The sequence below is a fragment of the Lactuca saligna genome, chromosome 6, assembly GCF_052625555.1.
Source record: "Lactuca saligna cultivar CGN05327 chromosome 6, ASM5262555v1, whole genome shotgun sequence".
Lineage (NCBI taxonomy): Eukaryota > Viridiplantae > Streptophyta > Magnoliopsida > Asterales > Asteraceae > Lactuca > Lactuca saligna.
In genome coordinates this window covers 131,878,224-132,022,402 of record NC_136422.1, presented here as the reverse complement: position 1 = coordinate 132,022,402, position 144,179 = coordinate 131,878,224, and the positions used below count along the sequence as shown (strand labels likewise).

General features: G+C 37.2%; 10 protein-coding genes, 3 long non-coding RNA genes and 1 other non-coding gene across 14 annotated transcripts in view; 6 read left to right on the top strand and 8 right to left on the bottom strand.

Annotated features, from left to right (window-relative positions):
* Positions 1-64: 64 nt before the first annotated feature.
* LOC145001545 (uncharacterized) lies at positions 65-1,797 on the top strand. Its single transcript, XM_078960916.1, has 5 exons — positions 65-305; positions 728-837; positions 918-1,312; positions 1,393-1,468; positions 1,578-1,797. The coding sequence occupies exons 1-5, from the start codon at positions 231-233 to the stop codon at positions 1,609-1,611; spliced, it is 690 nt and encodes a 229-aa protein (XP_078817042.1). The 5' UTR covers positions 65-230; the 3' UTR covers positions 1,612-1,797.
* Positions 1,798-1,956: 159 nt separating this feature from the next.
* On the bottom strand, positions 1,957-5,058 carry LOC145003178 (NAD(P)-binding Rossmann-fold superfamily protein). The gene is made up of 7 exons (XM_078962310.1): positions 4,852-5,058; positions 4,189-4,288; positions 4,009-4,097; positions 3,777-3,832; positions 2,755-2,901; positions 2,562-2,687; positions 1,957-2,491 (listed from the first exon to the last, which is right to left on the bottom strand). The coding sequence occupies exons 1-7, from the start codon at positions 4,977-4,979 to the stop codon at positions 2,211-2,213; spliced, it is 927 nt and encodes a 308-aa protein (XP_078818436.1). The 5' UTR covers positions 4,980-5,058; the 3' UTR covers positions 1,957-2,210.
* Positions 5,059-44,790: 39,732 nt separating this feature from the next.
* Positions 44,791-45,964, bottom strand: LOC145002907 (uncharacterized). Its single transcript, XM_078962091.1, has 6 exons — positions 45,807-45,964; positions 45,612-45,725; positions 45,455-45,527; positions 45,250-45,342; positions 45,048-45,149; positions 44,791-44,871 (listed from the first exon to the last, which is right to left on the bottom strand). Exons 1-6 carry the CDS (start codon positions 45,962-45,964, stop codon positions 44,797-44,799), a joined length of 615 nt encoding a protein of 204 aa, XP_078818217.1. The 3' UTR covers positions 44,791-44,796.
* A 253-nt stretch (positions 45,965-46,217) lies between these two features.
* LOC145002906 (uncharacterized) lies at positions 46,218-48,932 on the bottom strand. Its single transcript, XM_078962090.1, has 10 exons — positions 48,841-48,932; positions 48,417-48,657; positions 48,082-48,273; positions 47,778-48,017; positions 47,291-47,704; positions 46,946-47,206; positions 46,814-46,882; positions 46,628-46,705; positions 46,387-46,468; positions 46,218-46,279 (listed from the first exon to the last, which is right to left on the bottom strand). The coding sequence occupies exons 1-10, from the start codon at positions 48,903-48,905 to the stop codon at positions 46,218-46,220; spliced, it is 1,704 nt and encodes a 567-aa protein (XP_078818216.1). The 5' UTR covers positions 48,906-48,932.
* A 1,702-nt stretch (positions 48,933-50,634) lies between these two features.
* Positions 50,635-52,382, top strand: LOC145001670 (uncharacterized). The gene is made up of 3 exons (XR_013661677.1): positions 50,635-50,973; positions 51,051-51,399; positions 51,955-52,382. It is a non-coding gene; the product is annotated as an uncharacterized LOC145001670 (long non-coding RNA).
* Positions 52,383-53,058: 676 nt separating this feature from the next.
* Positions 53,059-55,559, bottom strand: LOC145002905 (uncharacterized). The gene is made up of 3 exons (XM_078962089.1): positions 55,122-55,559; positions 53,201-55,017; positions 53,059-53,092 (listed from the first exon to the last, which is right to left on the bottom strand). Exons 1-3 carry the CDS (start codon positions 55,557-55,559, stop codon positions 53,059-53,061), a joined length of 2,289 nt encoding a protein of 762 aa, XP_078818215.1.
* A 9,418-nt stretch (positions 55,560-64,977) lies between these two features.
* On the bottom strand, positions 64,978-65,051 carry TRNAI-AAU (transfer RNA isoleucine (anticodon AAU)). Its single transcript has one exon. It is a non-coding gene; the product is annotated as a tRNA-Ile (tRNA).
* A 63-nt stretch (positions 65,052-65,114) lies between these two features.
* Positions 65,115-67,046, top strand: ATDAD1 (Defender against death (DAD family) protein). Its single transcript, XM_078962562.1, has 5 exons — positions 65,115-65,282; positions 65,387-65,434; positions 66,234-66,321; positions 66,602-66,645; positions 66,759-67,046. The coding sequence occupies exons 1-5, from the start codon at positions 65,193-65,195 to the stop codon at positions 66,840-66,842; spliced, it is 354 nt and encodes a 117-aa protein (XP_078818688.1). The 5' UTR covers positions 65,115-65,192; the 3' UTR covers positions 66,843-67,046.
* Positions 67,047-73,084: 6,038 nt separating this feature from the next.
* ATS1 (phospholipid/glycerol acyltransferase family protein) lies at positions 73,085-77,058 on the top strand. Its single transcript, XM_078959845.1, has 12 exons — positions 73,085-73,578; positions 74,790-74,887; positions 75,007-75,093; positions 75,165-75,262; positions 75,358-75,415; positions 75,488-75,589; positions 75,685-75,857; positions 75,925-76,003; positions 76,079-76,198; positions 76,301-76,414; positions 76,499-76,650; positions 76,793-77,058. The coding sequence occupies exons 1-11, from the start codon at positions 73,308-73,310 to the stop codon at positions 76,634-76,636; spliced, it is 1,338 nt and encodes a 445-aa protein (XP_078815971.1). The 5' UTR covers positions 73,085-73,307; the 3' UTR covers positions 76,637-76,650; positions 76,793-77,058.
* Positions 77,059-77,143: 85 nt separating this feature from the next.
* Positions 77,144-82,646, bottom strand: LOC145002904 (uncharacterized). The gene is made up of 8 exons (XM_078962088.1): positions 82,632-82,646; positions 82,487-82,559; positions 82,167-82,415; positions 81,986-82,057; positions 81,205-81,875; positions 80,846-81,086; positions 77,690-80,762; positions 77,144-77,183 (listed from the first exon to the last, which is right to left on the bottom strand). The coding sequence occupies exons 1-8, from the start codon at positions 82,644-82,646 to the stop codon at positions 77,144-77,146; spliced, it is 4,434 nt and encodes a 1,477-aa protein (XP_078818214.1).
* Positions 82,647-82,916: 270 nt separating this feature from the next.
* LOC145001865 (uncharacterized) lies at positions 82,917-85,587 on the top strand. Its single transcript, XR_013661738.1, has 3 exons — positions 82,917-83,126; positions 83,211-83,275; positions 85,127-85,587. It is a non-coding gene; the product is annotated as an uncharacterized LOC145001865 (long non-coding RNA).
* Positions 84,812-85,652, bottom strand: LOC145001864 (uncharacterized). Its single transcript, XM_078961199.1, has 4 exons — positions 85,484-85,652; positions 85,335-85,410; positions 85,108-85,232; positions 84,812-85,000 (listed from the first exon to the last, which is right to left on the bottom strand). Exons 1-4 carry the CDS (start codon positions 85,650-85,652, stop codon positions 84,915-84,917), a joined length of 456 nt encoding a protein of 151 aa, XP_078817325.1. The 3' UTR covers positions 84,812-84,914.
* A 3,110-nt stretch (positions 85,653-88,762) lies between these two features.
* On the bottom strand, positions 88,763-90,099 carry LOC145001758 (uncharacterized). The gene is made up of 2 exons (XR_013661707.1): positions 89,809-90,099; positions 88,763-88,981 (listed from the first exon to the last, which is right to left on the bottom strand). It is a non-coding gene; the product is annotated as an uncharacterized LOC145001758 (long non-coding RNA).
* Positions 90,100-142,125: 52,026 nt separating this feature from the next.
* Positions 142,126-144,179, top strand: part of LOC145001506 (alpha/beta-Hydrolases superfamily protein) — a 4,542-nt gene continuing 2,488 nt past the window's right edge. Inside the window, exons 1-2 of the mRNA XM_078960882.1 lie at positions 142,126-142,901; positions 144,142-144,178. Of these exons, the coding sequence (XP_078817008.1) occupies positions 142,558-142,901; positions 144,142-144,178 (381 nt within the window). The 5' untranslated portion in view covers positions 142,126-142,557. The remainder of the gene's footprint in view (positions 142,902-144,141; position 144,179) is intronic.

Here is a 144,179-nt window from a genome sequence, read left to right as displayed (position 1 = left end):
AACCAAAACAAATAAAAAATCTAATTTTAGACCGTTGCACCATCAAAAAAAATTTTGGATTAAAACCCTAAAATTTTGCGTACACAACAAACCATTTTTTTCAATTTTTGTCACAAATAATTAAAATCAAAACCTGAAAGAGAAAGAACTCTTTGCATCCCTGAATTCTCCCTGTATAAGACTTTCAAGCGACCACAAACGCCTACAATACACCACACTTGCAGAAATCAATGGCGAAATATGGCGAACTCTGGGACGATTCTGCTCTTGTCAAAGCCCTAGATGACGCTATCTCCAAGTATAAGGTCTTTCTTTCTCTATTTCCTTTCAAAAACCTTGAATCACATCTATGGCAAATGACTTCTCTCTGAAACTAGCATCACTCTAGACAGTAAAAACTAGAAGCTTATGAGGTTAAATTCTTACTAATATGGCAGGAAAACGACCTAGTTTTTTTGTTAAATTACTCGGATCTGCTTAAATTCCTTTAAACTCGTTTTAATTTGTTGATTTTGCTATAAAGAAAAACTAGGTTTTGCGTCATACCTGCAGTATATTGTTCATTTATGTATCATATCAATGGTATTTGTTTGCTACGAGTGTTGATTTAGTGAAAGTATGGCTCTGTTCGTTTATTGAGACATTTCATTTGTCCTTTCCATGACCCCATGTTACTTTCAAATGGCTGAAACTCATAAATTAAACATGTCAACTGCCATATGCTCAGATAATGCATGGAAAAGGAGGCACCATTAGTTCGCCTAATGAAGAAAAAATCACAACATGTACAGAAGAAAATGAATCAATCGTCTTCAATGGAAGCAACGAAGCTAAAAGGTATGTCTATGTTCTTGTGTATCAAATGCTTGTATCTCCCCTGAAGCTCATCTGAAGCGACCATTGTTTACTATGCATAGTGCATGTGTGGAAACAGAAGATAACACCACAAACATGCCAAACAGTGATCAAGTTCAAGATACAGAGTCTACTTATGTTGATGCACAAAATGCACAAACTGCAGAAGATTATAACGTGTTACTCAACCAATATAATGCTGTTGAGGAACAAAGGCAAAAACTTTTAGGGCAACTTTATCAATATGGCAATTGGGATTATCAAAGCTATGGTTATGGTGGTGGTTATGATTCTCAAGATCAACCACCCCAACCATCTGGTCCTCCTGCATGCTCTTGTCAACCCTATGTATGTCCATGTTCAACTAAAGTTTCATGTAATGAAGATGATGGTGTTATTAAAGCAGCAATGGGAGCTATTGACAAAGTTATTCAGACATTTGACACAGGAGATAAAGGTTAGTAGTATGTATGGTTTTTACTTTTCAGTGAATGTTAATGATGTAAAGAGATATAATGATTTGTGTATGAATTGTAGAGGGAAAGAAAAGTGAAGAAACGGATCTTTCAGCTGTCTTGAATGCTTGGTTTTCTGCAGGCTTCTATACTGGAAAGTAAGAACTTGTTGTCTAGATAACTTATGTTTGAAAAATATAAAAGTTGTTCTTTTTGTACTAAGTTCATTCCATGAATTTGTTTATTAAGTTGTTCTTTCTGTATTAGGTATCTCTCAGAGCAGGGTACTTTAAAGAAATGATGATGCAAGATCTTGTTTGTTGATGCAATTTTGTGAAAGATAGTGGCATCAAATATTCAATATGATGATGATTGATAGTTATGTAGTTATTTTTTAGAAAGGTGATGTATTTGGATTGTTAAAAATCACCCTTTTAAATTTTAATATATGGTTGGAATGAAAACACATTTAGTGTGTTAAAATCAATTTAGTGTTTTGTGTTTTGTGATTTCAATTGGTCTAACAAAACCAATACAAGTCATTTATTAAAAAACTAGTGAAAGTGAACTCGATATTTTATTTAAAACTATAGCAATATACAAAACAATTATTTTATTCCAGAACTAACTATGTGAAAGCGAAACATAAAAAATAAACTTAATATAAAATATGAAATCATAAAGTTACAATATTTGATCCAATCTTACGCCATTCATCTTTACCCTCTTACATTTTCATATAAAATCCACTTTCCAACACAAATTTATATTGCATATTAAAAACTTCATACAACATTACGCAACATGATAAATAAACACATTTCTATATATCTATATATTATTATATATATACTATACGTACTATATATAATCTATAAATAGTAAATACAACTAACTCCCTCACACTTTAGCACCAGAAGCAGCTTCTTTAATTTGATTGATTGTAAAGACACCAAAACAATCATCATCTTTGGCTGCATTCACAGCAGCAAGTGCCACGTCATCAACACTAACAGGAGGCGCCAAAATCAAATCAGAAGCAGGCAAAGAATTCAGAGGTTTAGTGAAGCTCGCAGTGGCATTCAGAAGTCTTTCAATTGGCTCCCCTATCAAATCCAATGGGATTTCATAATTCCCAACTTTCCTTTTCCCATATATAAATCCAGGTCTTAATATCACACCTACATAACACAATTTTAATATTAAATCAAATCAAAATCTTCAGGGGCAAAACAGTCATTTTGTATTTACCGGAACTCGGGTACTTCGAGAGGACTTCAGATTCGGCTTTTCGCTTTCCCGTGAAGTATCCAGACGTGAGTAAAAAAGACGGTATGTTGTAGTCATGCACTGAGATCAAGATGAACTTTGGAATCCCTGTAATTTTATTTCAAATTTAAAATAGTAGTAAAAAGTAAAAAGTAAAAAGTAAAAAATAAGTTACCATATTCTTTGGCTGCAGTTACTGAAATGATATTTGCTTCACCGTTAATTCTTTGCATTTGTTCTTCACTACCGAATCCTCCAAGGGTTGAAATCACTGCAGTAGCACCAGGGAGTACTTCATCCCAATTTACATAGAAAACATCTCCTACAAAGAAAATTTTAAAATCAATAAAAGGATGGAATTCAAGGAGTACACTTGACTCTTGAGGGGTATTTTGGGTATTTGATTAATAGTCAAAAGTGTTTTATTGAACTAAGACGGAGGGGGTGGTACTATTGAAGGATATTTTAGGGATCAGAGATTCTTATTAAACTATGTGACAAGTCAAAACAGACCATTGAGGGTATTTTCGGTATTTAAGATTTTTTTTAACAAACTAAGCGTCAAGTCAAGATAACGGAGGGAAGGTATTTTAGGTATTTGATTTAGTCAAAGATTTTTATCAAACTACGTGTCAAGTTAAGCACATGTTGGTACTATTGAGGGGTGTTTTAGGTATTTTATCTATAGTGATTATGATTAAATTAAGATGGAAGGGGTACTGTTGAAGGGTATTTTAGGGAACTGTAGTCAAAGATTCTTATTCAACTATGTGACAAGTCAAACAAACAAACAGAGACTATTGAGGGTATTTTAGGTATATAAGACATTTTTTTTATTAAACTATGTGTCGAGTCAAACTAACGGAGGGAGGGTATTTTAGGTATTTGAATATTTGATTGTCAAAGATTTTCATCTAACTATGTGTCAAGTTAAGCACGCGTTAGTACCATTGAGGGGTATTTTAGGTATTAGTAAAAAATAATTATTTTAAACTACGTGTCAAATTAAACAAATGGAAGGAGCACTATTGAGGGTTATTTTAGGTATTTGCTTTAAAGTCAAATATTTTTTATCAAGTCAAACAGAGAGTGAGAGTGAGCACTATTGAAGGGTATTTTATTTTTAGTTTTTTACTATATGAGGTATTTGAGTTTATAGTCAAAGATTGAAGGGTATTTTAGGTATTTGATTTATACCCGTAATCCAAGTCACTTGATCCTCCCATGAGTTCAGGGAAGTTGGCCTTCCTGACCTGAAAAAAAAAATTAAACAAAAAAACTTAAAATCATAAAAGATCAAAATTTTTATCACGATTTTATGTTATTACACTATTTTAACTACACTAAAACTAATGAAATAAATTAATTGGTTTAAAATTTAATAAACAAATAAATAAAAGTACATTGCTATTTTGTGTAATCAACAAACCTGCTTAAGCTTATGACTTCTATACCCCTGGATACTGCAGCCTTGCATATAGCTGAACCAACAAAACCACTGCCTCCCAACACCACAATCTGATAAATAAATAAAAATAAAAATAAAAATAAAAAGCATTAATGAGATTTACATTTTAAGATTACTTAATTTGCATGTTTTAATTTTTACCCTCTCAGCTTTAATATCTGCTTCAATGTCTATTGTCCTGGAATTGGTGTCCTTTATACCTGCATCAGCATAACTGCATTTGACACCAAACCTCAAAAAGCTGCAAGAAAAGTCAACTTATTAGTCAATGTAATCAAATCACACCAACATTCACATCTAAACAACAAATTATGATTAGTCATACAATTAAAGTTTACTCAAAACAAGAAATTCTATCATCTTATCACTAAAGTCAAGAAAAAATTTACAAAATTCGATAACTTTTTCAATGTAAGGTTTGTGATTTAGGTAAATTACACCATATTTCAGCTGGATTACAATAAATTCAACACACACACACACACACACTTATGATAAAATCAGCCAATGGAAACACCTATAACGCTATAAGAAGCAAATTGAGATAAAATTTGGCATTATCTAAAGTGGAATTAACTAACCTAAATACATCAAACGTTACAATTACTGTTTTCGGGTACATGTCCCCCATACAATCTAGAGTGTTAGCTGATTAATTAGAACCCTAGAAAACCCATTGTTGTTTTTCACAGAAAGCATCAAAATTCGGTTCAATTACGCTAAATTTGAGGTGAATTCGAATGAAATCAACGTTAAATGAAAACACAATCAGAGGGGTGTAGACTGTAGTGGTAGAGAACTAACCGATTGGTGTGAGAAATGGAGTTTGAGGCGCGCGAACGGATACCAGAAGGGAAGAGAGTTCGTAAATTTGGCGAAGGTGAAGAAGGTGGTCTGGAAATGGAAGCAGCGTACGATAGGGATGAAGCCATTTTTGGGTTGTCTTCGCTACCACGTGAACTAGACTTCTCTCCTGCGTGGTTGTGAGCAGAAGGTATGGAGACAAAATTGTTTCTTGTTTTTTTAAATATGATAATTCAAAGAGACTTTTACATAAAAAGCCCTAGGTTTTGAATTTTTTTACAAATTTCTCCTTAGTGGGTTTTTCCAATTTCCACTATAAAACTCTCGATGTTAAAATTGTTGTAAAACTTTTGGGTAGAAACAATACATCATTCGTTAGAACCTTGAGAAGGTAAACCCATACACAATGTAACAATTATGTTAAATTGTTGTAAAACTTTTGGGTAGAAACAATACACCATTACGAAAGAAGAGTAGTTCATGTAATTACATGTTTGTTCACAGTTTGAAGGTTTGTAGTGTGTGAGAAATTGAACCAAGCACCATAAATAATAAATGTTTAAATGATTAAAGGATTGTGTTGGTAGTGATGGCTTATGTTTTGAATCATTTGAAGTTTTCAAGAGTCATGTACACCTAAAATTTGGCTTAAAAAGTACTTTGTGGAAAATGGTTATAGTTGTACTCTGATAAGTGTCATAACATAAGGTTGGTAGCTAGATGTGACAAAAGAAATCAACCTAACTCATGCCCATATATGCTATATGATATTTGGATGTAAGAGGATAGGTATATCCATGTAATGTCTTTAAATTATAATCATCAATGTGCAAGAAACATTAAATTTGGCTCTAGTGATAACCCAACATGGATAACCAAACAATACATCACATAAATAATGAATAGGCCAAATGTTAAGCATGTTAGAAGGTTGTGTCTTCATGTAAAGCAGAAGTACAATTGTGTTGTTATGTGAATAGACCAAACATCAACTCACATAAAGGCCCATAAGGAATGTCAGTTGCTAAACATTAACGATATTTTAGGCGTGTCATGATTTCAACTTTGGACCTCTTATATAAAGTTTTGTACATCAAACACTAGGCTCCAGAGCTGTATAAAATAATTGTATGCATCACTTATGTGCTATATTGAGCTCCTAATAAACTCAACACATAACAACCCTTTTTTTTAATTTAAATAAGTTATTTAAGACGGTTGGGTATCAATGGAATTGGTTTGAAGGTCAAACGAATCAGCCAAGGAAATGTTACAACATTTTCATTATTTTGGTCAGCTAGTATAAGGGTCGTGTACATTTTTCTTTTGAAAGAAAATTGGTCGTGTGGTGCTTAGACTTATCCATTTTGACATTTTTCATTCATTTGGGTACTGAGTTATGGTGTATATGCTTCCAAAACCTTCCACATGCATCTTGAAATTAGAAGCCATCAAACTTCCCAATTATCCTTCAAGCTTCATTTACGCTCAAAGGTTTAGTTAGATTGATTTTTCTTGTCTAAAAAGTCAATAATAGTTTCATAATATCTCACTGATCCTTTGGAAAGCCAATTAAACATGAATATATGACTTAAAAGTGGTGATCAACCAATTTGAACATTCAAAAGCATGGTTTATTTTCATAGAAATCATTTAAATGTCAAATTCTCATCGATCCTTACATTAATTAAGGTTGTCATCAATTAATTTTCAATTTGGCTTAATTCATCTAACTTATGACATTTCCAAAAGATTTAATATATCAAAATTTAGTTGTTTCAAAGTAGAGTTTGAATAACCATTGAAGTTTGGTCAAAGTTGAAGGCCAAACACATATCCATAAATGCAATTTACAACAAATGATGTGTTCCATAACTTGAATATAGTTTTAGAACATTAAAATAAGTTTATAAAAATATCAATTTCATGAAAATAATTACATGTAGATTCCACCATTGTTGAAGCTTACAAGCTTAAATTTCCACCATTATAATTGAAATCGTGATGAAACAAGTAATGTAATGAGATATGTGTGCTCTAATGGCTAAAACTAACTCATTAAGAAACACTATCAAAGAATTTGATCATACTACAAACTTGGATTTTGGGTAAATTTTAAACCTAAACTAAAAAGTAATGATGAGTACATGAGAGGCTACATTTTAATGGTCCAAAGATGATGATTCTAGCTCTCCTTTTTCTCAAACACTTCAATATTTCTATAAATCTCATTCAATGGATGAAAACACCTTTCATGTGTTCTTCTCTTTCTAAGAACAATTTTAAAAATAGGAGAGTTGAGGTAGAGAATGGCTAGCTTCTAATCTTTTACAATTTATCAAATACGACCCCTTACTTTCTACTTTTCGCACTTTGGCCCACAAAATGTACAAAACAAACTAGTCTCCCTTGTATGTACAAGACTAACCCATCCCTATCAAGATTTCTGACACTGCTAGTGTAACATTCATTTTCGGCCATGTCTCTTTTAAACCCTAAGTGCAAATTCCTTTCTTTTTGGCCTTCAAACTGAAACGACCAAAAATACGACCCAAAAATTTTTGTTTTTAATATAATCAAAACTATAATCAGAGTATCATATAAATAAACCATGCGTGATATGTCCCAAAATATAATAAAGTACTGTGCGGAAACTGTATCATACTACATCAAATCAACAACTAAATCAATCCCAGACTAAAGCTGAGGCGGTGGTGTGTGCGATGCCGTCACCCCGAGCTCTTCCCTTTGCTTGCGGAAGTACCTGAAACCAAAACTGAAACTGTAAGCACGAAGCTTAGTGAGCTCCCCCCCCTAATTACCACATACCATACAAAACATATAAACACATATTGGGCCTTGCCCACTGCATCGGGCCGGGGCCCGGAAACTGCATCGGACCGAAGTCCGGAACTGACTGGGACCTTGTCCCCTGCATCGGACCAAAGTCCGGAACTAACTGCATCGGATCAGAGTCCGGAACTAACTGCATCGGACCGGAGTTCGGAACTGACTGCATCGGACCGGAGTCCGGAACTGACTGCATCGGACCGGAGTCCGGAACTGACTGCATCGGACCGAAGTTCGGAACTGACTGTGCATAGCATAGCATATCATAACAATTATACTGCATACTGCATCGGGCCGTAGCCCGGAACATAAACACATACACATAGCGCATAAATCATGTCTGAACCACGAAGGCATCAAACATACTAACTACTACATTGGACCGAAGTCCGGAACTACTACTAACTGAACGGGCCGACATTGTGGCCTTAGACCCGTCCCTACTGGAAGGAAACTCACCTCGTAAGCTAGAGGATGAGTGTGTGGCTCGGAAAGCTAACGGCTGCTCCTCCTGAATCTCCTCGACGACAAATCCATAAACACACTCAATCAATCACTAACACTACACTCGGGGTAAAATGACTCTTTTACCCTTGGTCAAAGTCAACTTACTCAGGGCTGACTCGCCGAGTCGGGATACCCAACTCGCCGAGTCCTAGACTTTCCTCTCAACTCTTACACGCTGGTACTCGTCGAGTGTGGCATCGACTCGACGAGTACCCTCTGGATCCAAGAACTCAGATGATCTTCATCCGACTCGCCGAGTCGGACGAACAGACTCGACGAGTTGTTCTTGATCCCCAAGAAGATTGCCTTGGACTCGCCGAGTTGTATGAACAAACTCGCCGAGTCCCTCCATTACTGAGTCTACTCTCAACTCGCTGAGTCCACTCCCTAACTCACCTCGTCCACTCGATACTGATAAAACTGAAGAACTCAGGACTCGCGACCCGACTCGCCGAGTCGCCGCCATGCAACATATTTTTACTCGATTTCTCTTGAATCCAACACATGCAAATGATAGATCTAGGTCCAATAAGCTGTGTTACCACGTAAAGTTTCCAACTTTACGTGCACAACCTCATGAATAAGGGAAATAAGGCTAAAAGATGCACAACAAGAGTAGATCCATGGCTAATATGCAATGTAACTCCAAAAAGACAGTAGATCTGGGCTCTACAACACCCCAACACTCAGATCCAAAGGTATTTCGACTTATTAACACATTCATGCAAACATAAAGCTTGGAACAACATCAAATAGCCCTTAAAATAGCTCTAATGGAAGTTTATGTTGGATTAGTGTCTAAGTCCATAACTGTTTTGGTATGTACTTGACCCGATTATGAGCATGGTCCTTTTGGGTTGCCTTCACCATAGCAATATGTAGGATGATTTAAGGAGAGAAAGGTTTAAATATGATTTATTAATATATTATGAGAATAATATATTAAAGGAGAAATCATATTGTTTAATTAATATTGGTCAAGAATTAATTAATTTTGTGGCTAAAAGAGATTAATTAAACTTAGGGGACTGAAGTTGTAATTATAAGATAATTATAATTGGGCTATGGATCACCTAATAATATATAGGTTGAACGAATTCTATGGGAAGCCCATTAGAAATCATCCAAGGGATATGTTTAAGGAGTCCATGGGCTGTTTAGGGCCTAAGCAGTCAGATTAGGGTTTCCTAGTTGTAAACCCTAATAGCCTACATGTATAAAAGGGACCCTTAAGCCCCAAAAACGTGAACAACACTTCCATTAGAGTTTCCACCCATTTTTGGTGCCTCCTTTTCTTCTCCTCTTCATCCAAGTTGCATATGGTGTTTGTGACTCCATTAGAGGTACTACACTTGTGGTACTTGCTTTCAAGAGCTAAGGAAATTCAAGGAACTAGTTGTTATTGCTATATAACAACAAAAGGTATGTATTCTAGCTTTATATATGAATTTCAAAAATTATAGTAGCATGCCAGGTTTCTTTTTGTGTTCATAAAGTTGTATAACTAATAGTGAAAACATAGATCCAATACTAGGGTTGCATGCACACATAGGATTGTATGTATAAAACCCATCAGTGGTATCAGAGCCATTGGTTTTTGTTTTCAATTAGCTTTTATTCAAATTTGTGAACTTGACATATTAGGGTTTATGGCTAATAAACCCTAAAGGCTAGTAATTTTCGCAATTAGGGTTGCAAAACCCTAGATGGCGATTTTTGCTAGGGTTTCCCAAATCCTTTCCTTAGCCTCCAAGATTTTGAAATCTAGGGTTATCCAACCCTTGGATTTCGAAATTACCTCCTTCCCCAAGGTTAGATCCTAAATTTTAGGGATTTGGATAATCTCATATCTTGTAATTATCTTTTAATTGTTAAATATGGTAATTAAAGATCTTGAATTATCCCATCCCTTATTTTCGAGATTTAGAGAGGGATTCAAAGGATTAGGATATCTTAGATGTATAATTGGTAATTATCCTCATGATCTAGATAATCCCTTGTGATTTAATAATTTAAATTAATTGTTTAATTTATGGTAATTATTAAATCAAGAGTTTTAATATTTAAAATTTTAATTTAAATGTCTTAAATTCGAAAATTTTAAGTGAGATTAAAACCTAATTGTTTTGAAGAGTTTCAAAACTTGCCCTCAAGTTTTGGAATTTAAATTGTTGATTAAAAGTTAATTTTGAAAGTCTAAATTCCAAAACCCTGATTTTGAAAAAGTTCAAATTAAACCCTTATGGTTTTATTAAATTAATTAAGTGTATAATTAAAAGAGATTTAATAAATCCATAATGATTTTGGTTAGTTAAAAGTATAATTTAAACCACCTAGTATTTTAAAAGTGTAAAATACACCCTTATACTATACATAACATTAAAAGTTTAATATTATATATGTATAACTAAAAAGTCAGTCTTACCGTTAGTAGGCCTCATTCACGAAACTAGTCTATAAGGGGTGTTTAAGGAAATTGCCTATAAAATGGTGATTGAATGGGTATCCACTCTTACCCACCGCACTCTTGACTAGTGGAGGGTCGTTAGCCGAACGGGTAGGATAGGACAGAAACCTTCCATTATAAGTATAATGAAGTACAAAGTAACTAAATGCTTTTTCAAATTCCCAAATCATAGTTACTTTAGGCAAAATGTGAAATTGTATGCTAACCCATGGAATTACACTTCGTACCCTTGTCAAACGTTAGTGGAGCGTGTGTGGTTAACCGACACACTAATTTGGGGATGACATTGGTAGCGAAGGGTGACTCGATGTTTGTCATAGATCAATGGAGCGTGTGTGGCTAACCGGCACATTGATTAGGTGATAGTAACATTGGGTGCACCATGTGATTCGTATGGTTATTTACACCTTGTTTGTGATCCTCGGCATCCCAATCACAAATAGTAGGGAATAATCGAGATTAAACATGCCATTGAAAAGTTCAATGAATCTCAAAAGATCTAGGAGTTTCAATTCATTTAAAACTTAAACTTCTTTTTCGTTTTTCATGGTGGAAATTGGTAAATCGTCATTTACCTACCTTCAGATATTCTGCAACTAGATTACGGCATCCCTCTTCTAGGTTGTAGAGTATTGTGTTGGATCCTAGCTTGATGTTTCATTTGGGTGTTGCATCAAGAATTCTAATCAACTCAACTTGAATTTTCTCCCGTTTTGTAGATGTCTGAATCTTACAATGGTCTTCCCAAATCCTTTGGAACAAGCTTTCCAAATGAAGATGACGTTCCGAGATACGATCAAGGAAATGAGAGTCATGCTTCACTTCCTCCACCTCCTCCAATTATTCTCCCTGACCCACAAGTTCAAAGGCTTGAAAAGTTCAAGCTCACTCAAGCCCTTTTGGCAAGTAAACACGAAGATGGGAAACCTGTGTGTGCGCACGTCTTAGAGATGAAGTCATACATTGATAGGTTAAACATGTTGGGTGTCGAGATTTCAAGTGAGTTGGCTGTTGACTGGGTTCTTCAGTCACTTCCTGAATCATATAGTGAGTTCGTTAGAGAGTACTATATGATGGACCACGACGTGACCCTAATTGATCTCACCTATTTGCTTATAGCTACTGAATCAGCAATGATTTGGCGTGCTGGTCAAGCAAATTTGTCCAGTGAATCAAACTCCCAAACTTCAATGGACACTGGCAACATTGGAAGTCCAGAAAGAACTAAGTCTGTGATTGTCCGATGTGTTGTGCCAAAGGAGTCTATTTGCTTTTATTGCCAAAAGAAGGGGCATTGGAGACGAAGCTGCCCTAATTACCTGAGAGATCTAAGAGATGGGAGAGTCAAGACGTATGGCTCTGCTTCAGGTAAAATCCATTAACTAACTCTTTTAAGTTCCTATTCTAGATTCTTAATACATGATGTGATAAGATTACATTTTGATGTTTTATAGGATCGAAAAAAAGAGAGGAAGCTTGAGAAAAGAAGTGAGCTGAATCTGATCATGAAGAAATGGATTTCGATCGCATTACTTGAAGAATGGATTCTTGAGCTACAACTTGGAGTTAGAATAGATTGTTAACATAGTTTTTCAATTGAATTGCATTGTAAGGACAAGTTTTTTTCCGCAATAAAATAAATTTTGATTTTGTCTTATTTATTTATCCTTACAATGAAATATATGAAAAATTGATGTTCATGTACTTCTATTATTAGCAAAATGGATTTGATTCTTAATTATGGAAATGTCAAAAGTGTACCAAATAGGGAGACTTTCTCATCGCCCAAGTTTCAATTGGACAGAAACTTGGAATCATGCAATGTGTATTGTATGATGAATGGAAAACTTTCACATTTGGGAAACTTAGACTAATTCTTTGGCAAAGTGTCAATTGAAAGACTAGGAGATCAAGTACACTAGGTTGTGCGTTGATCAAGTCCACCACAAGAGTGACAGAGATATTCGTCATGATTTACTAAAGCTTAGTAAATATGATTAGACTTATAAGATTAAGTATAATTCTAAGTTGATTGAAAAAGTTTCAATGAATAGTAGAACGAATAAAGAAGAATCAAGTAGGCAGAAAGATAAAAGTTTCTCTTTTCTAGGAAGAAGGGAGAGTACCTTTTATTGTGTTTTATGATAAGTCTTAAAGATTAAGAACCATGTCTCAATAGATCCTCTAAGTGAGTCTTAGTGCAATTGCATGTCTAAGAAGAGGAATCAAGTATTGTAGAAATGGTTAAATCAAGAAGTCAATCACACTTCGTTTCAATATCAAGTCTTAAAGTCAAGATTGTGACATTGAGTGAAAAGTTTTAAGTAGGTTTATAACACTCATCAAATATGGAACTTGGAAAAGTTTTCTTATTCTTGTACATTTGAGATTGGTAAGTTGTGATGTCTTGGATAAGACAAAGACCAACTAGGACCAACTTGTGAAGTGTTCTTGTCTTGATAATAACTGCACTGACTCTTGAATATTTGATTGTCAAGAAATGTTTCTTGACAAAGAGAATCATATATGTCAAGAGGTCAGTGGGAGTTTTAATGTTTTGAAAAAGTTTCAAGAACAAATCAAATAAACCTTATCGTTCATCACTAGCGCACGAGTTGAGGTTTACAACCTATCGTGTTGACATTATTTTGATTCTGTGCCAATCCAATCAAGTTACTAAACTACTTGGAAGACATGGTGGGCACTCGTGTTATCATAGGGCAAGAAATCAAGATTAAGAAAGTTCAGTCCATATGAGTTTGGATTTGTCGCAAACCTTGGTTTTGGCAAATTCACATGGATAGGAACTCATACACCATAAAATCTAAGTGTCATAAGATTCCCTCCTTCATGAAAATGACTGTGAGGAAATGCTTTCACTAAGAGAGATTTTAAGAAGATAGCAATTGTGAAAATTGCATTCTCAAATTCGATTATGGTTACGGCATCCCTTTCCATAGTTCGAATTGTGAGATTTGGCAATTAGTTTCAACATTTGGAACTTAGTAACATAAGTTATGAATTGTTTAAACACACATATGAGCTATCTAAGGCAAAGGTGTATAAGGTTAAGAAGCTTAGATAAAGGCTTATCGAAGCATCTGGTAGTAGAAATATGAATTTCAGAAGTTCAATAGGCATTGTTTTCTGGAAGTTCATTTATTTTCTGAATACATGTCAAAGCTAGTGGGAGCATAAATGTTATGCTTATATGATAATCATCATGATAATGGGAGCATAAGTGTTATGCTTGTATGATTGTTATGGCGAGTATTGCAAGTTAGCAATATTAATTATAGAAAAACAAAGATTCCATTTGCAAAGTTGCATGGGTTGAAAAGTTGTTTTGCTATAATTAAGGGAGAGAATATTATACTCCGTTTCAAAATCTAAAGCTTAGATTAAGAAATTTTAATATTTTCAGTCAAAGGATACATTGTGTGTTCTTAAAATTCAATTATGATTACGGCATCCCTCTTCATAGTTCGAATTGTGAGAACATGACACATAAAATATTATGGCAAAAGATTGGTAAAGTATCATATCTTTATGTAAGACATTATGCATCGTGTCCCATACGCTTCGGGTATAGGATCGATTGTAAATGCTATAGTATTTTACCATTCTAAAATTTTCCAAATGTCTAGCGCATTAAGAGGGAAAAAGGAATAGAATTGGTTTTGACTGAAAGAATTTAACAACTATCAAAGGACGATCCAAAGTTCGCTGAGGATTGATCGCTTGTAAGTAGTTGGAAGTATGGTATTGGATGGACCATATCGACATTATTATGAATAGATAAGATTCTATTAAGAATGAGTTGTCATATGGCAAATGTGGAAATGTTTTCATATTGGGAGTTGGATATTGAGAGTCTGTGCCTAGATTAGAAACTTTTATGCAAGAAGGATGTTCAAAGGAATGTACTTTGAATGTGAGACTTCACATCTATGGAATTGTCTTGTAACAATTTCTAAGAAAGTACTTTGTAATTTCATTAGCTACGTCTTGGTGACTTTTGTGCTATGATTTTGCAAAGGGATCGTTGCATAAAATGTTAGAATCTAGCATATTCTAGTAGTGGCAAGAACCTTGTGTTCTTACACTAATAATTAGGATTAAGGAATTGTGAAATGAGCATCATTGGAAAAGTTTTCAGGTGATCTATTTCACAAAGCATGGGCCATAGGAAACACGGTGTGCATGCTTAGAGCATGGGACAATTGTTGTTGTAATTCAAGCAATGAGTTGATTATCCGAAACATTAAATGATAAATAATGAGTAATCAATATGGTGGATAAATAGAAGGGTTTTATTTACTCTCACAAGTTTGGGGCCATATAGGATTAAGTATTGTTGTCATGTTTCAATTTGCATGTTTTGACTTCCAGAATAACTAGGTTATTCAAACATCCACAGTTGGTCATACGTTGGGAGTAGGTATGAATAAAGACTGTCATGAATCTGTCTGTAGATTGTCTGAAGTGTTTAGACATGGCACAAGTTTGCTGCAGAGTTTGTGAGTGCTTTGATAAGATTAAAGTATTGGATTAAACCCACGCTCACTTGGATCACTTCACGGTTTTATCACGAGTGATTAGTGAGACGATAATATTGTATATTCTTGAAACCGAGACGTGTGAGTTGTTATTTGTTGGTCAGTTACACATTGATAATAAGTAAACGCACCAGTAACTTGGTGTTATAAAACTTATTGTTGTGTGTGATTTGATCAGTAAATGCAAGCGAGCATTTGAGTCGAAGTTTATCCATTCCTTTTACCCAAAGTGGGATAAAAGCGATATATGTGGGCCTCTCGATGATTTAGTGATGACACCTAAGCGCTTGGCCAAGCCGGGACTAAGTTGATGTGTTCAATTGTAGTCTGTTATCAGTCGTCATGAATCGGAAGTCGAGAAATAGTATAGAGAGAATGATTGAAATTCATGTCTTTTGTCTATACGATATCTTGAGAATGGAGGAATATATAATCCCTTATCTAGAGGACACGCTATCTGATAAGATCAGAGTTGACAGCGGCTTTTGAAAGCTATGATTACTGATCAGGTTCTGAAGTCATACGGAAAATAGTTATTAGACTTATCCAAGTGGGAGACTGTTGGATTAGTGTCTAAGTCCATAACTGTTTTGGTATGTACTTGACCCGATTATGAGCATGGTCCTTTTGGGTTGCCTTCACCATAGCAATATGTAGGATGATTTAAGGAGAGAAAGGTTTAAATATGATTTATTAATATATTATGAGAATAATATATTAAAGGAGAAATCATATTGTTTAATTAATATTGGTCAAGAATTAATTAATTTTGTGGCTAAAAGAGATTAATTAAACTTAGGGGACTGAAGTTGTAATTATAAGATAATTATAATTGGGCTATGGATCACCTAATAATATATAAGTTGAACGAATTCTATGGGAAGCCCATTAGAAATCGTCCAAGGGATATGTTTAAGGAGTCCATGGGCTGTTTAGGGCCTAAGCAGTCAGATTAGGGTTTCCTAGTTGTAAACCCTAATAGCCTACATGTATAAAAGGGACCCTTAAGCCCCAAAAACGTGAAAAACACTTCCATTAGGGTTTCCAGCCGTTTTTGGTGCCTCCTTTTCTTCTCCTCTTCATCCAAGTTGCATATGGTGTTTGTGACTCCATTAGAGGTACTACACTTGTGGTACTTGCTTTCAAGAGCTAAGGAAATTCAAGGAACTAGTTGTTATTGCTATATAACAACAAAAGGTATGTATTCTAGCTTTATATATGAATTTCGAAAATTATAGTAGCATGCCAGGTTTCTTTTTGTGTTCATAAAGTTGTATAACTAATAGTGAAAACATAGATCCAATACTAGGGTTGCATGCACACATAGGATTGTATGTATAAAACCCATCAGTTTAAGCATGTAACCAGAGGGGAACTCCGAAAATACCTTAATAAGCTCAGATTTGACCTTGGATCTTTGCACTACAACTCGTTTCCTTGCTTCCTTCTTCTTCTCCTTCTTCACACCTTCACAAAATGGAACTAAATCACTTATAAGCTCTCAAATGGAAGGGTTAGGGTTTCTCACAGAGCTCTCAGGGTGAAAGTGGCGAGAATGAGGCTATAATGGGGTTTAAATAGTGAGCAAACCCGGGGATTTAGGGTTTCACCCAGACGGACGGACTCGCCGAGTCCGGGATATGGACTCGCCGAGTCGCCGGCTCCCGCGTGCACAAAATGCGCGACCCAACTCGGCGAGTCAGGCTAGAACTCGCCGAGTCCCTCTTGAAGACTTAGACCATTAACAATTAATTAACATACCGGAAACGAGTCATTACAATTCTCCCCCACTTGACTCAGACTTCGTCCTCGAAGTATGCTACGGCTGGATCTGCGAATAACTCCGGGTAGTGCGTTCTCATTTCTTCTTCAGCCTCCCATGTCCATTCAGACCCCTTCCGGTGCTGCCACTGCACCTTTACCAGCTGAATTACCTTGTTCCTCAAGGTCTTGGTCTTCCGTTCCAAAATTGCTATCGGCTTCTCGATATAATTCAGGCCGCTATCAACCTGGATGTCCTCCAAGGGAACGACTGCTGTCTCGTCCACTAAACACTTCCTCAACTGCGACACGTGGAAGGTGTTGTGTATCAAACTGAGCTCCTCAGGAAGATCTAACCGGTAAGCAACCCGACCCACCCGGGCCAAAACCCTGAAAGGACCAATAAATCTGGGGCCCAATTTGCCCCTCTTCCGGAACCTGATGACACCTTTCCAAGGTGAGACTTTTAGAAGAACCATGTCTCCCACCTGGAACTCCAAGTCTGAACGCCTCCTATCGGCGTAGCTCTTCTGCCGACTCTGCGCAGTCTGCAGTCTACTACGGACCTGCTGGATCAATTCCGTCGTCTTGAGCACCACTTCGGTGCTCCCCATGACCCGCTGACCGACCTCGCCCCAACAAATCGGGGTCCTGCACCTCCTGCCATATAACATCTCAAAAGGAGGTCGATCAATGCTCACGTGATAGCTGTTGTTATACGAGAATTCCGCTAAGGGAAGATACGTATCCCAACTGCCCCCAAAATCTAGAACACATGCCCTAAGCATGTCCTCGAGAGTCTGAATCGTCCTCTCGCTCTGCCCATCAGTCTGAGGATGAAAAGCGGTGCTGAAATGGAGACGAGTACCCATCTCGTTGTGGAATCGCTTCCAGAATCTGGATGTGAAGCGAACATCCCGGTCCGACACCACCGATACCGGCACTCCATGACGTGCCACAATCTCTCGCACATAGATATCGGCTAACTTTTCCGCCGATATACTCTCCTGGATCGGAATAAAATGGGCACTCTTCGTCAACCGATCCACCACTACCCATATCGAATCCACTCCACGTGCGGTCCTGGGAAGTTTGGTGATAAAATCCATGGTGATATCCTCCCATTTCCACACGGGAATATCCAACGGCTGCATCTTGCCGTGAGGTCTCTGGTGCTCCGCCTTGACCTTCCGGCAGGTCAAGCATCTCTCAACGTACCAAGCGACGTCCCGCTTCATGCAGGGCCACCAATAATCAGGTCGAAGATCTCGATACATCTTCGTCGCCCCTGGGTGGATAGAAAATCGAGACTTATGAGCCTCGTCCATCTATACCTGCTGTACCCCACCCTAGTACGGTACCCACACCCTACCATGAAGCGTCATCAAACCCCGACTGTCGTAATCAAACGAAGCTACTCGGCCCACTATCCTCTCGCACTTCTGCCTCTCCTCCTTGAGACCCTCCATCTGAGCCTCCTTGATCCGCTCCAACAAAGGAGTGATCACCGTCATCCTCATACACAAATCCCTGATAGGGGCCGCCGACACCTTACGGCTCAGGGCATCGGCCACCACGTTGGCCATCCCTGGATGATACAGGATCTCACAGTCATAGTCCTTCAGCACGTCCAACCATCTCCTCTGTCTCATGTTCAAACTCGGCTGATCCATAAGGTATCGTAAATTCTTATGGTCCGTGTAGATAGTACAGCGGACCCTGTAAAGGTAATGTTTCCAAATCTTGAGGGCAAATACAACTGCCCCCAGCTCCAAGTTGTGGGTAGGATAATTAGCCTCGTGAGGCTTCAACTGTCTCGAGGCATAAGCCACCACATGGCCTCGCTGCATCAACACTGCTCCCATACCCGTGATCGAAGCATCACAATAGACCACGAAATCCTCAACACCCTCTGGCAAGGTAAGAATCGGATCCTCGCACAATCTCTGCCTGAGAGTCTCGAACGCCACCTGCTGCTCAGGCCCCCAACGAAAAACCACCGACTTCTTGGTTAGTCGGGTGAGCGGCACTGCTATCTTGGAGAAGTCCTGAATAAATCTCCGATAATACCCTGCCAATCCTAGGAAGCTCCGAATCTCAGATGGAGACCTCGGGACCTCCCACTGCATCACGGCCTCGATCTTGGCCGGGTCAACCAAAATACCCTTCTGGTTAACGAGATGCCCAAGAAACTGCACCTCGCGCAACCAGAACTCGCACTTGGAGAACTTAGCGAAAAGTCTCTCCCTCCTCAAAGTCTCCAACACCTCCCGCAGGTGCTCCTCGTGCTGCCCCTGTGTCTTGGAATATACCAAGATGTCATCTATGAACACGATCACTGACCGATCCAGCATCGGTCTGCACACGCGGTTCATGAGATCCATGAACGCGGCTGGGGCATTGGTGAGCCCAAATGGCATCACCACAAACTCATAATGACCATACCGGGTCCTGAAAGCAGTCTTCTGTACATCCTCATCCCTGACCCTCATCTGGTGGTAACCGGAGCGTAGGTCGATCTTGGAGAACCAAGACGCTCCCTGGAGCTGATCAAACAAGTCATCTATCCTCGGAAGTGGGTAACGGTTCTTCACCGTTACCTTGTTCAACTCCCGGTAATCAATACACATCCGATGCGACCCGTCTTTCTTCCTCACAAATAAAATCGGCGCTCCCCAAGGCGAACTGCTCGGCCGAATGAAACCCTTGTCTAACAGCTCCTGAAGCTGTGTAGACAACTCCTGCATCTCAGGGGGAGCAAGTCGATATGGTGCTTTGGCTATCGGAGCCGCACCAGGAACCAGGTCGATCCTGAACTCAACCTGCCTCTCAGGAGGTATCTCTGGCAAATCCTCGGGAAACACGTCCGGGTAATCTCGAACAATAGGAACATCATCGATCGTCGTCTTGCCCTTATCCCGGGCATCCAAGACGTAGGCTACATAGCCGGCGCAACCCTGCTGAACGTAGCGCCTCGCCCTAGCGGCAGAGCAGAAGGTCAATCCTCGCTGGGGCCTCTCGCCCTGGATTACTATCTCTCCCCCACTGGGAGTGCGAACCCTCACTAGCTGAAGCTCACAATCAATCACCGCCCCATTGGGGCTTAGCCAATCCATACCCACAATAACTTTATTCCCGCGCAGGGGAATCGGAACCAAATCCACTGAAAACTGCTCCTCAAATATCTGAAGGGAACACCCTCTATATACTCTGTCGACCCTCACGGTCCTATCATCTGCTATCTCAACCTCTAATGGACAATCCAGCTCCCCCGGAGCTCTGCTAAATCTCTTGCTAAGCGCAAGCGATACAAATGATCGGGTGGCCCCCGAATCGAACAATACCAAAGCAGGGATGCCGTTCACCGAGAACGACCCTAAATAAAGCGTACCATCAAATAATATTCAAACGATATATTAATAATTAAAAGATGAAAGAAATATACATACCCGTCACCACATCAGGAGTCGCTCGCGCCTCCTCCGCTGTCATCTGAAATGCCCTGCTCTTCGCCACTGGCGCATCAGCTCGGCCCTGCCGGCCATCCGTGATCCTCAAGGTGGCAGGGGCGGGTGCGAGCACCTTCCGTGCTGCAGCTAAATTGGGACACTGGGACCTTTTGTGTCCCCTCTGATTGCACTGAAAGCAAATCAGATCCGATGCTGTAACCATAGTGGCAGGGGCCGTACAATCCCTACTCATATGTCCGGTCTGACCGCACTTGAAGCAGCCGGAACTCCCTGTCTTGCATGCCCCCTCATGCAACCTCCCACACTTGCCACACCGACCGTGGCTCTGCTGACCCCTGGACCTGTGATCTGAAGCCTTGGGCTTTTTGCCCGCACTGCCTGTACCCGAAACCGCCTCCGGTTTCCTCTTTCTCTCCATCTCGAGATCAATCTCCCTCTCTCTGGCTCTAGCAATCATGTCGTCCAGTGTTTTGCAACTGGACCGGCTCACAAACATACGAATGTCACTCCTCAACATCTCGTGATAACGGGCCTTCTTCATCTCCTCATCGGCTGCATACTGTGGAACAAGAAGGGCCCTCTCCCTGAACTTGGCGGTGATCTCCGCCACTGTCTCGGTAGTCTGGGTAAGATCCTGGAACTCCCTGGCTAACTGTTGCACCTCGATGACTGGTGCAAACTCCGCTCTGAACCTGGTAGAGAAATCAGCCCAGGTCATGGCATCCAATGCCACATCATCCCCGATGGCATGTCCTACCTCCTCCCACCAGTCTCATGCCCTGTCCTTCAGGAGACAGGACGCCAATCTGACCTTGTCCCCCTCGGGACATCTGCTAGTGCGGAATGCGTTGGCCACATCTGCCAACCACCTGGTACTCGCTATGGGGTCCCGTGCCCCGTGATAGTCAGGAGCCCCGCATGCCCTGAACTCCCTGAAAGTGAGTGTGCGCGACCCCATCACGGCCGCCATCTCAGTACGGAAAGTACTCAGTCTCTCATCCATCATCTCCAAAATGCCCTCCTTGATCGAACCGAAGATCACAGGAGTCTGCTCAAGTATGATGCGAGTAACCTCAGAAGAAAGGAACTCTCTAGTCTGCTCATCCATCTGTCCGACCTCCGGGTCTGATCCCGATCCTGATCCCCCTCCGGCATCTGAACTGCCGGCTGCTGGCCTTGGACGCAAAACTACCATTTTGAAACATATCACAACGACATCAGAACACCGAAATATTTCAAGGGATCATGATACGACTACTAGCTCCTTGGTCTTATCTTGGCCTTCCTTGATTCGAGTACGGATCCTCTGCTTTCAGTAGTATGGGCCCCTACTACCTTCCACATCTATCCGTACTTTCCTCAAGAACTGCCTCGACTTCCCCAAGTCACCCCTACCGCTGCTATTCTCTGCTACTCTCATCCTAGGCTTGCCCTAGAGAAAACTCGAACTCAATACGACTGGTCCTCAGCTGCTGTCGGTCTCCTCGCACTGCCAGTTAGCCATCACCTGAACACCATCACATGTGATGAGGATCGGATAATCCTTCAAGTAAAAGATCCGTCCCTACAACGGTTGGACTCAAACAAGAGCTGCGCAGTAGGGCCAGTTCCAGCACTCTGGGATTATTCAAACCCGATTACATGTGGTGTAACGTGTCCACCTAATGGCTAACTCCCATTACTCGGAACCCCACTAAGCACAAAGCAAGCAACATTCGGACAAGGGAAACAGACTCACGCAAACTATTCTTATAACAAGAAACTGTACTAGCATAGGATGCTAAGCTCATACTATCAGGCATAACCTAGACAGGCTATCCTACTGCTGTCTACTCAATTCTAGCATGCAATATTCATAAAGCTGTAACACATAAGCAGGCACATAAGGCATTCTCCTACATCCTTAGTCCTATTCTAGCATGCTGTTCTACTAAAACTGAAATTGAACAAATAACTTGTATGGGTAATTTGGGAGTACTTACTTGAGCTCGGTTGACCGCATGCACACACCTCTATCTCGTTAAAAACAATTCTTTCCTTCTAAGTGTTTTCAAAATTCTTTTGTAAAAACATTTTATTAAAAATATTTTATTTCCCTTAGTTTGAGTTCAGATACACCCGAGAGTGTATCCGAATCCCTCAAACCAGAGCTCTGATACCAACTTGAAACGACCAAAAATACGACCCAAAAATTTTTGTTTTTAATATAATCAAAACTATAATCAGAGTATCATATAAATAAACCATGCGTGATATGTCCCAAAATATAATAAAGTACTGTGCGGAAACTGTATCATACTACATCAAATCAACAACTAAATCAATCCCAGACTAAAGCTGAGGCGGTGGTGTGTGCGATGCCGTCACCCCGAGCTCTTCCCTTTGCTTGCGGAAGTACCTGAAACCAAAACTGAAACTGTAAGCACGAAGCTTAGTGAGCTCCCCCCCCCTAATTACCACATACCATACAAAACATATAAACACATATTGGGCCTTGCCCACTGCATCGGGCCGGGGCCCGGAAACTGCATCGGACCGAAGTCCGGAACTGACTGGGACCTTGTCCCCTGCATCGGACCAAAGTCCGGAACTAACTGCATCGGATCAGAGTCCGGAACTAACTGCATCGGACCGAAGTCCGGAACTGACTGCATCGGACCGGAGTCTGGAACTGACTGCATCGGACCGAAGTCCGGAACTGACTGTGCATAGCATAGCATATCATAACAATTATACTGCATACTGCATCGGGCCGTAGCCCGGAACATAAACACATACACATAGCGCATAAATCATGTCTGAACCACGAAGGCATCAAACATACTAACTACTACATTGGACCGAAGTCCGGAACTACTACTAACTGAACGGGCCGGCATTGTGGCCTTAGACCCGTCCCTACTGGAAGGAAACTCACCTCGTAAGCTAGCGGATGAGTGTGTGGCTCGGAAAGCTAACGGCTGCTGCTCCTGAATCTCGTCGGCTACAAATCCATAAACACACTCAATCAATCACTAACACTACACTCGGGGTAAAATGACTCTTTTACCCTTGGTCAAAGTCAACTTACTCAGGGCTGACTCGCCGAGTCGGGATACCCAACTTGCCGAGTCCTAGACTTTCCTCTCAACTCTTACACGCTGGTACTCGTCGAGTGTGGCATCGACTCGACGAGTACCCTCTGGATCCAAGAACTCAGATGATCTTCATCCGACTCGCCGAGTCGGACGAACAGACTCGACGAGTTGTTCTTGATCCCCAAGAAGATTGCCTTGGACTCGCCGAGTTGTATGAACAAACTCGCCGAGTCCCTCCATTACTGAGTCTACTCTCAACTCGCTGAGTCCACTCCCTAACTCACCTCGTCCACTCGACACTGATAAAACTGAAGAACTCAGGACTCGCGACCCGACTCGTCGAGTCGTTCTTCCGACTCGCCGAGTCGCCGCCATGCAACATATTTTTACTCGATTTCTCTTGAATCCAACACATGCAAATGATAGATCTAGGTCCAATAAGCTGTGTTACCACGTAAAGTTTCCAACTTTACGTGCACAACCTCATGAATAAGGGAAATAAGGCTAAAAGATGCACAACAAGAGTAGATCCATGGCTAATATGCAATGTAACTCCAAAAAGACAGTAGATCTGGGCTCTACAACACCCCAACACTCAGATCCAAAGGTATTTCGACTTATTAACACATTCATGCAAACATAAAGCTTGGAACAACATCAAATAGCCCTTAAAATAGCTTTAATGGAAGTTTAAGCATGTAACCAGAGGGGAACTCCAAAAATACCTCAATAAGCTCATATTTGACCTTGGATCTTTGCACTACAACTCGTTTCCTTGCTTCCTTCTTCTTCTCCTTCTTCACACCTTCACAAAATGGAACTAAATCACTTATAAGCTCTCAAATGGAAGGGTTAGGGTTTCTCACAGAGCTCTCAGGGTGAAACTGGCGAGAATGAGGCTATAATGGGGTTTAAATAGTGAGCAAACCCGGGGATTTAGGGTTTCACCCAGACGGACGGACTCGCCGAGTCCGGGATATGGACTCGCCGAGTCGCCGGCTCCCGCGTGCACAAAATGCGCGACCCAACTCGGCGAGTCAGGCTAGAACTCGCCGAGTCCCTCTTGAAGACTTAGACCATTAACAATTAATTAACATACCGGAAACGAGTCATTACAATTCTCCCCCACTTGACTCAGACTTCGTCCTCGAAGTCTGCTACGGCTGGATCTGTGAATAACTCCGGGTAGTGCGTTCTCATTTCTTCTTCAGCCTCCCATGTCCATTCAGACCCCTTCCGGTGCTGCCACTGCACCTTTACCAGCTGAATTACCTTGTTCCTCAAGGTCTTGGTCTTCCGTTCCAAAATTGCTATCGGCTTCTCGATATAATTCAGGCCGCTATCAACCTGGATGTCCTCCAAGGGAACGACTGCTGTCTCGTCCACTAAACACTTCCTCAACTGCGACACGTGGAAGGTGTTGTGTATCAAACTGAGCTCCTCAGGAAGATCTAACCGGTAAGCAACCCGACCCACCCGGGCCAAAACCCTGAAAGGACCAATAAATCTGGGGCCCAATTTGCCCCTCTTCCGGAACCTGATGACACCTTTCCAAGGTGAGACTTTTAGAAGAACCATGTCTCCCACCTGGAACTCCAAGTCTGAATGCCTCCTATCGGCGTAGCTCTTCTGCCGACTCTGCGCAGTCTGCAGTCTACTACGGACCTGCTGGATCAATTCCGTCGTCTTGAGCACCACTTCGGTGCTCCCCATGACCCGCTGACCGACCTCGCCCCAACAAATCGGGGTCCTGCACCTCCTGCCATATAACATCTCAAAAGGAGGTCGATCAATGCTCGCGTGATAGCTGTTGTTATACGAGAATTCCGCTAAGGGAAGATACGTATCCCAACTGCCCCCAAAATCTAGAACACATGCCCTAAGCATGTCCTCGAGAGTCTGAATCGTCCTCTCGCTCTGCCCGTCAGTCTGAGGATGAAAAGCGGTGCTGAAATGGAGACGAGTACCCATCTCGTCGTGGAATCGCTTCCAGAATCTGGATGTGAAGCGAACATCCCGGTCCGACACCACCGATACCGGCACTCCATGACGTGCCACAATCTCTCGCACATAGATATCGGCTAACTTTTCCGCCGATATACTCTCCTGGATCGGAATAAAATGGGCACTCTTCGTCAACCGATCCACCACTACCCATATCGAATCCACTCCACGTGCGGTCCTGGGAAGTTTGGTGATAAAATCCATGGTGATATCCTCCCATTTCCACACGGGAATATCCAACGGCTGCATCTTGCCGTGAGGTCTCTGGTACTCCGCCTTGACCTTCCGGCAGGTCAAACATCTCTCAACGTACCAAGCGACGTCCCGCTTCATGCAGGGCCACCAATAATCAGGTCGAAGATCTCGATACATCTTCGTCGCCCCTGGGTGGATAGAAAATCGAGACTTATGAGCCTCGTCCATCAATACCTGTTGTACCCCACCCCAGTACGGTACCCACACCCTACCATGAAGCGTCATCAAACCCCGACTGTCGTAATCAAACGAAGCTACTCGGCCCACTATCCTCTCGCACTTCTGCCTCTCCTCCTTGAGACCCTCCATCTGAGCCTCCTTGATCCGCTCCAACAAAGGAGTGATCACCGTCATCCTCATACACAAATCCCTGATAGGGGCCGCCGACACCTTACGGCTCAGGGCATCGGCCACCACGTTGGCCATCCCTGGATGATACAGGATCTCACAGTCATAGTCCTTCAGCACGTCCAACCATCTCCTCTGTCTCATGTTCAAACTCGGCTGATCCATAAGGTATCGTAAACTCTTATGGTCCGTGTAGATAGTACAGTGGACCCTGTAAAGGTAATGTTTCCAAATCTTGAGGGCAAATACAACTGCCCCCAGCTCCAAGTTGTGGGTAGGATAATTAGCCTCGTGAGGCTTCAACTGTCTCGAGGCATAAGCCACCACATGGCCTCGCTGCATCAACACTGCTCCCATACCCGTGATCAAAGCATCACAATAGACCACGAAATCCTCAACACCCTCTGGCAAGGTAAGAATCGGATCCTCGCACAATCTCTGCCTGAGAGTCTCGAACGCCACCTGCTGCTCAGGCCCCCAACGAAAAACCACCGACTTCTTGGTTAGTCGGGTGAGCGGCACTGCTATCTTGGAGAAGTCCTGAATAAATCTCCGATAATACCCTGCCAATCCTAGGAAGCTCCGAATCTCAGATGGAGACCTCGGGACCTCCCACTGCATCACGGCCTCGATCTTGGCCGGGTCAACCAAAATACCCTTCTGGTTAACGAGATGCCCAAGAAACTGCACCTCGCGCAACCAGAACTCGCACTTGGAGAACTTAGCGAAAAGTCTCTCCCTCCTCAAAGTCTCCAACACCTCCCGCAGGTGCTCCTCGTGCTGCCCCTGTGTCTTGGAATATACCAAGATGTCATCTATGAACACGATCACTGACCGATCCAGCATCGGTCTGCACACGCGGTTCATGAGATCCATGAACGCGGCTGGGGCATTGGTGAGCCCAAATGGCATCACCACAAACTCATAATGACCATACCGGGTCCTGAAAGCAGTCTTCTGTACATCCTCATCCCTGACCCTCATCTGGTGGTAACCGGAGCGTAGGTCGATCTTGGAGAACCAAGACGCTCCCTGGAGCTGATCAAACAAGTCATCTATCCTCGGAAGTGGGTAACGGTTCTTCACCGTTACCTTGTTCAACTCCCGGTAATCAATACACATCCGATGCGACCCGTCTTTCTTCCTCACAAATAAAATCGGCGCTCCCCAAGGCGAACTGCTCGGCCGAATGAAACCCTTGTCTAACAGCTCCTGAAGCTGTGTAGACAACTCCTGCATCTCAGGGGGAGCAAGTCGATATGGTGCTTTGGCTATCGGAGCCGCACCAGGAACCAGGTCGATCCTGAACTCAACCTGCCTCTCAGGAGGTATCCCTGGCAAATCCTCGGGAAACACGTCCGGGTAATCTCGAACAATAGGAACATCATCGATCGTCGTCTTGCCCTTATCCCGGGCATCCAAGACGTAGGCTACATAGCCGGCGCAACCCTGCTGAACGTAGCGCCTCGCCCTAGCGGCAGAGCAGAAGGTCAATCCTCGCTGGGGCCTCTCGCCCTGGATTACTATCTCTCCCCCACTGGGAGTGCGAACCCTCACTAGCTGAAGCTCACAATCAATCACCGCCCCATTGGGGCTTAGCCAATCCATACCCACAATAACTTTATTCCCGCGCAGGGGAATCGGAACCAAATCCACTGAAAACTGCTCCTCAAATATCTGAAGGGAACACCCTCTATATACTCTGTCGACCCTCACGGTCCTATCATCTGCTATCTCAACCTCTAATGGACAATCCAGCTCCCCCGGAGCTCTGCTAAATCTCTTGCTAAGCGCAAGCGATACAAATGATCGGGTGGCCCCCGAATCGAACAATACCAAAGCAGGGATGCCGTTCACCGAGAACGACCCTAAATAAAGCGTACCATCAAATAATATTCAAACGATATATTAATAATTAAAAGATGAAAGAAATATACATACCCGTCACCACATCAGGAGTCGCTCGCGCCTCCTCCGCTGTCATCTGAAATGCCCTGCTCTTCGCCACTGGCGCATCAGCTCGGCCCTGCCGGCCATCCGTGATCCTCAAGGTGGCAGGGGCGGGTGCGAGCACCTTCCCTGCTGCAGCTAAACTGGGACACTGGGACCTTTTGTGTCCCCTCTGATTGCACTGAAAGCAAATCAGATCCGATGCTGTAACCATAGTGGCAGGGGCCGTACAATCCCTACTCATATGTCCGGTCCGACCGCACTTGAAGCAGCCGGAACTCCCTGCCTTGCACGCCCCCTCGTGCAACCTCCCACACTTGCCACACCGACCGTGGCTCTGCTGACCCCTGGACCTGTGATCTGAAACCTTGGGCTTTTTGCCCGCACTGCCTGTACCCGAAACTGCCTCCGGTTTCCTCTTCCTCTCCATCTCGAGATCAATCTCCCTCTCTCTGGCTCTAGCAATCATGTCGTCCAGTGTTTTGCAACTGGACCGGCTCACAAACATACGAATGTCACCAACGTGGAAAACGGAGTTCGTATGAGGAAGATATGAATTTTTGAAGTTTATTAAATATTTTTGATATTTTATTTAAATATATAAATTTTCAATATTATCCAAGGGGGGGAGTCACCGGGCTTATCCAGGTTACGCCCCGCGTAACCTAAGATTACGCCCCGCATAAATCGGCCTTCCAGCCCCTATAAAAGGGTGTCGAGGGCAGCCGAGTAGTTTGCTCATTTCTTCCCGTTTTCTCGCGTTTTTGCATCGTTTTTCGTGCAAGAAATATCCCGAAGCCCCGGTATCATTCCCGAGCCCCGAAGAAAGTCCCGAGGCCCCGAAGATCCCGAGAAGTGCAATTCCCGAGCCGAATCTCTGCCCGCGAGGAGTCCGGTTTTTGTGAAGATCTTCCAGATCTACCGAAGAATACTACTTTTAGAAGCCGTAGTGCTGTCCGATCATCTTCTGATCAAGTGAGTGTGTAGTTACTTTCTTCTAACGCATAATTATGAAGTATTTTATACGAAATACGTGTTATGTGTATATATATATTGTTTTTTATATGTATAAGTGTGTGGTTACTCTCTTCTAAACACATAAATATAAAGTATTAGCTATGAAATACGTGTTATGCGTTATATATTAATTGTCTATATGAGATGGGCTTGAAATTGATGTTTTTATATGGGTGTTAAATGATTTAAACTATATATGTAATTTATATCTACAAATATGTTGGGTAGAACATGGGTAGATGAAATAGTTGATGTGTGTTGAAAGAATGTGATAAGAGAAAGGTGTGGATATAATGGTGATGATAATTAGGTGATGATAGATAGGTGATGAATTATGAGTCCAGGCGATGTTGTGGCTACGTATTCATGCGATGATAGTCTATCCCTTATTATGAATTACGAGTCCAGGCGATGTTGTGGCTACATATTCATGCGATGATAGTCTAACCCTTATTATGATTTACGAGTCCAGGCGATGTTGTGGCTGTGTAATCATGCGATGATACCTTAACCCTTACTAGACATACATTGAGGGAGTGATCCACGAATTAGTATTGTCTATATGATACAGGCGATGATCCTTAGGAAAAAAAAGTTCTTAGGAACAAGCATACAAGGATATAAGATGTAAGGAGATGAGCGGTAAATATGATATAGGAGATGACCCTTAGGATAATATCTTTAGGGAAGATTAAAAGAAGATAATGGGGATGGGTAATTGGGTTGATTGTTTGACGATTGAATATAATAGTTATATTATTGTGGGTTGAAAACCCTATATGCTCACCAGGCTCCCAAGCCTGACCCACCCAGTTTAATTGTATCACAGGTATCGATACGAAGCTGCTTTGCACTAAGAGATTAAAGGAGATGTAGATGATTAGTGTAATTAAATGTAAGTTCTGTTTATGCTTACATGTTTGTATCGGAACATGACATCCCGATGTTTTATTATTAAATGAAAATACATTCTCTTTGAGAAATGTTTTGATAAGTTATTATCATATCTTGTTTTGGGAACAAATTCCGCAATCGTTTTCTTTAAAAGATTACTCTGATTTTATAAAACAAAGCATAAACAAATCGGTCTTTTCTGGCCGTGAAAATGGGGATGTCACAGTTGGTATCAGAGCATTAGTTTAAGCGAACTAGGAAATTGTAGGAAATTTCTATACTTAAACTTAGAATGCTAAGTAATGATTGTGAGGAGTGTGTCTAAAATATGTTAGGTAGTACACCTAAATTGACACAAGCACTAGTTTATTTTAGGAGTGATGCCTAAAATGCTTTTATGTGCTAAATGTTATATGTTGCCATATATGATATTATTTGTTCGGATCTATGGTCTGTTGCCGACCGGATCTGGAAACCTTATGTGTGTAGGATTCTAAGCGTACATCTACGATATTAGAACTAGCATGTAAATGTTTCGAAGTGATAAGGATGATTTGAATATCTATCGTGAATAAGGATCTAATTTCACCTTATTCGGTGTATAGATCAAAAATGTCAAGAACCAGGAGTGGAGCTGGAAACGTGAACGAAAATAGGAATCAACCACCTGTGGTTGAGCGAGTGGCTGTTGTAACAGCAACACCTAAACAAAATACAATGGCTGGAGTACGAACCATGATTCAAGCCATGATGGCTGAACAAAAGGAGGAAATGAGACAATTGTTGTTGAACAACAGGAGTGAACCCTCAATACCAGTTGAACAACCTGAGCTGAATGAGGGGCAGTCGGAAGAAGGGAACTATAGTGGGACCATTGGTCAAGCCAACCCACCAATAGTTCGCCGAAACAATCAGGATGGAGACAATGATGGACGTGGATGCAAGTACAAAGATTTCATGGCATCCAAACCACCATGTCTTTCTGGGAACCCGACACCGGTGCAAGTCATGGACTGGATCTCCGAGATGGAGACAATGTTTGAAAGTTGCGAGTGTAGCAACATACAGAAGACCACTCTTGCAATCCCTCTGTTAAAATCTGGAGTACTGAGCTGGTGGAAGTTACTGGCCGGTTCAATGCCCAAGGGGGAAGCTAGCAAGATGTCTTGGGAAGAGTTCGTGGGGCAAATGAAAATGCAATACTGCTCTGAGCAGGATCTTCTGGAAATCAACAATGAGTTCCAGAATTTAAAGAAGGGAAAATTGAGCGTCACTGAATACGCTACAAGCTTTACGGAGAATATGAAGCTTATTCCATACCTAATTCCAACTGAACTTTCCAAGGTCAACAAGTTTGCCAATGGATTACCAGCGGACTTTGGTCTGATAGTCAAGCAAGCAACCACTCTGAAAGCCGCCATCTAGGCAGCTAAGAATGTTGAGACCCAAATAAGGGAAAAGGGTTTAGAGAGAGTTGAAGTTGGAGGGCAAAGGAAACACGAGGGATCTTCAATGATCGACAAAGAAACCAAACTCTCGAAATCCGGAGGTAAAGATGAAACCAAGTGGTGTGAAAAGTGCAAGAAGAAGCACTTCGGAAGATGCGATGGAGAAGTGACATGCTATAAGTGTGGTAGGATCGGTCACTATTCCAAAGATTGTACGTTCGACAATAGGAAGTGTTACGAATGTGGAGATGGTGGTCATATTTCGAAGAACTGCCCAAAGAAGGACAAAGCTGCAAAGAAAAACGTACCGCCACAGCCAAGGGCATTCCACATGATCCTCGACGAAGTGAATCAAGGATGAGGATTTTATATCCAACGATCAAGTTATGAAGTAACAATGTGAATAGTAACTTATGATGTAGTCTATTAGAGGTATAGTATAGGGTGAACTTGAACTTTTGTGTAATAGTTTCAAGAATTAATATAAACCCTAGTTTTGTTATCTGGTGTGTTGAATGATTATATGATTTATGTATGGTGACTTGGTTAACTGCGAGACAATACTTGGGACGAGTATGAGTAGGTGTGAATGGTAGTAGAGATCTATACTACCAGAAGCACAGGACTCGCACTTGGATCAGGGAAAATCGCAAGGTTACCAAGAAGCTAGTGATTGATTCCATTTTATTATGGTATGTCATTACCATTGTTTTGGTAATGACTAGTAAGACAACTCTTGTTCCGACCCTAGTGGTCATGTTTAAATTTGAGTTCGACTACGAGGAGTATGTTACGTGGTCTAGAGGACCAAGTTAGATGTAACATCTGACTTAAGTCAGAAGGTTGAAGTTAATGCGATTGATAGTGTCGCGCTCGTTGTTAAAAAGTTTGTAGGTAAAAATGCTACATGCTGAAATGTGATTATATCACATTAGAATATGAAGGAAGGTATATTCCATTTTGGAATTTAACTCTAAGAGACCTGAGTCTAAGCATTGCATCATTCGATGAGAGGTCAGTAGAGCACGACCCATCGGTTTGTTACAATAGATAAAGGAAAGTATTTATCCTGAGAAGAAGAAGGAGTCCATAATAATGACTTATTTGGTAACTCGAAGGTTACGATTGAAAGTACAACATAGTACGATAAGCAGATGCAAGATTGGGCATCGTTGTGATCAAGAAATCCATATAGTTAAATACTCTTTCGAGGAAACATAGAACTTACGGTTATTACCTAGGATGAAGAGATAGCGTATGAAATCATTATATAAGTTCTATTTTCGTTGATGATTCCGGGACGTAATCATCCTAAGGGGGAGATAATTGTAACGTCTGTAGATAAGGGCTAGTCAATTTAGAGACGATAGGTGTCAAAAATGAATTTTTGATGAAAGATTATTTATAATGAATAATCTTAACTAAGTTGTAGTATATGTTACAAGGATTTCGTACATATAAAGAACGCCGAAATCCGAGTTATAACGAAGAAGTTATGACCTGTTGAAGTTTCGTGACAGAACCGACACGACACAGCGCGACGTAAAAAGTGAATTTATGTTAGAACGATATTTAGCCTTAGCAATCTAAATGAAAGTCGTAGAATACGTTAAACCATGAGCGTGCATAAAAAGAACGCCCAAATCTGACTTCGTATGAGGAAGTTATGATTTTTCGAAGTTTAAACTTAGCAGTACGCAGCCCGAATGCTCGATTTGAGACCGAGTGGTCTTTAGCCGAAACAATCTAAATGAGAATTGAAGATCTCATTAATTTTAGTAAAACGATAAAAAGATAGGCGAAAACGGACGTCGGATGAAGAATTTATGATTTTCTAACGGAGTTTTCCTATCCCGGCCTACTAAAAATAAATAATAAAAATAAATTCAAAATTTGCCGACGGAGTCTAAACGAAAGTTGTAGATCGCAGTCTCACCTACGCGTGGATATAAAGAACGTGGAAAACGGAGTTCATATGAGGAAGATATGAAATTTTGAAGTTTATTAAATATTTTCGATATTTTATTTAAATATAAATTTTCGATATTATCCAAGGGGGGAATCACCGGGCTTATCTAGGTAGGGGCCCCGCGTAACCTAAGATTACGCCCCGCGTAAATCGGCCTTCCAGTCCCTATAAAAGGGTGTCGAGGGCAGCCAAGTAGTTTGCTCATTTCTTCCCGTTTTCTCGCATTTTTGCATCGTTTTTCGTGCAAGAAATATCCCGACGCCCCGGTATCATTCCCGAGCCCCGAAGCAAGTCCCGAGGCCCCGAAGATCCCGAGAAGTGCAATTCCCGAGCCGAAGCTCTGCCCGCGAGGAGTCCGGTTTTTGTGAAGATCTTCCAGATCTACCGAAGAATACTACTTCTACAAGCCGTAGTGCTGTCCGATCATCTTCTGATCAAGTGAGTGTGTAGTTACTTTCTTCTAACGCATAATTATGAAGTATTTTATACGAAATACGTGTTATGTGTATATATATTGTTGTTTAACAAAATCCATCAGTTTATATGTATGAGTGTGTGGTTACTCTCTTATAAACACATAAATATAAAGTATTAGCTATGAAATACGTGTTATGCGTTATATATTAACTGTCTATATGAGATGGGCTTGAAATTGATGTTTTTATATGGGTGTTAAATGATTTAAACTATATATGTAATTTATATCTACAAATATGTTGGGTAGAACATGGGTGGATGAAATAGTTGATGTGTGTTGAAAGAATGTGATAAGAGAAAGGTGTGGATATAATGGTGATGATAGATAGGTGATGAATTACGAGTCCAGGCGATGTTGTGGCTACGTATTCATGCGATGATAGTCTATCCCTTATTATGAATTACGAGTCCAGGCGATGTTGTGGCTACATATTCATGCGATGATAGTCTAACCCTTATTATGATTTACGAGTCCAGGCGATGTTGTGTCTGTGTAATCATGCGATGATACCCTAACCCTTACTAGAGATACATTGAGGGAGTGATCCACGAATTAGTATTGTCTATATGATACATGCGATGATCCTTAGGAAAAAAAAGTTCTTAGGAACAAGCATACAAGGATATAAGATGTAAGGAGATGAGCGGTAAATATGATATAGGAGATGACCCTTAGGATAATATCTTTAGGGAAGATTAAAAGAAGATAATGGGGATGGGTAATTGGGTTGAGTGTTTGATGATTGAATATAATAGTTATATTATTGTGGGTTGAAAACCCTATATGCTCACCATGCTCCCAAGCCTGACCCACCCAGTTTAATTGTATCACAGGTATCGATACGAAGCTGCTTTGCACTAAGAGATTAAAGGAGATGTAGATGATTAGTGTAATTAAATGTAAGTTCTGTTTATGCTTATATGTCTGTATCGGAACATGACATCCCGAGGTTTTATTATTAAATGAAAATACATTCCCTTTGAGAAATGTTTTGATAAGTTATTATCATATCTTGTTTTGGGAACAAATTCTGCAACCGTTTTCTTTAAAAGATTACTCTGATTTTATAAAACAAAGCATAAACAAATCGGTCTTTTCTGGCCGTGAAAATGGGGATGTCATATTTATGTCATTTGCATGCTAGTTAAAGGCTTAATGCTTTGGAAACACCATTACATGTATAATTAGAGAAAACATATATCCAAGGCATTTTGGGTTGTATGTGCACCATAAGATGTTGTAGTATACAAAACCCAACATTATGTATGTATGCCTAATGAAACCCTACTTTTTAGGGTATTGCAGCCTATTTAAGCCTTATGATAGCCTCATTTGGTCATGTTTAGACAACCTCCATCCCTTATTGTCCATAAATTGAAACGCTAGTGAGTTCTTGAGAGTTTTAGGACATAAAATGTGTGCTTGTTGGTGCTTTGTGAAGGAGAAGAATAAGTGAACCATTTGGATTTGTGTTTGAAGCTTGAATATTTGGGATTAGTTCATCCTTTGCTATCCTTGTGAGGTAAAAATCTTCCATCTTGCTAATCTATGATGCTATAAAAAGTTTTGTGCCATTTTGTGCTTTTTGAGTCCTTTGAATGATTGTTGAGCCTCTTGATTCACTCCATAAGTGATTGATGGTAGATCTAGGGTTCTTTTGGTTCTTTGTCCATAAAAATGCAATATTTGAGGTGTTTATGGACTCATGCATAAGTTAAGACTCTTTATTAAGTTCTTTTGAGCTATAGAATCCCTTTAAGCCATGTATACATGTAAAGTTGCCAACTTTACGTGATAAACCACCTTAAGGAAGTCAGATCTAAGTGTTGGGTTGAAGTCTTACCCGATTAAGAGCTGAATGATGGAAGTTGGTCAAGCCGGGGAGTACACTTTGTGTACAAGATGGTATGTTGCGTGTACAAGCCCCAAAGTGAGTACGCTAAGCGTACGAGTTGAGTATAACCTATGTACTCACCAGTGGGCTTTAGAATTTTGGGTTTCTCATTATTGGGCCCATGTTGGACCTTATAGTCTTGGGCCTTGTTGGGCCATCAAAATTCCATTTTTGGGCTGATGCTATTTTATTGGACTCTTTTGGTTGAAGGCCCATGAAGGGATTTGGGTCCAATTTGGAAAAGTGGGCCATATTTGGACTTTTGGTCATTATTTTGCAATTTGGGCTTTTTGGACAGTTGGTTTGGGCCTTAGCCTTGGGCAAAGTTAGGGAAAGGGTAAAAAGGTCTTTTACCCTATTTTGGACTCTTAGTGTGAGTTGTAACGCCCGTAGATCCGGGCTAGTCAAATTAGAGGCAATAGGGGTCGAAAACGACTTTTCGACAAAAGATTATTTAGAATAAATAATCTTAAACAAGTTGTGGAATATGTCTCAAGGTTTCCGTACATATAAAGAATGCCGAAATCCGAGCTATAACGAAGAAGTTATGGCCCGCCGAAGTTTTACGGCAAAACCGGCACGGCACCGGGAGATGTAAATAGTGAATTTACGATAGAAGACTTTTTAGCCTTAACAGTCTAAACAAAAGTCGTAGAATATGTTAAACTAAGAACATCGATAAAAAGAACGCCCAAATCTGACTTCGTATGAAGAAGTTATGATTTTTCTAAGATTCGGCTTAGCAGTGCACAGCCCGAAACTCGAATTTTAGTTCGAGCGGTTTTTGGCTTACGTGACCTAAATGAGAGTTGAAGGTATCATTAATAGGAACTCAACGGTAAAAAGACAGACGAAAACGGAGTCCGGATGAAGGAGTTATGAACTCTTCACGGTCATTTAACAGTCTAAACACCTCCTACTGTTAAATTTGAGATCAGTCGAGAATTAGCTGACGGAGTCTAAACGAAAGTTGTAGATCTTGATTTTACCTACGCGTGGATATAAAGAACGTCGAAAACGGAGCTCGTATGCAAAAGTTATGATTTTTCTAAGTTTGAAGGCTGATACGCGATAGGGGTGACGTGGCACCACCAGAATTGGACACGTGACACCACCAGAAGGCCACCACATGGACCAACTCGACGAGTCATGACTCAGACTTGACAAGTCTATCAGATTCCTCCCCTATAAATAGAGGTGTCGGGTTCCCTCATTCTTCACACCTTCCTAAACTATTCTTTCTCTCTCTAGACTCTCTCTCTAGCCCCTAACCCCCTAAAAGCCTAGGTAAACCCCCTAGCACCCGAAGGAAGCCCAGAGGCTCCCGGAGTCCCGAGAAAAAGGGTCTTTCAGCTCGGAAACGTTGCTCCAGCGAAGCCCGGTTTTCGAGAAAACCCGCTGTAAGTGAGTTATGCCTACGCTATCTTTAGTATAGCTTATGTTTTAATATAGTAACATTATTAGGAACTTATAATGAGTATTTGGGCTATTATTATGTGTTATATTGAGTGTTATTTAACGCTTGTATAATAATAATAATAGTTAGACTATTAGTTTGTCGCGGTTATCGTTAGACTAAACCCTAGTGGTATTGATACTAGGTTTTATCGAAGGAAATTGTTTTGGGAGTATCGAAGCGTTGTCCGAGTGCCGAGTCACCACCTTTCAGGTGAGTGCATGGTCTCTTTCATCTTACACATAGATATGAAGTATTTTATATAAACTACGTGCTATGTGTGCATATTATCTGAATACTTGTTGTCTATGCTGGATGAACGTTTTATACATGTTTTAAAGGATTTAAACTGTATATGTATTTTATATATACGAATATGTTGGGTATGATGATGGGTAGATAAATGATGAGAGATAAAAGATGACGTGAGTATACATTGGCAGCTATAGACTTAGTGCCTATGGGACAAACACCGGTAGCTGTGGACTTAGTACCTGTTAGACGTTGGTAGCTATGGATTTAGTACCTGTTGGGAATTGGTAGCTATGGACTTAGTACCTATTAGTTAGACGCTGGTAGCTAAGCATTTAGTACCTGTTGAACATTGGTAGCTATGGACTTAGTACCTATTAGATAAAGACTGGTAGCTATGGATTTAGTACCCGATGAATAGACTATAGCAACTATGGAATTAGTGCTTTATGAACGAACATTGGCAGCTATGGATTTAGTGCCAGTCCTAGAACCCTGGAAGTAAGGGACTTCGGAATAAACGAATGAAGGATAGATGACTCTTAGGTTAAATCCTTAAAGAGTAAAGAAGATAATGGGGATGGGTAATTGGGTTGATTGTTTGATTAAACATAATAATTATATTATTGTGGGTTGAAAACCCTATGTACTCACCAGGTTTCCCAACCTGACCCACTCAGTTTATGTATATCACAGGTGACGAAAAGAAGTGACATTACACTGAGAGATTTAAAGAGATGTAGATCACTAGTGTAAATAATTGTAAGTTCTGTTTATGCTTATGTTTCTGTATTAACGATGACATCCCAAACGTTTTAAGATGAATAAAAATACGTTTCTTCGAAAATGTTTTAATAACGTATTTATCGTGTTTTTCTGGGAACAAATTCCACAACCTTTTTATAAAATGAAGTACTCTGATTTTCATAAAGCATAAACAAAATCGGTCTTTTCTGGCCGTGATTTTGGGGATGTCACAGTTGGTATCAGAGCATTAGTTTAAGCGAACTAGGAATATGGATTTATTTCTAGACTTAAACTTAGAATGCTAAGCGATGATTGTGAGGTGTGAGCACTAGCTTAATTTAGGAATGATGCCTAAATTGCTTTTATGTGCTAAATGATTTGTTATGCCATAATTTGATCGGATCTATGGTCTGTTGCCGACCGGATCTGGAAACCTTATGTGTTTAGGATTCTAAACGTACGAATACGATATTAGAACTAGCATATAAACGTTTCGAAGTGATAAGGATGATTTAAACGTCAATCCTAAGTAAAGGTCTAGATTCACCTTATTCGGTGTAGAGATCAAGATGGCAAGAACCCGTAGCGGAAACGTAAATGCGAATGGGAACCGGAACCAACCCCAAGTGGTTCAACAAATACCTGTTGTTGAAGAAGTTGCGCCTAAGCCAGTTACCATGGCTGGAGTTCAAGCCATGATTCGGGCTATGTTAGCTGAAAAAAAGGGAAGAAATGAGACAGATGTTGAATAGGGACGAACCTACTGTACATGTTGAACCGACGGAGCCAGTTCCCGAGCAATCTGAGGAAGGGAACTACAGCCGCCAAGTGAGTCAAGTAGGGATTCAAGGTGAGCAAAGGGATGGCCCAGAAGGGAGAAACAACAAGGATGGGCGGATGTACAAGAATTTCTTGGGTGCGAAACCACCAAGCCTCTCAGGAAGCCCGAAGCCAGTTGAGATTATGGATTGGATCTCTGAGATGGAGATGGTGTTTGAGAGCTGCAGCTGTAACAAGAAACAGAAGACTGTCTTCGAAGTAAAACAGCTGAAAACTGGAGTCTTGAACTGGTGGAAGCTATTGGCAGATACGATGCCACGAGGAGAAGCCTTAAGGATGTCGTGGGAAGAGTTTTTGGAATAATTGAAAATGCAATACTGCTCGGAGATAGATCTGATAGACCTAAACAATGAGTTTCAGAACCTGAAGAAAGGGAAGATGAGTGTTGATGAGTATGCCACCGCATTCACCGAAAGGATGAAGCTATTCCTCTACTTGGTGCCTACTGAACTCTCCAAGATTGATAGGTTTGCTAACGGACTGCCCACTAACTTTGGTCCAATGGTCAAAATGGCAACTACTTTGAAAGCAGCTGTTAGGGCAGCTAAGAACGTAGAGGCCCAGATAAGAGAAAAGGGTCTAGAAAAAGATAAGGTAGGAGAGAAGCGGAAGTTTGAAGGATCTTCGAGGCCGAACAAGGAAAGCAAATTCTCAAAGATTGGAGGAGCAGATGGAGGTGAAGCAAAATGGTGTGATAGATGCAAGAAGAAGCATGGTGGAAAGTGCAACGAAGAAGTGACTTGTTACAAGTGTGGGAGGACTAGTCACTATTCCAAAGACTGCACGCATAATGACAAAGTATGCTACGGATGTGGAGGCAAGGGGCACATGTCCAGAGACTGCCCAAGGAAAAATAAAGCAGCAAGACCAGAAACGCCACCAAGGCCGAGGGCATTTCACATGATCCTTGACGAGGCAGAGAACCATGCAAGGAATCAAGAATGAGGACTTCTTACCCGAAGATCGGATTATGCAGTAGCCATAGTTTCGTATGATGTAGCCTAGTAGAGGAGTAGTCTAGGGTAAACTTGAACACCTATGTAATAGTTTCGAGAAATAATAAAATCTTCGTTTTGTTATCTGATGTGTGAAATTGTTGTGTGATTTGCTGCATGGTGACTTGGGAAACTGCGAGACAATACTTGGAACGAGTATGAGTAGGTGTGAAAGGTAGTAGAGGCCTATACTACCGGAAACACAGGACTCACACTTGGATCAGGGAAAGTCACAAGGTTACCAAGAAGCCAGTAATTGATTTCGTTTTATTCAAGTATGTTGTTACCATTGTTTCGGTAATGACTAAGAAGATTGTTGTTATCCCGACCCTAGTGGTCATATCACATTGAGTCCGACTACGATGAGTAGGTTACGTGGTTCAGAAAACCAAGTTTGATGTAGCGTCCGACTTAAACCAAACGATTGAAATCAAAGCGATCAATAGAAATATCGCGCTCGTTGTTAAAGAAGTTGGTAGCTAGAAATGCCTAATGTTAAAGTGTGATTATATCACATTAGAACATGAAGGAAGGCATAGTCTGTTTTAGAATTTAACACAAAGAGACCTAAATCTAAGTGTTGCAACATACGATGATAGGTCATTAGAATATGACACATCGATCTATAGTAGTAATAAGAGAAATCATCTCAAGTTCGTATCCAGTAAGGATCGAGATTTTTTAGTCGAAGGTCATAATTTGGAGTCTAACCTTAGGTAGAGAGCAGGTGCACGATCGAGTACTGCTTGCAGTCAACGAGTCTAGGAGATAGACTTGAAGGAATGTAGAAGTTATAAATATTACCTAGGATGAAGAGATAACGTATGGAGTCATTATACGACCCTGTTTCGTTGATGATTCCGGGACGTAATCATCCTAAGGGGGAGATAATTATAACGCCCGTAGATCCGGGCTAGTCAAATTAGAGACAATAGGGGTTGAAAACGACTTTTCGACAAAAGATTATTTAGAATAAATAATCTTAAACAAGTTGTGTAATATGTCTCAAGGTTTCCGTACATATAAAGAATGCCGAAATCCGAGCTATAACGAAGAAGTTATGGCCCGCCGAAGTTTTACGGCAAAACCGGCACGGCACCGGGAGACGTAAATAGTGAATTTATGATAGAAGACTTTTTAGCCTTAGCAGTCTAAACAAAAGTCGTAGAATATGTTAAACTAAGAACATCGATAAAAAGAACGCCCAAATCTGACTTCGTATGAAGAAGTTATGATTTTTCTAAGATTCGGCTTAGCAATGCACGGCCCGAAACTCGAATTTTAGTTCGAGCGGTTTTTCGCTTACGTGACCTAAATGAGAGTTGAAGGTCTCATTAATAGGAACTCAACGGTAAAAAGACAGATGAAAACGGAGTCCGGATGAAGGAGTTATGAACTCTTCGCGGTCATTTAACAGTCTAAACACCTCCTACAGTTAAATTTGAGATTGGTCGAGAATTAGCTGACGGAGTCTAAACGAAAGTTGTAGATCTTGATTTTACCTACGCGTGGATATAAAGAACGTCGAAAACGGAGCTCGTATGCGAAAGTTATGATTTTTCTAAGTTTGAAGGCTGATACGCGATAGGGGGTGACGTGGCACCACCAGAATTGGACACGTGGCACCACCAGAAGGCCACCACATGGACCAACTCGACGATTCATGACTCAGACTCGATGAGTCTATCAGATTCCTCCCCTATAAATAGAGGTGTCGGGTTCCCTCATTCTTCACACCTTCCTAAACTATTCTTTCTCTCTATAGACTCTCTCTCTAGCCCCCTAACCCCCTAAAAGCCTAGGTAAACCCCCTAGCACCCGAAGGAAGCCCCGAGGCTCCCGGAGACCCAAGAAAAAGGGTCTTTCGGCTCGGAAATGTTGCTCCAGCGAAGCCCGGTTTTTGAGAAAACCCGATGTAAGTGAGCTATGCCTACGCTATCTTTAGTATAGCTTATGTTTTAATATAGTAACATTATTAGGAACTTATAATGAGTATTTGGGCTATTATTATGTGTTATATTGAGTGTTATTTAACGCTTGTATAATAATAATAATAGTCAGACTATTAGTTTGTCGCGGTTATCGTTAGACTAAACCCTAGTGGTATTGATACTAGGTTTTATCGAAGAAAATTGTTTTGGGAGTATCGAAGCGCTATCCGAGTGCCGAGTCACCACCTTTCAGGTGAGTGCATGGTCCCTTTCATCTTACACATAGATATGAAGTATTTTATATAAACTACGTGCTATGTGTGCATATTATCTGAATACTTGTTGTCTATGCTGGATGAACGTTTTATACATGTTTTAAAGGATTTAAACTGTATACGTATTTTATATATACGAATATGTTGGGTATGATGATGGGTAGATAAATGATGAGAGATAGAAGATGACGTGAGTATACATTGGCAGCTATAGACTTAGTGCCTATGGGACAAACACCGGTAGCTATGGACTTAGTACCTGTTAGACGTTGGTAGCTATGGATTTAGTACCTGTTGGGAATTGGTAGCTATGGACTTAGTACCTATTAGTTAGACGCTGGTAGCTAAGGATTTAGTACCTGTTGAACATTGGTAGCTATGGACTTAGTACCTATTAGATAAAGACTGGTAGCTATGGATTTAGTACCCGATGAATAGACTATAGCAACTATGGAATTAGTGCTTTATGAACGAACATTGACAGCTATGGATTTAGTGCCAGTCCTAGAACCCTGGAAGTAAGGGACTTCGGAATAAACGAATGAAGGATAGATGAATCTTAGGTTAAATCCTTAAAGAGTAAAGAAGATAATGGGGATGGGTAATTGGGTTGATTGTTTGATTAAACATAATAATTATATTATTGTGGGTTGAAAACCCTATGTACTCACCAGGTTTCCCAACCTGACCCACTCAGTTTATGTATATCACAGGTGACGAAATGAAGTGACATTACACTGAGAGATTTAAAGAGATGTAGATCACTAGTGTAAATAATTGTAAGTTCTGTTTATGCTTATGTTTCTGTATTAACGATGACATCCCAAACGTTTTAAGATGAATAAAAATACGTTTCTTCGAAAATGTTTTAATAACGTATTTATCGTGTTTTTCTGGGAACAAATTCCGCAACCTTTTTATAAAATGAAGTACTCTGATTTTCATAAAGCATAAACAAAATCGGTCTTTTCTGGCCGTGATTTTGGGGATGTCACATGAGTCGGGAACCAATTATTAATTGGATGTTATTTTGTGATTATATTGTAGGGATTTTAGCGGGCCAGCAGTAATAGATTTATCTATAAGATTCAACAGTCCGAGGTGAGTTTTCTCACTGTGTTTAGTGGGTCGAAGGCACCAATATCGACCCATGGTTTTTTATGTAGGATGCTAGATGTATGTGTGACTCTTCCATGTGTATGCATTGGTATGTATACTGAGTAGATTTGGATGTCGAGCGAGGCTCGATGACTGTATTGTATGTTGTTATCTTTGTGATCATCGCATATGTTAGTATGATTATATGGTTATATGCTTATATGTGTGTCAGGCGAGGTCTAATGAATGACATCTATGATCCAAGTGGGGCTCGATGTCGGTCGGGGCCCGAGGCTGAGTGGGACTCGATGTTGGGCGAGGTCCGATGTGGGGTGGGGGCCTAGTATATGTTTATTTATGTATGGTATGTGGTATTTTGGGGAAATCACTAAGCTTTAAGCTTACGATTTTCAGTTTATGCTTCTGGTACTTCAGGATCGGAAAGGAAGAGCCCGGAATGATTGCAGAGCACATACCACTTTTCCACATTTGACATTTACTCTGATATAATATGATGTAGTGACATACTTTGGTCTATTTAGGTTATATGACAATGTTTTGAAACAAAGTTTTATTTAAATTAAAAATGAAAATTTTTGATCTTATTTTTTGGACGTTACAGCTAGACACAAAAGGTTATTTGAGTTAACCATTGGTCAAATACTGGAGTTTGTCTAACTTACATTGTACCCATAGTTTTAAATTTTTGACCAAAATAACACAATAATCTAAATTAATTATATAATTGTTTATCAATTAATAAATAAATAAATAATTATATTTTATTTTTATTTTCATATTTTATTATTTTATTTAGTTATTTGGTATATTTAAAATTTTCAACTTTAATTATATCAAAAAGGAAAAAATTATGAGGATGTTAGAGTTATCTACTCGTAGGATGCACTACTAGAAAAAGGTTAATAGAGTACGGTTGAAATTGTGAATATAATACGTACATAGAGGGCGTATTAGTAGAGGGGTGTATTAGATTACATGCATAATAGAGTACGGCTATTTGACCGTATTATATTATCCTATCTAGTTTACAACCATCGCATGCATACAATCATCTAATACGCCATATATACACATCTAATACACCAATAAACAACCGTACTTGATGTCTCACATCTAATACACCAATTCCACTCCAAACAGTCAATTCCAGTCCATGGATGCTCTGGAACACATGGATCACCATTCCAACTGAAACAAACTTTTCAATTTCTGCAAAGCTACTATATGATTACCATGGATCAGTCTCTACAAAATACAAACCTACTATATGATTCCATTCCAACCATAAGAAGTGGGACATCACTGATCATGTTTTCATTTTCAGAAATAGAAAAAAAATTACAATGAACTTAGTTCATTAAACAGAAAAAAAATTGTTAATGTCACATCTCTAACCTCTCTTTCCCCTTTGTCACCTCTAGCCTCTCTTTCCCCTTTGTGGTTGATTCATTGTATGCCTACAAAAATTAACAAGAAAACTTACGATTCAAAATCTCAAATAACTTTTAATGAAGAAAACTCAAATTATAAGACCTTGGCCATTAACAACTTCATCTATAGCAATGCAAGGGTGAAAACTTCTCCAGAACATAAAAAATATGAGCAAATACAACATGAAATACAACTTGTGTACCTTACAAAAAGGCTTCACTTTATCACCAAAAGTTCTCATCCATGTTTTAACACGTTCCTCCAATTCCTCACTAGAAAATGGTTTTTTGTCCTTCCAAATGTTCTACAAACAAATTAAGATAAAAAATTTGTTATTGAACAAAGGTGAGCCTTTATTACAATAAACAAAAATGAAAAAAAAATATATCTAACAATATACTTACTTTCGGAAATCCATGTTGTCGAAAAAGTACAAACTCATGCATCCAGTTCATAACGTAGTAACCACACTCCCAATCGGACAATTGTTGATTACACTAAAACAATTATATACGTATGAGAGTTTTCTTTTCGGATATATATATATATATATATATATATATATATATGTATATATATATATATATATTAGTTAGTAAGATTAATTACCTTGGGGAAAATCCAAGTCATTGGACACAAACGTGATTTGTTGGTTTTTGTTTTTTTAAACCTTGTAACAGCCCTAAAACAAAAATAAACAACAATGATTTGTTAAAATTTATAAAAAGATATATCATTTCGAATACTAAAATAATAAATTTCTTACTTATTCACATGTTCAACTATTGTGTAGTCTTTCAATGTCTTTGTCTGTCTTGCAGAATCCAAAATGTAGCTTTTATACTGATGAGGACAAATCACTATCAACATCCAAGGTCTCCTAATAAAGATTAAACAAATTAAACATAAACAACTTTTGATTAAAAATATCATAACAGTAAAGACATTTAGAATGTCATACCTTTCCCAATATGGTGCAAGAAAAAATTGTTTTTCCTCATGAAAATTCATCATATCAACAAGATCATTGATGACATGATCTGTTTCACCCCTATCATCGTATTCACATCTCGTAGACGTGATACATTGTGGGTTTATAAAACCACATTTGTTATTCATTCTTGATACAAGCATGAGTGAATGTAGCATTCTGAAAACACAATATATATTATAATGGTAAAATAATATGAAACATTAATACCATAAATGTTAAAGTACTTACATTTGATACCAGAGAATACAACTAATATCAAGTTGTTCTTTGTTCAACATCTCCATAATGGCCACTGAGCTAATCACGGTTTCAACACTCGCAGAGTTGAAGATCCCAGGTTCAGACACAATAGGAAACGACTCCGGAATGTTGTGGCTCTTAAACAGTTTCTTTGGCATCATGGGTTCTTGCATAGTTTTGTATAACTTTTCCTTTTGTACCTACATTAAGAAACCAAACGATTATCATGAAAATTGTATTGCTATGAAAATAATAACAATGAGAGAGAGAGAGAGAGAGAGAGAGAGAGAGAGATGTAGGTTTGCGCCATATACCCTATTTTCTGCTTCATCCCCCATCATCTCTTTAGATGCTTCCAGTTTCCTTCTTTTCTTTCTAGGAAGATTTTTCTGCCACCAAAAAATAGTAAAAAATACAGTATATTTCTGTGGGCTAAATGCTAAAAATAGCATCCAACTTTCATATATTTTCATTGTAACTTTTTATCTTATTAAGGCATGTTAATATATAATATCTTTCAAAGAAATCAAAAGAAGAAAATTATGCACCTCATACTCTTGCTTTTTGTTTGCTTTCTTCTTATGCTCCTTAGCTTCTTCAACATTCACGTTTTCTTTCTCTTTTTCCTAAAGTCCGAATTAAAAGATTATATTTTAATATATGTAGTTTTTTTATGGCAAATTAACTATAAATGAAAACAATACCTTTCCAAAATTGTAAGCTAGAGTGACTACCTGGTCATGAAGAATAGGAGCAGCTTGGGTCGACATTGATAATGGTTCAATGAGAGGTCTTTTATCTTTCTACATAATTGAAATCGAGTTTAGTAAATAGTCAATGATGCATGTGATTAGATATTAATGTACCTTAATAAGAGTAATTGAATCTCTAGGCCATTGAATAAAACTATGAAGTGCCTGCCCTAGATTATATACACCTTCAATTGGCGAGATTGGAAGAAGGAAAGAATGATGATATCCATAGATAATATCGACTGATACCCTCAAATGCCCTGCTTCTAGAGGAACCGAATGAATTACACCATCTCCGAAAGGGAAGACGGTTCCTTTGGCTAATGATGGGCGTATTGTGCCATATGGTAGCATCAACTCGCAGTCGGTGGCTTCCTACAAACAAATATACATTTTGTTTAATGCAAAGTTATATTATCAAACATGCAAACAAATATATATGTTAGAAAAAATAGATACCGTTATCTTATGCAAATCATCCAACAATGTCGTGGATGTCTTCGATCCAACACTTGTCGTCTTCACCCGAGAAAAATTTGTGTCTTCCGCCATATCAATTGTCTTATCTTGCTTCAACGCAGCAACCACTATCGGTACTAATTGTTCCGACATCTCAGTCATTAACCTATCTTTGATCTTGTCATAAAAGTTGCTATTCAACATCCTCGTCTCTAGCTTTTCTTGCATCTGTTCAACATCGGGTAACTCATGTTCTTTCTTTTTTCTTTTATAAATCATTGATTGCTTTAATCCAATATTATGACCAACTGCCCTCGTGCGACCGGAATGTTCCCGTCCTAGTACCTCCGCCAGTAGATCAGATCGAGGTCCAAGCTCCAACACTCCTTGAGATAACAGAATATCTTTTTGGATCTATAAAAATGCAAACAATACAACTGTAAGAGCAGTTTATTTAATAAAGAACTTTCAAAGGCCACTATCTTACAATCTTATCTACTAGAGGTTCGGTCTCTGGCGTTATAACCAACTGCCCCGATGCATTGCGTTTTCTCCTGGCATAGAGAAAATTCCTTGCCCGCTTGCTTGATATATTGTGGCCTTTTATTGTTACACCAGATGTTGCCTCTTCATCCCATTTGCTTTCATTACCACGATACCCGCTTGGGCCCAACCAAGGATGGTTCTTGTTTTTATTTGCTGCCTCCCTTCCTTTTCTTCTTAATTCCTTTACAAATGAATTGTCCAATTAGAAATAGTAAAACACAACAATATTATAAACTCAAACAGACCTCAAATTCTTCTGTGGATTTTAGAACAATAAACTTTTTCCACATTGCTTTGTCAAGGTACGAGTATTCTTTTACTGGATTGACACCTTTTTCCCACAACTTAAGAAGCGCCGACTTGTAGGCCTTCCATTGCGTGTTGCAATCTCTAAGTACTTGTGCTTTATGATTATCATCTCGTATATGCCAATAATTCTGCTTTTTTAAATAAAAAATGAAGATAACAATTATTAGGTAAATGATATGATACAACTTGTATGATAGAAGAGAATAACATGGCAGGAAATTGTGATTGCTACTATTAAATGATATCAAAAGTGTGTTGAAATGAGTTTTACCTTTATGTTCAACCACAATTGATCCTTGTCACATTGATCCACTAAATCCCAACTATCTATAAGGATAGAAATCATCTTCCTCGTAGTCACTCCACGATAACTGGTGAACTTAAAGCGGTTAGGTCCAATAGCTCTACCGAATTGATCAAACTCAACTGTTAAATTTGATAGATATTCTTTGGAATGATCTCTGATCAATGTCACACTTCTCTTTTTCTTTTCTTTACGGTCCATTGTATGCCTACAAAAGCATAAACACTCGTATAATTAATTCTAAGAGTCTTAAACACCAAAAAAAAAACCAAAATTTTATATAAAATTAAAGATGCCCAAGGTAAGTTTATGCTATTTTCAAAACAAATTCAATGCTTTATGTACTCTTGATTCATATATTAACTCAAATAATGTTTGTTAATATGTATACCTTGCTTCAAGATGTTTCGTTTTGGGTTTATCAACACTTCTTTTTCTGGTTTTTCTTTCTACCATACGGATCCTCCTGCTCTTGGTTGTTTGCACTAGTACCTCATCCATATATAATGGTAAATTTCCAATGTATAACCTCAGACCTGTTGATAAAAAAATGAGCATAAAAATGATCATAGAAAATGATGAGGGTAAAGATATGTTAAAGATTATGACTTAATCCAACTAATGAGAAGATGATGAAATAATAATCGATACCCCACAGCTAAAGGCAATTGAAGTGAAATTGAAGGAGATTGGAATAGTCTCTGAATCTTTTGGTCCTGTACAGAAAATTTCAAAAGGATCAATGTGATTGAAGATTACACAAATAAAAAATCGGTTACTTTGTAGTTTTCATTCCATTCTAAATGCATATTTCTACTCAATAGTGCAAAGGTGGCAACTCAGGGGAGAAGAAACTCTCTCTTCATTTCTGATGATTGGTATGTAAATTGCCTCATATTCTTAAAATCGAATTTATTTATTAAAATTATGACATGGAATTTTATAAAACATTTTAGTAATTCAGCTGTGTTGACTTGTTTTCGAGCCAAATGTACTCATTTAACTGTTATATTAACCTAATATTTCTTTTATTCTTTAATTTCAACCTTTTGCAGATGTTAAATCAAGTTACAAAAGGATGAATGCACTCCCTAAAGTACCCTTATACACCTGCCCAAGTGAATTTTGACAAATATTACCTGAGGAAAACATCAACCAAATCCCCATTTTCTTTTAATCTACCCTTATACACCTGCCCAAGTGAGGCTGCTGCTATTGGAGAAGTGGTGAGCTCTGAATAGATGTTTGGTGAAAGTGTATGATGAGATTATTTTGATGAAGGCAAAGGGGTTTGTAGCAAATTCTTTCTATAGCGGTTTAACTGCTACTGAGTTTTTCTATAAGAAAGAATATTGACACATTTTTTTTGTTTCTTTAGAGGAGTTCACATAGGAAATCATCAGAGGGTAGCAAAATATGCGCCTTTGACTTGTTGGCATCCATAGCTGACAAGTTATCACAGGAGAGTGAAAGTTCTACTTCAATCACCAGTCCAAAACAAGTTATCATAGTTTAAATCTACCCTCCAAACGTAGGTTACTAGAAATTAATATGATTATGATATCATAGACCAGTTGAAATTGTCGATTACTAGAAATTTTACTGATTATGGTCTAATAAACCAATAATTGAGTAGCATTTATACTTTTACACAGTATAACCATTATCAACTCCTAGTCAACTAGCAGCATTGCATAAACACAACATTAATCAAAGAAGACATTGTCATAAACAGAACATTAATCAAAGAAGGTCGATCGTACCTGTAAACAACGTGAAAGAAGGAGGAGGCAGAAGCGGCTGTTGGCCGGAGTAGGAGACTTCGTGTGTGTTGTCGACTGAAGACCGGAGGCGGAGGCGGAGGCGTCGTCGGGTGAAGGCGAAGGCTTCGTTGTTCTCGTGATAAGCAAAAAAGTACACGCAAAAGGGAGCGTAATTGCAATTTTGACTTTTGGGTCAATTTTGTTTAGTTTGCAAATTTTGACCGAATTGAAAATGTGCTGGGCTACACTGATGGGCCCCTTCAATATGCACATCCATATAAAAGAAAAATGGGATTCCCGTCCATATATATATATATATATATATATATATATATATATATATATATATATATATATATATATATATATAAGGAATATACATTACAGCATTATATAAGCTTCGTACAAAACCCTATAAACGACATCGTTTGCTGCTTTACAATTAAAACCCCAATTTTGGGGAAAAAACAAAACAAACACCGTGTTTAGGTGTGTGCTGTCATAAAAATCAGAAGTGATGAGGGAGGAGCTGAGACGAGGAGATGGAAGTGGATCGAAGTAGGAAACACAATTTGAGGTTATTTGGTTGAAAGAAATTGAGATGCAGAGGGCATATCAAGCGTACATGGGTTGTCAATCCCACTGTGCTCTTGTGTAGTCAAGGGAACACAACTAAGAGGAGGGTAGTCGCCGATGGCGGCATCATTGAGAGGGAAACGACGACGCAAGCGATGCCGCCCAGCTGGAAATCGCCGGAAAAGGTGCGGGTTTCGGGCTCTCAAACTTCCTTCCTAACATAAAAGCTTCCTTTTTCTGATTTGTGGTTTCGATCCACCAGGTCAGTAACGACGACATGACCTGGATTGAAGAAATTGTAACAATTTTGGCGAAAGAAGACTACAGATGGTTGGGGAATGATTCAATAGTGAAGCTTTCTGATTTTTCCCCTTGATTCTTGTTCTATTTGCATCGATCTAGTATCAGTTGAAGTCTGTAATCGACAATTGAAATTTCAATGGCCACTTACCTTCATCGATTGAAGTCATTAATTATAAGCTGGGAAAATTGATACAAAATTTTCTATCTGTGTGTCAATTCTCCCTTTGGAAAACATGGGCGCTTTCTCTATTTCAGTTAAGGAAACCGAGAATTCTTTCAATTTATCATTATCAGCATTCTTGTTGCAGGTAATCTTTCAGCCTCTTCATTTCCTTTTACCCTTTTTTATGATGCTAATACATTTTGGCATTGTGTAAGATTGGGTAGGATAGAGAAAGACAATAATTATATCACAATTATGGTGGAATTAGGAAGTGGATGAAACATTGTATCAAGGATGGAAACAACTTATTAAGGATCTTAGTCTTAAACGTATTAAAGTCATGATATATTGCAATCCTTGTCTAGCTCCAGTAAGTAATCATTTTCTTTATCAAAAAACACTTGTAAGGGCATTCATGTCTTTTGAAGATTTTAATTGATATATATTAGATGGATAGAAATCCAGATGCAAGGAGAAAGGTATTTTAAGAGGCAAAGAAGTTGGACATTTTAGTAAAAGACAAGTTGGACATTTTACCATGATTATTGTATTTTAAGGAATTATCATACAAATATTTTTATTGCTAATGTTTAGCTATTTTGTTTGTCTTAATGAATGGGTTCCATGTGGATATAAGTTTCTCCAGTAATTTACATATGAAGGTTACAATTTTCTCAAAACCTCATTGATTTTTTTGCAGGTCATCGTTATGGTAGATAATCTATGGTTCGGTTCAAGAGGAAGGGTAAAAGGGGAAAACAGTCCTTACCAATGACCAATAGGGGCAACAGAGGTAATTTGGGGACTACTATGAAACTCAAGGCAGGAAGGGTAAAAAGGGAAAACAGTCATTGTTGGGTTTAATGTTCATCACTCTTGTTTGGTAGATTTATAAGTTTATTGTTATTAGTTGTAATTAGTTGCAAGGATTTGGTAACTTTCTATATGGTGGTGTCATATTTTTGGCATTTTTTGTTCCGGTTTGTAATATGTACATTCCCAACCATTAGTTGGGTTTTTTTTTTTTTTTTTTTTTTTTTTTATTTTTTTTTATAATAACATTCTTATTTCAAATCTCAAAAAGAATATGTTGATTAGTAGAAGTAGTTTACTGTTGCATTATACCTATTAACAACATTATACTTGAATCAATTTTCTTTTTAACAAAATAATACTTTCAACAATAGGATTATACTTTCATTTTGTACACATAATAGCATCGTACTTTCAGTTTTTACACATAATATCCACGTACTTTCATTTTTTACACATAATACCCCCGTACTTCCCTTTTTTACACGTAATAACATCGTACTTTCAGTTTTTATACATAATACCCCCTACTTTCATTTTTTACACATAATTGCATCGTAATTTCATTTTTTACACGTAATACCCCCATACTTTTGTTTTCTACACATAATAGCATCGTACTTTCATTTTTTACACACAATACCCCCGTACTTCTGTTTTTTACAAATAATACCCCCGTACTTTCTTTTTTTACACATAATAGTAGTAACCATTCAACATTTTCATTCCAGAATAAAATGAAGATAAACTTGTGTAAGTCATGACATAAGTTGGATCATCTGGTGGTGATAGCAGCTGTGTACATTGATGGATAACAGTTGCTTCTACCTGTAAAATTACAAAAATACCCTTACTACTATCTAAAGTTGTAAACACATCAATGATTCATATAGCCAAACAGAAAGTAACCTGTTTCCATATGATCCATATAGCCAAACACATCAATGTGTAGTTAAGAACATAGAATTGTTCTTAACTACAACTATCATTGTTATTGTCCTTCAGTGTCGTGTCCGTCTGTGTTGCTGCAAACAAAAATGTATTAAATACATACATAATACTATCCTCATATGTTTCAGATTTACATTCAAATTATATTTTTTATTTTTAGATTGAACAGAGGGGTTTATTACCTTTCTTCAACATATGCTCCTTCGTTATGGTCCAATCTTAAGTAAGCAGCGTCATTAATATCGACATTCATAGATGGAATACCAATAGAAAATGGAGGTAGGTCGTCAAACTGGTTATATTCTTCCTCGTCCACGACATTTTCAACTCCGAGTATACGTCGTTTACCATGAAGAACAATGTGCCATCTCGTGTCCATTGGGTCCTCAACAAAGAATACTTGGTTAGCTTGCTTAGCTAGAATAAATGGTTCAGATACATAACCGTTTGTAGAAAGATTGACAAGTGTGAAACCGTCTTCATCAACTTTAACACCTCTTCTATTGTCAACCCACTTACACTTGAACACGGGGACTACAACCGAGGAATCATAGTTCAATTCCCAAATTTCTTGAATGACACCATAATACGAGTCTTTGGCTATACGTGACCTTCCCTCATGATTTGCACTAGAGTATTCGGTCGACATGGCTATTAGCGTCACTCCACTATTTTGTAGTGTGCTCTTTCTATCCTGGTTTTGGGTATAAAATGTATACCCATTAATGTCATAGCTTTGATATGTTGACACAACATTTTGCGGACCATACCCCAACACCTGCACTAATCTATCAACATCTTTTGTCCTTAAGCTTACTTTCACCTTATCTTTCAACCATTGTGGAAATTTTTTAATATGCTCGTTAGCTAACCATTTTTCGGTCCTCCTACTATTTCTTGATCGTAACATTTCCATGTGTTCCTTTGCATAAGGAGCAACAGATGTCATGTGTTGCAGGACTGTAAAGTGTGCCATGTGGAATTCGTCTCGATCAGGAATTACCACTTTCGATCCAGTTATACCAACTCCTTGAAGTCTACCTTCAAGATGTGATTGCGGTATTCCAATAGTGTTGACTCCTTTGAGATAGTTTGTACAAAACTCAATCACTTCCTCTGCAGCATATCCTCTAACAATACTGCCTTCTGGTCGATGTCGGTTCCTTACATATCCTTTTAAGACACACATATATCTCTCGAAAGGGTACATGTATCGCAGAAACACCGGACCACAAGCCTTTATTTCTCTTACAATATGGGATACAAGGTGAACCATGACATCAAAAAATGAAGGTGGAAAGTACATTTCAAGTTCACAGAGAGTGAGGATAATATCATGTTGCCATGAGTCCAAAACTTCAGGATCAATCACTTTCGAATGAATCATGTTGAAGAACAAGAAAAGCTTTGTTATTGTATGTCGGACATGGTCCGGAAGTATTCCACGAATTGCAATAGGAATCACATGTGTGATTAGAACATGATAATCATGTGACTTCATACCAATCAATTTCAAGTCTTTCATTGACACCAACTTCTTGATGTTTGCAGAATAGCCAGATGGCACCTTGATACCATGTAGGCATTTACAAAACTTTGTTTTCTCATCTTTAGACAATGTATAGCAAGCTGGTGGTAGATATGTACGTCTTCCTTCTTTCTTAATAGGAGCAAGCTCTGGACGAATTCCCATTGCAACCATGTCATCTCGAACACTAAGCCCATCCTTTGATTTTTTTGGAATGTTCAACAACAAGCTTGTTAAGCTTTCAGAAACATTTGTCGTAATATGCATGGGATCAAGACAATGTCGGACTTCCAACGTTTTCCAGTATGGTAATTCCCAAAAAATAGACCTTTTCTTCCAATTGGTCGGCTGATTGTTTTTACTGCGTTTTCCAAAAACAATCTTTAAATTTTGAACTTGGGAAAATGTCATTTTTCCATCCATTGGGAGATTCATATCTTCATCCTCGGTTTTACCGTCAAACAAGTTTCCCTGGGTACGATACAAATGATTCTTTGGAAGTGATCGTCGATGTCCCATGTATACATTTTTTTACAGTTTTTCAACCACATCGACCGTGTGTCCTTTTCACAAACTGGACACGCCTTCTTTCCTTTTGTACTATATCCGGACAAATTTGCGTAAGCTGGAAAATCACTTATAGTACAATAAATCATTGCATGTAGCTGGAAATACTCTTTCTTGAATGCATCATAGACTTCAACTCCCGAGTTCCATAATTCTTTCATGTCGTTAATTAATGGTGCCAAAAACACATCAATATCATTACCGGGTTGTTTCGGACCTTGAATTAGCAATGACATCATGATGTATTTCCGTTTCATACATAACCACGGTGGAAGATTGTATATGCAAAGAAGAACCGGCCATGTGCTGTGACTACTTCTCATGTGTTTGAACGGATTAATTCCATCTGCACTAAGTCCGAATCGGAGATTTCTAATCTCATTACCAAATTCTTCAAATTCATGATCAATGTTCTTCCATTGCGGAGCATCAGCCACGTGTCTCATCTTTCCATCTCTTTTACGCTTCTCAGCATGCCAACGTAATAATTATGCATCTTTGGCATTTGCAAACAATCGTTTCAGTCTTGGTACAATGGGCAAATACCATAATAACTTGGCAGGGGGGGCATTCTTTGTCACATCACTATTATATTCTGTTTGTTTCTTCCACAAATAACGCGACCTTCCACATGTAATACATTCATGTAGATTTGCATGCTCATTTCTATACAACATACAATCATTTGGACATACATGTATTCTTTCGATTTCCAAATCCATTGCACACATTATTTTTTCGCTTGGTATAGTGAAACAGGCAACTCATTACTTTCAGGGAGCATTTCATGTATAACCCCTAACAGTTCTGTGAAACTTTTATCACTCCAACCATTATTTGCTTTTAGGTTAAACAATTTCAGGACAGCAGAAAGCTTGGAAAATTTCATGCAGCCGTCATACAACGGTTTTTCAACGTCTTCAAACAACTGTTGAAATTTTTCATAATCTCTATCAGGCACATTATCTTCAATATCATGTAACATGTCATCTAGGTTATCATGGATGTCATCTTCTGAATCATCTATATCATCGTAACTAGATTCAACATCAATTGTGTTATGATCAATCAATAACTCGCCATGTTGTGACCAACACGTATATCCATTCATAAATCCTTCACATATCACATGTTCTTCTATTATATCCAAATCATAGACCTTTTTACAATTTCGGCACATTTTACAAGGACACCAAATGTAAGATTCTCCTCTATGCACCCGATGATCCTCAGCAACTTTAAGAAATTTCTTGACGTTATGTAAATATTCACTGCTAGCCCGTGGTAGTCCATACATCCAAGTTTCACGATACATCTGTGTAAAATAATACCACAAAAAGAAAGGATTAGAGTCATCCCACAAAATAATAACAATGTATTTTCTTGTATTTACAAATAATAGTATAATGCTTATATTGATAGTGAAATGTAAGTGCATTGCTATTATAGGTACAAAATTATCACACAACCTTCCACAACACAGCTCATTACTTTTTATATCAACTTTGTTACAATTTTTGTGACCTGAATCAGACAAATATATCATGTTTTACCAAAAATGTTGATCATTAATAAACCTGTTTCAAGGATAATTTGGTCAAGATAAAAGATTTAACCACCAATTTTATCATTTTTTACAAATCAAAAATATTCTATTAAATAGTTGATTACATTTGAATTGATACAATTATTAGAAGAATATGATAAAAATGAAAGAATAACCATTGTTTATGAGGTACAGAGGGAATCTGTATCCTTTTAGTTGATGCAAACTCAAATGCTTACAGTAAACAAAAAATCAACAATTAACCACCAATTTTATCATTTCTTGAAAGATTTTAGCCAACATTTCAAGATTATTAAGCAGGTATACATATTATGTTTGCACTATATATGTGTGTATTATGGAACTTAATCTAATATTTCGACAGACTTGATGAAATAGGGAATGTGGTCTTTGTGAGTAAGAAGTTGATATATTGAAATTGATTGGTATGAACTTAGTACTCAAGGACTATTAAGGACTTGATGAAATAGGGAATGTGTTTGAATTTTAAGTTTTCAAAATAGAGGTCCTACCATTTGATTTTGCGTCTCCATCAAAGCCAAAACGCTTCCTTGTCTTTCGTGTGAACAATTGTAGTTCCTTTGTATTTGTATTTTTCTCTTGTTTTTCTGTTGCAAAAACATAAATCAAATCTCTTACCTTTAAATTTGAACCGCTACCTGTGTTTGTCTATTGCAAAAACAGAAATCAAAGCTCTTACCCTTTAAATTTGAACCGTAGGTCCGGTGGTGGGATTTTCAGGTTGGTTGAATTATTGGAGGTGCCAGGCGAGGCGAGGCGAGGCGATGATGATGGTGTTGCGACAGGGGAGATGGAGATGAAGGACCGATTAGTGTGGGAGGAGGAAGTATGTGAGGAGGAGGAGGCGTATTCAATTTAGGTATTAGCCGTATTCAATTTATGTATTAGCCGTATTCAATTTATGTATTAGTCGCACTTAATCAAAATGGGGGCGTATTTTTTTAGTTATCTGATTTTGTTTCTAGTACATCTCATTGACCGTATTAGATGCTGCAATTAACCGTATTAGATGTGCAATTGTGTGTATTATATTTATTTATCCTTTAGGGCATACGGTATGGGTGGGTGTTATGACACCAAAAAATTGCCACCTCACCATGACACATCATCATTAACACAATACAATTTAGATAGGAAATGGTGTTCAATATTATAATGTGTGTTCATAAATAGATAGAAAGAAAAAGATAGAGAAAAGAAAGAAATCTTATTGGTGGAAAATGACTTTGTATCTCGTTCTCGTCACAACGATGTATGCCACAACGAGAAGTAACTAGAAGGGGGGGCGGTGTTCCCCCCGTTACCACGCCGTCAAGGCATGTCCACGTAGACAATAACGAGAACGAGAAGCCCCATACCGTATGCTCTTATAGTACGGGTTTTTTTACAACCGTATTAGATGGGGGTGTACTCTATTACCAATTTTCCAGTAGTGATGATTTTGTCTCATACCACAATGAATGAATAAAAGGAAACAATTTCTTTTAACTTATATTGCCTTGAATTATACTTACATAGTTAAGCTAAAGACACCTTTATGTTATTCTTGCTTATTAGTGTCACAATAAATTCCATTACAATAAAGATTTTAATGGTAAAGTACTTTTCATGATCCCTTATGGTATTTAATTTTTCTACCAAATACATACGAGACATACAAGTTTGTGGCTCTAAAATCAAACAAGAGTGATGCACATATTGAGTTTAATAAAAAGAACCTAAGACGACATCAACAGTCATCTAAAGAGCTCGCTTTTTTCCATTGAGAAATCGTTCTCATTTGTACTCGCTTATCGCTCATCTTTCTTCTTGTTTAGACAATTCATGGGTTTTTCTTCATTGTAATGATAACACTTTCTCATTCCATTTATGATAGTATTGGCAAAATGTCTTTTTTTTCTATGCGTCTAAAACATGTAATGTCTTCCTTTGATCCAACTGCCTAATTCTAAGTCTTGCTATTTTCTCCCATATTACTCTTCGTACTATTATAGCTATTCTTTCTTTGCGTCTTACTTTCACTTTTGTGTTTTGCATTTTATCATGCATTGTGAGTATCCTCTATCTTTTCTTCCATACATATTGATCGAGTGTTATTAATTCATTCATTTAGAGTTGAAAATTCCTAATAGTCGCTCAACAAATTGACTCACCTTAGCATCTACATCGGGATATAATCTCTTTGTGAAGCTTAGGAGATTATGAAACTTTATGTTATAATTGTTCATAGTCATTTTCCATTTCTTGAGTCCAAAAAAATATCTTGTTAAATGAAGAATCTCTTCGGTTATATAAAAACGTTATTTGAATCATTATAAAAGTTTGTTAATTAAGTAAGCATTATGTTGTTTCTGCAATCATGGTTAATGTTATACGTCTGAAAGACTAAATAGATACTTTTATAGTTTTTATGTATAAATCATTATACATGAATATCATGTGAATCGGGTTTTTCAGAAAAATGAATTTAAATGAATTTCAAAAGATATATAGCAGGTGAAGTGTTTTATTACGTAAAAGTATATCATAAATTGTTGATGATCTATTCATTTTGGATAAAATATAAAACGTTTTTAAATTTAATATATTAAAAAGAACAAAGACAATTGGATGTGAAATTAAAAGTTGGTGTTACATATTTAGATTCACCACCAAACAGGTTAAACACACATACTTTAAACATTTTTGAATTAATAAAAAATTTTGAATTTATTTATAGATAAATTATATTAATTATATATTTATTTAAAAACCTAAAAAATGAGAAGTAGGTGACCATTTCCTAGGTGAGGAAAGAATGAAGAAAAAATGATGTGACTCACGTTTTCTTGATGATTTTAATTTGTTAATATTAGTTGTTTTAAAAATGATAATTCAGTGATGAACTACACATATGCATAGAATAATTATTTACGATAACATACAACTGAATATTGAAATATGTGATGAGATAAAGTCATAGAACCATGATCACAACTACTTCGATCACAAACGCATATGTACTCGGGCACCTTTCTATTTCCCGGTTCCTTTCAGTGATGGAATTTTCATATGGTTGTTTATAAGACGTACGTCTACTTATATGTTTGTATATTGATCGGTTTAAATTATGTAACCTAAAAATACCAAACAATTTGCACTCTCATATTGTTCCTATTAACTTTTTACTACAGTTCATGAAACACAATGTCAATTGCCAATAGCTTAATAACGTACATGTAAGATTGTACCAAGCTTCTTCATTCTAATTGCACATTGATTGAGTTCATCTTTTGAAACCGTAGAGTCTTTCAACACTTGAAAAATTATAACATCCTGATGTTGAGGTATTTCAATTTTAACCCTATGTATGAAAAAATATTCTATTTTGACCCTTGTGCTTGAGAAATATTGCAAGAATGGCCTATAGTGTCATTTTGGTAATTTTGGCCAAGATCTAGTACGCTCGGCATACTAGGGCGGACGTTAATATGCTAAGAGTACATTATGTACGTGAAGAAACCTCAAACCCTAATTTTTACGGTTTGGTTCATATATAAGTATCATTATCACCTTATTTCTCATTCCCTTATCAACCTCCATCTGAGAAAACGTCCCCCTAGCTAACCCTAAGTGAGAAGAGTGCATCTTGAGCTCATCTTTATGTTTTGTGGTACTCTTGAAGAAGAAGAAGGTGGTGGGAAGACTTTGAAGCCTGGAAAAGACTTTGATCTGGGATTCTCTCCTTGCTAGCAACCTTCAGGAGGTAAAAAGCTCATAACTTGATCAACCTATTGTCACACCCCCGAACCAGACGGCAGAAACGTCCGGGGGCTGTCGTGACTCAATTGAATACCATCACAATGAATATACCTGAAACATAACATCATACATCACCAAGCATTGGAATAATACAACTGGTAGTGTTTACATTCATTACATTCTCAAAAGTAACTGTTCGATACTAATTAAACCACAGCAAAACGTCATAGAGTACAATTCATCCTTCACTTTATCTGTTACCTGAGAATACAAGTATTTTGAAAAACGTCAACATGTGAAATGTTAGTGAGTTCATAAGTAATGTTTGGAATCCAATGTTTGTAATGTTAAAAAAAAAACCACCAGAAAATCCGATATTTTCTGAAAATAGAATAGCGTAAAAATATGTGAAGATCCGTGAGTATGCTTGTTTGAATTCTACAGATGTAAGCGTAAGAGTTGTGAAATTCGACATGTAGTTCATAAGTGTACTTGTTGAAAACCCTAGGAAAACCCGACGTTTTCCTATCACTTTGCTTTACTTAGTTTGTGTACTGTTATTTTGTTACATTAGAGGTATTCGTTGAGCTCCGGAGGCATTGAGTATACAGTGGGTAGTGAATTGTTGTAACGTCCGTTAATGAAAATGTGCAGTCGAAAACCGTACCAGCGATCCCTTAGGCGTCACTCGCACTTATTCACACAACTCAATCCTCCCGGACTTGTGTAGTCCCACGACCGAAGGGAAAAAGAGAAGGTGCGAAACCCTCGGTATTTCCCTACGTCGTTCAAGACCATTGCAATTGCGAAGGGCCCGAAGCCCAACCCGCAATCGTGAGTTCCCGACTTTACTAGCAGCACTGAGGACCCTTGGGGACCAGCAGCATGTTTGCCATTGAAAGTCCTTTTACACGCGGTCGAGTCGTATTAGACCCAACTACATGTAAGCAAGTGTCCTTTGGGCCTAAAGATCATGTCATCGGGCTAGCTAGGCTCGACAAGCATGATTTGCAACTTTTGGGCCTAAGGAGTGTACGTCGACGTATTGAGTAATTCCACGAGAGTAAAGAGTTCCAAGAGTTCCATATGTGTATTGAGCGTTGTATTGTTAGTAGTTTTGGATTTGTTATTGATTCGAAACCGAATCAATTCGTTTGGTAACGATTGTTGGTGATATTGTGTATTGTAATTTATCGAGAGTCGTAGTGTCAATCTTTGTTCACAACGAGTGTATTGAATTATCATTGAAAATTTTCTGTTTACAACCCCTCTTCATTTTGTAAATTTACTTTTTCACCCCTTTAGGTAAAATAATTTCCGGTTTAGTCCTTAAACCATTTTTCTTGACATTTTAACACCAAAAATTATTGAAATTAATATTTTTCAGCATATTTTTCATTGAAAACAGTTTAAGTCCCTGAATTTGCAGTTTTCTCGGTTGTAACCCCTCTTTTTCGCAATTTTTACATTTTTGACCCAAATTGGAAAAATTTTTGCAACTTTGGTCCTTTATAAATTTGAAAAGCACTTTAAACCTTCGAAAAGTACTTGTGACACTAGTGGTCCATTGTTTTACAGAAAAACACAGTTTTGGCCCTCCAAAATAGAAAATTTCGCATAATGGGCTCTATTGGGCCGAAATTGTCATTTTTAGCCCATTAAGCTTGAAATTTATGCTTTTAACCTTCCAAATAGTATATTTTCAGAAAATACATTATGGAAACTGTTTTGACTCATCTCACCCATCAGATTTCGTAATATTTCGTTTTAGGCCCTTTAACTTTGTATTTTTAGCATTTTATGTCAAAAAAATGAGTTTTTAGCCCAAAATGAGTGTTGTCAAGCCATTTGGCTATCTTTCTTGGTATACTTTGCATGTAGTAGTATATTTTATGCTAGTATAAGATATATCTCGGTTTTTAGCAATTCATAACTAGATCAAGCATCAAGATCATACAAAACATGCATATAAGCATAGAAATCAACCAAAACATACACATAATGATGGATCTACACCTTTGCTTGTATTCTCCCCCACAAAAACTTATAAAAACTGAAAATAAGGGGGTATGAAGCTCACCTTGGGTGTTGATTCGGTTTTTGAAGAAAGGATGGAAGAAATGAAGTGATTTTTCGGCCCTAGCACCCCTTGATGAAGATCTCGAGTTTATGGAGTTTTCTAGGAGTATGATCACCAAAGAAACTTGTTTAGAATAAGAGATCTCATGTGAGGGGGAAGTTTTGAAGCTTAGACATGGAAAAACTTACCAAAGGATGATGATAATCTTGAAGAATCCTCTTGAAACACAAGCCAATTTCGAGATGTTAGATGGAGAGGAAGAGAGAAGTCTTGAGTGATCTAGAGAGAGTTTGTGAGAGGTTTGTGTGTGTGTGTGTGTTGCTCACGGCCGAAACAAGAAGAGAGAGGGAGAAATAGACATGAAGTGATATGCATGGATACATGGAATGGGTTGCATGGAGATCCAAAAGACAATAATGAGGTGTCAATTACAAGTCAACTCTCTTCATTTCTTCTTGGGATTGGGCCTTGGGCCGAGAATTTGGAGGGAAAAAGGGAAAATTTGGGCTTTAATGCCCACAAGCCCATGTTTATATTAAGTTGGATGAGTTTTAACCTAAAAAAATATAATATGATTTTTACACTTTGTTGGGCTAGTTTAGGTTAATCATGGTTCCAAATTTTGAATTTATTTCATTCTAGGCCCAATATAGCCCAAAATGTTGAAATAAATAGATGTGGGTCCAATTAGAGTCCATTTAAGGGTTCTAAGCCCATGATAGTCAAATTGGAAACTTATTGGTCTATTTAGGTCCAATAAGGAAGTCCTAGTCCAAAATGGACCTAATCAAGAACTTCTAGGGTTTCCAATTGCTTGATGTAGTGAATTGGGGTTTAGTTTTCCATTGAGTAAGCATCATACATGCTTTTGAGTTTTTGAATTCAACATTTACTTGAGTATAGTAATTACAAGACACAAAATTTCTAGTTGTGACACCTATCTTGTAGATCTAGCCATTTCTTCATTTAAGGCATTTTTGGTCCCAACTAGGATGATTCTTGAGCATTTGATGCTCTTAGTCGAATAAGTCGTCCTTTTAGACCTAATGAGGGGCCTTGAGTCATAAAAATGTGGTCTTGATGCTTAATTTTTCTCCATTCATGCTTTAGAAGGTCTTAAGGGGTTAAGAAGTTGGGATTTTGTGTATTAAGCACTTAATGGGCACGCAAAGTCATAAAGTTTGAAGCTTTATGACCCTTAGTAGTATTTTGGCCTTGGATCTGAAATTGGGACGTGAGAGCTTAATGCATTACACTCTTATTGAGGAAAGAAGATTTTAAGCGTATGTCGTGTGTACCTCAACATACGTTGCGCGTACGTGGTTAACCTCCCGACTCCAATCAAATTAGGCCTACGCCCGACGTAGGAGCTGAGTACGCCCCACGTACTTGGATGAGTGGACCAAGTTGACTCATTGACCCGATGACTTTGACTTTGACCAAGTTTGACTTAAGGGTATTTTGAGCTATAACTAAGCCATGGTATCTATCTGTTGAATAAGTGACCTGTAGATCCAATATTCGAAGCAGTGTATTGTTCAATTATTTTTCAGAATGTGAGGTGATTTTTCCTCACTGTTCTTATGGGTCACAGGCACCAATGCCGCCCCCTTTAGTTATGTATCCTGATATATAGGATGTTGCTATACGGTATCTATCTGTCGAATAAGTGACATGTAGATCCAATATTCAGAGCAGTGTATTGTTCAATTATTTTTCAGACTGTGAGGTGAGTTTTCCTCACTGTTCTTATGGGTCACAGGCACCAATGCCGCCTCTTTTAGTTATGTATCCTGGTATATAGGATGTTGTTATACGGTAGTGATTGTAGATCTATCTGCTATGCGGTTAAGTGGTTATATGATTATTTGTTGTCGTCCCTTTAGTTATGTATCGTGGGGGTTGCTCGAGGTGAACGTTAGTGGGTGCGGAAGTGAACAATGGTGGTGCAGGTGATGAACGATGTTGGTAAATGACCAACCACAAAAGAAATTGAAACCATACATACTATTCTTGTAAATTATAATAACTGGTTAACGGATGATCTGTTAAAAACTAACAAAAATGATTTAATACACATATAAGTTGTAAGTTTAATGACATATTGAGAAAAAAAAATATTTTAGTGATCAATCGGATAAATAACGATAGTTGATTGGGCTACAGTGATATTTAATTAACATTTTAATATAAATGAATTTTAGTTTGAAACTTGTTCATAAATTAGAATTGAATTTAAATATAACACCTAACATTTTTTTTGATAGACTAACAAATACATATTAATCCACCTGTGGTAAAAGTTGGAAATGAAAAGCTTAAAATGTATTAATAGGTGTAAAAGTAAACTCCAGAAATTAAAAGAGGCGGAAAAACTAAGAGTGCAAAATATAAATTACACAAAAATTGGGGTAAATAAGCAAATAATTTAGGTAAAAAAAAACCAAAAAAGAAATGGCCCATGCAGGTCTCGAACCTGCGACCTTCGCGTTATTAGCACGACGCTCTAACCAGCTGAGCTAATAGGCCTTGATGTTAATTAGAATTAGTAACTTTTGAAATCGTAAATTGAAGACTTGATCTGAGATTTTAGTACACAAAGGGTTTCTCTCAATTTGACTTCATTGTGGAGACTGAAGAGTAAACGCACAGAAACTGTGATCAGAGGAAATGGGGAGATCGCCGACGACGAAAGATGATGCACAGGCTCTTTTTCAGTCTCTCCGATCTGCTTATGCCGCTACTCCTACTAATCTCAAGGTTCTCATTTTCTCCCTCGATCTAATCACGTAAATTTTGTGTGTTTTGGTTTCTTAGTGTCCGAATGAACTTAAACGATTGACATTTTTCTGTGTTTCTTCTAGATCATAGATCTGTACGTGGTTTTTGCTGTGTTCACCGCTGTAATTCAGGTACTCGTCTTTTGCTTCATTATCTACCTAATTAAGATCGGTTTTATACGAATTTCGCATAAATCGAAACCAGCTGCTCATCGTGGATGAAGATTTGTTAATTCCACGGTGTTTGATTGAAAAGTTAATGTAGTAGTTCCTTCGCGTTTAAGTTCAGGATTTTGCCTCACTTGCAATCTCGTGAAACTCAATCGTCTGATAAGTTAGGATTTCTGTGCTTATTAGGGTTTTGTTTTCTTAACTTTTTATGGTTTTTTGTCTGTAAACTGTTGATTGAATTTGCTTTTTCTTCTCCGCTTGCATAAAAACTTGAAGAATTCTTCAATTTCCATGGATTGGTTGTGTTGAGAACTTCATGGGGACCTGTAATTGACCTAAAACATATAGCAGATTTGTGAAATGCAGATGGTTTCTGTTAATGTTTCAGTGTTTATTATCTATATAGTATAAAACTTATTCCAATTTCTTACATTTGAAAATTCTAATTATTGTTATACTTCTGTATATATAATTTGTTCTATGATTCTATCTATATATGAATTTATCATAGCTAAATCTTAATGTAAGCCAGTATCACAGTACTTACAAATGTAATCTTGAAAATAAGGCACAAGTTATTGCATGTTGACATTTTAAACACAAGTTTGTTTCTTTTCTAGAGTCTAGACTAAATAATTTATAATACCTTCATCCGAGACTAAATGACCATTTTACCCTTACATTCCATCAAACAACTTTCACAATAATTTATGCAACTAACACGAATTTATGGTTATTTATGTATTTTGTTATTTATCAGGTGGTTTACATGGCAGTTGTTGGGTCATTTCCATTCAACTCTTTTCTCTCTGGTGTCCTTTCTTGTGTAGGGACAGCTGTCCTAGCTGGTAAGTGGACCCCTTTCATAAATTTTTCTGAAAGATATTTTAAAAAATCATGGCAAACTTGGAAATAAATGAGGGCAATTTTGTAAAAAGTTAGAACTCAATAAAAAAAAAAAAAACTTTCCTTGATTTTCTCTATTAAGTCGTTCTTCTTCATCAAGTAAAAAAAAACTCATGTATAGACATAGTCAAAATAAATTGTTAATGAGAACAAATGACGATTTTACCCTTTTCTCTAGAAATGATACTGAATTACCATTTTTTTTTCTCTTTTTTTTTACAGTTTGTCTTCGAATTCAAGTGAACAAAGAAAACAAGGAATTCAAGGTATATTCGTTATTTATTCCTGCATAAAACGAAGTAAAAAATATACACTTATGTTTCTTTTTAGTAAATGACCAAATTGCCCTTCTGTTAATTTTTTTTTTTTTTTTTTGCAGTATTTACCTCCTGAGCGTGCTTTTGCAGACTTTGTTCTATGCAATTTGGTGCTACATTTGGTGATTATGAATTTCCTTGGATAGGTTTAATAATTAATATATAAAGAATGACTGAATTTTGATATAATAATTAAGAAGAACCTTTAAAACTTTTAAAATGTTAAAGAAATAGAAATTGGGTTTTGCAATGAGGTCTGTTTAGTCATTTCATTTCGAAATTTGTAATTCAATGCAAGACATATTGTTCAATTGTTAGGCTACATCTGTTACACCGAAGGCTTTGTTTTACTTTTTTCGTTTATTACTATTATTAGTAGTGTTTAATATTTATTAATTTTAAATATTTTTTTTATAACGAATATGGAATTATATTTGGTAATTTAGGTGGTTGTCATTATCTACATTTCACTTTCAATGATTCATTGCAACTCAACCATGTAACTATCGGATATTAAATTTCAGTTTTATTTCATTTAATACCAACCATATTATTAGTAGTATTTAATGCCAACCAAATTCAATTTTATTTCATTTATTATTATTTTTGTTATTATTATTAGTATCAGTATTTAATATTATTTAATGCCAAACAAATACATTCATAAAATGAAGTTTACTAAATTTTCACTTCTACTTATTCGACCCTTGATATACATTCAAAATCCGTTTATTCATAAATCGATAAGTAGAAATTACCATCTATACATTTTTTAATAAAATCGTCACGACGTAACAGATTCGAACATTCTTATAAAGTTGACATGAAATATTCATTAGTATTTCATATTTTACCCGATTATAAAATGTAATCACTTTAATAAATTAATTATACAAGAAGAGTGAGAACAAAAGTGTAAAAGTAGGTCGCACAAGAAAATACCAAGTCACTTTCAAGACTTTGGTTTAAATTGTGAAATGGGAAATCGTTTTCTATACAATAAAGTAGTCGAATATTCATACGTAGGTCAGAATACAACAATATATTTGAAATATTTATAAATAAATATTTTGTAAATATATCAACGGTATTAATGTGTTAGCTTTTTTATAATAAATATTATAATAAGTTGGTATAAAGATTGTTTATTTTGAATTCTATGATGATATAGAACTATTTTAAAATTTTATAATTTCAATTGTCTCACTGCGCGGTTATCCATGAATAAAATATAATATATGGTTGTTATTATGATTAATTAATTTTAAAATGTTTATTTACTTAAGATTTTAATTTCTATTATTGTAATTACTTAAAACATCAAACAATGTTTTAGTTTTTAAAATTAACAATCTAATTTTTATATATAATATTACTTTTAACTATTGTTGTTGTAAGATGTGTAAAATAATGTATTTAGAAAGTCTTAACTATTTTAATTTGGTTTCATAAATTTGATTTTTTTATAATTTATTTGATAAATATTAGTTTTTTTATTGTAATTATTTAAAACAACAAACATTGTTTTTGTTTTTAAATATAACATTATAATATTTTATATAATATTACTTTTAACTATTTTATTTTAAGTTATTTTGAAGCTACTTATTTGAAAATTGTTAATGATTAAAAAAAATAGTTTCATGGTTGTTTTATTAATTTAGCATTATAACTTAAGTTTACCATTATGATTTATAACTTCTAGCTATTTATAAAATAGTCTCTCGATTTTTTAATTGAAATTTTGATTTAATTTAACCTTTAATATTATATTGAAATTAATAATTCAAATATTTTTGCATAAAATCTTAAATTATACAAAAGTTATGACTTTAAAATAACAATTTCTCAGATATGACAACATATCTAAACAATAAGTTGATTATAATACGTTCAAAAGTTAAAGTCATAATTTTATAAATATAAGTAAAAATATGATATTTTAATAATGTAGCTTAGTAAATTTATTATTATAATTTAGTTTTTGCATTAATTTAACATTATTAACCAATTTATAATAAATATTAGAAAGAAATTGAAAAGTCACGGAGGTTTCAAAGACATGTTGTCCAAATAAAAATGCTTTTTTTATAAATATATTAGGCGAATACCCGCACGTTGCGCATAAACACATACATAGTTGAAGTCTTTACAAATATATGTTTTTTAAAATATAATAATAACGCTATTGCTAAATTTGATATAATAATTCGTATATTAAATTTACATAATAAATTGATTATTTTAAATTATATGATAATATATATACATCTATTACAACTTTATAATCTATATTTTTTGAATGACTTCTACTTGCAAGTTACACATGAATAAAATTAAATATAATATATGGTTAATGTTATTTATAATTGTTATTTTTAATTAATTGTTTTTTAAAATTTATTTGCATAATGTTGTAATTTATATCATTATAATTATTTAAAATATGAAACATTATTTTTTGATTTAAAAGGTTACAATATAATAATTTATATAGAGTTATTTTTAGTTATTGTTATTGTAAGTTATTTTAAGCTATTTATTTAAAAACTTTTAACGATTATAAAACTGTTTTTAGGAAATATTTTAGTTTAATTGAGATTACAATTTAATTTTTGCATTTATAACTAGAATTTATCATTTTTATCTATTTACAAAATATTCTTTTGTTTTTTAAGTGGAATTGAAACTTTTAACGTTGACATTGTAATGTTATATTTAGGTTAACAATGTAAATATTTTGTTCAAACTATTCAAAAGTTGTAGTCTTAAACTGATAATGATTTACATATAACAATATATTAAATTTATTAAATTAAGTATAATAAGTTAAAATCTAAAGACTACTTTATAAGTAGAAGTTAAGATATTATTTTAAAATTGAAATTTATTTTATTGAAGATTACACTTTAGATTTGATAATTTTTTAACATTATTAACCAACTTATAAAAATTATTATAAAAAACACTATAATTTTTCACTTTTAACTTTTTATAAAATATTCTTTGGATTGTTTAACTTAAACTAAAATTTATATTTAAGTTGAACCTGTAATGCTACATTTAAATTAATAATTTAAGTATTTTATACAAATTGTTTCAAAATTGTATATTTAAAATGATAATGGTTTACATACAACAATATACTAAAACTAATAAATTAAGTATAATATGTTAAAAGTTAAAAAAACATAATTCTATAAGTAGAAGTAAAGATATTATTTTAATATTAAAATTTAGTTTATATATAATTACACTTTAGGTTTGATATTTATTTAACCTAATTAACCAAATTATAATTATTATTAGAAAGAATTTGAAAAGTCATGGCAGATTCAAATGAATGTGGTGAAAGAAAAAAATGCATGAGAGTTTTAAATGAATATGGTGAAAGGAAAAATGTTTTCTTTATAATTATATAATGACTAGACGAATATCAGCGCGTTACGCAAAATATTTTAATATAATTAATATATGTCATTAGAAATAATTATGTCAGTATCATTCACTTTGAAATAAAATTTTTTACATTGTCATTGCTTTAAGTATGGAATAAGATAGATACCATTTTAAACTAACTGATCTCAAGAGTGTTTATTATTAGATAGTATAAAAATTCATTAAATTTTGACTTATTGTATTATTTATTGTTATGGTAATTAATCGATTTATATAAAAATCTTTTAGAATTGTATTATCTTAATGATATATCGATACATAGTTTTGTTCTCTAATAATTGTAGTTTGATCTATCATTTTTTCCTCATAAAATACATCAATAAATACTTTCTTTCATTCATCTACATAAATAAAAATTTACGATCTATATATAAATTTAGTTAACTTTGAAAAATTATTTAATTACACGTTTACGTAAAGATAAATGTGAGTGATGAAGTCATTTTACCTAGAAAATATCACACCACCGAATATACTTCATGTCATCTAGGCATGATCGCCAGGCGGGTAAGTCGGATATTAGGTTATCGGTTTTATGTTTGTCATTTAACTGAACCATATTACTTTCGTTAATCCGATTTTTGATTACTCGGGTCCAGTTTGAACAAATTTGGTATCGTTACTCAAATAACACACTAAATCCAAATTATTGCATTCGTTTTCTCTTACTCACAGTAATCACATCAACTTGTTTAATATCATCTTGGTTATTATATTTTGGCATCCGTTAACGCGGTCATGCTTTGCACTCGCGTATATCGAGTCATGTAAATATATCATATATGATATATTAATATAAAGATATACTATATAGAGTAAAAACATATGTAATACTTATTTGACTAAAAATATTAAACCACTCAAGTCACACGTTTTAATGAATTAATTAATATAATACTATAACTTTTTTTAATTAAAAGTAATTATACAAACAATAATCACATTTTAAACCTATAACGTATTTATTCAGATGAAAAACAATTAAGCACACGGACTTAATAAAAATGCTCTAAGAATGAGTAATCTTGTCATTCTACTTAATTGTAAGAATTAATAATTAGAATCTTAATTATTATCTGAAAGTAAAAAAAAAAATCTTGTAGGTAAAGGAATATATGGTTGAGATGTATTGACACTCTAGATTTTGGTTTCAATAGAGATGTGAGAAACAATCCATAAAGATATGCAAATGTAATACAAAAACTTCATCAAAATTTTGAGAAAAAGATTAATAATAAGAATAAAAAAGACTATATGTATTAAATCAATAACAAACTTTGTAACAAAAGAATCCAAAAAAATTTAGTGGCAATACATCTATTGGTATTCTTTGCAAGGAAATGAAATTATGCATACACATAGGTAAAGAGGTATGATGAGGAAACATTGAGAGTGCAATGTCCACGAAATATCATTAAGTATATATAAGTTAAAAATAAACATGATTTAATCAACTTGTTTCAAAAAATAGCGTTAAGTATATATAAATTGCAAAATTTTTTAAATGAATATTAATTATGTGGAAATGAAAAGTTTTGGAGGTTTTGAATGCATATGATGCAAGAAAAAATGTCTTTATAAGTATATATAAGTATAGATATAGATAGATAAATATATAGGTATAGATATATAGAAACTTTATTTTTGTTGAAAATCTATTTTAAGATAATATATATTTTTATGTGTATTAGCAATATAATGTAATTGTCATTCAATAATGTTGATTATAAATTTTCGTTGTATTAGATAAATAGATAATCAAACTAGTTGTACTTACTCGCCTTGGTTAAAGTAGAAAAAAATAAGTTGTTACTTATAACATTTAAATGGAAACTATTTAGTTTAAACCGTTTAATGTTCAGTGCGTTTAATATAGTGTTGGAACGATATCTAACCGAATTAAAAGCCTATAGACGACTAAGAAATGCTACGTATTTTTATCATTAATAGGTTCAATTATTTTAGCACTAAATGATTCAACTTTTTCTAATGCCCCGGGAAAACCATCTTTAACAAAAAAAAAAAAAAAAAAAAAAAAAAAAAACCTACCACTAGGTAGAAATTGCATTCCTATTTAATGCAACCCATAAGTGTCATGAATTTTAATGATAAACCATGTCAATTTTGTACTTTTAATGTGGCCAACTGAGTAGGTAAATACATTTTTAATTCTTCTAAGCTTTATAAAAAATTAGGAATCATTTAAAGGTATGGTTGTAATTATAGTTTTAATAATGAAAATAGATAGTAATCAAATGTATTTGTAGTAATGATTTTTTAATATTAACTTAATAAATAAAAAGTAAAATAATATTTATCTGACATGAGGCGTGACTTGGTGGCAAGGCCAAACCTTAAGCTTAACGAGCCATGACGAATCATGACGTTTTTTAATGTGTGATGTAAGGCGACGATTTTGTATTAATTTAAAATTATATTACCACATAAATATAAATTTATATTAAATATAACTACTTTTTTAGAAGTGTTAGATCAATAATTAATAATAAAAAGTTAACAAAAACCATAATACTTGTATATCCGATTAGAAAAGAGATAACAAAAAACAAAAAACCGCATTTCAAACGAAAAAAATACGCACATAATACGTTATAACGCGTCATGGCGTGACATATCATGCCTTGTCACGCGTCACGCATAGCAACAACGTTATAAAGCTTTTCGTAATGACACACTTTTTAGAATACTATCTATGAGAAATAATCTACATTACAACGAAGTCACGTTTCACACCATGACACGCACTATCTATAAGAAATAATCTACATTACATGCCAAGTATTTCATGAATGCTATATGTTGAGATTGTTTCAAGAAATTGTATTTTATGTTGAACAATCTTTTAGATAATATACTTTATTGTAAAATGTTCAATATAAAATAGAAAATAAAATAAAAGGAAATAGGGTTAACGGTTGGCCAGTTAGTTTCACTATCCATTACAGGCGGCGTCAGCTAATCCAATCGCACGATTCCTCCTCCGCCTCGTTTTCGATGAAAAGCACGTGTGCACAGGCCGTCTCCGCCAATGCTCCACCGCCACCACCACCACTCCCATCACCTCCATCACTTTATTAACACCACCTCTACCTGAAAAAATCTCTCTCTCTCTCTCTCTCTCCACACACACTATGTCGATTTTCTCTCCTTCTTCCCCTACTCTCTTCTTATCCACCACAAATCCTAGGGTTTCTCTCTTACCTTCTACTTCTAATTCTTCATCCTGGCGAGTTCGTTCGGCTTTCCGGCGGTTTCCGTGCTTGGCGTTTTCTGCCGCCCATGGCATGGCGGAAACGGTTCAAGACAAGAAGTGTTCGCCTTCGCCATCCTCTACTCCACTACCGGTGTCTGGATCCGAACTCGGTTGCTCTCCTACATTCATCGATGCTCGCTCTGAACAAGGTATATGCGATTCCGAGTGTGTTTGTCGAGTGAATTTTACACTTGCTTTGAATGCCTGTGTCTATTTACTGTGATAGCGTTGGTACGCGTGTGTTATGCTTTTTGTTTTGCTCTATTTCAACTAAAACGAAGTGATGGTGGGAGAATTTCGAGCGATTGATTTGTCTGATATTCAATTATTCACTGTTCGCGATTTCTGATTTGTTTCTTCATTGCAGTAGTTTTGATCATTTCTTTTCAATTGTAAAGAAGTGCGGTGAATCGAGTTCTTGAGCGATTGTCAAATTCTTTAATACTAGGAGGTTTGATTTATGCACAACCTGATTTGAGACAAACTAATGATGTCTGTGTGTTCTTGATGGCTTGATTGATGTCCGAGATAAGATTTTGAATGATTGACATTGCTTAGCTTATCCAGAATCCAGATGTTCTTCTGGTTTGTTTGACTGTATTTGAACCAATGACATTTAGCAATCAACATCTTGATGAGTTTTTTTGGTGCATGTTCTTGTCTTATGATGATTTGAATCTAGTGATTATGCTTGTTGATACTGTTTGAGGCACCGAACCATCATCATCACTCAGTCTTCTTGCTATGCTGCCTCAACGAACAGGGCTCCTAATTTCATGTCTTGTTGTGAATGAGGACAATTGGTTTATGATATTTTTCATATAGTTAGATCCTTAATTACTCTTAATGTTATTGCCAAATGTACTTTGATTATGTTGTTCAAATTATTCGTGGCTTGCAGATGACATGTTAGGAGTTTCTGAAATGTAAGGCACATGTCAAAGAGAGAAATAATTTCTTCTGCTACATTTTAAATAATGCATTTATAACACAAAATCGTTCAAATACATAAGAAATCTACAATTTTGGTAATTTATAATGGACACCACTGAAGGTTCATGAACACCCGGTGTTCAACCATCAAAGCCCTAGGATTTCCCTATTTTATAAAATCATAACTTTTGAGACAACTTCAAGAAATGATGATCCCAAATTCCCAATTGTTATGCTTTTATGTAAAGATCCATAGATGTGTCTTTCTGTAGGGAATCTTCATGTGATTGTCAACTATCACATTTCACTGGAAACCTAATTGTGCGATTTAAGTACAATGTTACGCTTGCATGTAACTCTAAACATACCTTATTTAATGCATTCATATTTTCATATGCTATTATTTCAATATAAATCTTTCATTCAGATCTCATTTTGGGAATTCAAAGAGAGCTAGAAGCTGAAACACTTCCAAAACCCATTGCTCAATCAATGGAAGAGCTGTATCACAACTACAAAACTGCAGTAAACTTCTTTCTAGGGGTTTCCCTGTACTAATCCTTTAGTTTTAGATACTGATTTAGTGGATTTTATATTTATCCCTTTTAAGTTTTATATAACATTTATCATTCTTTCCTTTTTAGGTTCTCAAAAGTGGAGATCCTTGTGCAGAAGACATTGTAGTGTCAAATATGCGTGTAGCTTTTGATCGTATGTTTTTGGATGTGAAGGTTTGACCATTTGACCTAAAATATTCATTTATCTTGATCATGATTCATGAACCTCATCTCTAAACATGCAGGAGCCATTTGAATTTTCACCATATCATGAAGCTATTCGAGAACCCTTTGACTACTATACATTTGGTCAAAGCTATATTCGTCCTTTGATCAATTTCAAGTTAGTTAATCTTTGTTTGCTATTATCAGTTTTTCAGCTCTCTATTTATTATATATATATGATAAAGAAATGTGTAAATATCTATTGTCATTCAGGGAATCATATGTTGGAAACGTCTCCCTTTTCACTAAAATAGAACAACAGCTTAATCAGGTTCCTTATTCTATTTCTATATAATATAATTATTTCAGATCCTAATAATTATTATTATTATTAAACCATCAGGGAGAAAATGTGATTTTGATATCAAACCACCAAACAGAAGCAGATCCAGCTGTCATCGCCTTATTGCTTGAAACAACAAATCCCCATATATCTGAAAACATAGTAAAGCTCACCTCACCTCACCCTAAACTCAAACTAAAAAAATATATATTATATATTTCCTTTACTTAAAAAAAAATAAAAACACTGTGATGCAGATCTACGTGGCAGGTGATAGAGTTATAACAGATCCTCTTTGCAAGCCTTTCAGCATGGGAAGAAACTTGTTGTGTGTGTATTCAAAAAAACACATGAACGATGACCCTGAGCTTGTTGATATGAAAAGAAGATCCAATACAAGAAGTCTAAAAGAAATGGCTTTGCTTTTAAGGTACAATCAAATCTCTCTTTTCTAATATATAAAAATTAAAAATTAAAAATTTAAAGTTGAATTTTAGGGGTGGATCTAAAATAATATGGATCGCACCAAGTGGCGGAAGGGACAGACCAGATCCAGTAACAAACCAGTGGTTTCCGGTAACATCTTAATTTATGACATAAATAAAAAAATGAAATATATATTTCATATAATGTATATTCAATATTGTATAGGCACCATTTGATGCAAATTCACTGGACAATATGAGAAGGCTTGTGCAGCATGCGGGTGTGGTTGGACATATATACCCTTTATCCATGCTATGCCATGACATCATGCCACCTCCACCTCAGGTCTCTTCTTCTTCTTCTTCTTGGTTCATATGTATTCTTTTTGTTTGTCACTTATATACAAAATATTAAAAAAAACATTTTTTTTTTTTTTTTATATAAAAGGTTGAGAAAGAAATTGGAGAAAAAAGGTTGATATCGTATCATGGAACCGGAGTATCAGTGGGCCCCCCGATTGATTTCCAGGAAGCTACTGTCTCATGCGGATCCCCCGATGAGGTTTTTGTTACTTAATTTTACATTTTTATTTATTTTATTAATTTGATAAACTTTTTATTTAATTACGAGTGAAATGTATGGCAGGCGAAGGTAGTTTATTCACAGGCAGTTTATGATTCAGTGTGTGAGCAATACAACGTGCTACAATCTGCCATTAATGGAGGAAAAGGTCTAGAAGCATCAACACCAAATGTCTCATTGTCACAACCTCCCTTGCACTAGTTCTGTCCCCTCAGGTACTTTTCAACATTCTTTAGGGACCTGTTGGTAAATATTTAAATAAATTACAAATTTGGTCCCTGTCCTGTAGTGGAAACTAGAGGGGTTGTCTAGGTTTTGTTGTTAATGGTATTTATTTTTTTCTTTTGGGGAATGCAGGTGAAGGCTATTTTTTTTTTTTTTACATGACCTTAGGTGTATAGATACTGAAATTTACAGTAAGAGAAAGCGGTTGTTACATTACAGGTGGTTAGTTTTTGTTTTTGTTTTTGTGAACATTTCTCGATGAAGTCATGTTTTGGATTGGATCCTGAATGATGTACAGGTGTATGTTATGTTTTTGGATTGTAAAGGGATACACCACACCTTTAACATACACATGTTGCACCTTTTACAACCAATATATGAAATTTCTTTCTACTTTACCCTATGCTAATAAATGCACCTTTATATCTCTCCACTTAGGAGACGTGATACAGAAACCACATTTTTTGCCATGTCACGACAATGTCATGTCATTCTTATCTGAAAAGTACGGTTTCTTTGCCGCCTGCACATTAGATGTGGTGGCATAGTTTTTTTTTTTTGAATTAATTTAAATAAAAACACCAAATTTCATTAATTCAAATAAGGAAAACTAGCCGTCTACCCGCGCAAAGCGGCGGGGCACGTGAGTTCTTTCGGTGATATGTTTCCATTACAAAATTGTTATGTTAAAAAAAAGTACATGTTGAAGACAATATAATCAAACTATGGTGTTATTTGTTACATCATGCATCAAATAACCAATAAAAAGCAACCAGTCAAGACGACACAAAATATTAATCGTGCAATACTTCTTTATACACCACATTTGCTGTATAAACCCCATCACCTTTTGAATTTTCGTTAGGCTGTACTAATACTTTTGTATTGCAACGTGAAACCCCTCTGGACAATGCAACATAAAGTTGTCCATGCGAGAATACTGGTTCTGGAAGATAGATACCTACATATGGAATTGTTTGTCCCTGAGCTTTATTGATTGTCATTGCAAAGCACAATCGAATAGGAAACTGTTTCCTCTTTAGCTTGAATGGGAACATATCATCATCAGATGGACATAAAGGAATCTTAGGCAAAAATATCCTTGTTCCTGCATGTTGACCAACAGCTATTTCTGCATCAATAACATTTTGCTGAAAGCTTCTACATATCAATCGGGTGCCATTACACAACCCATTTGCTGGGTCAATATTCCGTAACAGTATTATCGGACATCCAACTTTTAATCGAAGGTAATGCGGAGGTAAACCACTAACACTGATCGAGTTTAAGAATTCCAACGGATAGAAGCCATTTTTATCATCTATGGCTTCATCAACACTATAGTAAATTCTCTCTTCTCCTTGAAATCGATCGATCATGTAATTGTTAATCGCATCGACACTATCATTTTTTGTAGATAATATTGCCCGCGATATGATATAATCTGATTCAGACCTATTAAATTCCAATGAGGGAAACACTGCATCAATCAAAGAATCTAATGATTTTTCTTTATCAGTGTATGGAATGACCATATCATCAGGGATGCGAATAAAACTTCCGTCCACTGTTTCTTCAACTCCATCACCAACCCGTAATAGAAAGTTTGAGAACCATGGATCAGTAAGTGCTCTCATATTTATTGTTAACCGCAACTTTATAATCGAAGACCAAAGAGGCGACATTCGTAGGCTAGAGTCTACAATTTGTGCTCGTGTCCCACGTCTTACGACTGGCAATACTTGTCTAAAATCGCCTCCCAGAACCATTATCTTTCCACCAAAAGGGAGTGCCACCCCAGTGATATCTTGCATTGTCCGATCAAACGCCTCCACCACCTGTCGCTTTGCCATCGATGCCTCATCCCATATGATTATTTTTGCAAGCCGAAGTAGTTGAGCGGTACCGCTTTGTTTTTGGATTCTACAGAATGAGTTATTATCTGGAGTTAGAGGAAGTTTGAAACGCGAGTGAGCTGTTCTCCCCCCAGGCATGTTATTAGCCGCAACACCCGATGAAGCTGTGGCGAGTGCAATATGACCAAGTTTGCGTATATTAGCAAGTAAAGCTTTGTACAGATATGTTTTTCTTGTTCCGCCAGGACCATCTATGAAGAACACTCCTGTACAATCAGTACACACATGCCTCATGATCTCATCATATGCATATTTTTGTTCAGGATTGAGAAACTCTTTGGCACGCAAATGGTCATCTTCCACAATTATAGAGCATTCTTCTTGTACCTCTCGAAAAACTCCAGACTGAAAATTCAAACCGGTGTTTACAGTCGGGAGATCAAAGTTATCAAGCTTGTTACCCATAGATTGTAGGAATACGCTTATGTCTGTAAGGACCATATTTTGTACTCGATTGACATTATCGTATTGTCTACTATAATCTTCGGAGAGAGAATTGTAGTGGGAATTCCATATCTTGCGAACATCTCCAGGATCACAAAAAACTAATATCGTTGCAAACAACCTTCTGAGAGCATTTGGAAACTGAAACAAGGAGGCCTCTACAAGACACTGCGATAAACTATCATCTGTCTCTATTAACCCTCTTTCAAGAGCCGCTTTTCGAAATGTGGGATGTCTTACGTTATTGACTGTGTACAGATCTTCAAAACATGTAGGACCCCTAACATGACATAATAACACACGTAGATAGTATCGCTCACCTTCAGCAGGATTTGCAGAAACCAAACGACCAACTGCTCGTGATACTTTTCGAGGATTCCATAGACGCGATTCTTTATTCCATGTGAAGTGTTTGGGAAAATCTTTGTATAAATATTCTCTTGCATTAACGTTATCTTTATTCATCTTGAAAAATGCAGTCAACATTGATCTCTTATCTTTCTCCCTCTCAACAACTGATTTCATTGCATCATCATCAGTGAACCTAACCAACTGTTGGTTTGGAAGATGCAATTGCAAAGTGATCACATTAGGGTGGATTTGATTAAGAGAAAAGCTAAAAATTCGCCATACTGCTTCTGGAGCGGAGACGTATCGTGCATCCTGAAAACGTTTTATCTCATTGATAACAACAGGTTGTGCATCTGGATCAATATGGATAACTTGCTTGTCATGACCCTTGTAAATATACTTAAAGATGTATTTCACTGATGTTATACTCGAGCAAACCTCAACATTTAGATGGCAGTTGAACATCATCAACAACTTTGGGTTATATGGGACAACCCATCTATTATCCATCATAATACCTTGTTTATTCACAGCAATTCCATTATCTCTCCTTCGATAAACCGGATATGTGTCCTTTCCTTGTGTTGTGGCTTCGTTGAATTGTCGAGGGTATCTAAAACGACAGGTTGGTGGATCACCTTGCATACAAGAACATTTTTTGTTTAATGTACCACAAGGACCATGTATCATGTGTGATTTGACCAGATCGTGTAGTATAGGATACTTTGTCGGGTTTGGAATTTCGGCACACACATACTTGTCATAATGGTCTGTATTGGTGAGCTTCCATTCAGGTTTCATTATTAAGAGAAAATGAGCATGTGGTAAACCACGTTTCTGGAACTCTATTACATAAACATATGCACTCACCACACCAAGGACGTGCCTCTTCAAGAGTTGTTCCTTAAGGTCATGTAACTTAGCACGAAAAACTCTTGCAACCAGATCTGGTCTATCTTGTGCTGTTTGAAAATGAAGTAACTCATTTTGGATTTCAGGCCAATTCGGATTGCACGTTATTGTAAGGAATATATCAGGTTTCCCTCCATCTTGAACTAAAGCCATAGCATCGAGAAATCGTCGTCGCATGTCACGAGGACCTCCGATGAAACTTGCTGGCAAAACAACACGTTGCCCAATCATACTTGCTTGTACCTCACCGGCATTGACACAATCCACAACACCTTGGTATAACTCCGCTCTTATTGTAGATTGGTTTTTTCTACAAAATTCCAAACGCGAAGTCTCAATCTTGATGTAGATATCTACCACAAATTGTTGTAATAATCTCCCTCCTAACATAATTACGTTCAAGTTTGATCGAATCTGCAACTTGTAACAGTAGTACTCCCGCATAGTTACAGTTTTCCTACCCGTTCTTATATCAGTCTCTACATAATGATTAAATTGAATAAATTATATCAATTTTTACATTTGTAAAATTTAACAATATTAAAATTGTGGCTATGCGTACCTTCTAGATCTTCATCGAAGATTTGGTCGTCATTAACCATCTCATTGAATGAAACCCCTTGCCTTAGTATGTTAGAATGCCATCCAGGCTCACCATTTGGAAAGAATAAAGGATAACACAATGGGTCATAACATCCCCAATAAGATTGAATTGTTTTTGGTTTGTCGGACCTTCCATATACTATAATACTTCTTTTATATGCGGTTATGTTGTCATTGCCTTCAATCCAAATACCAGCAACCTGTGAAATTATACAATAGAAAAAATATGATTAAAACTGGTACGTAATTTGCATAGTTATATTTAATACATGAAACATCTTTTTTCTCAAAAACATATGTACATAATTAATTTCAAACCTCGGATGTGGTTGGCCGGTTGTACACCCTTTGGTCTAGTTCTACTGATGCATTTAAAGTGACTCTGTAATTGTCGAGCGGTCCTAGATCAGCAAGGCTACGAAATATTGCAACGTATGGGTTTGTAGCAAGAACGCGAGTCAAAATTTCAACAATTGGTTTAGCAAGATTCTTCCATTCGAGTCTATTTGACATCTCAGCTTCAACATCGTAAAAATACAATTGTAAGAACTTAGGTTCATCCTTTTTCCTTGGAACTAACTGATCGATTCTATGGTATATCCCTCCATTCACACAAAAAGTGTATACCCCAGATGTCATATTGGCCATCGATTCATCCACTTCTACGCCCATTGATGCAAATGAATAGTTGGTGTTGTATGCACGTATATTCTTTCTAAACAATTTGCCTAATTTTGTTTCTGAGGTGAAAAGATTGTGTAATTCGTCAGGAATAGATGAGTCTGCCAACTTTGTCTTTCCACTCATGCAACAAAAGCCAGCAGATTCAAATTGTAGTCGTTTTGCCCCACAATAAGTACATATATCATTGAACTTCACCACATGATGTTTTTTACGGATACCGGCGAAAACAAAACTATATGGATCATCCGAGATGCTACCATTTTGTACTGATGGAGTGACATTGCCATGGATACAACCTTGTGGATCTGTAGACATTTTATTCATTAGTTAAATGTAATATAAATAAAATTAAAATAATTACACATAATTATTAGCCAATATATATGATATTTTTCGGTAAAAATCAAATACTGACCTATTGATGTTGAAATTTGAGTTATCAATTCATCGCGTGGAGGTAGTATTACGTCAGGCTGACTTTGAATACCTACGTATAAACAAAAATTTCTCATTAAGAATGTAAATTATGAAAGATTATGGTTAAATGTAATGTTGTACTACTTAGATTGTAATATGATAACTTCAGACATAGTTACCTGGTTTTGTTATGGTTGGTTCCGTCTGACGTTGATAAGGGTTTCTATTATAAATCAACTTTTTTTGACCAAAATCCATTACACATGTAGGAGATGCATTGGTAATATCCACCAGATTCCTATTTACTGTTGGCACATTTGACAAAAATGTTGTGTTTTGACTATTTCCTTCCCCATTAACTATTCGTCTCATTTTGTTTTTCTCCTTTCGTCGTTCGTAACATGCCTTATTATATGCTTTTCGTTTTTCTGCAACATTTTTTTAAATGAAAAATGTATAACGATGATATACTAATAATGATTGTAAATATGTGATATACCTTTTGTATTTTCTGCATCAATTTGGATAACATTATTATGTTTATTTTCTTTACCATCAAACCTCATTGCAAACTGTAAAACACACAAAAAAATGTATACTTTATTTTATACATAACAAATCAAAAAGTATGATTATTCAAATACGAAATTTATTACCATTTGTTTTTGTTATAATAGTTTAGATCAAAACCAGATTTTATTTATGTGTTTCTGGTAATGTGAATGGTCTATAAGGAGATGATGCTTGAGTTGCCGACATATATTGGTTTGATGATACTTCTTTTCTTAGGTGAAGCTAATTACTTTGAAACACGTTGCATCTAACTAAAAAAATACTATAAATAGTAGACTTTTATCTTATTAGTTGAAAAGTATTCAAAATTATACCGGGAAACAAAATAAGATTTTTTGTTTTGAATTGGTTTTACATGTAATTCAATTTTAATTATTATTTTTGTAGATTCTTAAAAAAAAAAAAAATAGGAATTGCATGAAAAAACGTATAAAATTCTCTTACTTTTTCCTTGTTTTTTAATACAGGTCTAATAATTTAATCAGAGTTGGAAGTGGATACAGTTTGATGGACGAAAACCAGTTATCACTGAAAAACGATGAAGTAGCATATAGCTTTAATTATGGGTATGAATTTTTTATTTTTATTTTAGTAACCTATTTGGTTTTTTAGCATTTATTTATTTTTTTAAAATTTTAGTATGAATATAGGTTAATCCAGTTGGAAGTGGATGCAGTTTCATGGGGATAAACACTTATTACTGAAAAACGATGAGGTAGTTGATCGAGAAAGGATAGAGGTGAATATCGATGGATGTGGATTCGCATATGAAATCAATTGTGTTCGCATCTATGAAATCAGTTCGCATATGACATCAATTGAGTTCGCATTTGGTTTTGTGGGTCAAAACAGTTCGCATAAGAAGTTCACGATTTGTTGTTTGAGGTTAATTGATTTTGATTTCGCAAGCTTGGAGTCGGAGATCTGGATTGTGTTCGCATCTATAGAATGCGAGGAGAATTTAATGGTGATATTCAGTTCGCATTTGGTGACACAAGTACGTGGTTGATGATTTTTGGTTGGTTCGCATTTGAAATCAGTTGGTTTCGCATTTGGGTTCGTATATGGGTTTCTCAAACAACTGAAATGCGAATATGAGACAACTGATTAATTTCTCAGTTAATGCGATGAAATGCGAATGAACTCAAAGACGGATGGATGCAAGATGCGAAGAACTTGAATGAAAATGCGAAGTTTTTAATGTATAAATGCGAATGAACTCAAAGACGGAAGAAAGTTTTTAATCTTAAATGAAATCATAGTTTCCTAATAAATTAATTAACAAAATACTTAACCCGAAAACAAAATCGAAAACCAAAATATAACCACATAACGTGAACCCACCAAACCAATTACGAATGTTAAAGAAACACACATGAGAATTAACAAAAAAAAAAAAAAACAGTTCGCATATGAAATCAATTGTGTTCGCATCTATGAAATCAGTTCGCATATGACATCAATTGAGTTCGCATTTGGTTTTGTGGGTCAAAACAGTTCGCATAATAAGTTCACGATTTGTTGTTTGAGGTTAATTGATTTTGATTTCGCAAGCTTGGAGTCGGAGATCTGGATTGTGTTCGCATCTATAGAATGCGAGGAGAATTTAATGGTGATATTCAGTTCGCATTTGGTGACACAAGTACGTGGTTGATGATTTTTGGTTGGTTCGCATTTGAAATCAGTTGGTTTCGCATTTGGGTTCGTATCTGGGTTTCTCAAACAACTGAAATGCGAATATGAGACAACTGATTAATTTCTCAGTTAATGCGATGAAATGCGAATGAACTCAAAGACGGATGGATGCAAGATGCGAAGAACTTGAATGAAAATGCGAAGTTTTTAATGTATAAATGCGAATTGGGGAAGAAAGCTAAGAGTTTCGCATTTGGCCCCTGATCTTTTCAAGAAATAATATAAGTGGTCCAACTTCGCAAAATGGGGTCATAAAAAGACAAAAGTGCAGAATTTTCATTTCGCATCCCTGTAGTCTTCGCAAAATGGAAAATTTTACCCAGTTCCACCTTATAAACCCTGCTATAAATCCCACTGCCATGAAGTATTTCCCTTATATATATATATATATATATATATATATATATATATATATATATATATATATATATATATATATATATATATATATATATATATATATATATAGTAAGTCAAAAAGAAAATAAAAACACCACATTCACGAATGAAAAGTTAACAAATTAACAAAACCAATAATAAAACTTAAAACTGATAAAAGATATAATGTGGTAAAACCATATGTGTTAAAAGTTCCACAACTGAATTGAAAACACGGGAATTAAAAAAGTTTTCAAGAAAATCTTTTTCTAATACTCTCATCAATATCTAGCTCTAATCCTATCAGCTTCATACATTTGTGGTTCAACATCAAAGTCGGTTAAAACAGTAGAAACCAATAAATTACCTGCAAAAACATGAAACATGTGGCATAAAATTTAATAATATGTATTTACAATTTGGAATATGTTGATATTAATATAAATTATATACTGATCATATTTTTTAACTGACCCAAATTGTTGTGGACCAGCTTCATGCAAGAAACATAGAGTATGGATTTGTTGTATGTTGCAACAATAACCTTAATCATAAGGTTTGCTGGTACGTTATACAACAATAACTTTGTTACGTTCCCCCTATTAAAAGGTAATGCTGTTTAAACTCTTATAATGAATGATAATAAATTTAATAAAAAAACTATGTTGTTTTAAGTGTTTTTTGAATACATATATACTTACGTCTCATCTTGGAGAATTAACTCAAATGATCGCAGCTGTCTGATTCGATTTCCCCATACTATTCTTCCAACCACATCTAAAAAACATATTTTCTTGTTAAATTTATAGTAGATGATATAAAAATGATTAAAAAAAAGATATAAATATACCAACAAGCCTTCTTTTATTTGTATGATCTTGTGCAACAGTTGTGACAGTAGACACAATTGGATAAAGTGGATATCCACTGGCAAAATCGCTTGCTAACCGAGTAAAAGTTGTGGCATGGTTTATCATTATCGCCTTATCACTGGTGCAGATTTTGTACTGTTGGTACATTGGATTGTCCAAATGGTATTCATCAACTTGGAAATGTTGCACAGAGAATACATTTCCTTTCAGATTCATGTTTCGATATCCGGGCACTAAATGGCGAGGTATGATTGCTAATATTTTTTCTCTTTGGTGTAAATAACAAAATGGTAATGGTATTATTTACAAAATTAAACTTTTAATAGAAGTTGAATATTTTAATTGGAAAAAAACCTTACCTGGCGATCTATCATCCACAAGAGCATCCTGTTGTTTTCCATGTCCTCCCAAACATACAATACTCTAACACTTGTAATGTTCCACCATTCATATATTTGCCCCAAAGCAGAAAATTCATTAACAGTAGTATGATAAATATCCATTTCAACTGAAAAACACTTCAGTTAATAATTGCTATACTTGATGGTTTTTCTAATACATATTGCTTGTACTATGAAATAAAGTAAAAGTTCAATACCTGTTTGATTCTGATATAGCATATAGAACAGATGGTTTTATGAAATCAATGGAACAAATGGTTTGATGGTAAAGTATGGAAGCAAGATTCGTAATCTTAAATATGTATATATGTACAGATTACAAAACATGTTTGTTATTAATGGATGAGATAGATTTAATGTATATCATCAGTTTTTTTTTTTTAAATGACAATTTAAAAAATCCTAATCAGTTTGGATAGAATTTGAAGTGCTTATCTGATAAGCACTATGATAATTTCGAAGTTAGTGTTATCTTTTTCTAATTAATAATGATATAAACTGTAAAGATAATTTCGAAATTAATATGTTGACTAACATTGATCCTTAAAATTTGGGATATGAATGGTTTTGAGCGGGAAAATATTGACACCTGGGTAACCCTCTACAATAAATACCTATGTTTGCTTCTCTGAAATTCGATAATGACTTGATTCTTCCACCTGGGAAGAAGGTATGTTCACATATTTTTTGTTTTCTCTTTTGATTTAATTGTTACGTTGTAACTAATACTACTTTTGACATAGAAAAACGGCCATAATGTCGAACTCAAGTAGCATTGTAAATAAGCAGGAATGTGATCAAATCATCCTTCAACTTTGTATGCAGGAGAAACATGAGAAAGAAAAGAAAAGGGAATGGGCATTGCTAAATTGGAATTGGGATGAGGTTATTGATATTCTAAGTTCTGAAGATGAAAAGCTGGATGATGAAGCTGTGGAAAAGTCTGACACATTAGATTCAACAAAACCAAAAACTTTGTCACCACCACTGAAGAGACCCCGTGTCAAAGTTCAAAGCCGAAACAGATGTTATAGGCTTCGTGATGAAGAAGATGGTGAATTTCCTGTTGATGTCGGGTAAGATCATTTGTACTTTGTTTTACAAACGATCATGAAAAACTGTTTTTTTTTATATATTTCAAGGATCAAGAAACTTATGAATGCCTTAAATTTTATTTTTTTGTCAGGAGTGGTTTGATTACTGTTGCAGCTGAAAACCAGCCATCTCAGGATGATGAAGATGCAGTTGTTAACACCTAAGTTTTTTTAGTAGATTTATTTGATGTTGGAATTTTTATGGTTGTCTTTTTTTTGGATTGTTTCAAATAAGTAACATGTTTTTATGGTGTTGTTTTTCCTTTGCTATTACATTATTATTTTCTGGGGTATAAATGCATGCCTTGTTTTTATGTCTTTTAAAAGGCAACCAATGTCACACAATCCATAGGTATTTATTGTAGAGGGTTACCCAGGTGTCAATATTTTCCCGCTCAAAACCATTCATATCCCAAATTTTAAGGATCAATGTTAGTCAACATATTAATTTCGAAATTATCTTTACAGTTTATATCATTATTAATTAGAAAAAGATAACACTAACTTCGAAATTATCATAGTGCTTATCAGATAAGCACTTCAAATTCTATCCAAACTGATTAGGATTTTTTAAATTGTCATTTAAAAAAAAAACTGATGATATACATTAAATCTATCTCATCCATTAATAACAAACATGTTTTGTAATCTGATTAAATGTCACACATATGACATTTAATCAGAAAATCGATCATTCTTTAAATATGACATTTAATCAGAAAATCGATCTAAAAATGAGACATTTGGTGTTTATCGATTTTTCAGGGTCGACGGGTTGTATGAAAAGCGAAGGCTGAGTAATTGAAAATTAGAGGATCGATGGTTGCTACTAATTGCTTGTAACTGGTATTGGTTTCATATCGATGGATGTGGATTCGCATATGAAATCAATTGTGTTCGCATATATGAAATCAGTTCCCATATGACATCAATTGAGTTCGCATTTGGTTTTGTGGGTCAAAACAGTTCGCATAAGAAGTTCACGATTTGTTTGAGGTTAATTGATTTTGATTTCGCAAGCTTGGAGTCGGAGATCTGGATTGTGTTCGCATCTATAGAATGCGAGGAGAATTTAATGGTGATATTCAGTTCGCATTTGGTGACACAAGTACGTGGTTGATGATTTTTGGTTGGTTCGCATTTGAAATCAGTGGGTTTCGCATTTGGGTTCGTATCTGGGTTTCTCAAACAACTGAAATGCGAATATGAGACAACTGATTAATTTCTCAGTTAATGCGATGAAATGCGAATGAACTCAAAGACGGATGGATGCAAGATGCGAAGAATTTGAATGAAAATGCGAAGTTTTTAATGTATAAATGTGAATGAACTCAAAGACGGAAGAAAGTTTTTAATCTTAAATGAAATCATAGTTTCCTAATAAATTAATTAACAAAATACTTAACCCGAAAACAAAATCGAAAACCAAAATATAACCACATAACGTGAACCCACCAAACCAATTACGAATGTCAAAGAAACACACATGAGAATTAACAAAAAAAAAAACTTTCATTCACAAATGGTATAATGCATAAATAAAGTTTATTTTTTTCATTTACATAGAAAATATTAAGAACAAAACACTCCCATGTTCTTGTACATGATACATACAAAACAAAGAAGAAACTATTATTCATATGGTACCTTCAAATATAAGAATGATACAATAGTCAAATATGTATATGATAAAATTTGAAACAAATCAATCCAAATTCACAAAATTTTGTCAGTTAAATTTTTTTTGTTGTCTGACAATAAATGAAACCAAAAACTTATGCATTGCAATTTTCAAAAACAAAACTTACAAATGGGTTTACCCCAAACAATAACAAAAACTTACATATTGCAACTTTAAAGAAAAAACTAAACATTCAACTACAAGAGCTCTAAAAACCCAACAAGAAGATCATATTCAGATCTTAAGAAGCTTACCCACGATTTCTTTGAGATGTTGGTTTATATCAATCCATTTCAAGTCCTGTAAACACACATAAACACAAAGTTAGACATACGCATAGATACAGGACGATGGTCAGCAGCACCGGAATTTTAGAAGGATGCATAGAGGAAACTAATATGTGGAAGCTATGAGGTAGCTTTTTGATAGAGAGACAGAAAGGGGAAGTGCAAAGAACGATAACAAAGGTGGTGGGTTTAGCAAGCAAAGATAGCCATGGAAGGAGAAAAAAGGTAGTGTCTCGCAACAACAATGATCTAGGAATTTTTATAAACAACTAATTGACTCTTGGTGATTTGCAAGATAAACATAGACTCATACAAACACACACAACCAAATTGAGAAACGATAAGGAAAGAAAGTAATACCTTGAACTAAACAAATTAACAAGCTCTCTAGTTGCTTATTTCTTTAAGAACATCAAACTAACTATGAAATTTTCAAATATAATAAGAACCTCTATTATCAATTGCAAAGAATACAATATAAAAAAACGATGATATAGTCATAAAGAGAGTAACAACTATCTGACATTTGTGTTAATTTTCTAGTTCTAATGCAATTTCATCTACCGGAAGGACTTAAATGAGAGAACTTGAAACCAACATTTCATGATCAGCTACAATGAGATCAAAATCTACAAAACTAACATCTGACCTGCAAATCCCACACCAATATCCGATATTCAAATGATGGAGTAAAAACCCCAAACCCAATCCCCAAGAAAAAACAAACAATATCTTACCTTCAAACACAGATTCAGATTAACCCATCTGCAATTTTTTGGGTTTAATTAAGAATCAGTTCTAAATGAAAACTAAAATCGGAAACTATTAAAGAAAACCTACATGGCTTCGAATGATCTGTCGAATCTTTGAGTAGTCCACATCGGTTTCAAGGTTGAAGCGGCGATGCATATATCCTTAGGTTTCCAACGAGTGATGGAGATATGAATGAGGTGATGGTAGTAATGAAGTAGTGAAGACGAATGTGTTGATATGTGTAGGGTTTTAGAGATAGGTCTTAATAAGGTGTAGAAGTGGTAGAGGTGCGTTGGGGATGGGTAACAGTAGATATTGGTGAACAGAGAAACGTAGGCGAAGGAGGGTAGAGGCGAAAAATTATTGGGTGGCGGTGATAGACGGATAGAGGCAGAGTGCCTACATTGGTGGTCAGACTGTGCGTGGTTAACGTTAATTTTAGAGAAGTAGGTAGGTGGCAGAGAAGGTGAAGCATGCGTGACTGTGGGTGGAGATTATGGAGGTGACGGAGTTGTGCGGTTGTGTGGCTGGTGAATTCCAACAGCTAGGGTTTTTCCATTGAATGAAGGAGATAATGTATAAAGAGATTGAAAAGCCGGTTATGGTTGTTGACCGATTAAACTGGCTGAAAGAAGGCCAGATCGGCTTCGTTGAGATAAATAAGGATTTTAACTCGGGGATTAAATAGCTTAGTCAAAATTCATGCATAGGTGATTGTACACTAAGTTTAAAAATTTAGACGATTTCAAATTTAATATTATTTTATTAATGGTTGTTTGTAATATTAGCTTAATCGTTTGTACGTCTTAAAAAAATAATATTATTATATTCAATCTATTTATAGAAATAGTTAGATTTCTTTTATAAGTAGTAAAGATATTTACTAAAACTAAAATAGCTTAAAAAAATAAAAACAAAAGAAACTTAAATAAAACATAAATAAAACAACATAAAAAATAAAAAACACAAAAAAAAACTTAAAAAAACACAAATAAAATAACTAAAAACATACTACATGAATTCATGAAATTTTCATCTGAGAACTGTCAGTCATTTGAGGGATCCAAATTGAGATTAATGTGTTAAATCATGTAAATGTGTTTCACTAAGTGCATGCAAAGATTGTGAAATGTTTCAGTGTTACGTATATATCCTCTTCTATCCATATAGTCATCGCCACCGATTTATGTTGATTGTGTTTTGGGGATGGTTTCATGCTTGTCATGCACATATAGCTTTCTTCTTTCATCTTCAATAATCATATTACACAATATGATACATGTATATATGACTTCTTGAAGTTTTCCTTTGCCAAAAAAAATGTTGGTTTTTTCCATATGTGACAATGGTTTTTAAGAGCTTCAAAAGCCCACTTGACATCCTTTCTAGCTCTTTTTTGAGCTTTCTTGAATTATTTTTTCAGTTTAGAATCATGTGGATACATAAATGATTTAATAAACATATCACACTTATGATAGATCTCATCAACAAGGTAATAGTCATACTTATATGATATTCCATACACTAGAAAAGACGCATTTGGTGCAGAACCGTCATATATGTTGTAAAAAATAGGTGAACAATTAAGAACGTTGATTTTGTTAATTGAAGCGAGAGAACAAAAAGAAAAAAAAAACATGTCAAATCCATAGATCTTGAGATGCCACAACTTCAAGTATGATCGGGTGACCTTGATCACCTTGGATGAATTGACCATGGTATGAGGTATGACAATTTTCTCATTCTTAATGGAGATAATCTAAACTTCTTATCATTCTAAAAAAGTCATGTACACTAGCATGATGGGCTTGCAATTGTGAAATATCGTTGCATGTAGGCTTACGTAGATATTTTAGTCCATAAATCTTAATCACATATTTGCAAAAATAATGGAGACTATCTCGTGCAGTCCTTGCGGACATCCTAAAACTCTCGTCCAACGCATCAGTATGAATGACAAACTAATTGACGAAGTGCGACTGTGTATTTTTGTAAGAGAGTGAAACTGAATGTATCTCTAGCATCGGAGAGTTAGAAAGTAGTACTCTTAAGAAATGACATTATCGTCAAAGTAGTCTTGCATCAACCGTTGTTAACTGCTTCACGGTTTCTTTGAATATATCTTCGTATTCTCTGTTCTGAAATTTCGGCTTTGTTTTAAAGTGTTGAAAACATCATCTCCATCATTGCTATCCTCCACTTTCTTTATTGGAACCACCATCCAAAACAACATAACCTCCGTACCCATTAATCCAAACCCAACAACACAATGAGGACCATCCTTCACCCTTTCCCGATGACAATTTCAATTCACTACCAAGCTCACCATCTTCACCTTAACACAATGATAATGCTTCAAAATTATTTCTTATTTTAGAAAAATATTTTACGCAAAACAATTTCTTTTTTTATTTTTTGTCATTTTCTATTAGATATCAAAATATTTTATTATTTTATGTATCTACATCTTTTGATTGTTTATACTTATTTAAAATATAATCTAATCAATAAAAAAAATGCACATTTTAGATTTGAAGTGCTAGTATTCGTTAAAATAGTTAAGAAATAAATAATTGTTTTTGATGTTTAAAAGGTTGTGAAAATACTTGTCTTGTCTTTTAATACTTTTGTGTTTGGTGTATTGTTGTTGGTGTTTCCCATGTTCAACTTTTTTGTGTCCTCAAGACAAAATACATACAAAAGTAATACATACAAAAGTAATACTTTCTATATTTTATGAATGATTTCCATGTGACAAAAATGAATCTCATTCAGATACTTATATGTTAATAAAATGATTTAACTATCACAAGTCACAACTATGAGTGTAATGATGAATCCTAATGATTTATAGGAGTCCTTTTTTGTAAATAAAGATAACGAGATAAGTTTTTTAATAAAATAACAAATAAATTTAAGTCAGAACACAAAAAAAAAAAAAAAAAAAAGGGTCCAAGATTAATTTTTATCATACGATATAAAAAAAGAAAGATCATCAATTTATAGTTTAACTAATAATTCAAGGCCAGAAAAGATGATTGATGTACAAAAGAACAATAAAGAATTTGTAAATTGTTTGTCTATCCCTTCATTGTTAACATCTGTACTCGGTTATTGGATGGAAAAATAAAAATTGAGGTTAAATAATTGGTTGGAGTGTTTACAAAACGATAGATCCTATAAATTACAACCGTTAAATGAATTAGATATAAAAACGGTGATTTACAAACCAATACACCAAACACAAAAAAGGGTAAAAAAAATTGTTTTTGATGTTTAAAAGGTTGTAAAATCATCAGTTTTGTGTTTTTTACTAGATTAATATGGGGAAATTTGGAAAAACAAATTATATATTTTAACTTTATTGACAAAAAAAGTCACTAATGATTTATTTATTTTTCTTATTTTTATTTTACATTTTAACATTTTGTATCCGGTTAGTGGCGATTTTAAAAGTTAAATTGCAAAAAAAAAAAAGGTCATGAATGTCGTTTTCGTTAATAAGGTTAAAGTTTAAGAACTTTTCTGGAGATTTTCGTTTTTATATATATGAAACTTATTTGAAGAAAAATTATATTTATTATTAAAAAACATAAAATAAATATGTTGATTCCGAAGGATCGCGAAATTATCGGACATCTTGTTACTTACACTAGACTTTATGTAACGCTCGGTTTCGAATCGTTTCATTATTCGGGACCATGACCTGATCATCAGTTATCATAAGACTTAAGGTCTTGGGGAAGAAAAGTTTAGACTCATTTGGATGTGGGTGTTGTTGGTTATGTGATGATAATGTTACGTTTGTGTTTTAGAACCCAAGAGTATCAGTAAAGGCGTTGGTTTGAGCCCTTTATGAATTTTGGATTTAAGTTCGGTTTGTTTTCAGATTAAATAAAGTTGATAGAAATTTAGATCTTCTCGTTGCCTTTCCATGGATATAAAGAACGTCGAAAACGGATAAGGGATGCAAAAGTTATGACTATTCGAAGTTAGAGGGGTTTTGGGCCAAATCGGGTACGCATGGCGTACCAGGTGGGAACACATGGCATTCAAAAGGAAAATGGACGCGAGCCAGCTTGGGAATGCTAGGCTGTTTCAAAAGCTCGTTTTTAGGGTTTGGTCCCTTTATAATCATCATTATGGACCCAAACCTCTTCCATTCTTCAGCCTCCATCCTTTTTAACCCTAAGAACGAAACCCTAGCCCCCATTTGTGTATTTCTTGAGCTTCATGGTGGTTTTTGTGTGTTTTGGTGCTTGAAGAGAAAGAAGGAACTTCTTGAAGTGTCAATGCTTGACTTAGAGTTTTTGGATTCAGGCTTTGCTCACTTAGATCTAACTTATCGAGGTATAAAGTCTCAACCTTGACAACTCTTTCATGTAGATCTAGCTAGTTGGTTTTGGTTATGATTTTGGTCCCTTTGTGGTGGTTCTTGTGAGTAATAGTTACTCTAGAACCTTTGAGCTTCATATTTGGTCCTTGTTGGGGTTATGAAGTCTTAAAGTTTGGATCTTGATGAGTATAAACCTTTCATGCATGTTTTGGTGGTCTTTTGGTAAAGTTTGGGACTTAGCGTTTTGATTTGGGTCCCATTAAGTATTGCTAAGTCAGGAACTTTATGACTTAAGAAGTCCCTTTGAATCAGATCTGGAAGTTTGGACAAAGTCTTAAGGTAAAAGCTTGCATTTTGGCCTCTTTATGGAGTTAGAATGCTTGAAATCATGATTGGGTCCTTTTGGACCATGCAAAGGTACCAAGTTGACAACTTTATGGGTTAAGTCAATAATATGAAACTATTTTGAATAGTTGGACGTTGTACTTAAGGTATTAAGTCATTGGTGCAATGTTCGGACATTGGGCGGGAACGTCGTGCGTTTGTCTCGGGAATCACGCAATTTTTGGACAAAGCTCAAGAGTGCTCAAGAATGGATTATGGTTTGTTTAGGGACGAAGGTAAGTTGGAGGATAATGAAAGAAGGTATGTTGGGACTTAAGGATGTTTAAATATTGTCCAAACCGTAAAAATTAGGGTTTGGGGAATCACGCATGTATGCCTCGTGTACGCTAGTACGCCCCGCATACGTGAAATTGCCCCAAAAATTACCAAAATGCCATTATGGGCCATTTTGCAAGCTTTCTCATGTACAAGGGTTAATATGAAATAATTCTTCATACTTAGGGTTAAAATGGAAAATATCTCATTATTGGAATGTTAAGTGTCTTTATATCGTTGAGCTCCTATTAACAAGATTTTCAATTATCGTTTAGATTGCGTCTGCTAATAATTGAAGTCAGATTTGAACGTTCTCTATATGAACGCTCTTGGTTTAATGAATACTATAACTTTCTTGTAGATCATTAAAGCTAAAAAGTATTTTATAAAAAAATTACTTTTTACGTTACGCATGGTCGTGCTGGTTTAAATTGTGAAACTTCAACAAGTCATAACTTCTTCGTTATAAGTTGGATTTCAACGTGTTTTATATGTACGAAATCCTTGCGATATATACTATAACTTAGGTTAAGATTATTTATCCTAACTAATCTTCTATCAAAAAGTCATTTTAACGCTTATTATATCTAAACTGACTAGCTCGAATCTATTGGTGTTACAGTGTTGGTTTCATTGATAGCTCGCCATGTATCGTATGTTGGTACGTCCATGTCATTGCTTGTAGAACATCGACACATGTCATCTTTTTGTAACAACGTAATTTTTCAAAACAATTTTTCATTTCTTTAAATCATAATTTCATTCAAAACAAACCATAAAAATCCATTGTAACGTAGTCATAATACAAAACATGTCAAATCCCAAGATCAAATACATTCCAATCCGCCTGCGTGTATACGAGTCATGCCGGCGCCTTCCCACGGTCCTCGCTAGTACCTGAAACACATAACACAACAACTGTAAGCATAAATGCTTAGTGAGTTCCCCAAAATACCACTTACACACATACGTCCTTCCAGGCCATGACCTTCCGGTCCATGTGTCTCAGGGGACTTCCGTCCCGACCCGGTAAGCCTTCCGGTCCCAACCGTGTCGACCTTCCGGTCCATAACTCCCTGACCTTTCGGTCTACATCATAATGCCTTCCGGCCCATAACATAATGCCTTCCGACCCATATCAAGCATATCATACATATCGCATACAAAACAGACAACTTAACATACAATGCATATATCTTATAGCATACCAGACCTTCCGGTCACACATAGGTACCCTGCCAGGTATAGCATAGTGAGAAGACTCACCTCGTATGATGTCTAAGTCTCACGTGCTCGATATTCCTAAATCTCGTAACCTCGACCTAGCCTCGCCTAATCACATCAAATAATCATTCTAAATCATTAACGGCTCTCAAGGCTATACTATATTCGTTTTAAAATTTCACATAAGGGTAAAAGACCATTTTACCCCTCCCTGACCCAAAAGTCCACATGTTGACTAAAACCCTAAAAGTCAACAGCAAACAGTACGCGGGGCGTACCAGCTCTTGTACGCGGGGCGTACCAGCTCCTATACGCGGGGCGTACTCTTGCACTCCAGAAACGGGGTACACAACCCCTTACGTGGCGCGTATTGGGATTACACCCAATGTAATGCCCAGTTTCTTTGTTCAGCACATTCAGGTCTTAAACGGTTAAGACTTGCATCCAAACTTCAGATCTGACTCCTTTAATATGTCTTAATCCATAAAGTTGAAACCTTTAAGCCTTTGCATGGTTGTAAAGGTCACTTTGTGCTTAAAACACCTTTCCTCTTTCCATAATGAAACTATAACTCATGCATGACACAAGATCCACGTCCAAGACTCGATTTTAATGACTCCTCAACACATATTACACTAGAAAAGGTCAGATCTAAGCTTATGGAGACTCTTTGCACATAAAGTCTCCAACTTTGAACCAAATACCCTAAAAAAGGTCCAACAAGCAAAACTTATGAAGAACAAGGAAAGCTTTGAGCTTTTTACCTCAGGAAGGATCTCCAACCACTGTAGAACTCGGATCTACACTTGTTCTTCAACTTCAAGCTCCAACAATGGCTCCTTCTTCTCCTTCTTCACCTTGAAAAGATAACTTCAAGCTCAAAAACACACACACAAGCTAAAGCACGAATCTCAGTTCTTCAAGGACTCACTCAAGGGTGTATGGTGGATAGGGAAAAGTACTACATGTTCCTTTTATAGTGCAAGGCCACAAATTAGGGTTTTGCATCCGGGCCGATTACTCCCGGCGTAACCTTGGGTACGCCCAGTGTACCCGGATGAACCCGCGTATAATATAAGCGCGTGAGTATGCACGGCGTACACCCCAGTATGCCCAGCGTACTCACCAAATCATCCTTTCAACTTCAAGGGACTTATATGTCAACTCTCCAAAATAGAAGGGTCATAAAGCTAACCTGGATTTCGGGCTGTTACAATTCTCCCCCACTAGAACCAGACTTCGTCCTCGAAGTCTCATGCTGTGAACAACTGCGGATGCTGCTCCCGTATCTCCGACTCTGGCTCCCAGGTCAGCTTGGACCCTCTCCGATGTTGCCACTAGACCTGAACCAGGGGCACTTCCTTGTTCCTCAGAACCTTGATCCTCCGATCCAGGATTACGATCAACTTCTAAGCATAATTTAGAATTGCGTCCATCTAGATATCCTCTAATGGTACCACTTCCGACTCATCGACAATACACTTCCTCAGCTGTGACATGTGGAAGGTATCATGAATCTGATCCAACTCGAGTTCGGATCATCGCCTATCCGCATAACTCTTCTGGCGAATCTGAGCGGTCAATAACCTCTGCCGGACCTATTGTATCTGCTATGTTGTCTGAAGCACTATCTATGTGCTACCCATCACACGCTACCCTACCTCGCCCCAGCAAATGGGGGTACGACACCTCCTTCCATACAACAGCTCAAAAGGTGGCATACCAATGCTCGAGTGATGGCTGTTGTTATAGGAAAACTCAGCCAAGGGTAGATACGTATCCCAACTTCCACCGAAATCCAACACACATGCCCGTAGCATGTCCTCGGGCTTCTGAATCGTCCGCTCGCTCTGCCCGTCGGTCTGTGGGTGGTATGCGGTACTGAAATGCAGCCTCGTACCCAACTCCTCATGAAACTTCTTCCAAAACCTGGAAGTAAAATGTACATCTCGGTCTGAAACAATCGAGATCGGAACTCCATGCCGCGATACCACCTCCCTCACATACAACTCTGCCAACCTCTCAGTAGAAGAGCTCTCACTGATAGCAAGAAAGTGAGCGCTCTTCGTCAACCGGTCCACAATCACCCAAATCGCATCGACACCCCTTGGTAGTCCTCGGCAATTTGGTGATAAAATCCATGGTGATCTGTTCCCACTTCCACTCGGGAATCTCTAACGGCTGTAACTTACCATGCGAGCGTTGGTGCTCGGCCTTAACCTTGCGACAGGTCAAGCACCTCTCCACCAACCATGCAACATCCCTCTTCATACAGGGCCACCAATACTCCTTCTTCAGGTCCAAATACATCGTAGTGGCCCCGGCGTGGATCGAGAACATCAATTTGTGCGCCTCCTCCATCAAGACAGTACGTGTCCCGCCCACAAATGGTACCCAAACTCGACCCTAGAAGGTCATAAGTCCTCGACTATCAGTAACAAACTCCGATACCTGCCCGATCACTCGCTCTCTCGTGCGGTTCTCCGGTCTCATGGCCTCCGCCTGGGCCCCTCGAATGGCGTCCCATACCAGAGTCATCACTGTCAATCTCATGCAAATATCTCGAATCGGGGCGCCCTCCACCCTACGGATCAGGGCATCGGCCAGGGCCGGTCCTGAGGATTCAAATGCCCGAGACGAACCGAATAAAAAAGGCCCTTAGTCCTTAACGTGTAACAAATTAAATTATATAAACTAATATTTTTTTTAAATGACGATAACCTTTATAGCAATAAACATATGAAAACCATAGTATTTAATAAATAATTGCATATCGTAGCAGTTAACCGATGATCCGTGAAGCTCTCCTAGCATTCTTGATAGCAAACTGGTTGAGCAACTCTTCGTAGTCTATACTCTAAGATTTCATTCTCGATAGATATCATCGCCAAGCAGCTAAGTCTTTCTTGGGGCATTGTGGAGCGTGAGTAAGATTTCAATAACTTTAATTTTGAAAAACTTCTTTCTGTAAATGCCACCGTTACTGGAATAGTCAACAATATTCTATATGCAATGCTTGCATTTGGGAAATAATCAAGTTCTTTGAAAAACCTCAAAACATCTACAAGGTTGCTAAATTCATTGGTTTCCAATGTCTCAAATAATTTCAACTCCGTACAAAGTTCCTCGGCATCAATATCCGATCTTTCTTCAAATTTGAGTGCTTTTTCAAGACGTTGACAAGACGACTTAAGATCTTTATCTTCAATTCCCCTCAACTTATGTGGAAATAAAAAACCAAATACTTTGTCATACTTTTTGAATTGTTCAAATCTTGTCTCAAGAGAAGAAATAGCTTGATCAACAATGTATAAGAAATAGTTGACTATGAAATTCTCTTCTGGTGTAAATGAAACTTCTTCACTGCTTGAACTTTCATCAAACCTTGTTTTTTCCTTTCAATCAAATGCTTTTGTGGAAATATTGGATCAATACCCATTTCAATAGCAATCTCCTTAACTTCACTAATCGCTTTTGAAAAACCAGTTTCTCTATAATCCTTGAAGTACCCAATCAATTTGTTTATTTCTGTAATAGCATTATCAAGATGCATATCCTTTGATTGTAAGCTTTTACTCACAATATTCACATGGTTTAGTACTTGATCCCAGATAACAGTTGATAGCAAAAATTCAAAGCCACCAAGTTCTTTTTCTGCTAATGAAGTTGCTTCACTTGCAATTGCAGCATCATTATCTTTTTCTCCAACTTGAAGTAAAGCTTCTCGTACATCAACAAGTTGCAGTTTAATAGCCTTTACACTCTCAACCCGAATTTCCCAACGAGTTTGACATAATGACTTAAGACTCCATGCTTTAACATTATCTTTCAGAATTTCCCACCTCTTGGTAGAATTTGCAAAGATAGTATAAATGCGTTGGATGAATCCAAAAAAATTCTTTCCTTTAACACACTTGTTAGCCATATCACATAATGTTAGATTAAGAGAATGACAACCACAAGGAGTGTAAAATGCTCTAGGATTTATATCTAAAAATCTCTTTTGCACTCCTTGGTGTTTTCCTTTCACGTTTGCTCCATTATCATAGCCTTGACCACACATATCATCAATTTCAAGACCAAGAGACTTTAACTCCTCAAGTGTAATATCAAATAGTCCTTTTCCGGAGGTATCATCAACATTCAAAAAACCTAAAAAGGACTCCTCGACAGTAACAGAATTATATGATAACTTTAAATACCTCACTATTATAGTTATTTGTTCTTGGTGACTTGAATCAGGAGTACAGTCAAGTATGATTGAGTAGTAATTTGCTTCCTTTATCTTCTTGATAAGTTCCTTTTCAATTTCTTGAGCTATCAAAAGTATTAGTTCGTTTTGGATTGTGTGCCCAAGATAATGCACATGAAGCTCGTCATTTGTGATGCGTCGCACATGCTCTTTGATAACCGGGTCAAACTCTTCCAACATTTCAATGACACCCAAAAAAATTCCATTACCTGTTATACATTTTACATATAAGAAATGAAATCAGTCATAATAGTTAACAAAAAAGTATTTGTTGGAGTTGAAAAAAAATGTACAATCTATAGTTACCTTTTTGATACAACTTTTCATTTGATCCACGGAATGCTAAATTATGTTTAGCAAGAAACTTCACTACTGCAATGATTCTCAAAAGGACTTGTTTCCAGTAGTCTCTTTCTTTCTTAAACTGCTCATATTGAACTTTATCAATTGTTTCGTTTAAGTTCAATCTTTTACGCATATCAAACCACTTATTCCTATTTGTGAGATGATCTAAGGAAATTTCATGTTCTTTAACTCTACTGGTAACATGGTGCCAATCTGAATAACCTTCGTCGCCCAATCTACCTTTCGAAATCCCTTTTCTAAACACTTTACAACAAAAGAAAAATACCATGTCGAGCTCTTTTGAATATACTAGCCATTCCCTATCACACTTCTCCAAATTTGATAAAGTTCTTGTATATAAAGCTGCAGAAAATCGTCTACCAGATTTATCGTAGGGACCATACATAATACTAGTATCTCTTTTAGGACCTTTTTCGACCAAAAGCTTAATCTCCTCATAATTAAGTTTATCCCACCTTCTTGGATCACATATATCAATAAGCTCTTTAACGGGCTCTTTCTCTTCTGTCTCTTCTACTTCTACTTCTACATGTTCTTTGTGTTTAATATCATCTTCAACATGCTCTTCAACATGATCTTTAACAAGCTCTTTAACATGTTGTCTACGGATAAACTTATCTAGAGCACCGGCATCGGCCTTTCTCTTTTCTTCATCTAGTTTTGTTTTTTTACGTTTTTGACTACCGGATGGTTGTTTAGACCTCATCACTACAAGTTCATTACTTTCAAGTTAGGAATTAAATATGATATTGTATAAATGTTTTATAATCTATCACTAAAGTTAATAAGGTAGTATCAATGTAATGAGGAAATGTCATCACTTAAAAGTTAAAACAACATATTTGGTGTTTTATTAATTGAAGGCCTGACTTTGATACAAACACAATTAATGATTATTAAAAGAAAAATGGATTGGTCAAAGTTGGGGTTTGATTGTCTCTAACTCTCTATGACCAAAGAGATTACTTACTTTATGTAATTTGGGGAACGCTTATTCTAATTTGGGGTTACATCCACTTGCGATTCTGAGTTCACAGTTACAAATTTACAATCAAAGAAAGAAGTTATTTTAATCAAATTAGGAGTTCACGATTACAATCAATTAATCAAAGCTGATAACTGCTAAATGAAATTGTGATTTCTAGTTTAAGAATTTTCTACCTTATGAGTTATGAATAATCAATTACCTTGAATACTTATTGATTTATGAACAATCAATGCTGTAATCAATTAATCAAAAGTGATAACTACCAAATGAAATTGTGATTTCTCGTTAAGAGTTTTCTACCTTATGAGTTATGAATAATCAATTACCTTGAATGGTTATTGATTGATGAACAATCAATGCTTTTGGACTGCCGTCTACTGCGAATTGGTAACCTCCGATGCTTTTATTGAGTAAATACTAATGTTTTCTTTTTGTTCCCTGAATCCTCTACGTGTGGACTAAGGAAAATAATTATCAAGGTTTTTAATTTGGGCTGATGCAATTGAATATACTAAAAAAAATAAATTTTTTTTGGGCCCCTTAAAAAACAAGGCCCTGTGCAATGGCCCTTCTTGCCCCCTCTTACCACCGGCCCCGGCATCGGCTACCACATTAGCCTTGCCCGGGTGGTACAGGATCTCACAATCATAATCCTTTACTACATCCAACCATCTCCTCTAGCGCATATTCAGGTTGGGCTGATCCATCAAATACATCAAGCTCTTGTGGTCTGTGTATATCGTACACCGAACCCCATACAAATAGTGATGCCAGATCTTGAGGGAGAACACTACGACCCCCAATTCCAGATCATGACTGGGATACTTCGATTCATGAGGCTTAATGCACCGCTCCCAACCCGGATATTGATGCATCACAATATACCACGAAATCCTCCATCCCTTCCGGAAGGGCTAACACTGGGGCTTCGCATAATCTCTGGCGAAGTGTCTCAAACGAGGTCTGCTGCTCCGGACCCCAAGAAAATGCAACACCCTTCTGGGTCAACTTGGTGAGTGGCACGACGATCTGAGAAATCCCTGATAAATCTCCGATAGTAGCCTGCTAATCCTAAGAAACTCCTGATCTCATAAGGTGACCTCAACACTTCCCAACTCATCACAGCCTCAATCTTGGCCGGATCGACCAATATCCCCTGCTGGTTAACGAGATGCCCTAGGAACTGGACCTCCCGTAACCAAAAATCACACTTGAAGAATTTGGCGTAAAGCCTCTCCGATCTCAGAACTCCAAGGATTTCCCTCAAATGCTCCTCATGCTGCTCTCGGGATTTCGAATATACCAATATATCATCGATAAAAACAATCACCGATCAATCCAACATCGGTCTGCACACTCTGTTCATGAGATCCATGAGCGCGGCTAGTGCATTGGTGAGCCCAAAAGGCATCACCACGAACTCGTAATGTCCATAACGAGTTCTGAACGCTGTCTTCTGGATATCTTCATCCTGAATCCTCATATGATGATAACCCGACCTCAAGTCTATCTTGGAGAACCAAGACGCTCCCTGCAACTGATCGAACAAATCGTCGATCCTCGGTAACGGGTAACGGTTCTTGACCGTCAGCTTGTTCAACTCCCGGTAATCAATACACATCCGGTGTGAACCATCCTTCTTCTTGACAAAAAGGATCGATGCTCCCCAAGGTGAGCTACTCGGTCTAATATACCCCTTTCCTAACAGCTTCTGAAGCTGTGAGGATAACTCCTGTATCTCGGATGATGCAAGGCGATAGGGTGCCTTGGAAATAGGTGCCGCCCCGGGCACCGGTTCGATACGAGACTACACCTGCCTCTCGGGAGGCACACCCAACAACTCCTCGGGGAAAACGTTAGGGAACTCCCACACAATTGGGGCCTCATCAATCGAACTTGGCCTCCCAGCGGCCACTCGTGTGTCCATCACATAGGCTACAAATCCCATACAACCCTGCTGTAAACTCTGCCTCGCCCTAGTAGCCGAGCAAAATGTTGACTCAGAACGGGTACCCTCACCGTACACCGTAAGTACTCCCCTACTAGGGTCTCGTATCATCACCAATTGATGCTCGCAATCTATAAAAGCTCCAAATCGGCTCAACCAATCCATGCCCACTATAACACACACATCCCCCATCGCAATTGGGACCAGATCTATCGGGAATTCCACACCGAAGATCTCAAGGATACATCCTCGAATCACATCCGTGCCATACACTGCTCGCTTTTTAGATATAGAAACTCATAGAGGTCGACTCATGGCCTCTCGACAAATACTGATATGACGACTGAAGGCTAACGACACAAAAGACTGATTCGCTCCCGAGTCAAATAACACTAAGGCAGGTACATAATTCACAAGAAAAGTACCTACACATAACATAATATAAGCATAATATCTCAGACTTAAATAAATAGAGAGAAGAATACATACCGGCCACAACGCCAGGTGCTGCTCGGACCTCCTCCACTGTCAACTGGAAAGCTCTCCCACGAGCCTTCGGAGCCTCGGCCTTCACCGATCGAACCTCAGTAACCCTCGCAGCAGGTGCAGATCCCTGCGCTGACCCCTGATGCAACTGCGGACACTCGGCCTTCCGATGGCCAATCTGGTTGCAATGAAAGCAAACCATAAATCCCTTGGGGCAATCCTTGGTGATATACCCCTCCTTGCCACATTTGTATCAAGCACCTGATCGACAAGCTCCCTTATGACACTTGCCACACTTCCTACAAGTGCGGCCCTTTTGGCCTCCAATCCTCAAATCAACGGGCTTGGCCCGCTTGGCTGCCAGCTGTGTCACACCCCAAAACCGAGAACAGAAGAATACGTTCTGGGGTGGAGGACTTCATGTACAGTATCATAACAATTGCATAATAGTAAAAACAAGCGACGACAACCATTTCATTAATATAGTAATTTGTAAATACAAACGTGTTCTGTACAGTTAATAGACACCAAAAATATAACAAAAATAAAAGATGGGTCTTGTATATGCTCCATCTTCTCAAAAGCTGCACCAGTACCTGTCTATCTTTGACCTGAGGATACAAGTTATTTTGAAAACGAGTATCAGCATAAAGCTGGTGAGTTCATAAGATTTTAGTGTCATTTCTTGTATAAAAGTGTTTACAATCATGTAATATAAAAGCTGAAATAAATGGTGAGAGTAGAAGAAATCCTTAGAAAATCCTATATTTTCCAGGATGGTATATTTTTATGTTAAATCCTTTGAGTGTGTAAAAGTACTTTCATTGAAACTTTCAGTGTTAAAAATAAGGTAATAAACTTCATACAAGTAACGTAGATGAGTAAAAGTATTGTTGTTTGACTGTAGTCGTGTTGCAAACTTCAATATATAATTATTTACTTCGGGAAGTTAGCTTAGACTTTAATTCTTAGTGTGTTAATTTGGATATGGACGTGATTTCTCATGTAACCAAACAGATTGATTATAGAGGTTCCGATAACCTTCCCGGTCATCCGTAGTGTAGTGATGTAGTGTCATCCCTGGGCCTAGTCGGCTCGGACTGTAATTAACAATCGGGATGTAATAGCATCCATCCTATATAGATCTATACATGTAGTGTTGCTTTCCTTTCGGGAAGCCCTGGTTACATGGTATTTACGTAGTAGAGTGTCGTATAGAGGGATAGTAGTTATTTTCTGGGTTAGTGTATTCTCTTGTATTATAGTATAGTAACCTTTAGTATAGTATAGAAAGTGTTCCCTTAAATGTGTCTTAACTCGTGATAATAGTAATTATAGTCGGTATCATAGTGGCAGAGGTAACGAGCAGTAGTATTAACTATACCTATTATAGTTAAATAGACTGTGGAATCGTATGCCTTTGACTTATAAAGGTATTTGTAAGGATGAAGACTTTCATATCTAACATAAATATATATATATATATATATATATATATATATATATATATATATATATATATATATATATATATATATGATATATAACTAAGAAATCAACGACAGTCGGACGGATAACAATATACTCTAAGACCACAATCAAACAAGAACAGGAAATAAGGTGAGTTATCGGTCCTAAGCCCTTCAAATCTTATTTATATAAATATATTGATGTCGATATAATTTAAAAGAAAAGTAGTTTAAATATAATTTGAAAATAGTTTAACATCAATTTAGTTTAGAAAATGCGTTTGATGTATATTTAAAACAGTTTTATTGACAAATAGTTAAAAGTATAGAAAATCCTTTCTAGTTGCAAGATATAAATCACATGTGATTTGGAACTAGAACTTGTTGCACTTACTTGTATCTCCCCCCCCCTAAAACATGTGAAAACATTTAAAAAGGTTAATTAAGGGGTAGGAACTCACCTGTAGCAAGTAGATCTGGTGGAAGTGTCGGTTGAGCGTTTGGTGCCAAGTAAATACTTGTACACACTTTATGACCTTAGTAACATATGAAGACATATGTTTACAAGTAATTAGTGATTTAGAAACTAATTAAACATATATAGACATCCTAATGTGAATAAACGCTCTATGGTTAAGTGCTAGAAGGCTATTGGGCTGCAAGGAATTAGTGGAAGGCCTCACCATGGAGTTTACTCCTCAAATGATCACCTTAGGTGAGTTTACGGTTGTGGGACCAATTCCCCTATGAGTTTACAGCCGTAAACTCATGGGAGGAGTATATTCGTGTGTCTTAAGGTCTCTTGTATCACTAGAAAGAGTTCTAGAGTCAAATCCAAGGCTTAAGGGGTGTTTAGGGTTCAAATGGGGGCACTCCCTTGGAGTTTGCTATCCTTGTACCACTCCTTGGGATTTTACGGTCGTAAACACTAGGGTTTATGGCCGTAAACCCTTTAGCACATCCTTCACTTCATTTTTTGTGGACCTAAGCTCAACCATACAAGTTTCTAGCCCAATAATCATGCTAAGGAAGGAGTTAGGGGCACCAAAACACCATTTATGGTGTTTACGGTTTTTGTGTTTACGGTTCATGAATATTTATGGACTGTAAACTCATGTTTACCCTCCTAAAGGCATGATTTTTGGATTCTAGCTTCATGCATGTATGTTTCTAAGTCAAAGATGAGTATTAGAAGAGTTTTGGAGGGATTTTGGGCTACAAAAACCCCTTTAAGGGTGTTTACGGTTTTGGGAGGTATTCCCAAACCATAAACTCGAGTTTTTAAGGTTTTTGAGTGATTAAATCTCGAGTTTGTATGAATGCAAAGCTAAACAATAAGCTAGGGAGTATTACTTACGATTTTGGAGCTTGAATGAGGTGATTCTTGAATAACCCAACTTCTAGAGAGAGAAAGTAGAGAGAGTGTGTGACTAGAGTGGTAAAAAGCTCCATCTAGTGCCCACTCACCCTTTATATAGGGGTTGGGTTTGTGGCTAGGTGGGAATTTATCCGATACTGACGTTAAACGGGGTTTAAATTTTTACTCGATTAAATGGTCGAAATTAAAAACTTTTTCCAAATAATTTGGAGGGTATTTTACATGTTCTTATTTATTTTATTACGACACTAATAAAATAAAAATGAAACATTTAATGATTTGTCTAACCCAAATGTTAACGGAATCTTAACAAAAATAAAATATTCTATTAACAGAAACGGGTTATAATGATGGAATAAATTTTGGGTTGCCACATCATCCCCCCGTTAGAGGAAATTTCGTCTCGAAATTTAGAATTCAAGCAGCTAGATTATTACAATACTACTAAGCAAAGAGATGGGGATACTTGAGTTTCATTTGATCCTCGCGCTCCTAAGTGAACTCTGGTCCTCGTTTAGCGTTCCAGCGGACCTTCGCAATTGGGATGCGGCTTTGTTTCGTTCGTTTGACCTCTCGCTCCATAATCTCGGCAGGCTCTTCCACAAAGTTGAGGCCCTCGTTGACCTCGATCTCGTAAAGTGGGATTACGAGAGTCTCTTCGGATAGGCATTTCTTCAGGTTTGAGATATGGAAGGTAGGATGTATGTTACTGAGCTCGCGGGGTAATTTGAGTTTGTAAGCTACGAGGTCGATTCTGGCGAGAATCTTGAAAGGCACAATGTACCTTGGGTTCAGTTTTCCACGCTTTCCAAAGCGTATCGTGCCCTTCCAGGGCGAGACTTTCAAAATGACTCAGTCTCCCCCTAGAATTCCAAAGGTTTTCTTCGTTTGTCTGCGTAGCTTTTCTGTCGATCCCTAGCGGCTTTTAATCGTTCGCGAATCTGTACAATATTCTCGGTCGTTTCTCTAATGATCTCCAAACTCATGAGAGCGCTGTCAGGAACGCGTCCTTTAGCTAATTGAGTGTCACCCACCTCAGCCCAGCATAGAGTGGATCTACACTTTCGGCCGTAGAGGGCTTCGAATGGGGCTGCCTTAATGCTCGTGTGATAACTGTTGTTGTAGGAAAACTCTACAAGGGGTAAGTGGGTATCCCATGCCTTACCAAAGTCGATTACACATGCTCACAACATATCTTCTAGGGTTTGGATCATCCTCTCACTTTGTCCGTCAGTTTGCGGATGGTAGGCCGTACTCATGTCCAACCTCGTCCCCAATGCGTTTTGCAGTGATTGCCAGAATCTCGAAGTAAACCTACTATATCTATCAGAGATGATAGATATAGGGACACCATGCAGTCGTACGATTTCTTTAATGTATGTCCTTGTGAGTTTCTCCATCTTGTCTATTTCTTTGATTGGCAGAAAGTGTGCGGATTTGGTCAATTTGTCGATGATGACCCATATGGTATCAAGTACACCCGTTGTCTTAGGTAGCTTAGTTATGAAATCCATAGTGATCCGCTCCCACTTCCACTCCGGTATCTCTGGTTGCTGTAGAAGACCTGATGGCTTCTGGTATTCAACCTTGACCTTAGCGCAAGTAAGGCATTTACTCACGAAGGTAGCAATCTCTGCCTTCACGTTAGGCCACCGGTATGACTTTTTAAGATCCAGATACATCTTATCTGATCCTGGGTGAATGGAATATCGAGTGTTGTGGGCCTCCTTCATGACCAAGTCTCTGAAGCCACCATGACGGGGTGTCCAGATTCGGTCCATGAGATATAAAGCTCTGTCACCCTTGACTTCAAAGTTATTATCCATTCCTCGTAGGGATTCTACCGCCACATTTTCAGGCTTCAACGCTTCGAGCTGAGCTTCTTTGATCTGTGCGGAGAGATGCGAATGGATAGTCATTGTTAACGACTTGACTCTTCGACCAAAATGTTCCTTTCGGCTTAGGGCGTCTGCTACTACATTGGCTTTACCTAGGTGATAACGAATTTCACATTCGTAATCATTGAGTAGCTAGACCCACCATCGTTGTCTCATGTTGAGCTCCTTCTGGTTGAATATGTGCTGTAGACTTTTGTGGTCGGTGTATATCGTGCTCTTCATACCGTATAGGTAATGTCTCTAGATCTTTAGGGCGAATACAACCGCTCCTAATTCGAGGTCGTGCATGGTGTAGTTGACCTCATGTGTCTTTAGCTGCCTTGATGCATATGCGATGACCTTACCTCGTTGCATCAGAACACAACCAAGCCCCTGATTTGATGCATCGCAGTATACCACGAAGTCGTCCGTCCCTTCGGGGAGGGATAGTATCGGTGCGGTGCATAGGGTTCGCTTCAAGGTTTGAAATGCCTTCTCCTGTTTTTCTCCCCAATCAAACATCACGCCTTTATGAGTTACTGTGGTGAGGGGTTTCGCAATCCGAGAGAAGTTCTGAATAAATCTACGGTAGTAGCCAATGAGGCCTAGAAATTGACGAATTTATGTAGGCATCTTCGGTGCTGACCAGTTTTCAATAGCTTTGATTTTGGATGGATCCACGTGGATTCCCTCTTTAATAACCACGTGTCCTAAGAATTCGACTCTTCGGATCCAGAATTCGCACTTCGAGAACTTCACATATAGCTTCTCTGACCGTAGGGTTTCTAGGACTTGTCGTAGGTGATCGCCATGCTCCTCCTTACTTTGGGAGTAGATGATTATGTCGTCAATGAAGACGATAACAAACTGATCCAAGTAAGGACAGTACACCATATTCATTAAATCCATGAATACTGTGGGGGCGTTGGTCAGTCCGAACGGCATTACTACGAACTTGTAGTGTCCGTAACGAGTTCGGAAGGCTGTTTTCGGAACATCTTCCTCAAGCACTCGTAACTGGTGATACCCGGACCTAAGATCAATCTTGGGAAAGTGACTCGCCCCTTGCAGTTGGTCGAATAGGTCGTCTATATGGGGAAGAGGGTAGCGATTCTTGACCGTCAGCTTGTTGAGCTCTCTGTAGTCGATGCACATACAGAATGATTCGTCCTTCTTCTTTACGAACAAGACCGGTGCCACCAAGGGTGAGAAGCTTGGTCTTATAAAGCCTTTGTTGAGCAGGTTGTTAAGTTGACCGGAAAATTATTGCATCTCAGTAGGTGCTAGACGATAGGGCGATTTAGCTACGGGGGTAGCTCCTGGGATTAGGTCGATTCTGAACTCAACCTGACGTTTGGGAGGTAAACCTAGGAGTTCTTCTGGAAAGACTTCGGGGAAGTCGCATACAACGGGGAAGTCTTTTAGATATTTTGTTTTCTGACTCATATCGACAATGTGAGCAAGGAATGTGCGATATTCTTTGCGCAAGTACTTATGGGATTGAATACTCGAGATGATGCGAAGGCTCGTACTGGGTTTGTCTCCGTAGATTAACAGGATTTTGTTATTCAGTAGATTCAGACAGATTGCTTTATCGAAACATAGAATATTAGCACGATGGTGGCTCAACCAGTCCATGCCCACAGTGACATCGAAACTCTTGATCGATACTGGTATGATGTCGATTGGGAATGAATGATCATCTAGTGTGAGAGTGCAACCTATGTAGATTTCGTTAGAGCTCTCTGTCTTTTCGTTAGCCATTTCTACAACGAATGTTTCTTTTAGTGGTTGTGGGGATTTCTTAAGTAAGTGTTTCAAGTTTTGGTTTATGAAGCTTCTTTCTGCTCCACTATCGAATAAGACGCAAGCATAAGAGTTGTTGAGAAGGAACGTACCCGTGACTATTGTGGGGTCCGCTACGGCTTCATTGTGGCCAATAGCGAGTAGTCTTCCTGTTCCTCCCGTATTCTTAGCCTTCATACAGTTTTTCTTGAAATGACCAACTTCACCGCAGCCATAGCAGGCCTGGCTCACTCCCGGGCTGGGGACTTGGGAGATAGGTTTGGGTTGGGACCTGCAAAACTGGACAATATGGCCCTTTCGGTCGTAGTTGGTGTAGTGTAATTCACGGCAGGGGCCGTTGTGATGGAAGGGGAACTTGGGACACTTGGATAATTTTCCAGCATAGGATTTGGCTGGTACGAGGGTAGCAGGAGTGGTGGCAGCATGGACGGCCACAATCTGTTGATTCTTGGAGGAGGGTTGAGCTTTCTTGCCCTTCTTCTGATCCCAACGCTTCCTCTTGTTGTCAGTCGATTTGGGTGGTGCGGTAGTATTCGCCGTGGTTGTTGATGGGGTGGAGGGGGTTTCATGATCAATTAACCTCTGGGACAATTCCTTGGCGCTATCGAAGGTCGTAGGGCATGATGCCAACACGTTTTCTTGATATGGGGGCACTAAACCCCAGATGTATCGTTCTATCTTCTTGCTTTGAGAAGGGATCATGTTGGGACACAGAGATACTAGGTTGCAAAACCTGGCAGTATAAGTTATTATGTCAGTCCCCTTCATCTTCAGATTCCAACGTTCATCTTCTAGTTTCTGAACTTCGCCCCTAGGGCAGTACTCATTCATCATCAGGTCCTTCAGTGTGTCCCAACCCATGGCATTGGCTGCTACCAAAGAGAGTGATTTGACATGGCCATTCCACCATGTCAAGGCCCTTTCTGTGAAAGTGGCAGCAGCGAACTTTATTTTGCTTTCTTCGGGGCATGAGCACATTTCGAAGACGACTTCAGTCCTTTCAATCCATTGGGACAAAGCAAGGATTCCTCCGGTCCCATTGAAAAATGTCAGTTTGCAGCTCATAAAGTATTTATAAGTACACCCCTGTGTACGTGAGGGAATTTCACCGTGTCTGGAGTTGATGCCCATTCCAGCTCCACTGGCATCACCGGAGTTCATTTGAGCCATAGCGGCTGTTACAACTGCAGTCACAGCTGTTTGGAATATCACAAGATCAATCTGTGGAGGAGGGGGTGGTGGAGGTGGAGTTTGAGATGCAGGTTTGCCTTTGTTCAGGTGCTTGCGGGGAGGCATCTTTTACTGAAAGTTCATAGGGATAATGACAGTAGTGAGAATCAATTGCATAAATGATGAGAGCATTTCATGGACTAAACCATAGTACAATTATCAGATAGATTCATAGTAATAGAGTAGATAACTGTCAATATTACTGATATTAATGATGTAATATGAGTTCGGGAAAAGTGACCTAACAGTAGGTCTTACATCAAATCATAAGGGAAATGTTGGCAGCCTAAAGGCCTAATTAGAGTAATTTCAAAGTTAGGAATGTTTACAAACAAGTGCGCTACCGAGCATAGAAAGAGCAAGGCTATTCCTTAAACAAAGGGAAAGATAAGTAGATATCTTCTACTGACGACAGGTATTCGTTGGGCGAACCCTAAGATCAGCCATTTGGCCAACAAATTCCTAAAGGTATCTCTCTTGAACCCTCTGACGTGAATGGAGTTCCATAACTTCGGCTCGGGATGCAGCTAGCTGTTGCTGCAGAACCTCATTGATCCTCCTAGTCCTATCCATGGCTTCTGCCAGTTGGCGGATGCGGGCAGTGTTAAGGCTGGAGTTGGCATCAATTTCCACAACTTTGTTGATGGCTGCTTGACCTTGTTCGATGTTCCTGGTGATCCTACGGACCATGATGGGCAAGAATCGGTCCACTGATCCTCCTGCGCTTATGTTGTAGAAGCTTTGGTCTCCGTCGAAATGTACAGGCTGACCCTGCTCATTGCTCCATCGGTTCAGGGTTATTGCCCACATGGGAGTGGGGCCTTGAAATACCAGACGGGGGTTAGGATTTGGAGCTGCTGGGGGCAGGTTGTTAACTTTTGGCTCAGAGTCGGAGCCATCCGAAAAGCCTTCTGCACGGTGATCATCCAAAGGGATCGGGTGATCATCTTCTGGATCCTCATCTAGCCATCCTTTATTGCCTTGGTTTGGATAATACGGATCGTCGGGATGGTGGAAGCCAGCCATGTTATCTACGCGAGAATGGGGAAAGAAAGGTTAATAGACGTACTAATCTAGGATACTTATAATATGATCGTTATTAGTCGACCCAATACTTGCATGGTGCATACAAATTACATGTAACCGAAGCAAGATAGTCCTTCGAATAAGCGACCCTAACTCCAGATCCCCAATCAAACAAGAACAGGAAATGAAGCAAATGTCACATATTCTGAGTCTATAGCGCCCTAGTCACATGTAACTGTGATGTATCCACTTAGAAACTATTGCCCTACTAGTAACGACCATTTTTTTTATCACATATGCAGTTAGTAGAGTATAGAATACTCCTATAGTATTCTTGTTCTACCGTTCTTGTGGTAGTGTTGGTAAGTTTTAGTCTTGTTGCAACACCACAATCACTCTTAGACACATGCTATTCATTCCTAGAGAGATGTAGTTGATCAGGCTACATCCACCCAGGTGTGACTATATGTCTCTAAGCTTAATTGTGCTATTCAACAATCTTTAATACTTCTGTTCTAGAATGATACTGACCCTTTGTATTGGTGAATGTATATATATACATATATATTTATACTTAATTAAATATTTTAGTATTTAAAAGTATATATTCTTGGTCAGAGTGTTTTAGTCCCGAAGTGTTTATAGTTCGTATATCTTTTATGGGTTGATATACTTGATTCACTATAAACAATGCTCTGACACCAATCTGTCACACCCCAAAACCGAGAACGACGGAATACGTTCTGGGGTGAAGGACGTCATGTACGGTATCATAACAATTGCATAATAGTAAAAACAAGCGTCAACAACCATTTCATTAATATAGTAATTTGTAAATACAAACGTGTTCTGTACAGTTAATAGACACCAAAAGTATAACAAAAATAAAAGATGGGTCTTGTATTAGCTCCATCTTCTCAAAAGCTGCACTAGTACCTGTCTATCTTTGACCTGAGGATACAAGTTATTTTGAAAAAGAGTATCAGCATAAAGCTGGTGAGTTCATAAGATTTTAGTGTCATTTATTGTATAAAAGTGTTTACAATCACGTAGTATAAAAGCTGAAACAAATGGTGAGAGTAGAAGAAATCCCTAGAAAATCCTATATTTTCCAAGATGGTAGATTTGTATGTTAAATCCTTTGAGTGTGTAAAAGCAATTTCATTGAAACTTTCAGTGTTAAAAATAAGGTAAAAAACTTCATACAAGTAACATAGATGAGTAAAAGTAGTGTTGGTTGACTGTAGTCATGTTGCAAACTTCAATATATATTTATTTACTTCGGGAAGTTAGCTTAGACTTTAATTCTTAGTGTGTTAATTTGGATATGGACGTGATTTCTCATGTAACCAAACGGAGTGATTATAGAGGTTCCGATAACCTTCCCGGTCATCCGTAGTGTAGTGATGTAGTGCCATCCCTGGGCCTAGTCGGCTCGGACTGTAATTAACAGTCGGGATGTAATAGCGTCCGTCCTGTATAGATCTATACATGTAGTGTTGCTTTCCTTTCGGGAAGCCCTGGTTACATGGTATTTACGTAGTAGAGTGTCGTATAGAGGGATAGTGTGTTATTTTCTGGGTTAGTGTATTCTCTTGTATTATAGTATAGTAACCTTTAGTATAGTATAGAGAGTGTTCCCTTAAATGTGTCTTAACTCGTGATAATAGTAATTATAGTCGGTATCGTAATGGCAGAGGTAACGAGCAGTAGTATTAACTATACCTATTATAGTTAAATAGACTGTGGAATCGTATGCCTTTGATTTACAAAGGTATATGTAAGGATGAAGACTTTCATATCTAACATAAATATATATGATATATAACTAATAAATCAACGACAGTCGGACGGATAACAATATACCCTAAGACCACAATCAAACAAGAACAGGAAATAAGGTGAGTTATCGGTCCTAAGCCCTTCAAGTCTTATTTATATAAATATATTGATGTCGATATAATTTAAAAGAAAAGTAGTTTAAATATAATTTGAAAATAGTTTAACATCAATTTAGTTTAGAAAATGCGTTTGATGAATATTTAAAACAGTTTTATTGACAAATAGTTAATAGTATAGAAAAATCCTTTTTAGTTGCAAGATATAAATCACATGTGATTTTGAACTAGAACTTGTTGCATTTACTTGTATCCCCCCCCCCTAAAACATTTGAAAACATTTAAAAAGGTTAATTAAGGGGTATGAACTCACCTGTAGCAAGTAGATCGGGTGGAAGTGTCGGTTGAGCGTTTGGTGCCAAGTAAATACTTGTACACACTTTATGACCTTAGTAACATATGAAGACATATGTTTACAAGTAATTAGTTATTTAGAAACTAATTAAACATATATAGACATCCTAATGTGAATAAACGCTCTATGGTTAAGTGCTAGAAGGCTATTGGGCTGCAAGGAATTAGTGGAAGGCCTCACCATGGAGTTTACTCCTCAAATGATCACCTTAGGTGAGTTTACGGTTGTGGGACCAATTCCCCTATGAGTTTACAGCCGTAAACTCATGGGAGGAGTATATTCGTGTGTCTTAAGGTCTCTTGTATCACTAGAAAGGGTTCTAGAGTCAAATCCAAGGCTTAAGGGGTGTTTAGGGTTCAAATGGGGGCACTCCCTTGGAGTTTGCTGTCCTTGTACCACTCCTTGGGATTTTACGGTCGTAAACACTAGGGTTTATGGCCGTAAACCCTTTAGCACATCCTTCACTTCATTTTTTGTGGACCTAAGCTCAACCATACAAGTTTCTAGCCCAATAATCATGCTAAGGAAGGAGTTAGGGGCACCAAAACACCATTTATGGTGTTTACGGTTTTTGTGTTTACGGTTCATGAATATTTATGGACTGTAAACTCATGTTTACCCTCCTAAAGGCATGATTTTTGGATTCTAGCTTCATGCATGTATGTTTCTAAGTCAAAGATGAGTATTAGAAGAGTTTTGGAGGGATTTTGGGCTACAAAAACCCCTTTAAGGGTGTTTACGGTTTTGGGAGGTATTCCCAAACCATAAACTCGAGTTTTTAAGGTTTTTGAGTGATTAAATCTCGAGTTTGTATGAATGCAAAGCTAAACAATAAGCTAGGGAGTATTACTTACGATTTTGGAGCTTGAATGAGGTGATTCTTGAATAACCCAACTTCTAGAGAGAGAAAGTAGAGAGAGTGTGTGACTAGAGTGGTAAAAAGCTCCATCTAGTGCCCACTCACCCTTTATATAGGGGTTGGGTTTGTGGCTAGGTGGGAATTTATCCGATACTGACGTTAAACGGGGTTTAAATTTTTACTCGATTAAATGGTCGAAATTAAAAACTTTTTCCAAATAATTTGGAGGGTATTTTACATGTTCTTATTTATTTTATTACGACACTAATAAAATAAAAATGAAACATTTAATGATTTGTCTAACCCAAATGTTAACGGAATCTTAACAAAAATAAAATATTCTATTAACAGAAACGGGTTATAATGATGGAATAAATTTTGGGTTGCCACAGGCTGAGACTGAGCCGGCCGCCGATCCATCCTCTAGGACTCGGCCTCCTCCCTGGCTTGAGTCTCCAACTCGATCTCCTGCTTCCGGGCATTTGCCTGAAGCTCAACAAATGTACGATACGTTGAGTTCGACACGAACTCTCGAATATCCCTCCTCAGAATACCCAAATACCGGCTCATCCGTGCCTGCTCAGTCGACACCTGCTCAGGGCAGAACATCACCCTCTCATGAAACTTCTGGGTAACCATAGTAACCGAATCATTACCCTACTTGAGGGTCAATTACTCCTGAACCAACCATTCCCTCTCCACTGGGGGAACATACTCATCCCTGAACATGGCAGTGAACCTCTTCCAGGTCACCTCATAAATCTCTGCCAGAATGAAACTCGCCGTCACGAACTTCCACCAATCCTTCGCTCCCAAGCGAAGCTGGTTCAAAGCAAACTGCACGCTCCATTGTTCTGGACAAGAACACGTATAGAAACATCCCTCAATGTCAGAGATCCACCTTATCACCGCAATCGGGTCTTGCGTCCCATCGAACTCTGGTGGCTTCGTGTTGCTGAACTCCCGAAACAACAACGAGTCACCTCCCTGAGGTCTGGCAGCAGTAATAGTTGCGGTAGGTGCAATAGCTGCAGCCTCAGTCACCGTTGCATACCGCTCGTCAAAGGGCTCAATCAGTGTGGTCTTGATATCCCCAAACATCTCTGGAATCTCAGCCTGGATGGCAGCAGCCACCACCTCGTGAATCAATCGACAGATTTCCTCTTCACCGACCCCACTGCTCTCAGGTGTGTGTCGTGTCCCATCCATGATGCCTCTGAAATACAACATAAAAATATCAGAGACTCGATCGAGCATACTCGCACTCGATAACGCAACCCTACTCGTCCGCCAATACCCAAAGAATTCTTACTTGGGCTGCTCACTAATCCGGTGCCTTCAGTAGTACGAGCCCTATACTATTGACCACACCGTATCAGCATTCACCCCAAGTCCTCCTCCTCGGATCCCGGATTGCATGTACTCTATTCTCGCTATGCATTGGCTATCTACTCGCTCTCAAAGTATCTCATAGCAGCAGAATTCTCCTAGGCTAAGGCATCACAAATCAGGCCACTCTATTCCTAATATGAATACCTAACCTACTCTAGCATGCATAACATAACATAACATAACATAACATATCTCATAACACATAATGTAAGGGTATTATGGGGATTCACCGTTTGGGCGCTGGCTGACCGTACACACTGCTCTGCTCTGTTTGTTTCAAAACTCCTTGCTCTTTTAGAAAATTTAGTTTTTATTGTTGAAAATTTCTCAAATCCTTAGTTTGAGTTCAGATACGCCCAAAGGTGCATCCGAGTCCCTCAAACCAAGGCTATGATACCAACTTGTAACAACGTAATTTTTCAAAACAATTTTTCATTTCTTTAAAACATAATTTCATTCAAAACAAACCTTAAAAATCCATTGTAACGTAGTCATAATACAAAACATGTCAAATCCCAAGATCAAATAAATTCCAATCCGCCTGCGTGTGTGTGTACGAGTCATGTCGGCACCTTCCCAAAGTCCTCGCTAGTACCTGAAACACATAACACAACAACTGTAAGCATAAATGCTTAGTGAGTTCCCCAAAATACCACTTACACACATACGCCCTTCCAGGCCATGATCTTCCGGTCCATGTGTCTCAGGGGACTTCCGTCCCGACCCGGTAAGCCTTCCAGTCCCACCCGTGTCGACCTTCCGGTTCATAACTCCCTGACCTTCCAGTCTACATCATAATTCCTTCCGGCCCATAACATAATGCCTTCTGGCCCATATCAAGCATAACATACATATCGCATACAAAATAGGTAACTTAACATACAGTGCATATATCTTATAGCATACCAGACCTTCCGGTCACACATAGGTACCCTGCCAGGTACAATATAGTGAGAAGACTCACCTCGTATGATGTCTAAGTCTCACGTGCTTGATATTCCTGAATCTCGTAACCTCGACCTAGCCTCGCCTAATCACATCAAATAATCATTCTAAATCATTAGCGACTCTCAAGGCTATACTATATTCCTTCTAAAATTCCACAGAAGGGTAAAAGACCATTTTACCCCTCCCTGACCCAAAAGTCCACATGTTGACTAAAATCTTAAAAGTCAACAAAAGTCAACAGCAAGTAGTAGGCGGGGCGTACTCTTGCACTCCAGAAATGGGGTACATAACCCCTTACATGGCGCGTACTGGGATTACCCCCAGCGTAATGCCCAATTTCTTTGTTCAGCACATTTAGGTCTTAAAAGGTTAAGACTTGCATCCAAACTTTAGATGTGACTCCTCTAATATGTCTTAATCCATAAAGTTGAAACCTTTAAGCCTTTGCGTGGTTGTAAAGGTCACTTTGTGCTCAAAACACCTTTCCTCTTTCCATAATGAGACTATAACTCATGCATGACACAAGATCCACATCCAAGACTTGATTTTTATGACTCCTCAACACATATTACACTAGAAAAGGTCAGATCTAAGCTTATGGAGACTCTTTGCACATAAAGTCTCGAAATTTGAACCAAAAACCCTAGAAATGGTCCAACAAGCAAAAATTATGAAGAACAAGGAAAGCTTTGAGCTTTTTACCTTAGGAAGGATCTCCAACCACTGTAGAACTCAGATCTACACTTGTTCTTCAACTTCAAGCTCCAACAATGGCTCCTTCTTCTCCTTCTTCACCTTGAAAAGATAACTTCAAGCTCAAAAACACACACACAAGCTAAAGCATGAATCTCAGTCCTTCAAGGACTCACTCAAGGGTGTATGGTCGCTAGGGAAAAGGACTACATGTTCATTTTATAGTGAAAGGCCACAAATTAGGGTTTTGAATCTAGGCCGGTTACGCCTAGTGTAACCTTGGGTACGCCCAGCGTACCCGGATGAACCCGCATATAAATTAAGCGCGCGAGTACGCGCGACTTACACCCCAGTACGCCCAGCGTACTTACCAAATCATCCTTTCAACTTTAAGGGACTTATATGTCAACTCTCCAAAATAGAAGGGTCATAAAGCTAACCTGGATTTCGGGCTGTTACACAAATATTCGGACGACCATAACTTTTGCATACGAGCTTCATTTTCAATGTTCTTTATTCCCAGAATCCTCTCGACGAGCTTTACAACTTTCATTAGTATCTTAACAGCTAATTCTTACTCTAACTAATATTCATGTTTAGACCGGTTTACACTGTTATAGTCTGTCCGAAATACATAACTTGTTTATACGAACCCTTATCTCGAATATCTTTATATCAACGGAATGCTAATCACAAGATCTTCAACTCTCATTTAGATTATTTTGTCTAACAATCAACCGATTTGTATTTCGATTTCTATGCTAACATAGATGCGTTGAAACTTTAAAAAAAATCATAACTTCATCATATGAAGTTAGATTTAGGCGTTCTCTGTATGCACGCTCTCGGTTTTACGATTAGTACAACATTTGTTTAGATTTCTTAGGTTAATCAGCAACCTATCTGAAATTCACTTTTTACGTCGCGCATAGTCGTGTCGGATTAATCGCAAAACTTCCAAAAAGCATAACTTTTTCATATAAAGTCGGATTTAAGAGTTCTTTATATGTACAGAATCATTGTTACACCTACTACAACTTTGACTATGATTTTTTTTTTATCATAAACAACCTTTTATCAAAATGTTTTTTTATCGCTTATCGATAAATTTTCTAAAAAGACTTATAATATGTAATATGCGATGCGTAAGACTAACGATCTACCTATTTGAATGTAACATCCCAATTTTCAATGCCAAAAAATTTTATTTTTAAATTAAGTGACTTATAAAAAACGTTTAAAAAAACAGTGTCAATAGCATATAAAGCCATAAAAACCAACATGACATGTCTCAAAACATAACATCAAATAGTAATAAAATCATAGTACGATCCATGGATCACATATTGCAGAATCTGGTGTGCGTGTGATGTGTCGCTACCGCGCCGACTCTTTCCCTTTCGCTGAGGAGGTACCTGAAACAAAACTGAAATTGTAAGCACAAAGCTTAGTGAGTTCCCCATCGTACCACATACCACATAATAGTGCCTATTCCTCGGTATCTTTCAACTGGTAGCTTAGAACTAATCTCCCCTTCGGTATCTTTCAACCGATAACCGAGAGCTAACCTCTCATTCGGTATCTTTCAACCGGTAACCGAGAGCTAACCACCCCATTGGTATCTTTCAACTGGTAATCGAGGACTATTTCACCCCCTACCGTTATCACATAAAAATGTAACATGATAATGCTGCTAGCATACATGGGTACTATCCACCTCTTCGGTATCTTTCAACCGGTAATCGGGGACTATTCCACCCCTACCACTACTACACATATATCATAGCATCCTAGCATGTAATATAATAGATTCAACATACCATACGATTATCACAAAGACAATCATCTTTACTATGTACCCCTGCTAATGGGCCGACCTTGGTGCCTTATACCCATTTCTACTGGAAGGTAACTCACCTTGATGTCGTGTAATGTCTGCACTATCCTTGGTATGGAAATCAACTCTTCTTGTCTCCTTAATCCCTACACAACATTCTCTCTACATTACTATTTCATGCTCATAACCCTTACAAGGGTCACTCAAGTCCAAGTCAAAGTTAAGGTTAAAACCCTGATAGAAGTCAACTTTTGGTTAAAGTCAACATCTGGTTGACTAGACTCGCCGAGTTGGTTCACCAGCTCGCCGAGTCCCCATGTCCACAAAATGCTACAACCCCGTCCCTACTCGTCGAGTCTAGCAAGAGCTTGATGAATTCGCCTTCAATAAAACATCGAGACCTTCTTCAATTGACTTGCCGAGTTCATACTTGAACTCGTTGAGCTCATCTTCATCCGTATGAAGGTGTTTAGCCTATGACTCGTCGAGTTCTCCTTGAAGTCGTCGAGTCTGTATTCATGTGGTTGGGACATTTCCTTGAACTCACCGAGTTAGCTCATACACTCGTCGAGTTCTATGATTTCCAAGTCCGTAATGAGCCTACACAACTGAATAATCTTCAATTTTAGCATCTGGTCCATCAACAGAAAGGATTTGATGGAAAATACGACCTGAATCGCCGAGTCCCTCTTTGTCCAAAACTTATAGTCGATTTTGATCCATCTTAATGCATCCATACCATAGATCTGACCTCTTAGGGTCCATATTATACAAAACGCTATGAACTTGATGTCCATGCATGGTGTTTTTGGCCTAAATGACTCTAGAATGGAGTCTACAAGATGAATGGGGTGCTTATGGCAATAAAGTTGGCACCTTTATGCCATAACAACCCCCAATGGTTCCAGATCTGTAGCTATATCCTCAATGAACCACAAAATTCCGAGTATGACACCTCTAAGGCTTAGAAAAGGAAGAAATGAACCCTAACTAGAGATCCAAGAGATAGATGGTCAATGTTTCAACTTTATACCTCAAATGAGCTAGAAATGTGCCCAAACCTCTGGATCTTCTTGCTTTCTCTTGATCTCTCAAGCTTCCTTCTCTTCCTCAAACTTCAAAAAAAAAAACACAAAAATGGCACCACAAAGCTTAAGAACACTCAATAAATGGCTCGTGTTTCATGTTAGGGTCTTCTGGAAGTGATAGGGATGATGGAGGTTGGTTTGGGACAAGATAAGTTGTTTAAATAGGGTGCAAACCCTAAATATTATGGTTTCATCCATACAACTTCTACTCGTCGAGTCAGTCCCACGACTCACCGAGTAGGTCACTAAACCCCCGCATAATGTCGAGTCTACTCGACGAGTTAGGCCTCCAACTCGCCAAGTCCTAGAGAAAAATACAAAATTATTTGAATTTAAATACGTACCAGGAACCGGGTGTTACATCAAAGGTTTAAATTATAATAATTATCACATATTATATTTTGGTTTTCTAAACTGAAGTTGTGGGCGTTACATTAACATCTATTTTTTATTAGTGCAAAAATATAATACAATTGGAGATAACGTCAGACTTTGCTTCAGGACAACTCCAATCATTTGGTAAAAATCATATTTTTGTGTTTTAGATGTTTAAGAGTCACCATTTTAATATTATGATCAGAGAAACTCTCAGCCATCTCCAATTCATAACTATAATTTTTTACATTAATATAATATAATATTTACTACCCCCAAATAATTTTTCTTAATGGAATATATATATATATATATATATATATATATATATATATATATATATATATATATATATATATATATATATTATAAATGATTAAGTTTAATAATATATGTTATCAAATGACTATGACAAAATAATATAAAAAATTTAGAAAAAAATCTATGTCCATTATAAAAATATAATTTTTTTTATGTAGAAAATGATTTAATAAATTGGATGATGAACTGCACCAAAACTTTATGGACTAAATTTGTCATTTCTATAAAAAAAATGGGCCGAAAATGTTATTTCTATAAAAAAATGGGCCGAAAATGTCATTTATATAAAAATGGGCTGAAAATGTCGTTTTTATCAAAGTGGATTGAAAATACCAATTTACATGTTTATTGGGCCTCAAATACCCATTTACGTGCATATTGAGCTTGGTATACTCATTTACACATCTATCGGGCTTTATATACTCATTACATGCTTATTGGGTCTGTTATACTTATTTCATATATATTGGGCCTTATAGGCCAATTGAATTTCTTATTGGGCCACACTACACATTCTATGGCCATCGAACTGATAATCATGAATACTTAACATTTTGATAAAAACAAATGGTATTTCTATCACCAATATTTTGTAATCAAACACATACTCGAAATATTATTTTAAAGCGGTAAATAATGTGATACACTGTTCGTGTAAATTTAGTTAATGCTCTTGTGAGACACATTTTCACCCGTATCTACCTAGTGTACAACCTTAAGTCTTGTAGTTATAACTAGAGTCTCCTGGAGGGAGAGCGAGAGTTTGTGTATAGATCTATACGAGGTTGACACCTGGCACATGAGTTGTTCGCTACAGCTAGACTAGGTCAGTCTAGGGTGACCAACGTCTTACCTTAAACAAGTGACACCTGAAGAACGTCATGGCAAGCATACCAGTCACATCAAGTATGGTTATAACGACTCACATAGAGATTAACAAACACTATAAATTTACGGAATACATATACTATACTCTTGATACACTGTACGGATTATACATTTATTACACTACTCGGGTTTTAGGGTTTCAAGACCATAATACTTATACAAGCAGAAAATATCGGATTTTCTGGAAAACATACATTATATATTACAAATTACTTACAAAAGAAAATATCGGATTTTATGGAACTCTCTCTTTGTACATTTTTGAAAAAGGAACACACATGCTTTAATACAAGATTTGAAACAAAAATCTCAAACCATTTTTAATAGAAAATATCGGATTTTCTGGTGTTTACAAAATTATACATAAGCTTTTCATACAAACATGCTTATTAACTTACCAACATTATATATGTTGACGTTTTCAAAATAAGTTGTAACACCCCGTTTATTAAGTAGATAAATAAATAAAGTAATGAACAAATAGTAGCCCTAAAATAAATAATTATATATCAAAGGTGGGTCTCGAAGAGCTAATTATCACAATTTTAGAAGTCGGGGGTTAAAAGTGTAAGTTTCGGAATGGTTTCGTAAATGATTCTGAAATCAGGGAGTATTGGGTAATTATTGGGACTTCATTTGAAGGAATTTTGAGGCTAAGGGGCTGTTTGGTAAATTAGGAATTGACTTTGAGAGGAAATATGGAAGCAGGGGTGTAATTGGTAAATATTGTACCTAGATTGTAATGAATTTATGCAATCACGAGCTAAAGGGTAAATGTTGGATTAAAGTTGAAGAAGATTTTGTGAGGAAGGGTTGATTGTGGAAATATGGACACAAGATTGAAATGAGACACAGGTTTAACCCTGTATCCCATTTCCCTCTCATTCAGTCGATGGGAAAAACCTAACCCTAATGTTTTCTTTAGTCGCCACCACCTTGTGACTCCCCAACCGCCGCCTCCCTTCTTTTTGTTTTCCGATCAGATCAAGTCGCCGCCTGCTGCCGGTGACACAGTGCATGGCTTGGAGGACCTCCGAAACCGAAGCTTGAGCTATGAACAACAAAGTGGGGGCTTCCAACGACCATACTAATGCCGTACATCGTGAATATCAACGTTGTTGTTCTAGATGGCTTCTCTTCTCTATTTCTTCTCCGGTTGTGGCTAACAGACGTCCGTTGCTACTATTTACTGCCGACGAATACGTGAGTCAAGGCCGACGTCAGGGCCGCCGTTCCTTTGTCTTCTCCGTCATCATTGTGGGAGCGTGTGGGTGAAAGGTTGGCTGGAAACCGCTAGAAGACCACCATGGCAGCCAACCATGGTGGTTGTCACCGGAAAAGCTCTTCTGCCACCACTAACCATTGTCAAAGGTGGTTGCGGGCATATTGTGGTGTTTTTGCCCGGGTGTTGTGATGGTTTGAGGCTACAGGAATGTTTATTGGCTGGAGATCCGAAGAAATACCCCACCGCCACCACCATGGGGTGGTGCCTGCCACCACGTGCCACCGTCGGCCACCACTAGGTTATTGTGTATATGTTTTTGTATTAGTGTATATATGTGTGTGTGTATGTGTGTGATTATTGGGGTTTAGCATTGTAAAATGTAACTAGAAAGATGAATAATGAAACGAAACTCAAAACCACCACCGTAAGGTGGTGGCTGCCGCCTCCTGCCACCACCGGCCGCCATGTTGGGTGACGGTGTGCCTTCTTTGGATTGTGACTCGTTTGGAATGTTTGGACAAAGGGACTAAAACCCTAATGGGCCCAATGAAGCCCTAATTGACCTAAAAGCCCAAACGTGTGACTAATGGGCCTAATGAACCTTAATTGATCAAAAGACCTAGCTATTGGGCTTATCAGGCTAAGATGAGGTTGGAAAACCCTAATAGTGGATTTATGGGCCTTGGACTTATTGGGACCCACTTTTGGGCCATTGGAATGGAGTTGTAAATTACACCCAATCACACCATATGACTTATCTAGTAGAGTGGTGGACTTAATGGATTAAGTCCTTAATGGGTTAAGTGAGAAACACTTAACCCTAATTGTCATTTTATGTGAAACCCTAATTTCACTTGGGTTTATTATTGGGAATTTCATTTGGGCCTTGATGATTGGGTTATTAATGGGCCATCCAAGATCAAGAAAATGAACTAGAATAATTATTGGACTTTGAGGTAAGGCCCATATGAGGAGTTGGCCCCAATTTGGAAAATTAGGCCATAGTTTGGGCCTTTATGATTATGTGATATTAGGCCATTAGAATGTTGAATGTTGGATCAGACTAAATGGTTGGGCCTTATGGTAAGACCTTGTAAAGGTTTGGTCCCAATATGGAAAATTAGGCCATATGTTGGGCTTTGGCCCATTACTTGACTATTGGGCCTTTAGAGTTTGAGTTGGACCTTGGGCTTGGTACCTAATTATTAATCGAGTATTGTTTGATGTTGGCAGTTCGGGAATCTGTCAACCAGCAGCTAGAGTTTTATCTTCGGGACTTCAGCAGTGTCAGGTGAGCTACCTTACTATACTAAGGGGTCTAAGGCACCAATGTCAGCCTATTGGATATGATATCCTAGCAGTTGGTAGTACATTGAGTATGAGTTAGTGTTGCGTATTAGTTGTTATGCTAGTTAGGTAGATCTGTAGGACTACCTGTAGTATCATGTGATTATCTGTATGTGCATTAGTTGTGTTATACGTCGACACATTATTGTAACGACCCAATTTTCATAATAAAATTTTCATTTTTAATTAATCGCAACCATTTGCATAAATCATAAATTCCCAAAACATCTGTTTTCAAATCAACATCCATTACATCATTATTTTTCTTTTAAGTCATCAGAGTGTCCCAAAACATGTCAATAAAAGAGAGATAGAGTGCACGCCGTGCCAACACACCTTGCCCTTGCCCTTAGGCTCCGAAGTATCTGAAACAAATCAACAACCTGTAAGCGAAATGCTTAGTGAGTTCCCTATAGCATACCACACACAATCCACATACACATACCCTAATAGTTATTAAAGCTATACATATACCACAAGAACCATGCAAATACGAACCAACAAGAATGCCATGGGCTACCCCACATGGTCTTTAGCTAGGACTGCCATGGGCTACCCCACATAGTCTTACATCCAATGTCATGGGCTACCCCACATGTACTTTACCGAGGATTTCCATGGGCTACCCCACATAGTCTTATATCTAATGCCTCGGGCTCCCTCGGGGTCTTCCACGCAACCATATACTCACATAACATGATAAATCATAAAATAACAATCATACACATAACATGATTGTGACATCCCCATTTTCACGGCCAGAAAAGACCGATTTTGTTTATGCTTTATAAAAATCAGAGTACTTCTTTTAATAAAAAGGTTGCGGAATTTGTTCTCAGAAAAACATGATAAATACGTTATCAAAATATTTTCGAAGAAACGTATTTTATTCATTTTAAAACGTTTGGGATGTCATCGTCAATACAGAAACATACACATAAATAGAACTTACATTTATTTACACTAGTGATCTACATCTCTTTAGTCTCTCAGTGTAATGTGACTTCATATCAACACCTGTGATATAAATAAACTGAGTGGGTCATGTTGGGAAACCTGGTGAGTACATAGGGTTTTCAACCCACAATAATATAATTATTATGTTTAAACAATCAAACAATCAACCCAATTTCCCATCCCCATTATCTTCTTTAATCTTAAGGATCTACCCTAAGAGTCAGCTATTCCTCGTTCATTCATTCCTAAGGATCATCCTAAGGAATTGACATAAAGTCCATCGTTGCCACGGTTTACACAACGGGCACTAAGTCTGCATAGTCGCCAGGGTTTAGGTATCATGTCTGCATGATCACCAAGGTTTGAGTATCAAGTCTGCATGATCACCAGGGTTTAGGCATCAAGTCTGCATGATCACCATGGTTTAGGCATCAAGTCTGCATGATCACCATGGTTTAGGCATCAAGTCTGCATGATCACCTAGGTTTAGAGTACACCGGGTGAACACATCGTTCACAACACCTACAGGTTGCGAGCCTGCTAGTGTTCCACTGGACTGTCTAGAATAGTCTGTGGTTGTCATCCATACTCTGCTGAATGATGGGGCCATCGTTTGGGAAAAGGATTCTCACATCGTCCACCTCTCACCCTCACCTCGTGGTCAATAACACCTCTCAACTCATCATCCAACCCATATTCCATCTATTACATCTACCCATGTTTTACCCCAACATTATCGTAGATATAAAATACATATACAGTTTAAATCATTTAAAACATGTATAAAATCGTTCATCCAACATAGACAAAAAGTATTCAGATAATATGCACACATAGCACGTAATTTATATAAAATAATTCATATCTATGTATAAGATGAAAGTAACTATGCACTCACCTGAAAGGTGGTGACTCAGCACTCGGACAACGCTTCGACACCCTCAAAACAAATTTTCCTTCGATAAAACCTAGTATCAATACCACTAGGGTTTAGTCTAACGATAATCGCGACAAATTAATAGTCTGACTATTATTACTATTATATAAGCGTTAAATAACGATTAATATAACTCATAATAATAGCCTAAATAATTATTTTAAGGACCTAATAACATTACTATAATTATTTGAAAGCTATATTAAAAATTGCGTAAGTGTGTCTCACTTACAACGGATTTTAAAGAAAATCGGGCTTGGTTCGGAGCAGCGTTTCCGAAACCGAAAGACCCTTTTTCTCGAGACTCCGGGAGCCTCGGGGCTTCCTTAGGGTGCTAGGGGTTTTTCTTAGGGTTTAGGTGTTTTTCTTAGGGTTTAAGGGAGTTAAAACCCTTAGAGAGAGAAAGATTGTAGAGAGAGAATGAGAAAATCTGTGAAAATCCAGAGACCCTCGCCCCCTTTTATAGCCTGCGAGCCTCGGACGTACGCTGGGCGTAGTCCTCGGCTACGCGGGGCGTAGTCATCGGATAAGGATGCCAGCCAAAGCCAGCTGTCTCGCACGTGCATCGGATGAAAGGAGCAAAGGTACGCTGGGTGTACCGACTTCGGACGCGGGGCATAGGCGAGGAGTGACGTGTCCGAATCCGAGGCAAGGCGTGATCAGCAAGCGACGGTCCAGATCATGCCACGTCATCATCAGCTTCGCAAATTGCACTCTTAACTTCTAAAAATCATAACTTTCGCATACAAGCTCCATTTTTGACGTTATTTATATCCACGCGAAGGAGGAAACGTACTCTACAACTTTAGTTTAGACTCCGTCGGCTAATTTGACTTTATTTTAAAAGTTATATTATTAACAGGCTGGGACAGGATTGGTCCGTTAAAAATTCATAACTTCTTCATCCGACGTTCGTTTTCGCCCATATTTTTCTCGTTACGCTACTCTTAACGAGATCTTCGATTCTCGTTTAGGTCGTGTCGGCTAAAAACCGCTCGTTCTATTATTCGAATTTCGGGTTGTACACTGCTAATCCGAAACTTCGAAAAATCATAACTTCTTCATAAGAAGTCACATTTGGGCGTTATTTTTATCGACACTGTTGGTTTAACATATTCTACGACTTTCGTTTAGATCGCTAAGGCTAAATCTTGCTCTATCATAAATTCACTATTTATGCTTCATGATGTCGTGCCGGTTCCGTCGCGAAACTTTGACGGGTCATAACTTCTTCTTTATAACTCGGATTTCGGTGTTCTTTATATGTACAGAAACCTTGTGACATATTCTACAACTTGGTTAAGATTATTTATTCTAAATAATCTGTTTTTGAAAAATCATTTTCGACACTTATTGCCTCTAATTTGACTAGCCCGGATCTGCAGGCGTTACAATGATCACATAATGGGTCGGCCTTGGTACCTTAGACCCATAGATATGGTGAGAAGACTCACCTCAGCCTGCTGAATAAAAATATTGCTCTCCTAACTGTCCGTAATTTCCCGAGCTGAATAATAATAATAACATAAACAACATTAGGGCTTTAAATTAACTAAGGGAGAAATCCCAACCTACAATTTCTCATTAAGGCCCAAATACCCTATCCTTTCTAATGGGCCCAAAAGTCCAAGTCCAAAATCTTTAATGGGCCTCTTAGCCCAAAAAGGCCCAACCATTGAATCCATGACCCATAACAAATGTCAAGCCCCTAATTCACAGAATTCAATCAAGCCCACCAACCAAATGGGCCCAAAGGCTCAAAGGCCCAAAACAGTTTAGGGCCTAACTGCTACTGTGTACACCCAACGCACCATCTTGGTACGCGCAACGTACCTAGGGTTTGGGGACTACACGTCGCGTACAACTGGTTACGCCCAACGTACAACAAATTTAAGCACTTTCTCCATTAAGTGCTTAATGCTCGATTTCCTCATGATGAAAAGTCAGATCTAGGTCTGCTAAAATGTCCTAAGGCATAAAGTTGCCAACTTTATGCCCTTGCATGCCTAAAAAACTTACAACACTTCCATTAAGACCTTTTCAAGGTCCTTAATCCATGCATGAGACCTAAACATCCATCAAGATCCCATTTTTATGCTTTTAAATGACCAAGGGACCTCATATCTTCCATCCTCATCTTATGGAGTTGCTTAACTCATCAAAAGAGGTCCAAAACCAACCAAATGGACAAAACTAGAAAACCCTAGCTAGATCTAAAGATTTAGATGGTAAGTTGCAAGCTTTTTACCTCCAGAAGCTTTATAAGGTGAGTTTGATATAGGATCTTGAAGCACCTACACGATCCAAACTTGCTTGACCACTTCTTCTTCTTGAAATGAACACTAAAAGGTTACAAATGCACTCTTTTAAGCTCAAGAATGATCTCACAAGGTTCTCTGGGGTACAAAGACGCTCTAAGGCTATGGAGGCTCTTTGGGGTTAAGTCCAAGGGACTTAAGATCATTTAAATAGGCCTCATGCCCATAAATTAGGGTTTTGCACCTCTGTCGCGTACGCCCCGCGTAAGGCTTGGTACACCCATCGTACCACAATTCTTCCTGCGACCAGCCATGCATAGTACGCCAAGTGTACACTTAAGTACGCCTAGTGTACTGAAGGGACCATCCATGCAAAATATAATTTCCTTAGGGTTTCAAGACATACCTGATTTTTGGGTGTTACAATCACGTAGGATGGGTTGAGGTGATACTGCTCTGTGCGGTAACCAACAAACCCAGGAGCATACCAGATACGAGCTAAGGGAGACTCGTACCGTTGGCTCGGTGGCAATCCATATGTGAGTTGTGGGCCCGAAAGGCAATCCAGACTCATACCGTGGGCCTAGGGGTAATCCAGTTTGTAAAATTGTGGACCTAGTACATGTTGTTATTTATATATGTGTTGTTTGCAGTGTATCGTGAGAAGGAAAAGACGTGATCGTACAGCTCCTTAATTTTATGACTATGTTTCTGGGAGACTCTGATTTAAAACTGTTTTGAAAACAAAGTGGTAATAGCTGTTGGTTTCTACATGTTTTAAAAAGTTTAAATTTGGCCGGATTTTTTGTTGGATTAGTGTCTAAGTCCATAACTATTTTGGTATGTACTTGACCCGATGGTGCATGGTCCTTTTGGGTTGCCTTCACCAAAGCAACTTGATAGGATGATTTATGGAGAGTAAGGATTAAATATGATTTATTAATGTATTATGAGAATAATATATTAAAGGAGAAATCATATTGTTTAATTAATATTGATCAATAATTAATTGGTAATTAGTTTTGTGACTAAAAGAGATTAATTAAACTTAAGGGACTGGAATTGTAATTATAAGATAATTGCAATTTGGGCCATGGATTGCCTTATATTAAGGGATGGATGAATTCTAATGGGAAACCCATAAGGAAATCGTCCATGGGCTTAATTAAAGGAGTCTATGGGTTGCTTAGGGCTTAAGCATCCAAATTAGGGTTTCCTTGTTAGATAACCCTAATAGCCCAAGTATATAAAGACCCCTTAAGGCTCAAAAACGTGGTTAAGCTTCATGTAAGGGTTTACACACGTTTTTGGCAGCCTCCAACCTCTCTCCTCTTCATCCTCTTGCTTATGGTGTTTGTGAACCATTAGAGGAGTGACACTTGTGACTCTAAGCCTTCCAAAGTCAATACAAGGAGGAATTAGGATTGTTATTGCTACATAACAATCAAGGTATGATCTTAAACCTAATTACATATTAATATGATTACTTGTATGTTAGAATTAGGGTTTATAGTCTTGGATTCAAAGCATGTACAATAGAGAAACCTAGATCCAAGCATTAGGGTTTGTATGAGCACATAGGATGTCTTATGACCAAATCCCATCAGTGGTATCAGAGCCTAGCTTGGTTTTAATTGTAGTGATGCATTGTATAACTGAAAAATTCAATTTTTTGGATTGTGGAGGCTGGACTCGCCGAGTCCATGGCTGAACTCGCCGAGTGCATGCAGACTCGACGAGTCCATGCCTGACTCGACGAGTCAACTCGTCAGATAATGCTTATCTCGGGATTTCTTGCTGTTTTTGCATATGGATAGTTACCTTATCATGTTAGATCAATATAAATCCGATTTTATGATATATATGACTATATTATTTATCTAATTAAAGATATTTATCAATTAATAAGATAATTGTTTCCTTATAAGATAATTGATTAATTATTTTGAGTAAATTGATAAATTGTTTTGCAAGAAATCATTAAATAAATCAAATATGGATAATTATGTGATTAAATGTTAATTTAAAATTATTTGTAATTTGATCCTTGTTGTTATGAAAGGTTTCATATTTTCCCCTTTAGGTTTTATAGTTTAAATTTGAACCCAAAAGTCTTGAAGTTTTGAAATTTAAATAGTTAAAACCCTAATGTTTTGAAAAAGGTTTCAAAACTTGCCCTCAAGTTTTGGAATTTAAAAGTTGATTAAAGGTTTAATTAGAAATGTTAAATTCTAAAACACTAGTAATATTTTGAAAAGTTCAAATCACACCCTTATGGTTTTATTAATTAATTAAGGAGTATAATTAAAAGAGGTTTAATAAATCCATAAAAGTTTAGGTTAACCATTTAATTGAATTAAAAGTGTAATTGTTAAAGTTAACCATATAGTATTTTAAAAGTGTAAAATACACCCTATACTATATATAACATTAAAGGTCTAACATTATATATATGTATGAGTAAAAGTCAGTCTTACCGTTAGTAGGCCTCATTCACGAAGTTGGTCTATAAGGGGTGTTTAAGGAAATTGCCTATAAAATGGCAATTGAATGGGTATCCACTCTTACCCACCGCACTCTTGACTAGTGGAGGGTCGTTAGCCGAACGGGTAGGATAGGACGAAACCTTCCATTATAAGTATAATGAAATACAAAGTAACTAAATGTTTTTCAAATTCCCAATCTTAGTTACTTAGGCAAAAGTGAATTGATGCAATTCCATGAAATTACGCTTTGTGCCCTTGCGAAGTCGTTAGTGGAGCGTGTGTGGTTTACCGGCACACTAAATGGTTCTAAGCAAAGGTAGCAAAGGGTGACTCAATGTTTGTCATAGTTCGGTGGAGCGTGTGTGGTTTACCGACACATCGAATAGCTGATTGTAACATGTGAGGGCACCATGTAGTTTGCATGGTTATTCACACCCGCTTTGTGATCCTCGGCATCCCAGTCATAAACAAGAGGGGCATATCGAGATTTAAACATGTCATTTAAATGTTCAATGAATCTCAAAGAATCTAGGAGTTTTCATAGATTTAAAACTTAAATTTCTTTTTCGTTTTTCATGGTGGAAACTAGTGAATCGTCATTCACTTACCTTCAAATGTTCTGCAATTTGGGTTACGGCATCCCTCTCCCGAGTTGTAGGATATTGTGTTGGGTCCTAGCCTTGGAATTTCATTTGGGTGATTTACCAGGGACTCAATCAATCAACTAACTTGAATTTGTTTTTCTCCCGATGTCAAAGTTCGACAACTATGGTCTTCTCAAATCCCGTGGAACAAGCATTCCACATGAAGATGATATTCCACGATTCGATCGAGGAACAAGAAACCATGCTTCACTTCCTCCTCCTCCTCCTCCAATTATTCCCCCTAACCCACAAGATTGTAAAATTGAAAGGTTCAATATCACTCAAGCCCTTTTGGCAAGTAAACATAAAGAGGACAAGTCGGTGTGTGCACACGTCTTAGGGATGAAGTTACACATTGATAGATTAAGAATGATGGGATCCGTTGTCGGTGAAGCGATGGCTGTTGATTGTTCTTCAATCACTTCCTAACTCGTATAGTGAGTTCGTAAGAGAGTACTATATGATGAACCATGACGTGACACTTATAGATCTCACCTACATGCTTATTGCTGCTGAATCAAAAATGGTTTGGCGCAATAGAAAAGCAAAGTTGATTTGTGAATCTGCCTTCAAGACCTTTATGGATATAGACAATGGCAATGAAAGACATGCAATGATCGAAAAGTTTGATCATAAGAGAAAGGCGATGTCTGAGGTAGTTCCATGTGTTGTTCCAAAAGAGTCAGTTTGCTTTTATTGCCAAGAGAAGGGGCATTGGAGACGAAGTTGCCCTATTTACCTAAGAGATCTAAGAGATGGGAGAGTCAAAAGTATGACTACGCTTTAGGTAAGAATCCACTATCTAACTCCATTAAGTTCCTATTCATTGATTCTTAATACATGATGTGATAAGATTGCATTTGAATGTTTTGAAGGATCGGTGAAAAGAAAGGAAGCTTGATAAGAGAGCAAGATGAATCTAATCACAAGAGATGGATCTTGATCTCATGGACTTGAAGATTGGATTTTGAGCTTAGATAGTTATGATAGAGTTGTTAGAAATTTTCTTTTACATAGTTTTCAATAGATTTTGCATTGTAAGGACAAATGTTTTTCCGCTGCTTTTTATAAATAAAACAAATTTTGTTTAACTTATTTATTTGTTTACTTCCTTGCAATGAAATTGTTATGAAAATTGATGTTTACATATTTCTACAACGAATGGATATGATTCTTAGTTATGTTATTTATGGAAATGTCAAGAATTTACCAAATAAGGAGAGTTTCTCATCGTCCAAGTTTCAATTGGACAGAAACTTGGAATCACGCAACTTGGTTGCATGATGACTGAGAAATTTCATATTTGGAAATTAGACTAATTCATTGACAAAGTGTCAAGTAAAGGACTAGGAGATCGAGTACACAAAAGTTGTGTGTTGATCGAGTTCACCATAAGAGTAACAAAGATATTCGTCATGATTTACTAAAGGCTTAGTAAATATGATTACACTTACAAGATTAAGTGTAATTTTGAATTGATTAAAGGGTTTAGATCAATAGCAAAACGAATAAGAAGAATCAAGTAGGCAGAAAGATAAGAGTTTCTCCATTCTAAGAAGAAGGGAGAGTACCTTTTATGCTTTATGATAGGTCTTAATGATTAAGAACCATATCTCAATTGATCCTCTAAGTGAGTCTTAGTACAATTGTATGTTTAAGAAGAGGAATCAAGGATTGAAGAAATGGTTAAATCAAGAAGTCTATCATACTTCGTTCCAATAACAAGTCTTAAAGTTAAGATTGTGACAATGAGTGAAAAGTATTAAAGGTTTATAACATTCATCAAATGTGGAATGTTGTGATGTCTTGAATAAGACAAAGACCTACTTGGACCAATTTATGAAGTGTTTTGATAAAAGCTACACTAACTCTTGAATATTTGTTTGTCAAGAAATGTTTTGATAAGAAAATCGTATATGTCAAGGAGTCAGTGGGAGTCTTAATAGTCTTGAAAAGTTTCAAGAACAAATCAAATAAACCTTATCGATCATCACTAGCACACGAGTTGAGGTTTACAACCTATCGTGAAGACATTATTTTGTTTCTGTGCCAATCCAATCGAGTTAATTATGCATGTGAGTCCTATGAGTTCTCATTTGAATGCATAAAAGGCAAGGACCTTGATCAATGGAAAGTACATTGATAGGAAAAGGTGAGTTGCTTAAATACTTGGAAGACATGGTGGGCAGCTGTGCTACCATAAGGCAAGAAATCAAGATTAAGGAAGTTCGATCCATATGAGTTTGAATTTGTCGTAAACTTTGGTTTTAACAAATTCACATAGATAGGAACACATACACCGTTTAAATCTAAGTGTCATAAGATTTCCTCCTTCATAAAAATGATTGTGAGAAAATGCTTTCACTAAGAAAGATTTTAAAAGATAGTGATCGTAAAATTGCATTCTCGAATTCGATCATGGTTACGGCATCCCTTTCCATAATTTGAATTGTGAGGTTTGGCAATTAGTCTTAATTGTTAAGACACACATATGAACTATCGAAGGCAAAGGTGTATAAGTTCAAGAAGCCTTGATAAAAGATTATCAAAGCACTAAGTATTAGAAACATGAACTTAAGAAATGCAATAAGTACTGTTTTTCTGAAAGTTAAGATGTTTATGAATACATGTCGAAGCTAGTGGGAGCATAAGTGTTATGTTTTATAATAATCATCATGATAGTGGGAGCATAAATGTTATGATTATTAAGGCACGTATTGCATAGTTGGCAATATTAATTATAGAAAACAAGAGTCATACTTTGCAAAGTTGTAAGGGTTGTATAGTTGTTTTGCTATAATTAAGGGAGAGAATATTATGCTTCATTTCAAATCTAAAGGATTAGGTTGTGGAATGTTAATAAATTTAGTCAAGGGTACATAGTGTGTTCTTAAAATTTCGATTATGATTACGGCATTCCTCTTCATAATTCGAATTTTGAGAACATAGCAAATAAAACATTGTGCATCGTGTCCCATACGCTATGGGTATAGGATCGATTGCAAATGCTTTAATGTTTGACCATTCTAAAATTTTCCAAATGTCTAGCACATTTAGAGGGAAAAGGGACTAGAATCGGTTTTGACTAAAATAATTAAACAACTATCAAAGGACAATCCAAAGTTCGACGAGGATTGGTTGCTTGTGAGTAGTTGGAAGTATAGTATTGGAAATTATGGAAATGTTTCCATATTGGATGGACAATATCGACATCATTACGAATAGATAAGATTCTATTAAGAAATTAGTTGTCATATGGAAAATATGGAAGCGTGTCCATATTGGGAAGTAGATATTGAAAATCTATGACTAGATTAGAAACTTTTATGCAAAAGGATGTTCAAAGGAATGTACTTTGAGAGAGAGACATCATATCTAAGGAATTGTCTTGTAACAATCTCTGATAGAGGACTTTGTAATATCATTGGCAATAGTTTTTGTGACTTTGGTGCAGTGACATTACGAAAGGATCGTTGCATAAAGTGTTAGAATCTAGCATATTCTATAAGTAGCAAGAATTTGATATTCTTACACTTAAGAAAAATGGATTTGGAGTTGTAAAATGAGAATGATTGGAAATGTGTTCAATTTGTCTATTTCACAAAAGTAAGAACCATAGGTAAACATTGTGTGCATGATAGGAGCATGGGACAAGTGTTGGAATTCAAGTAAGAAGTTGATTACCCGAAACGACAAATAATGAGTAATCGATATGGTGATAAATAAAACGTGTTTTGTTTATACTCAAAGGTTTGAGGCCATATGTGATTAGTATTATTCTTGTTTTTCACCTTGCATGTTTTGACTTCCAGAATAATTGAGTTTATTAAGAATAATCGAATTATTCAAACGGGCCACAGTCATTCATATGTGGGAAGTAGATATGAATGAAGACTGTCATGAATTGGTGTGTGGATTGTCTAGAAAAGTATTAGACAAAAGCAAATGTTTGCTGCAACGTTCATGAGTGCTTATGAATATGATTTGAGCATTGGATTAAACCCACGCTCACTTGGATCACTATCTCGAGTGATTAGTGAGACGATAACATCTTATATTCTTGAAACCGAGATGTGTGAGTTGTATCTTGCTAATCGGTTGCACATTGATAATGTGTAAACGCACTAGTAACTTGGTGTTATAAAACATATTGTTGTGTGTGATTTGGTTAGTGAGTGCAAGCAAGCATTGTATCAAAGTTTATCCGTTACTTTTATCCAAAGAAGGGTAAAAGCAATATCTTTGGTCCCCTCGATGGTTTAGTGATGACATACGTAAATGCTCGGCTGGGCTAGGGCTAATTTGATTTGTTCAATTAGTCTGTCGTCATAAATCGGAAATCGAGATATAGTACAAAGGGAATGATTTGAAATCATATCTCATACGATATCTAGAATGGAGGAATATATGATCCCTTATCTAAGGACACGCGTATCTGATATGATCAGAGTTGACAACGGCTTTGGAAAGCTACGATTGCAGATCAGGATCTGAAGTCATACGCAGAATAGTTGTTAGACTTATCCAAGTGGGAGACTGTTGGATTAGTGTCTAAGTCCATAACTATTTTGGTATGTAGTTGACCCGATGGTGCATGGTCCTTTTGGGTTGCCTTCAACAAAGCAACTTGATAGGATGATTTATGGAGAGTACGGATTAAATATGATTTATTAATGTATTATGAGAATAATATATTAAAGGAGAAATCATATTGTTTAATTAATATTGATCAATAATTAATTGGTAATTAGTTTTGTGACTAAAAGAGATTAATTAAACTTAAGGGATTGGAATTGTAATTATAAGATAATTGCAATTTGGGCCATGGATTGCCTTATATTAAGGGATGGACGAATTCTAATGGGAAACCCATAAGGAAATCGTCCATGGGCTTAATTAAAGGAGTCTATGGGTTGCTTAGGGCTTAAGCATCCAAATTAGGGTTTCCTTGTTAGATAACCCTAATAGCCCAAGTATATAAAGACCCCTTAAGGCTAAAAAACGTGGTTAAGCTTCATGTAAGGGTTTACACACGTTTTTGGCAGCCTCCAACCTCTCTCCTCTTCATCCTCTTGCTTATGGTGTTTGTGAACCATTAGAGGAGTGACACTTGTGACTCTAAGCCTTCCAAAGTCAATACAAGGAGGAATTAGGATTGTTATTGCTACATAACAATCAAGGTATGATCTTAAACCTAATTACATATTAATATGATTACTTGTATGTTAGAATTAGGGTTTATAGTCTTGGATTCAAAGCATGTACAATAGAGAAACCTAGATCCAAGCATTAGGGTTTGTATGAGCACATAGGATGTCTTATGACCAAAACCCATCATTTTTATGGATGTTACATAACTTGTATTCTCAGGAAATCGTTAAGCAGGTTGGTCATCAAGAACACATGGATTTTGTTGTATTTTTTGTTATCATTAAACATTTAACATTTGGAATGTAATTTGTAAACCAACACACTTATGTAAACTATGATGGTTGTTATATTTCATGTTTGATGATGATGTTGTCTTTGATTCAATTATATGCCTTGTGATGATATTACAAGATGAAGTCACCCGCCCCCGGACGTTTCCGTCGTCTAGTTCGGGGGTGTGACAGTTTCCGGCATGATCGGACGACATAAATCACCGTGAACTAGTTCTAATGGTCGATTTTCATTGTATGTTGTCATAGTCGGGAACGAATTTCTTGTTTGCTTGCCCACCAAGAAAGACTCACACAATTCATTCTCATGATCAAATTGGGGCAACCCTTTGACTAGACCTTCCTTGGACATCTTTTTCATTGACTCGAAATTGATGTGCCCAAGTCTTGCATGCCATCGCCACATATCTTCACTTAGTCTCGAATGAAGGCAAATAGGAGCTTCAATTTATAATTTTATTTTATAAAGGCGCTTTGGAGTTCTTTATACTTTCATTAATAAGCAATTATCGACATCGTGCATGGTCAAATAGTTTTCTTTCATTCGAATATCACACCTGACTTCGGTTGCTTGTCCGAGACTGATATCGTTCTTGAGATCTGGTATGTAGTCAATCTCCGTCATCAACATTTATTGACCCCTCTTGCCTTGGAAAAGTATCACAACTTTTCCTTTGATTTTTACACACGAATTATCTCCGAATTTAACCCTCCCGGTTATGCCTTCATCAAGTTTTTAGAAAAATGATCGGTTTCCCGTCATGTAATTACTCGCCCCGTTATCCAAATACCACACATCTTTATCTTGTGAGTCGTATCTAGACGGTATCACATTTTGTTCGTTTAAAAATATGGTCTCGTGTAAAAATACGGTCTCGTCGGTATCGTTATATTTGACAAAATTACTTTCTTGTAATTTTTTAATTCGGTCTGGACATCAAGATGCGAAATGGTCTGGTTTGTCACAACGGTAACAAATAATATTTGATCGATCCTTTTTATTTTTATTTTTTTCGGGTCAAAATTAGGCTTGTGATTTTTCTGCTTTGGTCCTTGTCGGTTCTTAATTCAATTGTTTGGTCCACCTGATCCATCCGACTCGTTTGCCCCATGATTAAACCCACTTGACGATCCTTTTCCTTTTGTCTTCCCTGTCACTCCTCCATGAGACCCCGATGATCCACCACTAGCGACACCTGTTGCCTTGGAGAACAGTACCTTCGCCTGACCTTCTCTTCCGTTATCCACCTCCTTCATCCTCTCGTCATAAGCTTTCAACTGCCCGCTGATGTCCTCGAACCCTACCGTTTTCAAATCCAAAACTTGCTCGAGAGAAGCAACGATATGGATGAAGTTTCTGGGCAGAGATTTCAAATTTCTTTTTTACTAACTTGGATTCCTCAACTGATTCCCCTAAAGCCGCTGACTTGGATGCGATTCCGGACAACTTTCTGGCAAAACTGTTGATTGTCTCTGACTCCCGCATCTTCAGGTGATCAAATTTAGCATTCAGGGTTTGTAATCGGGCCTCTTTTACATGATCAACACTTACATATCTTACTTTAATCGCATCCCAGAGTGCTTTAGTAGTCTCCACATCTCCGATTTGCATAATTAACGTCTCTAGGGTCGCCTGATACAACAACCCCATCACCAGGTAATCTTTTTCTTCATTCTTCTCTGTTCCTAGATCGATTACAGTCCATGCCTTATGAATTCGTAACACTACCTTCATTCTTAGTGCCCATATAGTGAAGTTGGTTGAATTTAGCATGGGACACTATACCAAAGTGGCTCCAATCTCTTTCTTCCTCACTGGAGCACTGCCTAAAGACCCTTCATCTCCTGCCATGTCGACTAAATGGTTGGGCCTTATGGTAAGACCTTGTAAAGGTTAGGGCCCAATTTGGAAAATTGGGCCATATGTTGGGCTTTGGCCCATTATTTGACTATTGGGCCTTTAGAGTGTGAGCTGGACATTAGGTGTGGTACCTAATTATTAATTGGGTATTGTTTGATGTTGGCAGTTCAAGAATCTGTCAACCAGCAACTGGAGTTTTATCCGTGGGACTTCAACAGTGTCAGGTGAGTTACCTCACTATACTAAGGAGTTTAAGACACCAAGGCTTGCTCATTGGATATGATATCTTAGCAGTTGGTAGTATGTTGAGTATGAGTTAGTGTTGTATGTTAGTTGCTATGCCAGTTAGGTAGATCTGTAGGACTACCTGTAGTATCATGTGATTATTTGTATGTGTATTAGTTGTGTTATATGTCGACATATTATGTGGGATGGGTTGAGGTGATACTGCTCCGTGCGGTAACCAACAAACCCGAGAGCATTCCAGATACGAGCTGAGGGAGTCTCGTACCATGGGCTCGGTGGCAATCGAGATGTGAGTTGTGGGCCCGGACGGCAATCCAGAATCACACTGTGGGCCTAATGATAATCCACTCTGTAAAGCTATGGACCCAGTACATGTTGTTATTTGTATATGTGTTGTTTGCAGTGTATCAGTATTTTGGGGGAACTCATTAAGCTTTGGGCTTACAATTTCAGTTTTGGTTTCAGGTACCTCAGATAATCGCGAGAAGACAAAGGCGTGATCGTACAACTCCTCACTTTTATGACTATGTTTCTGGGATACTCTGATTTAGAACTATTTTGAAAACAAATTGGTAATAACTGTTGGTTTCTACATGTTTTAAAAAGTTTAAATTTGGCCGGATTTTTATGGGTGTTACATTTTGAAATCATAACTCGATTTTAACAATGTATATATAAATTCTAATTACCGACTTGTGAATTAGAATATGAAAACTAAGAACCGACTTGAACATAGTTTCCTAAAACTATGCTTTAAATTGAATTGCTTGGTCTCCGAATCCTACTTGACCTAGGATTCCAACATTTGATATATTTTATATAGTTTTCTCATCTAATTAATTTGATGTTTTTAGAAACGCATTATATTTAATATTGATATTTTTTTAATAAAAATATAGTTATAAATACAAAGAAGACGAAATAAATATTTATTTTACTTTTAATTTTTAAAATATTGACTAATTACTCGAAAAATTAAAGTTTATATTAAAATATGACTAAAAAGATAAAAGTAAATATATTATCAAAAAGAGAAAATAAAGTACAAATACAATAACAAATAATAAATATTAAAATATTAAATAAATAAAATTACAAATCATATACTTCAAATATATTAAGTAGTTTTTGAATAATTTATTTAAAAAACAACAAGTTATAAAAAAACTCCAATTTCTCTTAAAATAATATACCACATATATTACAAGTTGATACTGCATAGAAATCATGGCAAAATATTGTTCATTGGTGCACGCTATTATCGTACAGCTCAAACGATGTCGTTTGGTTGGACTTCATATGTTTTGAGAGAGAGAGAGAACGGTGTCGTTAGTTGGACTTCATAAGAGAGAGAGAGAGAGAGAGAGAGAGAGAGAGTCAAGCAATGAATCATCAAAGCTCAGTTCTTTCAAACTAATATTCTGTCCCCACCATCTCTCTCCCTATATCTCCTCGGTCTCCGCCACCCCGTTTGCCGGAAAACCTCCTCCCTCTTTCTACTTCTATGTTCTGAAAATCTTCAAGCGAAAAGAGGGTATCCAACTCACATCTCCTTCTCTCTCCATCTCTCTTCATTTCAAAAACACTTCAAACCCCGTTTATATATATCGATTTCATTAAGAAATCCAGAAAACCCATCTCAAATCGCTTCAAAATACATGTATGTATAGATAAAAACGTCACACATGCATTCATGAGTTGCGTTTGGACCGAGTATCTTATCGGGGGTGGCGAATGGGTTGTCTCATCTCTCATCTGGCTGCGAAATTCGCCTTCTTTCCTCCATCTCCCCCAACCTACCAGATCAAGAAATGCGATGACGGAAAACAAATTGCTGTCTACACCTCCTCCTCCATTCCCCTCACCGGCGGCGTTGATGACGCCGGTGGCGGCGGCGCTTGCTCACTTGATGTATTGTCACTAGACACTAAAAGAGGCAACAAGATCGTAGCTTTTTACCTGAAAAACCCATATGCAAGGCTCACTCTCCTCTATTCTCATGGCAATGCTGCTGATTTAGGTCAACTATTTGACCTTTTTGTTCAACTCAAAGCTAATCTTCGAGTCAATCTCATGGGGTCCGTATATCTCTTTGTTCTTTCTTTTTCTTATTAATCTTTATCCATGAATATGTGTAGTTGTTTGTGTACTTTATACTTCATTTTTTTTGTAGAAATTATTTACTCAATCTTCCCTTTTGTGTCTCTATTTTTATGGGGTTTTAATTTCTTTTTGTTCTATGTTTCCCAAATTCTTGAATCATACTCGGTTTTGCTTCTCTTTGTGTCTAAACTCTATACGTTTCTTTAAATTTGTACCTTTTTAATGTTGATTATGTTTAGCTTGTAATGTTGTTTGATGTGATGTTAATGGGTTTTTTTATATTTTCTTTTTCTCTTTTATTTTTTCAAGATTTGCATTGATATGAATGCATTAACTATTTGTCGATGTGAAATGTCCTTATCCCACGAGGGTTGGTGAATTGCACACTTCCCCCTTTTCTGCCAAAGTTTTTAACTTTATGTAAGAATTTAAGGTTTCTTTTTTCTAAAATTTAAATTTATTTTTACAAGATTTGTGTCGTTTTAAAATAGTCATAGTATTCCGATTCCGATTGCGTTTAAAGTTTTTCAAAAATTTCACTTTAGTTTTTTATATCTGTAAAGTATGAACAGTTTTTACTGATGATTTACCTGAATAAAGATGGAACAAAAAACCAAGAAATAGCTGATGAATCTTGATAGAGATAGTGGTCTTTGTGCAGTGTGTTATTCTGCCAAATGGGGTCACAAAATTTCGCAACATTGTTTTTTTACCCTTTGATATTTAGTTCATACAAAATAGTAAAATCTCGAGTATTTTAAAAAAAAATCTTAAATTGCATTAGATATAAGATATTCTATTCTTTAAGGTCAAAAAGATTAGATCTTGATAATTAAATATGGAGTTGAAAGGAAAATTGATTATTAAGATACACGTAAAATTAAAATTAGTTGTACATTTTTATTGCATTCATAGTTGCGTTTATTTACTTTCACATTTACTTTTTCCCATTTATTATGTTCTGTAGATTTTCCTTAGCGTCATTTCATATACAGTAGAAGTTCACTTCCTAAAAATCTGGCTTTTTAAAAAGTTTTCGGCTTAATTTAAATTATCGATTAATAAAGTACACCTTAATTATAAAAAGTTAGCCTAATAAGAATCAAATTTTGGGTATGAAATTTCAAATTTGGCTGCTTCTTAACATCTTTTACACATTCAATGGTGTCATATATAATGATTGATGTTTGTATATTTTTTAATTTTCTTAAACAGGTATGATTACTCGGGCTACGGGGCATCTACTGGAAAAG

What these genes read in the sequence shown, in the direction of transcription:
- LOC145003178 (XM_078962310.1), bottom strand. Translation starts at nt 4,979, where the DNA reads ATGGCTTCATCCCTATCGTACGCTGCTTCCATTTCCAGACCACCTTCT. An exon ending in TCCATTTCTCACACCAATCG is followed by an intron (nt 4,289 to 4,851) that starts GTTAGTTCTCTA and finishes CTTTTCTTGCAG; the next exon opens with CTTTTTGAGGTTTGGTGTCA. An exon ending in CAGATATTAAAGCTGAGAGG is followed by an intron (nt 4,098 to 4,188) that starts GTAAAAATTAAA and finishes TTTATTTATCAG; the next exon opens with ATTGTGGTGTTGGGAGGCAG.
- LOC145001864 (XM_078961199.1), bottom strand. Translation starts at nt 85,652, where the DNA reads ATGTACCAACAGTACAAAATCTGCACCAGTGATAAGGCGATAATGATA. An exon ending in TTAATTCTCCAAGATGAGAC is followed by an intron (nt 85,233 to 85,334) that starts GTAAGTATATAT and finishes ACCTTTTAATAG; the next exon opens with GGGGAACGTAACAAAGTTAT. An exon ending in GCTGGTCCACAACAATTTGG is followed by an intron (nt 85,001 to 85,107) that starts GTCAGTTAAAAA and finishes ATGTTTTTGCAG; the next exon opens with GTAATTTATTGGTTTCTACT.
- LOC145002904 (XM_078962088.1), bottom strand. An exon ending in TGATGCAGAAAATACAAAAG is followed by an intron (nt 82,416 to 82,486) that starts GTATATCACATA and finishes AAAATGTTGCAG; the next exon opens with AAAAACGAAAAGCATATAAT. An exon ending in CTTCGATGAAGATCTAGAAG is followed by an intron (nt 80,763 to 80,845) that starts GTACGCATAGCC and finishes ATCATTATGTAG; the next exon opens with AGACTGATATAAGAACGGGT.
- LOC145001545 (XM_078960916.1), top strand. Translation starts at nt 231, where the DNA reads ATGGCGAAATATGGCGAACTCTGGGACGATTCTGCTCTTGTCAAAGCC. An exon ending in ACGCTATCTCCAAGTATAAG is followed by an intron (nt 306 to 727) that starts GTCTTTCTTTCT and finishes CCATATGCTCAG; the next exon opens with ATAATGCATGGAAAAGGAGG. An exon ending in GCAGGCTTCTATACTGGAAA is followed by an intron (nt 1,469 to 1,577) that starts GTAAGAACTTGT and finishes TTTCTGTATTAG; the next exon opens with GTATCTCTCAGAGCAGGGTA.
- ATS1 (XM_078959845.1), top strand. Translation starts at nt 73,308, where the DNA reads ATGTCGATTTTCTCTCCTTCTTCCCCTACTCTCTTCTTATCCACCACA. An exon ending in CCCATATATCTGAAAACATA is followed by an intron (nt 75,590 to 75,684) that starts GTAAAGCTCACC and finishes ACTGTGATGCAG; the next exon opens with ATCTACGTGGCAGGTGATAG. An exon ending in CATGCGGATCCCCCGATGAG is followed by an intron (nt 76,415 to 76,498) that starts GTTTTTGTTACT and finishes AATGTATGGCAG; the next exon opens with GCGAAGGTAGTTTATTCACA.
- ATDAD1 (XM_078962562.1), top strand. Translation starts at nt 65,193, where the DNA reads ATGGGGAGATCGCCGACGACGAAAGATGATGCACAGGCTCTTTTTCAG. An exon ending in TGTTCACCGCTGTAATTCAG is followed by an intron (nt 65,435 to 66,233) that starts GTACTCGTCTTT and finishes GTTATTTATCAG; the next exon opens with GTGGTTTACATGGCAGTTGT. An exon ending in AAGAAAACAAGGAATTCAAG is followed by an intron (nt 66,646 to 66,758) that starts GTATATTCGTTA and finishes TTTTTTTTGCAG; the next exon opens with TATTTACCTCCTGAGCGTGC.
- LOC145002906 (XM_078962090.1), bottom strand. Translation starts at nt 48,905, where the DNA reads ATGGTAGAAAGAAAAACCAGAAAAAGAAGTGTTGATAAACCCAAAACG. An exon ending in AATTGTGGTTGAACATAAAG is followed by an intron (nt 48,274 to 48,416) that starts GTAAAACTCATT and finishes TTAAAAAAGCAG; the next exon opens with AATTATTGGCATATACGAGA. An exon ending in ATTCAATTACTCTTATTAAG is followed by an intron (nt 46,883 to 46,945) that starts GTACATTAATAT and finishes TCAATTATGTAG; the next exon opens with AAAGATAAAAGACCTCTCAT.
- LOC145002905 (XM_078962089.1), bottom strand. Translation starts at nt 55,559, where the DNA reads ATGAGACACGTGGCTGATGCTCCGCAATGGAAGAACATTGATCATGAA. An exon ending in AAGGAAAGAAGGCGTGTCCA is followed by an intron (nt 55,018 to 55,121) that starts GTTTGTGAAAAG and finishes TATCGTACCCAG; the next exon opens with GGAAACTTGTTTGACGGTAA. An exon ending in GGAGCATATGTTGAAGAAAG is followed by an intron (nt 53,093 to 53,200) that starts GTAATAAACCCC and finishes TTTTGTTTGCAG; the next exon opens with CAACACAGACGGACACGACA.
- LOC145002907 (XM_078962091.1), bottom strand. Translation starts at nt 45,964, where the DNA reads ATGAATAACAAATGTGGTTTTATAAACCCACAATGTATCACGTCTACG. An exon ending in ATAGTTGAACATGTGAATAA is followed by an intron (nt 45,528 to 45,611) that starts GTAAGAAATTTA and finishes TTTTTGTTTTAG; the next exon opens with GGCTGTTACAAGGTTTAAAA. An exon ending in TGACTTGGATTTTCCCCAAG is followed by an intron (nt 45,343 to 45,454) that starts GTAATTAATCTT and finishes TAATTGTTTTAG; the next exon opens with TGTAATCAACAATTGTCCGA.